This window comes from Bubalus bubalis, chromosome 4 (genome assembly GCF_019923935.1).
Source record: "Bubalus bubalis isolate 160015118507 breed Murrah chromosome 4, NDDB_SH_1, whole genome shotgun sequence".
In the NCBI taxonomy this organism is placed as follows: domain Eukaryota; kingdom Metazoa; phylum Chordata; class Mammalia; order Artiodactyla; family Bovidae; genus Bubalus; species Bubalus bubalis.
In genome coordinates, this window is record NC_059160.1 from 137,474,087 (window position 1) to 137,618,265 (window position 144,179).

A 144,179-nucleotide genomic window follows, 5' to 3' on the forward strand; every position below is an offset into this window, starting at 1 on the left:
GAAATGCTATGTTGTAAAAAAAAAAAAGAAACAGGAAATTAACATGTGATATAGTATTATTAACTAAATTACAGATTTTGTTCAAATTTCATAAAATTTTATGCTAGTATCCATTATTTGTTTTCATACCTTCCTTATTCAAGATTCCACATTGTATTTAACTGTATTGAGCAGCTGCAGCTGCATCCAATAAATTCTGAAAATTCTTTTTATTTTTGTTGTTACAAATATTTTCTGATTTTCAGGTCTACTATATCCTTCTACTTTTCTGTATATTCATTCTATTTATTTTTGAGAATTTTATATTGAAACTCCAACTGAAGTATTTTGTAAGGGTGTATCTATAGCTTCTTAGATACACCCATCATTTAAAAGTGGACACTTAATTTCTAAATACATGGGGTTTTTAAAGTATCTTTGATATTAATTTCTCATTTTGATATTAATTTCTTATGTAAATGCTTTCTTCTCTGTAATCACACTGTTTTTTTAGTCTTCTAACTTCATTGAGGCTTTCAACGGCTAAGTCAAAGATCCCTCTTGGTTAATGTCACATAGAACTTGAAAATATGCGGCTTACTTTCAAATATCTTTGATATTGATTTCTAAACACAATATACAGTGTTAAGAGAACACACTCTGTATGATTTCAATACCTATAGACCATGGAAGTTTTGCACCTTAAGTCCATAGATATGTTTCAGTGTCTCCTAGTTGATATAGTCTATTGGAATTAGAATAGAATTTGTATCCTACTATTGTGTGAAAGTTGTATAAAGCTTAATAATGTTGAATTGGTTCATGATGACTTTCAGGTCTATTATATCCTACTTTTCTGTATATTCATTCTATTTATTTTTAAGGATTTGACATTGAAACTCCAACTGAAATTTTAATGTATCTACTTAAAAAAATAATTATAAGATATAGTGGAACTACATGTAACTCTGTTCTGTATTTTCCAAGCCTCCTCCTGTAAAGGTATTACCATACTTTCATAATTTAAAATATAAAAAGAGAAAAAATAAAGAAATGCTAGATAATGAAAAGGATTTTAAGTTGATGATAATTTGTTATGCAGAAGAAGCACATAACATTAATATGTAGGGGAACACAAAAATACAAACAAGGACTCAGGCTATAAATGGAGTATACATAGAGCACCAAGGAAGGAGTGTAAGGGCACAAAGTCTTTGTGAATTGAGTGGTGCTACTACTTGGAAAAATGAATAAAATCTGCTGACGGTGGGTTGAGAGGAGAATGTGTGAAGAAGAGGAGAGGAAAGATATTCTAGGTAAAGAGAGGACAGCACAGATTGTTGAGGCAATGTCCAAAGATGAGGACTACAGGAGGAAAGCACCTAGTAGGCCATGGCCGTTGGAGCTGGGTTATGATGCTTCCTGTAAATTGGGAAAGGTCTGGACTTTACCTCTGCTAGCACTGGCAGCACATTTTTAAAGAATCTTTTAAAATTAATTGGAAATATCTGGATTGAAGACAGAGTACAGACACATATGTATGTGTGTATATACAGATATATATATTTCTATTTCTACATGTAATAAATATAAAATAAATGTTTTAATACTTAAGATTAATAGATGGATAACTTAATACTTTTTCTCCCCTGTAAAATTAAAATCACTCCAACTAATTAAGCTGAAAACATGTTTCTAAATTGGCTAAATTCAACAAAAATACATCCATTCACAAAACCAAATTTTGTTCTCTTTTGAGTAAATAAAAATAAAATATATCCTGATACAACATTCAGGAAAGTATCCATTTTCAACAAAATTATCTATTTGGATATCTTGAAACATGTTTATGACAAAGCATAATTATGTATATATATCTTTTCAATATTTCTCTCCTTTAGTAGTTAACATTAAGAGATTACCACATCTCTCAAAGCAAATTGCTGCCATTTAAAACACAAGTTTAGCAAGATGGAGATGATTTTGCCTATCAAACACACCAAGATTGGTATTTTTCCTATCTTGAGATAAATAAAAATGTTGGTTACTATTTCTTTAATAGTTAAAGTTATGTTATTTGAACATTAAGGTACTTTGTTCATTTGAGTACATTTCTTAGCACCAGCTGCTGGGTATGTCTTTTCTCTGTTTACCCTGATTTCACAGCACTGTTTACTTCTATCAGTTTAGACTAGAGGACATACCTAAAGGAAAAAAATCTAGAAAATGTTTTCATGAATCACTCTTTTAAAGTATAGAAGTTTTAATCACATGACCTTGGTTTATCAATTTCTAATAGTTAAATATATATATGTGCATAATTAATACTTTTTAATCCAGAATCCTGACCCACATTAAAAAGGTAAAAATTATAAACAATGCCAATTATACAAATATGCCACAGAAAATAACATTCTACAATATTTTCAAATGAAATCTTGTTTTTAAAAATTCAAAAAATTCTTGTTTTTAGGAATTCAAAATTCCTAGTATTAACCAAGAATAAGCACGATACAGAATAGACCATTTTCATTATAACTATTACTAGCAACAATGCAGTTACACATAAATGTGTAAGCATTTAAAAAGAGGAGTGTCTTTGAAATGTAAATGCAAAAAGTCAACTCTACTTACATTATGTTTACTTTAATGCTGTTTTAAGTAATTTATATCTCAGGGCTTGAAATGTAAATCTAATAGAACACTGAAGACAACTATGAGAATATAAAAGGTCACGAAAGTTTAAATACTGTGTGATAATTCACTCTTTAAAAAGACAGTGAGTTTTGACAAATTCTAACCACAGGGACAAATATTTTTCCTGCCAAACCACTTCTCTCATTTATGGTGCAGCATTTTACCTCTATCTAGTATGGTTGTTCCTTGTTCATGGTAACACAGGTGACTGCATTCAAATGGCATTTACCATAAATTGCACCGAACTGCCCTATAATTTCATTTGGACTGAATTAATTAACTTCTCAGTAGGTGGCTGAGGTACTGAACATAAGCCTAAAGAAATATTTGACTGCTTAACCTACCTTCCATGAATTGTCTCTAAATCAAGGCAGCTTCCATTTTAATAAACAGTACCAGGTAAAATATATTTAGTAGGACCTAAAGGGTAAAGATAAGGCATTATTAATAAATGGATTTAGTTTTCCACAAGCATGCATGTCCATTTAAAAGAAGTCAGGGGGCACGGCAGACAGTTAGGATTTAACAAAACTAATCAAGAGTTGGCATGCCTGATATTTTGAAAGTCTGTTTACCTTAGGAGGTATGCATTTATATTAACAAAATGCCTTCTTTGTCCTTGCAAGATTTTTAACAAAAAGCTCACTACTTTGTAGCAATTAAAATACTACTTTAATGCTGTTTTAAGTAATTTATATCTCAGGGCTTGAAATGTAAATCTAATTTTTAAAGATATTATCAGATCATCTGTATTATAATATCATAAAATACCTATTCTATTTATGATTCTCCAATTATAACATTATTAATATATGACAGCTAACTCTTTGTTTCAAATTTACAGTCTTCATATATCAAGAAGCAAATTAAAAGGACAAACAAGGAATGTGAAAAGTCAGCTCATAAAAAGCTGAAATGCTTTTTATTATGTGGCATATTTTTCTCTGTCATAAACTTCCAGTTTAGGAAAATGAGAAAACAAATACTTCTTTTGACAAAGTCCTTGAAAAAGTGTTTAACTCAGTATTTTTAGATTTTTTTTTAACTGTGGAAGAAAGAAAAGGAGGGAGGAAGAGAGGGATGTAAGGAGCCCCAACTTTGTATTATACCTTTTGCTGGGAATGGAGAGTGGGAAGAACTAACACTTAATGAGCAGTAGCTCAGAAGTACAGCTTAAGACTTCAGCCCGATTTTAAAGGCTTTGTAACATATAGTAAGATGGGACCCCAGAAACAGTCTGAATAATTTTGGGGGAGATGGCCCTTGGTCAGGCTTCATCTAAATGGTTCTAGGAAGAAAGGCTTCAGCCTTATTGCAAAGTGCCCACTGAGGGCACAACTGCTAGGTAATTTCTCTAAGAACAAATTCTGGTTCTTGTACCATTTGAGTCCCTCTTGATAATAATATGCATAAAGAGAAACAACAAGAATATAATTTGGAAGTTTTAAAACTGGTTTATTCTAAGGAAGGCTTTAACTTAAAAAAAAAAAATGAACGCATAGATGTCAGTTTCAGAAACAATTTTTCCTGCACATCTTCTAGCTTAGTAATTTAGTGGCAACAAGAGTCATAAATGCTGTCAAAAACGGCAGTGAGGTTTAAAAATAAAAATTCAAACAATAATATCCTTCACATTTTAAATATGTCATTTACTGAATTGGCAATCACAACTGAGATTTATGAAAGCCTTCTAGTTAGAAAAAACAAATTAATCGTACCTTTTTAGGTTTTCATTATCTCTAAATTTTATCAGGCAAGCATATAGGATTTCCTTCTCATCAAATGCTGTGTCTGTCCTGGTGTCTCCAGTCACAAGAGACCTTTTGTATCATTACTCCCTTGAGTCCCAGTTCTTACTAGGAGTCCTGGGCAAACACAAAAGTAACCTGGCAGTTACATCATTCTACATAAATGAAAAAAGACTCTGCTATCTAAAAATAATGAAAGGATCCATTTAAATTAATGTTATTTTTTGTGAAGTATTCATTTTACTTTGTAATAACGTAATTCTGATTCAAATAGAGTTCTTATGAGCTTTAAAAAATCTCTAGAGATTATATACAAGGCAGTAATTTAATTCTTATATTTTCATTTCTTACAATGATATTTGAGATTTTTAGTGCTGCTGCTGACAGCTTATGGAAACTGTTTTATTTGGAAATTCTGATTTTTAAAACTGTCCAGCTCTTATTTATAAGAAGCATAATTATTAAGAAAAAGGTTTTTTTTGTTCCTTTAAGGTATTCATTCTTTTGCTATTTATTCCTCACCAGATTTCATAATTCTGTTTGTGTCACTATGATTAGTTGCTATGGAAATTACCTCCTATGGAAATGATTCCAATGTCATTCTTGTAATAATATGACTTTAATGACAAATATCAATAGCAGACACGAACCCCTACTAGAAAAAGGAAATCTAAATAATATTTTTAGAAGGATTAATTCTGAAATGATCATGGCCAAATTTTCTGGTATTTTTAATAGGTCATCTGCTTTTTAAATAAATATTAAATGAATTTTAAGGTGTTAACAGCTACTCATTTCCCCAAATGCCAATGTCACAATGGAAATTAATACCATGCATAGAAAAGTGGAAGTAAAGAACATTTCATCTACCTGTTACCTAAACTTAAAAATGTTTTGCTTTACATATGAAAGGTAATGTCAATAGGATTTCAGGGATCATCAAGGAAACAACTTTGAATAACACATTACATATTCCCTTTAAAGATGAAGAATTTAATATTCCAAAATTTATCCCAGGAATTTGAAAGGTCAACTAGTGAGTAAAACAATAGATGAGAGCCAGTGGACTATTAGATGAGAATTCCAGAATGCTAAGAAGAAATCTTCTTGGGTGGATTCTATAATTTGTGGTTTGAATAAAACTTTTGAAACATTCCATTAGGATTAAAATTCTCACAATGAGAATATGGCTCTCATTTAACACATTTTAAATTACTAGACAATCTCTCCCCAAAGAAATTTTAATGCTTTCTTCTGCCTGGTGCTTGTTCACCACCTAGTACTAATTTAGGAATAAATTAACCCTTCCAACAATTGAGATATTGTCTAGAAACTACCTCTTATGCTCTACTAGAGAAATAACTTCAATTCTGAAAATCATAAAAGAGAAATCCATTTCTTAATTATAAAATATTTTTATACCTATTAATTATTGATATAAATCACTATCATATTTACCTACATAATTCATATTACTATATCTACAGTGCTTCTGAATTAAGCTTCACAGTTATAGATTTTTAAAATGTTTTATACATTAAGGGTTTTCTATACTTGTGTCCACCACCATGATCTAGGGTCCAAAATGTCTTTGATAGTTTTCTGCCTTGGAGCTGGTACTGGCTTGGCTTCAATACTGGTTTTAGTGTCTGTGTGTTCACCATCAGTTGAACTACTTTTCCTGGCAGGAAGAAGTTTTCGAGGAGCAGCCACCGGTTTCTGTAAGTGATGCATCGGGGTTGACAGTTTGGTATCCAAAGGCGAGGTCTGAGATACACCTGTTTTTTCCCAGTTGCCCTGAATCAATTGATTTTTGTTGCTTTGTGTTTTTAAGTTGAATGGAGCTTTATCAGAAGGAGGAAGGGGAGCTCGTCTCTTTTTCCCTTTCTCTTCATGTAACTGCTTGCTTGCAGGAGATAATACCTTTTTCAGTGTGGCCCAAGGAGGAGATGAGGCTTCTTCATGCTGGCCAATTAGGAACTCTCCATTTGTCTCTTCAATTTTTTTTTGTATTATACCAGTTAAACTTTCAAGTTTCATAGGTGAATCAATGCCTGTAATAATTATTAGAAAAAATACATGGAACAAATTCTGAAGCAGTACACCCTTTACCCAAGTATGTTATTACACTATGTTATCTATATAATAGTTATCCAAACCAGACCAGGATAATTTTTTTTTAATATGTTTACTTGTAAAAATAACCATACTAATGGCACCAAAAAATAAGATCATGTACTGCATGCATGCACACACACACACACACACACACATGCATAAGTATATTCCTAAATATACGTGGAAAATCCAGTTTTCAAAGGAGTTGAGCGTCATCAGAATTTTTTTGAATTCTGCAGATTAAGTATTTATTAAGTAACTTTTGTTGGGTTTAAAATCTATTCTGACTTATAGGTAAGAGTGGATTCCCTTTTATAAACCCCTGATAGGTAAACTAGGAAGATGTAACTAGATTAGTATTCCTTCCTGTAGACCAGCAAAGTCTTTGTAATAGGGAAAAAATCCAAAACAAAACCCCCATGGAAACAGAGTGAAGCCTTAATACCACTTTGGTGATTTTCCTTGGGAAAAATGGGAGACGCTTATGTCAATTACATGATATTTTCAAATGTGTAAGCTCAAATGTTTCATTTTAAATCCAACATTTAAAGGTATATGTAAGTGCAGGAACACTGGTGGTAAAATACACTAAAATTTAGCACTGATTTGTGCTTGTTCACAACACTGCTCACTGAGGCAATCACACAAAGATAAATAAATACACTTCAAAGTGTGGGGAAAATGGAATATTTATGAGTCTAGAAATCTAAAATTTTCCAAAGTATTAAACTTAACCAATTTTTTTGCCTGAGAGGAAAACTTCCATTTATTAATATTCATTTATCAACACTACTTTAAAACAAATTTAATAAAATATGGAAAAAAATTACTGAACATAATTACATTTTAAAACGTCAAGGTTTATATCTTCAGAATTTTCATCAGCTACTCAGCTAATATTTATTTTCAGTGTACCCTTATTCATTTTGAAGTCTTAACATTTTTGTTTGATCTTAAGCATTCAAACTATGAAAAATGTGTATTCATTAATTTTGTATTAATTCATCTTTTAAACATGAGTTTCTTAGTCTATAATCATAGTCTTTTTTCATTCATTTTTGACTGTGGCTTGAAAATTTTAGCATTTTAATGTCAATAGAATAAGCTGCTTGTCTGAGGACAATGTCGTTTTTGTTACCCTGAGGCTTAGAAAAGACAAACCTCACTTACTCATATCATGATAGACTGAGGTTGCCTCTTTTGTCAAGAACAAAGGTGGTTTCCGTGGTGACATAATCTCAATTTTCATAAGTTCTTCACAACAATGCTTCCATTGGCCTAAGAAAGAAAAAGGTAGGCTAGTTTAAAACAAATGTGAAATATGTATTTAATTTTTAACAGATTATCAACACATTTTTTGCTTTGAAAAAATAAGTGAATTCATGAAGTATTAGCTTAAAGAAGTTATAAAAACCTAGTACTACCCATTATTTCTAAGTCTAGGCATAAATGTACTCTATTTTAAATATAAATCTCTATGAACAGATATTAAGCTAAGTTCTGTAGGCTACTCAATACTATATTACTTCTCTAAATGGTCAATAACTAAAATGTTTATGGTAAAAGTTTGTGTAAGTTCTCTTAAATATTATAGAAAAACATTCAGTATTTAAAACAGTTGAAAAGTAAAGATTAACTGAAATATAGTTAACTTGAAGGAAGCAAAAAAATATATAAGTAGTATTTCTCAGAAAATGATTTTAATTTTGAAAATTTTAATTAAGAAATAAGAATTGCTTACAAAAAATTCTTTTAAGATGATAATCATGCCCTCCTAAAAATCAGCAAAACTAGAAAAATGCTGTATTTTCATTTTATTTTGGGTACATAAAAACCTGTTACTATAAAGACAGATCATTCAAAATTCTAACTGGATGCGATGGACTTGAGTTTGAGTAGGCTCCAGGAGTTGGTGATGGATAGGGAAGCCTGGCATGCTGCACTCCATGAGGTCACAAAGAGTCGGACACGACTGAACTGAACTGAATTTATTTTAGGAAGGATACTTTAAAGCCATTAGGCATTCAAAATAATACTCAATAATAAAAATACTCTTGAGTAAGTTGTTTTAATATTTAAAATAGAAAAGTGTGGACCATAATAATTTTTCTTGTAATTATGGTTACTATGTTCATCTCAAAATAAAATTCTCAGATTTATTCCTCCTGAGTGGATATAAAAAAATATTTAGCTTTTCCATCCTTATTGTGGACTTGTATGCTGAGTTTTGCCATTCTTACATGCTATCTTACATTAGCAGAGAAGTAAATGTAATATACACGTGCCTTTTTATACTGATTTATGATCTGTATTTCTTTTTATTATATTCTCAACCTCTACATTCAACATCCAACTTATTTCCCATGGCTTAAAAATTAAAGATACTTCATGTTTACTCAAATTATCTATTTTTGTTATTTTATGTCTAATTTATGTCATGTTAATATGGTAATATATACATAAATTTTAGATCCATCACTTTAAATAGTTAAAAAATAAAAAAAATCCCTTTCAATATGTTTTATTATAATGCTAAGTATAGAATATGGTAAAAAAAATTTCAAAATATCTCATATAGCAATATATAAAGGGAATAAAATCTTGAGTTTAAGCCTTCAAAGGTTGCTTTGTAGAATTTAAATCTAGTAGGATCTGAGATTTGATAACTTATTCCTCCTTTCTACTTCCTTTTTTAGATAAATACAGAAGCGCCAGCCTTTTCTTTTGGGGGGCAGGAAAAAATGGCCTTAAAATGGAAAAGTAATGAAACACTTTAAACCAGCAAACAATTCTCTGTCAAACCTTAGACAAGGAATATAGTACAGCATTGTTTCAATATTGATAGTTGAAAGCTTTTCATTGTTTAACTGATAGCAGAATACTATGTTGAAAACTGCAATATAAAGCCACATTATCCCATGGTTACACAAGTCAGAGATATAAATGTGGCATGTTCACTGATCAAGACATTACTATTAAACACTTTACCAGTAAATAAATTAGCAAGCATAGGTATATGTAATATGAACATGCTAACAATAAGGGCCCAGTATGAGATATTAAATGGGTATATTTTGCTCACATAAAATCTGTATATTGAAGATGTTTCCTACCACATATACTATTATAATGCTCCCATTCAAAATAATCTATTATGTTGAGCTGCTTATGAATGTCAGGTCCATGAATCAAGGCAAATTGGAAGTGGTCAAACAAGAGATGGCAAGAGTGAATGTCAACATTCTAGGAATCAGTGAACTCAAATGGACTGGAATGGGTATATTTAACTCAGATGACCATTATATCTACTACTGCGGACAGGAATCCCTCAGAAGAAATGGAGTAGCCATCATGGTCAACAAAAGAGCCAGAAATGCAGTACTTGGATGCAATCTCTAAAATGACAGAATGATCTCTTCATTTCCAAGGCAAACCATTCAATATCACAGTAATCCAAGTCTATGCCCCAACCAGTAATGCTGAAGAAGCTGAAGTTGAACGGTTCTGTGAAGACCTAACAAGACCTTTTAGAACTAACACCCAAAAAAGATGTCCTTTTCATTATGGGGGACTGGAATGCAAAAGTAGGAAGTTAAGAAACACCTGGAGTAACAGGCAAATTTGGCCTTAGAATACGGAATGAAGCAGGGCAAAGACTAATAGAGTTTTGCCAAGAAAATGCACTGGTCATAACAAACACCCTCTTTCCAACAACACAAGAGAAGACTCTATACATGGACATCACCAGATGGTCAACACCGAAATCGGATTGATTATATTCTTTGCAGCCAAAGATGGAGAAGCTCTATACAGTCAGCAAAAACAAGACCAGGAGCTGACTGTGGCTCATATCATGAACTCCTTATTGCCAAATTCAGACTTAAATTGAAGAAAGTAGGGAAACCACTAGACCATTCAGGTATGACATAAATCAAATCCCTTATGATTATACAGTGGAAGTGAGAAATAGATTTAAGGGCCTAGATCTGATAGATAAAGTGCCTGATGAACTATGGACAGAGGTTTGTGACATTGTACAGGAGACAGGGATCAAGACCATCCCCATGGAAAAGAAATGCGAAAAAAGCAAAATGGCTGTCTGGGGAGGCCTTACAAATAGCTGTGAAAAGAAGAGAAGCAAAAAGCAAAGGAGAAAAGGAAAGATATAAACATCTCAATGCAGAGTTCCAAAGAATAGCAAGAAGAGATAAGAAAACCTTCTTCAGCGATCAATGCAAAGAAATAGAGGAAAACAACAGAATGGGAAAGACTAGAGATCTCTTCAAGAAAATTAGAGGAACATTTCATGCAAAGATGGGCTCGATAAAGGGCAGAAATGGTACGGACCTAACACAAGCAGAAGATATTAAGAAGAGATGGCAAGAATACACAGAAGAACTTGTACAAAAAAGATCTTCATGACCCAGATAATCACGATGGTCTGATCATTGACCTAGAGCCAGACATCCTGGAATGTGAAGTCAAGTGGCCTCAGAAAGCATCACTACGAACAAAGCTAGTGGAGGTGATGGAATTCCAATTGAGCTCTTTCAAATCCTGAAAGATGATGCTGTGAAAGTGCTGCACTCAATATGCCAGCAAATTTGGAAAACTCAGCAGTGGCCACAGGACTGGAAAAGGTCAGTTTTCATTCCAATCCCAAAGAAAGGCAATGCCAAAGAATGCTCAAACTACCGCACATTTGCACTCATCTCACACACTAGTAAAGTAATGCTCAAATTTAACTTAGTATATATTATTAAATATTTGAAAAAATACTTTCACTATTCCAAGCAGTAACCTATTTGATGGTCTAAAACAGGTGTCATTTCTCTTTTACATGTTAGCTCTCAGATATTAAAAATTAGCGATTACCTCCCCACTGCCTCCCAACCTCCTTCTCAAGCTGTCCTTCCACAGGCTAAACACACCTAGATCCATTAGTGTTCTCTCATCATTTCCAGTTTTCTCACCCTCATGATTTTCTAACTCTCAAGCTAAGTCAAGTAATTGAAATATGTTCTAAGTATTAAATTACTCTTACTTTATTCTGCCCTAGATATTTATCCTCTATTTTGTTGCATATATCACATTTCACTGAAGATTACAAGAGGCTACACTTATTACGAGGAGAGTAAAAATTCTAAAGCACAAGTCACTCTTTGGGATAATATATGCACTTCCATTTTTGCTTCAGATCTTCATATCTTACACAATGAATTCTAAACAGCAAATGTAATACTATTTATACTTTAAAAATTAGACTGGCAGATTTTATCTCCAAAGCATTAAATACTAAAGAAGTAGCCAGACCTGAGAACCTAGTTGTGATCACTTTATTACTTTGACAGTACAAAAATGTCATGAGATTCTTTAAGTTAATTTTTATTGGAGTATAGTTGCTTTACAATGTTTAGTTTCTACTGTACAGCAAAGTGAATCAGCTATACGTATACGTATATTCCCTCTTTTTTGATTTCCTTCCCATTTAGGAAGGAACCATAGAGCAACTGAGTAGAATTCCTTGTGCTATACAATAGGTTCCCATTAGTTATCTATTTTATACATAGTATCAACAGTGTCAATCCCAATCTCCCAATTCATTTCTCCTCAGATGTCATGAGATTCTTACCCCACCAACTCTTTTTAGCATAATAAATTATTTTACATAATTTGAGGAATGAAAACATGAAATCATTTAACAGTAGTCGATATCTAGACTATACTATTCTCACATTTTTACTCCTCTTTCCTGTTTTTGTCTACCCCAAAATTTTAAAATGCCAATGTGTGTGTGTGCATACTAAGTTGCTTCGGCCATGTCTGACTCTTTCCGACCCTATGGGCTGTAGCCCACAAGAATACTAGACTGGGTAGCCATGTCCTCCTCCAGGGGATAGTCCCAATCCAGGGATCAAACCCATGTCTCCTGCAGCACCTGCATTGAAGGCAGATTCTCTAATGCTGAGCCACTGGGGAAGCCCTTAAAATGCCAGAATCATTTCTAAAAGTAACATGTTCTTCTATAAGACAGACTCTATAAATCAAGAGCAGTTAGGAAAGTAGTTAAACTTTTAGCTGTAATCAGCAAATGAGAGGAAGTTGTTGTCTTTTAAGTTACATACCTAAGATCAGCTGAAATTTTAAAATAAAGAAATGCAGTACATGCAGGTAAACGTGTAACAAATATTTAAACATCTACTAGTATTAGTTGCTCAGTCGTGTGCAACTCTTTGCAACCCCATGGACTGTAGCCCACCCAGCTCCTCTGTCTATGGAATTCTCCAGGCAAGAATGTTGGAGTGAGTTGCCATTCCCTTCTCCAGGGGATTTTCCCAACCCAGGGATCAAACCCAGGTTTCCTGTATTGCAGGCAGATTCTTTACCATCTGAGCCATCAGGGAAGACCCATTTAAACATCTACTGAGTGCCAATGGACAATACTTAAGGAAAACAAGTTCTGAAAAATCCAAGAAAGCCCTGGAAGGAGTCCTCTGGTTCCCTGCAATAAACCTGAAACCTATTCAGGCTTCAATTTTCTCACCTTAAAAGCAGAGAGAAACAATTTCTACTTCACTGGGTTGTTATGAAAAATGAATGAAGCCATATGGTATTTGGAAGCTAATCAATAAATTTATTTCCCTTTTCTGTCCCCTCCCCAAACATCACTGTAATAACTGGCCAAGCCATGGATCAGAGTATGCTTATAAAAATTAATCTGAGGACTTCAGATATTAACTATTTTAGAGTTCTCAGTAACAGCTCCTAAAATGTCTAGGATTAGGATCTAATCCTAGATCCTAAAATAACTCTAGGATTATCTCGAAGAGCTGCAGAAATAACTTCCTATTGTTTAAAAGTGGTTTTACTTTGCAATTCTATAGAAAAGTATCATAAAGACATAAAATACTGGTTGAATCTAACAGTAGGCTTAGTTTGCTTAGAAATAGCCATTATCAATAGTCTATATTTTCAATATACAGTTTCAATATTTTTGTTGATAAAATTCCTCCTTAAATTGAGAGTATTAGAACCTCATATATTTTACATACTGTAACTCCGTTACGTTACTATCACATTGTTTTTATAATCCATGTCATTGAACTGTATTATTGAAACTGAAAAACCATATGGGCTGTTTAAAAAAAATCTCTTTGGATGATGTCCAAAATGATAGAATGAATCGGGAGTTAACAGAAGTCTACATAAAAATGAATCTCCTTCTGAACATTTCACTATTTTATGATCATCACTATCCTAGAGAATTTATTTTTACTCCTATAGCTTATTATCCTTTTGATCGGAGAGACTGCCTTAAGCCATTCAACCTAATATTTTGAGAAAAGGTGGTTTACTTGTTTTAGGGACCAGAACTTAAAAGTAACAGGCAATGATACTAGGAATTCACAGGTATTATCAGTCATGCACTGGGGAAAAACTGACAGAAAAAAGCATCAATGCACTGATGATATACTACCACTTTATTCAAGAGCATACAAATTCTTAATACAAACTATACAATTGTAATTTTAATATTTAGTTTGCTATGTACATCCTTTCATGCTACATGAATATACTACTAGAGAATCCAAATGTCAGCTTACTAAGATCAAAGAAATGCTGCCAGAAGGCTTCCATCCACTTCTGAAGATCTTCTCTATTGTCAGCTGAAAATATATGAGTTTCAGCCTGTCCAGCAACAGGGTTGATGACAGAGAAATTATGAATTCTTTTCGTTTTATCCTTATCCACTGCCCGAATTCTGGTTTCCTAAAAATTAAGACAAAATTGGTGTTTAACAAGAGACTATTTCTGTAATGATCAAATAAATGTGTTATTGCATAGCTACCATGTTTATACCAGATGCAATTACAATCTTATTGCTGATCAGTTGAAATTTAAAATATGTAATTTTGAGAATTTTCAATGTACAAGCTCAAATCAAGAAAGTTTTTAAAAAATACTTTAAAAATACTGAGTAATGTTTCAAAGTATACTACACGTAGCACTAATGTTAAATTACATGAGATTAAAACATAACCTCTGTTGATCTCTCAGTTTAAGTAGGAGTTTGCTGTCTTTTATATACATCTTAAATTTGTAATAAAACAAGTAAGCATGTTATAACTGTAATGAGTTATGTTGACTGTATTCCCAACAGTAATAAAATAATCAGTAAAGTATGTTTCTTATTCTAATATTCACTCATAGAATACAGTGTTATCAGTTAAAGCAGTAAAATCATAATGTAACATTTACATAATGTAGTAAAGTTAGGCTTTCATCATTAACATTTATTTCATATGTAACATTCATTTACCAAGCTCATAGCTAAAGATCCATAAAGTAATATAAATTTGAAAATGGTAAAAAAATTATTTTTTAAAATGATGAATGCACCATTTTATAACAAAGGCAACCGCTTCATACATGCTGATAGTCTAAACCTTTTCTTTAAATTTTTTTCAATATTTATTTTTGGCTGTGTTGGGTCTTGTACTGGACATGGGCTTTTCTCTAGCTGCAGCAAGCAGGGCGGGGGGAGTGGGGTGTTAACTCTTCATTGTGGTGCACGGGCTTCTCACTGAGGTGGCTTCTCACATTGGGGAGCACAGGCTCTAGGCAAACAGCCTTCAGGAGTTGCAGCTCGAGAGCTTTAGAGCACAGGCTCGGTTGTTCCATGGCATATGGATTCTTCCCAGATCAGGGAGCAAATCCATGCTTCCTGCCTTGGCAGGCAGATTCTTATTCACTGTGCCACCAGGAAGTCCCAATCTAGGAAAAAGGAAAGTCCCTTTTTTTCTGAGTGGTAGTAGGTATGACACAGTGTGATCCATCTTGTGTTTATGGGTAGAAGAGACTATTCCCAAGTCACATATATGCATTGCTATGTCACGTGATAAGCTAGCAACTACCAGTAGTTTCCAAGGAACTATGGAAAAAAAGTCTGAAATAGGCCTATAAAGCAAAGATAGTGATCTGGCTGCCTGGATAGTGACTGACACTGACATTTTTCTAGCGCAATGCTGTTCACTAGAAATATGTTGTGTGCCACATAAGGAACTTAAGATTTTCCAGTAACCAAATTTAAAAAAGGTAAAATGAAACTAGTGAAAATAATTATGTAATAATTAATATATTATTTTAAAATAATATACTTTTGTAACCCAGATATTGAAAATATTTTAACATGTAATTAACTAAAAATGTTGAGATATTTTACATTGTTTTTTTCACACTAAAGTCTCAAAAAATTCCAGTCTGTATTTTTAGTTACACTATATCTCAACTTGGACTGGCCATATCTTAAGTGCCTAACAGACACAAATGACTAGGGGCAACTGTACTGAGTAGAGCAGTTCTAGAGCTGGGTGGTTAAGCCTACTGTAATGAATGCAGAATACTTGGCTGGCAGTTACAAAGGCTGATCCAGAGTGGGAAGACATTATTCACTTTACATTGAATATAGAATGAAGAGAATCTGTGTGTAGAGTCACACACCAAAACCGATATATACATTTAATGATGTCCTATGTGGACATTTTAGAAGAAGCAAAGAGTTTGGAAGAAAAGCTATCCATTCCCTGACAAACAGATAAATATGAGCAGGTGAACACCATACAGATGACATAAATTCTTTTCTGAAGGAACTCCTATTTAAAAATCAAGAGAAAAAATGTATGCTATATAAAGTAGTTCAGTTCAGTTGCTCAGTCATGTCTGACTCTTTGCAACCCTATGGATTGCAGCACACCAGGCTTCCCTGTCTATCACCAACTCCCGGAGCTTACTCAAACTCATGCCCATCGAGTCAGTAATGCCGTCCAACCAATCATCCTCCATTGTCCTCTTACTTCCTGCCTTCAATCTTTTCCAGCATAAGGGCTTTTCCAGTGAGTCACATCTTCACATCAGGTGGTCAAAGTATTGCAGTTTCAGCTTCAACATCAGTCCTTCCAATGAATATTCAGGACTGATTTCCTTTAGGATTGACTGATTGGATCTCCTTGTAGCCCAGGTGACTCTCAAGAGTCTTTTCCAACACCACAGTTCAAAACCATCAATTATTTGGCACTCAGCTTTCCTTATAGTCCAACTCTCACATCCATGGAAAACCCATAGCTTTCACTAGATGGACCTTTGTTGACAAAGTAATGTCTCTGCTTTTTAATATGCTGTCTAGTTTGGTCATAGCTTTTCTTCCAAGGAGCAAGCATCTTTTAATTTCATGGCTGTAGTCACCATTTGCAGTGATTTTGGAGTCCAAGAAAATAAAGTCTCACTGTTTCCATTGTTTCCCCATCTATTCACCATGAAGTGATGGGACCAGGTGTCATGATCCTAGTTTTCTAAATGTTGAGTTTAAAGCCAACTTTTTCACTCTCCTCTTTCACCTTCATCAAAAGGCTCTTTAGTTCTTCTTTGCATTCTGCCATAAGGGTGGTGTCATCTGCATATCTGAGGTTATTGATATTTCTCCTGGCAATCTCGAATGTTTCTCATGATGTACTCTGCATATAAGTTAAATAAGCAGGGTGACAATATACAGCCTTGATGTACTCCTTTGCCAATTTGGAACCAGTCTGTTATTCCATGTCCAGTTCTAACTGTTGCTTCCTGACCTGCATATAGGTTTCACAAGAGGCAGGTCAGGTGGTCTGATAGTCCCATCTCTTGAAGAATTTTTCACAGTTTGTTGTGATCCACACAGTCAAAGGCTTTGGCATAGTCAATAAAGCAGAAATAGATGTTTTTCTGGAACTCCCTCATTTCTTCAGTGATCCAGCAGATGTTGGCAATTTGATCTCTGGTTCCTCTTCCTTTTCTAAATCCAGCTTGGACATCTGGAAGTTCACGGTTCATGTACTGTTGAAGTCTGGCTTGGAGAATTTTGAGCATTACTTTGCTAGTGTGAGATGAGTGCAACTGTGCAGTAGTTTGAACATTCTTTGGCATTGCTTTTCTTTGAGACTGGAATGAAAAATGACCTGGAATTTTGAGCATTACTTTGCTAATGTGTGAGAGAAGTGCAATTGTGCAGCAGTTTGAACATTCTTTGGCATTGCCTTTCTTTGGAATTGGAATGAAAACTGACCTGGAAAATGTTGAGTAGAAGGACGTGTGCTCATTTTCCCCTGTGAGAACTCCAAAACTACAACTCCTTGCTGAACAACTGTCGACTGGACAATGTTGGATTCCAACAGAAAAGATACCCCATGTCCAAGGGCAAAGGGAAAGCCCAAGAAAGATGATAGGGGGAGTGAAATTGCGTTTATCATCAAACCCCTTATCCACCAGAGACGCTCAGAGGGCTCAAACAAACCTTCTGAGCACCAGGACCCATAGACCCCACAGAGACTGAGCCAGAACTGTGTTTTGAGTGTCTCCTGCAAAGTGCCTGCTGCAGAGGCAGGGGCTCTGGGTGCAGCAGACGTGGGTATGGCATAAGCCCTCTTGGAGGAGGTCACCATTAACCCCACCATAGAGCCACCAGAACTTAACACAGGACTGGGGAAACAGACTCTTGGAGGGCAAAAACAGAACCTTGTATGCATCAGGACCAGGAGAAAGGAGCAGTGACCCCACAAAGGACTGACCCAGACCTGCCCGTGAGTGTCCAGGAAACTCAGGCGGAGGCGTGGGTCAACAATGGCCTACTGCAGGGCCGGGGGCACTGAGTGCAGCAGTGGGTGCATGGGACCTTTAGAATAGTGGGTCACCATTACCCTCATTACCTCCACCATTGGCCTCAGGTCAAACAACTGGGAAGGAACACAGCCCCACCCAACAACAGAAAATTGGATTAAAGATTTACTGAGCATGGCCCCGCCCATCAGAACAAGACCCAGTTTCCCCCTTAGTCAGTCTCTCCCATCAGGAAGCTTCCATAAGCCTCTTATCCTTATCCATCAGAGGGCAGTTCAGTTCAGTCCAGTCACTCAGTCCTGTCAGACTCTTTGCGACCCCATGGACTACAGCACACCAGGCCTCCCTGTTCATCACCAACTCCCGGAGTTTACTCAAACTCATGTCCACTGAGTCAGTGATGCCATCCAACCATCTCATCCTCTGTCATCCCCTTCTCCTCTCGTCTTCAATCTTTCCCGGCATCAGGGTCTTTTCCAATGAGTCAGATCTTCGCATCAGGTGGCCAAAGTATTGCAGTTTCAGGTTTGGCATCAGTCCTTCCAGTGAATATTCAGGACAGATTTCCTTTAGGATTGACTGGTTGGATCTCTGTGCAGTCCAAAGAACTCTCAAGAGTCTTCTCCAACACCATAGTTCAAAAGCGTCAATTCTTCGGTGCTCAGCTTTCTTTATAGTCCAACTCTCACATCCATAGATGACTACTGGAAAAACCATAGCCTTGACTAGACGGAACTTTGTTGGCTAAGTAACATCTCTACTTTTTAATATGCTGTCTAGGTTTCGATCCCTGGGTCAGGGAGATCCCCTGGAGAAGGAAAGGCAATCCATTCCAGTATTCTTGCCTGGAGAATCCCACGGATGGAGGAGCCTAGTGGGCCACAGTCCACGGGGTCGCAAAGAGTTGGACACGACTGAGCAACTTCACTTCACTTCAGGTTGGTCATAACTTTTCTTCCAAGGAGTAAGCATCTTTTAATTTCATGGCTACAGTTACCATCTGCAGTGATTTTGGAGCCCCCCAAAATAGTGTCTGCCACTGTTTCCACTGTTTCTCCATCTATTTGCCATGAAGTGATGGGATCTGAGGGCAGACAGAATGAAAACCACAATCACAGAAAACTAATAAAACTGATCACATGGACCACAGCCCTAACTCAATGAAACTACGAGGCCCATGCCCTGCAGGGCCACCCAAAATGGATGGGTCATGGCGGAGAGTTCTGATAAAACATGGTCCACCGGAGAAGAGAATGGCAAACCATTTCAGTATTCTTGCCTTGAGAACCCCATGTAGTTACAAAGCTTTGAAATTTTCAAGTATAGTAAAATATAAGGATTGGTAACTTAAGAGACAGTCTATCCTGTAGTTTTTTTTAAAAACCAGGAATGTATCTTCAGAGGATTGTTATTATTTATGGCCAATATTGTAATTTTATTGTAATAGGATCTTTTTACACTCTTATGCCTTGGAATAAACTTCAGGAGTTAAGTTCATTAAGTAATTACTTATACAGTATTCAATAATGCTGCCCTAAATGGCCTCTGGAGCCTTTGAATACATGTAATCAACCTTTTCAAATATAAACCTTATTATCATTAGCAGAGAATGACTTAAATCTCAAAATAATCTTTGATATATTCCTTTCAACCTAAATAAAAGCTGTTGCAGATAAGGAGGGCTGTGGTGACAACCCTCTATTGCTGTTAATATTTAAAAACAAACCTGAATGATAAAACACAAACTATTCTTATTTCGTATTGTTGCTGAAACTGTGATTCCCTCCATTCAAATCGATCTTAATACAAATTCTGACTATCTTTTGTATTAGGTTGGTACAAAAGTAATTGTGGTTTTGAACCATGAACTGAAAATCATTATAACTAGGCTTAAACACATCTTTATTAATCAAAATAGGAACCAATACAATAACACATTTTTGCCAATGAGAAATAAGTTTGTTTATTCCTACAAAGTAAAAATTCACGTTTTACAGTTCAATGAACTCTTGGAAAGCATTTTATGCCTCCTACTGGTTGTGGAAGTGTTTTGCCTGCAAAAAGTTATCAAGGTACTTGAAGAAGTGGTAATCTGCTGCCAAGCCATCAGGTGAATATGGCAGATGAGACAAAACTTTATAGCCCAATTCATTCAACTTGAAGCACTGGTTGTGTGACGTGAGGTCGGATGCTGTCATGGAGAAGAACTGGGACCTTTCTGTTGACCAGTGCCAGCTGTAGGCATTGCAGTTTTTGGTCCATCTCATTGAGTTGCTGAGCACACTTCTCAGATGTAATGGTTTCACTGGGATTCAGAAAGGTGTATTCGATCAGACTGGCAGCAGACCACCAGTGACCATGATCCTTTTTGGGGTGCAAGTTTGGCTTTGGAAAGTGCTTTGGAGCCTCTTCTCGGTCCAATCACTGAGTCAGCTGTTGCCGGTTGTCACATAAAATCCACTTTTTGTCACATGTCATAATCCAGTTAAGAAATGGTTCATTGTTGCTGCATAGAATAAGAGAAGCTGAAACTTTAAAATGACGATTTTTTTTTTTTGATTCGCGGTCAGCTCATGAGGCACCCACTTATCAAGCTTTTTCCCCTTTCCAATCTGCTTTAAATGCCAAATGACCATAGAATGGCTGAAACTGAGTTCTTCAGCAACATCTCATGTGGGTTTAAGAGGATCAACTTCTATGATCCTCTCAACTGGTAGTCCTCAACTTCAGATGGCCAGCCACTGTGTTCCTCATCTTCAAAGCTCTCGTCTCCTTTGCAAAACTTCTTGACCTACCCCTACACTGGGTGTTTGTTAGCAGTTCCTGGGCCAAATGCATTTTGTTGATGTTGCGAGTTGTCTGTGCTGCTTTCTGATCCACTTTGAACTCAACCAAGAAAAAAAAACCCACTAGAATTTGCTTTTTGTTTAACACCATTTTTATAATCTAAAATAAACATAAAGTAAACAAGTAATGTCATTGGTAAAAAGATATAAAGCAAGATATGCACATTAAAATGATGTATAACCTAACCACATCTATTTAAGAATGTATTCCAATATCAAATGACAAAGTTCAACAATGCAAAACCGCAATTAAATTTGTACCAACCTAATATACAGACTTAAAATGGATTTAATTTTTAAATAAGATTTTTATAGATGAATAGGCAGAATTTTTAATAATACCAATATACCATTTCAAACAAAAATAGCTATGTGGAAAATCTGAAAACTTAATCATTTATATCCTTCTACAAGAAAACAGTACAACATAGGAATACTGAGCACTCCATTAACTCTGATAGCCATCAGTTCAGTTCAGTTACTTAGTTGTGTCCGACTCTTTGCGATCCCATGAATCACAGCACGCCAGGCCTCCCTGTCCATCACCAACTCCCAGAGTTTACCCAAACTCATGTCCATCGAGTCGGTGATGCCATCCAGCCATCTCATCTTCTGTCGTCCCCTTCTCCTCTTGCCCCCAACCCCTCCCAGCATCAGGGTCTTTTCCAATGAGTCAACTCTTCACATGAGGTGGCCAAAGTATTGGAGTTTGAGCTTCAGCATCAGCCCTTCCAATGGCCGATAGCCATAAGTACCACTAAATCTTTATAACACGAGAGGATTTTTAAAGGTACAAATGAAACAGAAGATATCATCTGAATTAACTTCAATATGTTATCACCCAAAATAATGTAACTAGTGAGAAACTTTTTTCAACCAAGAAAGTGTATATCAAAGAAAAAGTGATTAAAAAGTTTCTGATAATGTCAGAAAGTTCATGCAATCAGTTTTTCACTGTGGAAAAAGTATCAGTAATAGTGCTCAGGACTTCACTTCCCAACAAGGAATGGATTAGAAAATACATGGTGCATTTTAGGACTGGCAATCACTGTGGGCTCACACAATGTGTACATGTGGTGAGTTTCTCCTCTCAGCAGGGCATGAAGGCGAACAACGCGGGTATCCTTGCCCCCATTATTTACACCAACTAAAATATTGCCTGGTACCCACTAACTGATTGGAAAATATTTGATGAATAAATGCATAACAAAAGAATCACACAGATAGCAATTAAAAGTTTGCTACTGAAAGACTCAGATCCTAGAGATAATCCATAGTCAGTCTTTATAGATGAGGAAACATGTTCTGAGATAAGTGTTCTCTCCAAGATCAATTTCTTGTTTTGCTTTTGCTAATTCCAAAACTTTTAGCTGATTTGAGAGGCTTTAGAATAATACAAATACAATCTGAGAAGTCAATTTTGTAACAAAATACAATTAACTCAAGTCAAAAAGTTTTTCATTATTTTGAGTTAAAACTGTACTTTAACTTCTCCATTTCTGTGGTAACGGAAAAATACCATATCAGAAATAGATTTATAACTTGTTTATCTTACTTTTGAATATGTGACTTTTAAAATGTCTACTATAGACTCCGATTTTTATACTATATACTATGATTTTTAAATACTCTTTCCTACTAAATGGAATCAGAGTTCTTTAGAGAAATGGTTCATTTCCAGCCTGGCTCAAGAAATAGAATAAGCCTGGAACATCTTTCCTACCAGAAATCAAAGATTACTAAGGTTGTATCAAAATGACTCAAGAGTAAACTTGAAGACGCTTCCAGTAGCCAATTAGAGGGCAACTGAACATCAATAAGAATTACTACAGAAATGGTTTGATGCATGGAAAGTCTTTAAATCCACAAATTCATGATATTTAAAAACTAACTCATTGATCACCTCTGAAGGATGCTTGGGAACCAACGCATAGTTTTGGTAACTAGTGTATTAGCTGTTGGAGAAGACTCTTTAGAGCCCCTTGGATTGCAAGGAGATCAACCCAGTCAACCCTAAAGGAAATCAACCCTGAATATTCATTGGAAGGACTGATCCTGAAGCTCCAACACTTTGGTCACCTGATACAGACAGTCAACTGATTAGAAAAGACCCTGATGCTGAGAAAGATTGAAGGCAGGAGAAGTGGACGATAGAGGATGAAATGGTTGGATGGCATCACTAAGTCAAAGGACATGAGTTTGAGCAAGCTCTGGGATATGGTGAAGGATAGGGAAGCCTGGTATCCTGCAGTCCATGGGTATGCTGCCGAGTCGGACATGACTGAGCGACTGAACAACAATGAAGTATATAAATGCAAAAATAGAAGCGTTTATCCCGCCTTTCCTTTAAGAATTGTCCTTCAACCTAATAGCTGATAAAGCTGAGATATGCCAGCAAATAAATGAATAAAGAATGTTAAAAACAGCACCAGTTTGGAATCCCTGATGAAAGAGAGAATTTATATAATGCTCATCAACAGACATCAACATGACTGGAAGACCCAGAACAGTATTATACATTTCTTGATAAAAATAGTCACATATATTCTTACCAACAAACCAACTGTTGTTATTGCTTAGTCACTAAGTCATATCCGATTCTTTGTGACCCCATGGACTGCAGCACACTGGGCTTCGTTTGTCCTTCATTATCTCCCAGAGTTTGCTCCAACTCATATTCATTGAGTTGGTGATGTCATCCAATCATCTCATCCTCTGTTACCCCCTTCTCCTTTTGCCTTCAATCTTTCCCAGCATCAGGGTCTTTTCCAATGAGTATACTCTTTGCATCAGGAGACCAAAGTATTGCAGCTTCAGCCTCAGTCCTTCTAATGAATATTTAGGGTTGATTTCCTTTAGGATTGACTGGTTTGATCTCCTTGCTGTCCAAGGGACTCCCAAGAGTCTTCTCCAACACCACAGTTCAAAAGCCTCAATTCTTCAGTGCTCAGCTTTCTTTATAGTCCAACTCCCACATCCGTACATGACTACTGGAAAAACCATTGCTTTAACTACATGGACCTTTGTTGTCAAAGTGATGTCTCTGTGTTTTAATAAGCTGTCTAGGTTTGTCATAGCTTTTTTTCTAAGGAGCAAGCATCTTTTAATTTCATGATTGCAGTCACTGTCCACAGTGATTCTGAAGCCCAAGAAAATAAAATTTGTCACTTTCTACTTTTTCCCCATCTATTTGCCATGAAATGATGGGACTGGATGCCATGATTTCAGTTTTATGAATGCTGAGGTTCAAGCCAGCTTTTTCACTCTCCTCTTTCACTCACCCTCATCAAGAGACTTTTTAAGTCCTCTTCTCTTTCTGCCATTAGGGTGGTATCATCTGCATATTTGAGGTTGTTGATATTTCTCCTGGCAATCTTGATTCCAGCTTGCGATTCATCCAGCCTGGCATTTCACATGATGTACTCTGCACAGAAGTTAAATAAGCAGGCTGATGATATACAGCCTTGATGTATTCCTTTCCAAATTTAACCAGTCTGTTGTTCCATGCTCAGTTCTGCCTGTTGCTTCTTGACCTGCATAAAGGTTTCTCAGGAGGCAGGTAAGATGGTCTGGTATTCCTATCTCTTGAAGAATTTTACACAGTTTATTGTGACACAAAGGCTTCAGTGTAGTCAGTGAAGTAGAAGTAGATTTTTTCTGGAACTCTCTTGCTTTTTCCATGATCCAATGGATGTTGGCAATTTGATCTCTGGTTTCTCTGCCTTTCCTAAATCCAGTTGTGTGTCTGGAGGTTCTCAGTTTACATACTGTTGAAGTCTAGGTTGAAGGACTTTGAGCATTATCTTGCTAGCATGTGAAATGAGCACAACTGCACAGTAGTTTGAACATTCTTTGGCACTGTCTTTCTCTGGGATTGGAATGAAAACTAACCAATGAACAAACCTAAACCTGCCTCAGAAACAGAAAGAAAAAATACAACTTGAAGATGCAATCAGCAAACTCTGGACTATGAAAACTGTGTAAGATAAATGACCAAATTTCTTCAACAAACAAATAGTGTGTAATTGTGTGTGTGTATATGTAAGAGAGAAAGCAGGGTGATGGTGGAATGAATGTCAACTGATTAAGAAATTTAGGAGACCTAATCAGTCAACTGCAGTATATGGGCCTTATTTGGATCCTGATTCAAAAAGCTGTTAAAAAAATCACAAGACAGAAATTTGAACACTGTCTGGATTTTTGATAACATATTATCTTTACGTATAACTATAGATTTTCTTAAGTATGGCAATAGTAATATTTACAAGTAAAATGATATGGTTGCTAGAATTTGCTTCAAAATAATCCTATGGTGGAGGAAATATTCTTTCTACATTTTGTCTTGAAATTTTTTCAAAAAAAAAAAAACATAAAATACAACTACAAAAATGAACTGCCCGCTTTCTTACTTATAATACAAAGATAAGATTGCACTCACATCTTCCTCAGAAACATGTTGTAAAGATAAATGAGTTCTTTGAAAGATGTCTGGGCTAAAGTCTTATTAATCAGGCATGAATACAAAATTGTTGATGGCTAAAAACAAGCTTTAGAACTTATTATACATACTCTAATGACAAAGAAAGCATACCTTCTACAAACATATGGCAAGGAATGTTTGAAATAAAGCATAACCATAAGTTAAAATAAGTACTGCGTGTAATTAGTATTAGTGTGATATAATTATTTTCAATTTATGTCAATGAAATCAGATGCAAACTCTGAAGAAAAAGGTTGCTTAAAAAATTATTTTTGCTGTATTTAATAAAGGACAATCTAAATAGTTGATAGGGTTCATACATTAAAAGGACTAACATAATCAGAAGAAAATCCCATGTGCTTCATGATAATTTTACTTGCTAGGGTCCATGATAAATATAATGGTTAAAAGCCATTTCAAGACATTTAATAAAGGACTATCACACCAACTAGTGTTATTGACTTGTTTAGTACAGATTTTATTATTCATTAAAATGAAGTCATGCATAGTATTTAAATCAAGAAAAGACTATTGATCTCAAAGACTCACACTTCTTTTCCATTCCACTCCCCACCCCACTGGCAATGGATAAAACTTTGGCTAATAAAATGCTTTCAACAATGTATAGGAGATTCAGTGGCTCCAGTTAAGTACCCTTTATTGAGGATGTCTAGCTCAACAACATTCATACGGAAGTTTTTGAAGTTAAACAATCACTTTGAAGTAAATCATCCTTTCAAATTTGGATTGAAAAGAAAAGGGGAATAGCTTTTAGGCTTTTCTTTTCTTAATGTGACTATTTCCACAGATGGCTCCCTCTGAAAATTAATGAACTGACTTAGCCTTACAGGAAATGCCATTTAGAAGGACAAGAATTATAGTCATAGAAAAGATCCTATGATCAAAATAGCAGAGCTATTATTTATATACCTTAGCAACTGTAAAATTTATGCTTTCACATAATTTTTAAAGCAGCATTAAGCAAAATTACTATTTTCTAAATCATGAGAGAAGACAATCAAAAGAAAGGAATTTTACTTTGTATTTAATATTTAACATTGTTAAGCATAAAAACAAAGATCTTAGAGACCCAGTATTGGAAATACACTAACAAGTGAAACAAAAACACTATTCTTAAAAGTTTTATGTGGTGCTTATCTGCTCTACCTATGAGAAAATATCAACTTGGCATTTATCAATGATCCTATTTATTTAAGAACACATTAACAGCACATCTTCCCTTAGAAATTTACAAACTAAGCAAAATAATTAAAACATCTACGTATACTTCCTTCACGGCTCAGACAGTAAAGAGTCTGCCTACAATGTGGGAGACCAGGGTTCAATCCCTGGGTCAGGAAGATACCCTGGAGAAGAAAATGGCAACCCACTCCAGTACTCTTGCCTGGAAAATTCCATGGATGGAGGAGCCTGGTGGGCTACAGCCCATAGTGTCGCAAAGAGTCAGATACGACTAAGTGACTTCACTTACTTACTTACCTTATATTTAAAACCAAGTAATTTAAAACACTGAGTAGACTGCATGGATTGACATTTATGAGTTTATCATAATATTGGAGGTGGGACAGGACAATAGAAATGACACTCATATGCTACATCCGGGGGAGGTAATTCTACTCTAATACATGTTGCCAATATCAACATAATGTCAACATGTAAGACCAACTCCTTATTCTGAAAATTGGTCATTAACATTAAACATGAATCCAGCCTTTTCAGGAGTGACATAATTCATTCTTCTATATTCCTCTATATGTATAGAGGAAGCACAGTAGGAAGAAAAATATATGCAATCTCCAAAGTAATAACTGATCTAGATAAGGGCAATCAGTTCACTAAAACCATGTGAAAGGTTGTTGGACAACAAACATATTTACACTCTGGCTAAATCACCAAACTGACTACTTGCTAACTATAAAGACAAAAGTTAACCTTTATTTTGAAGAGAGCTAACAGTCATCACCTTAATCAAGTCATTAAACTTGTCATTGCCAATAGTGAGACAACCTGACATCATGTGACTCTGAACATAATGTTCTATACAATATTTGACATTATTCCTGAAATATTTTAATAAAAATGTGTAAAATGAATTTAATCAAGTCTCTAGACCTAATTTACAGTTTAGAAGAAGTTAGGATGCATAATTGTTGAACTGGCCTAGATTGAAAGTGAAAGCTAAAAAGATATTTTAGCGACAATGGGGAAACGTGATTATGGACTGGATACTAGATGATATATAGGAAACCCTCCTAATTTGCCCAGTTGGGATGATATAATTATATATACACACATAATTCTATGCATATAAATATAAATGTATATAATTTGAGAGGCTCCTGTTTTTAAAAGGTGCATGTTGAAATATTCAGGGATGAATTAACAATACTGGAGACTTATGTTCAATGTCTCCAAAAAAAAAAAATAGATAAAAGACTTTATAAAACTTTCAGCTAAATTAGGTCCAATAATCTAATGTAAAACATGGTGACTATAGTTGATAACAGTATAAGTGAAACTTTCTAAGAGAATAGACTTAATGGTCTCATAAAAAATATCTAAACAAACTATAATCTAATAATGATTTTAATAATGATTACATAACTGTATCTTATTTGTCAAAATTATCAAACTATACCCTTAAAGACTTCCCTGGTGACTCAGAGGGTAAGGAGTCTGCCTGCAATGCCGGAGACCCAGGTTTGATCCCTGGGTTGGGAAGATCCCCTGGAGAAGGAAATGGCAACCCAGTCCAGTATTCTTGCCTGGAAAATCCCATGGACGGAGGAGCCTGGCAGGCTACAGTCCATGGGGTCAGAAAGAGACAGACACGACTGAGCAACTTCACTTCTATACCCTTAAAATTGGTGAATTTTATTTTATGTAAAGTATACAACCATAAAGCTGATTAAAAATTAAATACTACATAAAGTGTTTAACCCACTCCCAAAAAAAGAAAAATAAAGAGATAAAGCAAATATGACAAAATTGTTAATAGGTGACTCTAGATGAAACACAAGTGTTCACTGAGGTGTTTTTTTACAACTTTTCTATAAATCTGAATAATCTTATAAGTTGAAAAAATAAGTAAAAATTGCTTTAATAAAAAATGTATCTACCTCTATTTAATTTTGCATATATATTCTTTCTGTCTTTTCTTTCCTCTCAACATATTTGTTACTTTTGTTTGCATTGCTTTATTCCCCACTTGGCACCTTGCTTTAGTTTTGTTTTCCAGTTTGTGCTTTAGTTAGTTTTGTTCTTAACTGGTAGATGTAATTTTTGATTTCCTTTGTTTGCCAGGTCAATCTACTGTACTTTATTTTTGCTGGACTGTTTTGATTTTGCTTATGGGTGTGTGTATATATATATGTATATTCCATTATTTTAATTATTATTTGACTGATTTTGTAACTGCCATTTGTATGGGATTCAGCTTTGGTTTCTTGTTTTTGGGTGTTTGTTTTAATCTCACTTAATGCCATAACAAACCATTTCTGAAATCTTCATTCCTGACCAGAGATCAAACCCTGAGCCTTTGGAGTGGGAGCACTGACTACAAAATCCTAGAGTACCAGAGAACTAACCCTCGGGAGTATCAAATAGTGAGAACTCACACAAAGGAAATTCCGTGAATACAAGACTTGGCATCACCCAACCACCAGTAGCACCCTGTGCAGGATGTCTCATCTAAACAACAAATGAAATAAAAATACAAACCCAATCATCAGCAGACAGGATCACCACCTCACTCAGCCTTGCCCATCAGAGGAAAAACAAAACAAACAACAACAACAACAAAACTCAGCACAAATCTTACGCTATACGAAGCTCACACAAACCAATGGACCAAACTCAGGAGGGCAGAAACCAAAAGGAAGACAGAATTCAACCTTGAAACCTGGGAAAAGGAGATCTCAAATCCAACAAGTTAAAAAAAAAAAATAATGTAAAGACAGAGAAACACTACACAAATGAAGGAACAAGCTAGAAACACAGAAGTCCAAATAAATGAAAATAGGCAAACTACCTAAAAAAGAATTCAGAATAATGATAGTAAAGATGATCAAAAACCTTGAAAACAGAATAGAGAAAATGCAAGAATCAATTAACAAAGACCTAGAAGAATTAAAGAATAAACAGAGAGACAAACAACACAATTACTGAAATTAAAAATACTCCAGAAGGAATCAATAGGAGAATATCTGAAGCAGAAGAACAAATCAGTGAGCTGGAAGATAAAATGGTGGAAATAATTTCTGAAGAGCAGAATAAAGTGAAAAGAATGAAAAAAACTGAGGATAGTCTCAAAGACCTCTGGTATAATATCAAACACACCAACATTCAAATTATAGGGGTCCCAGAGGAAGAAGAGAAAAAGAAAGGGTTTGAGAAAATTTTTGAAGAGATTATAGTTGAAAATTTCCCCAACATGGAGAAGGAAATAGTCAATCAAGTCAAGGAGCTACAGTAATCAAAGCAGTACGGTACTGGCATAAAAACAGAAATACAGACCAATGGACCAGATAGCAAGTCCAGAGATAAACCCACACCTCTGGTCGAACTAAGCTATTACAAATGAGACAAGACTATACAATGGAGAAAAGAAAGTGGCTTCAATAAGTGGTGCTGGAAAAACTGGACAGCTACATGTAAAAGAATGAAATTACAATACTCCCTCACACTATACACAAAAATAAACTCAAAATAATTTAAAGACCTAAATGTAAGGCCGAATACTGTAAGACTCTTAGAGGAATACACAGGCAAAACACTCTCTGACGTAAATCAAAGCAATCTTTTTGAACAACATCCTAGAGTAATGAAAATAAAAACAAAAATAAACAAATGAGACCTAATTAAACTTAAAAGCTTTTGTATAGCAAAGGAAACCATAAACAGAACTAAAAGAATACCCACAGAATGGGAGAAAATATTTGCAAACAATGAGACTGACAAATAGACAAAAAACACATGCAGCTCAATTAAAAAAAAAAAAAAAAAAAACCCACAACAAAAAAACCCGATTAAAAACTGGACAGAAGCTCTAGACAGACATTTCTCCAGAGAAAACAAACAAATGACCAAAAAAGCATGTGAAAATATGCCCAACATCACTAATTAATTAGAGAAATGCAAATCAAAACTACAATGAGGTATCACTTCACACTGGTCAGAATCAAAGTGAAAGTGTTAATCGCTCAGTTGTGTAAGCCTCTTTGCGACCCCCATGGACTGTAGCCCACCAGGCTCCTCTATCCATGGAATTCTCCAGGCAAGAATACTGGAGTAGGTAGCCATTCCCTTCTCCAGGGTATCTCTCCCACCCGGGATCAAATCCCGGGTCTCCTGGATTGCAGGAAGATTCTTTACCATCGGAGCCACCAGGGAAGCCCCCACTGGTCAGAATGGTCACCATCAAAAAATCTACAAACAATAAACTGGAGAGGGAGTGGAGAAAAGGGAACTCTTCTGTGCTGTGTGGGAATATAAAGTGGTAGAACCACTGTGGAGAACAGTATGGAGGTTTCTTAAAAAACTAAAAATAAAGCCATCATATGATCCAGCAATTTCGCTCCTGGGCATCTACCCAGTTCAATTCAGTCGTCCAGTCGTGACTGACTCTTTGTGACCCCATGGACTGCAACACACCAGGCCTCCCTGTCCATCACAAACTCCGCGAGTTTACCCAAACTCATGTCCATTGAGTTGGTGATGCCATCCAGTCATCTCATCCTCTGTCATCTCCTTGTCCTCCTGCCCTCAATCTTTCCCAGCATCAGGGTCTTTTCAAATGAGTCAGCTCTTCGATCAGGTGGCCATGTATTGGAGTTTCAGCTTCAACAATAGTCCTTCCAATGAACGCCCAGGACTGGTTTCCTTTAGGATGGACTGGTTGGATCTCCTTGCAGTCCAAGAGACTCTCAAGAGTCTTCTCCAACACCACAGTTCAAAAGCATTAATTCTTTGGCGCTCAGCTTTCTTCACAGTCTAACTCTCACATCCATACATGACCACAGGAAAAACCATAGCCTTGACTAGATGGACCTTTGTTGGAAATACTTGTCTCTGCTTTTGAATATGCTATCGAGGTTGGTCATAAGTTTCCTTCCAAAGAGTAAGCGTCTTTTAATTTCACGGCTGCAGTCACCATCTGCAGTGATTTTGGAGCCCAGAAAAAAAAAAGTCTGACACTGTTTCCACTGTTTCCCCATCCATTTCCCATGAAGTGATGGGACCAGATGCCATGATCTTAGTTTACTGAATGTTGAGCTTTAAGCCAACTTTATCACTCTCCGCTTGCACTTTCATCAAGAGGCTTTTTAGTTCCTCTTCACTTTCTGCCATAAGGGTGGTGTCATCTGCATTATCTGAGGTTATTGATGTTTATCCCGGCAATCTTGATTCCAGCTTCTGCTTCTTCCAGCCCAGCATTTCTCATGATGTACTCTGCATAGACGTTAAATAAGCAGGGTGACAATATACAGCCTTGACGTACTCCTTTTCCTCTTTGGAACCAGTCTGTTGTTCCATGTCCAATTCTCACTGTTGCTTCCTGACCTGCATATAGGTTTCTCAAGAGGCAGGTCAGGTGTCTGGTATTCCCATCTCTTTCAGAATTTTCCACAGTTTATTGTGATCCACACAGTCAAAGGCTTTGGCATAGTCAATAAAGCAGAAATAGATGTTTTTCTGGAACTCTCTTGCTTTTTCCATGCCAACAGATGTTTGATCGCTGGTTCCTCTGCCTTTCCTAAAACCAGCTTGAACATCTGGAAGTTCACGGTTCTCGTATTGCTGAAGCCTGGCTTGGAGAATTTTGAGCATTACTTTACTAGCGTGTGAGATGAGTGCAATTGTGTGGTAGTTTGAGCATTCTTTGGCATTACCTTTCTTTGGGATTGGAATAAAAACTGACCTTTTCCAGTCCTGTGGCCACTGCTGAGTTTTCCAAATTTGCTGGCATACTGAGCACAGCACTTTCACAGCATTATCTGTCAGGATTTGAAATAGCTCAACTGGAATTCTATCACCTCCACTAGCTTTGTTCATAGTGATGCTTTCTAAGGCCCGCTTGACTTCACATTCCAGGATGTCTGGCTCTAGGTCAGTGATCACACCATCATGATTATCTTGGTCATGAAGCTCTTCTTTTGTACAGTTCTGTGTATTCTTGCCACCTTTTCTTAATATCTTCTGCTTGTGTTAGTCCGTACCATGTCTGTCCTTTATCGAACCCATTTTTCCATGAAATGTTCCCTTGGTATCTCTAATTTTCTTGAAGAAATCTCTAGTCTTTCCCATTCTGTTGTTTTCCTCTATTTCTTTGCATTGATCACTGAGGAAGGCTTTCTTATCTCTCCTTGCTATTCTTTGGAACTCTGCATTCAGATAGGTATATCTTTCCTTTTCTCCTTTGCTTTTCGCTTCTCTTCTTTTCACAGCTATTTGTAAGGCCTCCTCAGACAGCCATTTTGCTTTTTTGCATTTCTTTTCCATGGGGATGGTCTCGATCCCTGTCTCCTGTACAGTGTCTCGAACCTCTGTCCATAGTCCATCAGGTACTCTGTCTATCAGATCTAGTCCCTTAAATCTATTTCTCACTTCCACTATAAAATCATAAGGGATTTGATTTAGGTCATACCTGAATGTTCTAGTGGTTTTCCCTACTTTCTTCAATTTAAGTCTGAATTTGGCAATAAGGAGTTCATGATGTGAGCCACAGTCAGCTCCTGGTCTTGTTTTTGCTGACTGTATAGAGCTTCTCCATCTTTGGCTGCAAAGAATATAATCAATCTGATTTCAGTGTTGACCATCTGGTGATGTCCATGTGTAGAGTCTTCTCTTGTGTTGTTGGAAGAGGGTGTTTGCTATGACCAGTGGGTTCTCTTGGCAAAACTGTATTAGCCTTTGCCCTGCTTCATTCCGTATTCCAAGGCCAAATTTGCCTGTTACTCCAGGTGTTTCTTGACTTCCTACTTTTGCATTGCAGTCCCCTATAATGAAAAGGACATCTTTTTTGGGTGTTAGTTCTAAAAGGTCTTGTAGGTCTTCACAGAACAGTTCAACTTCAGCTTCTTCAGCATTACTGGTTGGGGCATAGGCTTGGATTACCGTAATACTGAATGGTTTGCCTTGGAAACAAACAGAGATCATTCTGTTGTTTTTGAGATTGCATCCAAGTACTGCATTAGGATTCTTTAGTTGACCATGATGGCTACCTCATTTCTTCTGAGGGATTCCTGCCCACAGTAGTAGATATAATGGTCATCTGAGTTAAATTCATCCATTCCAGTCCATTTTAGTTCGCTGATTCCTAGAATGGCAACGTTCACTCTTGCCATCTCCTGTTTGACCACTTCCAATTTGCCTTAATTCATGGACCTAACATTCCAGGTTCCTATGCAATATTGCTCTTTAGAGAATTGGACCTTGCTTCTATCACTAGTCACATCCACAACTGGGTATTATTTTTGCTTTGGCTCCTTCCACTCATTCTTTCTGGAGTTATTTCTCCACTGACCTCCTGTAGCATACTGGGCACCTACCAACCTGGGGAGTTCCTCTTTCAGTATCCTATCATTTTGCTTTTTCATACTGTTCATGGGGTTCTCAAGGCAAGAATACTGAAAGTTTGCCATTCCCTTCTCCAGTGGACCACATTCTATCACACTGAAACCATAATCACAGAAAAGTAGCCAACCTGATCACATGGACCACAGCCTTGTCTAACTCAACGATACTAAGCCATGACAGAAGTTAAGTTAGATATTTAAAAATAAATGTCATATGGTATTGCTTATTTTGGGAATCTTGAAAAGTGGTACAAATGAACTTATTTACAACACAGATAAAGAAGTAGAAAATAATCTTATGGTTGCCAGGAGAAAAGCAGGAGGAGGGATAAATTGAAATATTGGTATTGATGTATACACACCTACATAGAAAATAGATAACTAATAAGGACCTACTGTATAACACAGGGGACTCTACTCAATACACTGCAAATGACCTATGTGGGAAAAGAATCTAAAAAAAGAGTGGATATATGTATATGTATAACTGATTCACTTTGCTGTACACCTGAAACTAACACAATGTATAAATTAATTATACTTTCATACAAAAAATTTTTTTAAGTAAAATGCAAAGGAAAAATTTCTACTGAAAAAGGGCAGGAATCAGTGCTGGAATCAGCACTGGAGAAAATTAAGGTGGAAATATTGCAAAGTTAGGTAATTTAACACTTTGCCATCAATTTAATTTTTGATATAAGCAACTAAATTATATTAATCTTCCCAACCTTAACCTTACGATTTAATATTAAAATTATTTTTGGTACTTTAGACAACAGTCATATTCACTGGCGGAGAAGGCAATAGCACCCCACTCCAGAGCTCTCGCCTTGAAAATCCCATGGATGGAAGAGCCTGGTAGGCTGCAGTCCATGGGGTCGTGAAGAGTCGGACACAACTGAGCAACTTCACTTTCACTTTTCACTTTCATGCATTGGAGAAGGAAATGGCAACCCACTCCAGTGTTCTTGTCTGGAGAATCCCAGGGACGGGGGAGCCTGGTGGGCTGCCATCTGTGGGGTCACACAGAGTCGGACACGACTGAAGTGACTTAGCAGCAGCAGCAGCAGCATATTCACTGGAAGCAGTAATTGTGTTATCAGTCCTCAGGGTCAAATACAGCTCATGTTGTACCAAGCCTAAGGCTGAGTCTATACAAATTATTAGATAAATAATTTTCCTGTGAATCTGCAATGCTTAATTGTGGAGCCACCACGGGATTTCTAAATATGCTGATTTCAGTGATCATAATAATGGAGCTGATTGACTACAGAATCCCATCAGTTGCCAGGTCATCAGCCTTTATTACCATAGGAAAAATGAGTCAATTGAAAAAGGTCAATTTAGTCAGGCCATGTAAAGACTGTTAACCACTTTTTGGAAATAGACTCATCATCAAACAAGAAAATACAGATGCACTGACTACAGTAACCAAGAAGTTCTATTATAATTGTCCTCTTAAATTTAAATGGTAAAGTTTCAATAGATTCATAAGTTACTGCCAACAGGTAACTTGGCTTTGGACTGAGAACCTCATTTCAAAGCTACTTTCTACTTTCAAAACTGATTCAAAGTGGATTTGGAGATAGGAAAGTTTAATTTTGCTTCTCAAATCTAGACTAGCAGTATGACTATGAAGAAAAAAAAAATCCATGAATTTTTAATCTATGTTTTCTACCCATTAGGAAAAAAGCAATCCATACAATTTTATTTACTAGCTAGACAAGTTCTATCTGATCTCTGAGTACAGGTTTTCACTTGTAAAACAGAAATAAGATACCTGTAAAACAGGGTTGACCTACCTGCTCTGCCTCCCTTAAAGGGCTGCGATAGGAAAAATGAATACCTTGAAGGCTGTTTTCAAATCTAACTTTAAAAATATCACTTGTTTGGATTACGTTTTAATTTAGTTTATAGCTATCCATATTCCATTGTATAACATACAAGAAAAAAATTGGTAGGATTCCTTTTTTATTACTTAACTACCTAGTGAAAATAAGGTTACACAAAATCATCTACGTATCAGAAGAGCTCTAGCCAAAAGTATTTAACATGAATAAAGCAAAACAATTAGTCAAAAACAAATTTGGGAACTTGCCTGGACTTTTCAAAAATGTCAATGTCATGATAAATTTTTTTAAAAATGGCAAGTTAAGGGTACAATTTAGATAAAAAGGAAACAAATGACATGGTGACCAGATGCAATCTGTGATCCTTGATGGAGTCTTGGATAAAACAAAAAATAAAAATTGGAACATTTTGGAGACAATTGAGGCAATTTGCTTGGTATATTAGATAGCATTATTTCATCAACAATAAATTTATTGACTATGATAATAATATTACAGTTATGAAGGAAATGTCCTTGTTTTCAGGAGAAACATGCTAATACATTCTAGGAAAGAGATTTCATGCTGCTTGCTGCTTACTTTCAAATGGTTCAGAAAAAAAATTTTTTTAAGTATCTAGAGAGAAAGCAAATGTGGTAAAATGTTAAGAACAGCTGAATAATCTAGGAGATGGGTATCAGGTTTTATTGTTCTATTCTTTCAACTTTTCTATACATCTGAAATTTAAAAAAAACTCTGGGGGGGAAGTGAACACTATGTTCAACAAAAAGTTGACAAACAAAGGAAAATTACATCAATTTTCCAATAATAAAAAGATACTTACTGTAACCTAATTTTTAAATGAAAATAAATTCACTGTTATAATATTTGAGGTGTATTATTTAAGAGCAACATTAATCTTTCTAATACAACAGATAAATTAAGTGGACTTAATTACATAATAAAAGGTCTCACTATAGGATTTCCTTTAAGAAAAAGTGGCATCATCTCTAAAAGCAGGGCAGAAACAGATGAAATGTCATTACTGGAAAGATCATAGAAATTAACTAAATCTTTATACACTAGCAGACCAGTATCTACATGTTTTTTCAGGACATATACTAACATTTTTTCTCAAAAGATAACTTACAGGCAAGTAGAACATGTATATTACAGTTAACAGATGTGATAGCTCATGTTTTACCACACACTGAAGGCAAGCAAAGCTAAACAACTAGAAACAATTGAAGTTCATGGGCAGAAAACATGATCTTCTAATCTAGAAATGCTAATTTAATTCTAGAGTTGGAATGCTATAAAGAAGGAGCAAAAACTCTCTAATAAACCCTAGACTTGGAGGATAGACAAACTTAAGATGGTGAGGTAAAATAAGTCTGCCTTAGACTGAAAAACTTTCCTGCAGATTTCTGGGTGAAAACTTTCAAACTAAAATTTTATAATTTCCTTTTTATCAAACCAGTATATTTCTTTGTATGTGTATTCTTTTGACAGAAGGCTGAACAAGTGTCCATCAATCCCATAAGAAATCAGAAAGTACACTCAGGAATTTCTTTTTATGGGTTCATTTAAGCATTAACTAGAAAGAGCATATTACTGTACCATGATGTTTATATGATCTCTTAATTATACATCATAAAAAATTTAAACCACCTGTTAACGTCAGGTTATCTTCTCTGCTTTAAGATCTATTTGCTGGTATAGATCTCCAATTACTACACTTTCTTAGAAAATATACAGTATTTCCTTTACCAGATAAGTTTTATAAATAGAAAAATAAGATTAAATTATCTTTATGAACTATTTTTAGCAGTTCTTCCCATTTTTATAAATAAGATGACAACAGTGTGAACTGTAATAGAAAATAATTTTATAAATATTATACCTTTATCTTCAAAATAGCATTTTATTTACCTTGTTAATAGACACTATCAAAGCTGGTTCCACTTTAGCTTCAATTTCTTCTGGAGTGTAAAAACAATAGAGTTTACCCCCTCTTAAAACACAGTACAACCTTCTCCAACGAATTAGACCTCCTACCATTTGCTGAAAAAGAAAAATCAAGAAATTCTCAACTTTAAATCATTATTTATCATCTTAACCCTAAACGCAACAAAATACTTGAATTATCAGTTAGTTTTTAAAGATGTTTTAATATGATAGCTACCCAATTAATTTAACATACAATAAGTTAGTAGCCCAAAGTCAAAAAGTTAGTATCAGAGAAGAAATGTTTTGAATTCTCAAAAGCATTATGCATAAAGGAAGTAATGATTATCACATAACTCATACACATAAAATCATAAATCAATGCAATTTAAGAGAAGTTAGCCTATTAAAAATTAGTGCTTGGAATTCCACAGCAATTTACCGAATGACTCAGGAAAATTATAAAAATAACTCAATGTTCAAAATATAACTTTCCCTTACTGTTCTCAGAACACGGACTTCCCTGTATAAATGCAAATTTTCTTTCCTCTTAATGGAATCTTTTTTAAAAAGCTATTGATTGACGCCCATAATTAATTATTTACTGAATATGAATAACTATAGTTATAAATAAATAAGGAGTAGGTTGCACAGAGGCAGCTTTGGAAGCCTAGAGGCCAAAACTGTGCTGAAAGCTGTCTGCCAGAAAGGTCTTTATGGGAAAGGTTTGAGAAGTCCTCATCAGTTTCCCCAAGTAGTCCTCTGTTACGGATTATCCTGTTGCTGCTATTAATGAAGCAGAGGAACCTGGAGAGGCAGCTCCCTAGCCATCAGAATTGCATTAAGACCCTTCCCCTTCCCACCTTATCACTCCCAGCCACAACTCCTATTCTATGTCTAACAATGAGGAAGCTGCCATTCAAGAGACAATTTTATATACAAAAAAAGAAAATACTTCTCAATATCAAAATGCCAAACAATTGCCATTGAGATCTAAATTAGAGCTATAATTGTTGTAGGATATTTAAAGTCTTCTGACCTGCTCATTAAGAAATCCCGCAAATACATCCTCAGCCATACAGGTTGGTTGGGCGACTAGTCGGCAGCACATGTTACCATATAAGGGAAGCCAAAATGAAGATTCTTCTATTTAAATGAGAAAAAAAGTCAAGGTATAAATATGTGTTTATTTAAGGTCATTATACATTTCAATTATTTTTACAATTTTTTTTGCTTTATATAAGAACATATGTAAAGGTCCCTCCTACTCATATTACCATATTCAATGACAACATCAAATGAAAGAAAGCAGTCAGGACAGGATGATATTAAACTAACAGTTTGTAGTAGTGGTCCCCAACATCTTGGGCACCAGGGACCAGTTTTGTGGAAGACAATTTTGCTACAGACTGGGAGGGTGGAATGGTTTCAGGATGATTCAAGCACATTACTTATAGTGTGCATTTTACTTATATTATTATTATTATTACATCAACTCCACCTCAGATCATCAGGCATTAGATTCTGGAGGTTGGGGATCCCTGGTTTATAGCATGCTATCACCCGGAATAGACATGGAACTTTTAGTCTCTTGATCTCTTTCTTGATCTTAAAACAATTAATCAATGGAGGTAGTTCAGGGCATATAAGTAAACTCAGGTAATTTAAAAACAATCCTAATAAAATGATTTTTGTATGTCACATTCTACTTTTTACTCTAGTTTTCAGTATAGTAATTAGCAAATTGATCCTCTGAATAAAACACTTCACAGCACAACTTAATTTAATAATAAACCTTTTGGTCCTTCCCCTTCTCTCTTTCCTTACAGTTGTAAGCCATTATGTGAAGCCCACCAAGATGGGGATCTGTGCCAAGAGTTGGGGGGAGGGGAACAGTAGTGGGCAGAGCTAGGTGCTGGAGCCAGGCAGGATAAGAACAGTGAGTGAGAAAGCTTGCTGGCATGAGGCGGCAGAGCCTGAATGGGCTGAGGACGATGGATCACACGGGGAATCTAGAACCCAAGGGGAATCTCTTCTCAGTGGTTGGCCTGGCATGGAGAATTGGGGTCCAGGTAGAGCAAGGAGGGTATCTATGCGCAGTGGCTGCCCAAGTGAGGTGTCAGAATCCTAGGAGAGTAAGAGAAGTGTGCACATTTCGGGGGTGGTCCAGACATGGGTGTCAGCTTGAGGAGTGAGGAAGCCATTCACACATCTGGTAAACCAGAGGAGTGCGTCAGAGTCCAGGAAGAAGGAAATCCAAGCACAGGGGCAGCTGGGTATGGGGTGTAACAGCACAGGGAGGCTGACGAGGGTGTCCACATGGGGTAATGAGGGCAGCCAGGCACGTGGGGCTAAAACCCGAGTGGGGTGAGGAAGGCAATTATGTGAGGAAGATGGGAAAACGGTTGCTTTTAAGGAGACTAATCAAAGAATAAAAGACAGTAGATAATATAAAGATAATAGAAGACAGGTTTCTCACTATCAGAGAAAGGAAATACAAATATGCAGAATGAACTCTTTGGTATTGGTTTAGAACTAGGTGTACTGGTATGAACTCATGGTTTTCAACATATAGAGATTAAGAAATCCATGACAAAAAATATATACATGTATGTCCACTAAGAGGGCCTAGGAAAAGTGACAACTAATGGTGACAGTCTAACAGCAGTGAATTTACCTAAAGCTCCCATGTCTTCTAAATAGTATTTCTATCAAAAAGAACCAGTCTTCTTTGGAGAAATGGCTGATTCCAGGACTGGGGCAGGTAAAGTACATGATGAGTCTGAAATATTTTGTCATGCCTGAAGCAAGGAAGTACTCAATGAATGAGGAGGATAAAGACAGAGACCCATCTTGAATGTAACCCCACTGGCCAAAACGGAGACAATTTTAATATAAAAATAAACAAGATATTAACAGATTATAATGCACTGACTAAAACTATAAAACACGAATCCATGTTATTATATAAATAAATCAATGAATAAGTTGAAAGTCTAATAAATATTATACTTAGTTTCAAAGTATCCCCATTCCCCACACAAATTATATATTAATTACAAAAGGGGGAAACAAAAAGAGTAACTGTACAGTAGAGAAGCTTGACAGACACCCTAAAATCAAGTGACCGAAGTGAACATCATCAGTAATGGCATGAATCAAAATATGCCACCTGATAGAATGCAATGAGAACGCAGCACTTCTGTGACATTTCTGCCAAAGATGCATATCCTGAGTCTTAGCACCAGAAAACATTCAACAAACCTAAACACAGAGAACTTCTACAAAATAACTATGATATTTTAAAATGTCATAGTTATGAAAGCCAAGGAAAGACTGGAGAACTGATCTAGATTGAAAGAAACTAAAGAAGCATGATGATTAAATGCAGTAAGTGAATCTACACTGGATCCTTTGGTCATAGGGACATTACTGGAAAAATATTTGAATAGTGTCTGTTTAATAGGAATAACAGTAATACATTAATATTCATTTCCTGACTTGGATAGCTGTAATGATGTAGCTGGATGTCTTTTAGCAGGAAATAGATACTAACATAGTTGAGAGTAATGAAGCATCAGATAAGCACCTTGCTCTCATATACTTCTTGAGAAAAAAAAAAAGACCTTGATATTCAACTTTTAACTTTTCTATAAGTTTGCAATTGTTTAATAAAGTTCTTTCAAAAAACATTAAGATACAATATTGTAAAGTTTAAAAAAAAAAGATATTCCTCTAATGTGCAGGTGGGTATACAGCCTTTACAACTGTATGGAAGGAAAGCACTGTATAATTTATTGTGTGTATCAGGGTAAAAATAAAAATGCAACATATGGTCAGTCCTTTTTCACACTGGACCACACAAAAAAAGATTTATAAAGTTTTCACTGTACCCCTGTTGGTAAATGCCTATTAAATGACTAACCATTGGCTGTTACTATTATTAACCAAAAAGTAAGTTCAGAAAATAAAATACTTTTGGTAAAAATACAATTATTTAATATATATTTAATAGATGCAGCCAAGGTTTGGTACATCAGTTAAATGAAAAAGACCAGCCTAAATGAAGAGCATGTGTGTGGATGCTAAGTTGCTTCAGTAGTGACCGATTTCTGTGCAACACCATGGACTGTAGCCCTCCAGGCTCCTCTGTCCATGGGATTCTCCAGGCAAGAATACCGGAGTGGGTTGCCATGCCCTCCTCCAGGGGATCTTCCCGACCCAGGGATCGAACCCGAGTCTCTAACCTCTAATCGGCAGGCAGGTTCTTTACCACTAGCACCACCTGAGAAGCCCAAATGAACAGCACAAAATAAAATAATTTTTATCAATTTACCTGCTCAAGATTCTACTAAAGAATAGCACACAACAAATTTTCTGGGCCTATTCTTTTTTATTATTACCTTGTTAAAGCTGCTATCTTTTAGAAATGAAGGGCTTCATCTGAGAGAAATTAAGTGTATAAATACAATACAGCCAATGACTTTAAAATGCAGATATAAATAAATGAGAATCTCCCTTCTTAAAATAGGCAGGAAATGAAAGGAACTTTATATAAAAGCATGGATCTAAGTAATACATCTGAAATCAAATTTGTGATTTATGAATTTAAAATTTGAAAGTGAATTTCTTTACATACAAGACTTATGGATGACTTGTTTTTAAGTTAGGATGTAACTCCTAAAGAAATAGAATCATAAGTGATTAGTTTTTCAGACCAGTTCATAAAGTTTGTTCAATCAACAATGTACCTGGAACCTAAACACCACATGTAACAGCTTCTCTAGCAAAATAATTTCAGATTTCATGGCACACCAAGAAAAATAATTCCTTCCTAGTTGTAGTCCTTGAAAAAAGATATTCAATGTAAAATTCTTTGCTCTACAGATCACATGCCACATAGGCTGTAATCAGCTGTTACTTCTCATGTAGATTTCTCTACAGCTCATGACCACTGGAGAATAAAGCACAGAGCTACAGCTTCTTCTACTTTTAACAAGAAGGATGGCATCTATGCTGGTCACTTAACTTGCCCAAGTATCAACTCTCATTCTTAAAAATACTACCTGTAAAATACTAGGGTTGTTGTGAAATCAAATAAGAAAATGCATATATATGACATTTATCACTGTATCTGGCATGTAACAGATGCTGCTTATAATTTCATATCCAGGGCACTCTCAGTCCCGAAGCCATATCCTTTCCATTTTTCAATGCTGTCTTTCCAGTCTTGTGCAACACATTTAATCAAAATACTTTATTTTTCTTTTCTAACCAAGGGTGATATTAGGACAAGATGAAATGAAACAGGAAGTGAAAGAACAGTTTGACTTTTCATTACTCGAGGATTTCATCTAATTCATCTGTAGTTTCAGAAGGGGAACAAAATGGAGTTTTAAAATGACAGCGACAACAAAACAAAGGCAAGAGAAAGAATCCAGATAACATCTCAGTTCCATGTCAGTCAATCTTTACAATGTGATTTCATTGTTTTATAAAAAGTATAAAAATTTCTTGATGACAAATACAAGCCTTACAATACCATTTTGGCTTTTTCCTTCTTGGGAGAAAATAATAGCAAATGAAGCAACTGACAAACAACTAATCTCAAAAATATACAAGCAACTCCTGCAGCTCAATTCCAGAAAAATAAAAGACCCAATCAAAAAATGGGCCAAAGAACTAAATAGACATTTCTCCAAAGAAGACATACAGATGGCTAACAAACACATGAAAAGATGCTCAACATCACTCATTATCAGAGAAATGCAAATCAAAACCACTATGAGGTACCATTTCACGCCAGTCAGAATGGCTGCGATCCAAAAGTCTACGAGCAATAAATGCTGGAGAGGGTGTGGAGAAAAGGGAACCCTCTTACACTGTTGGTGGGAATGCAAACTAGTACAGCCACTATGGAGAACAGTGTGGACATTCCTTAAAAAACTGGAAATAGAACTGCCATACGACCCAGCAATCCCACTGCTGGGCATACACAGTGAGGAAACTAGAATTGAAAGAGACACGTGTACCCCAATGTTCATTGCAGCACTGTTTATAATAGCCAGGACATGGAAGCAACCTAGATGTCCATCAGCAGATGAATGGATAAGAAAGCTGTATACACACAATGGAGTATTACTCAGCCATTAAAAAATACATTTGAGTCAGTTCTAATGAGGTGGATGAAACTGGAGCCTATTATACAGAGTGAAGTAAGCCAGAAAGAAAAACACCAATACAGTATACTAACGCATATATATGGAATTTAGAAAGATGGTAATGACAACCCTGTATGCAAGACAGCAAAAGAGACACAGATGTATAGAACAGTCTTTTGCACTCTGTGGGAGAGGGAGGGGGGGATGATTTGGCAGAATGGCATTAAAACATGTATAATATCATATAAGAAACAAATCGCCAGTCCAGGTTTGATGCAGGATACAGGAAGCTTGGAGCTGGTGCACTGGGATGACCCAGAGGGATGGTAGGGGGAGGGAGGTGGGAGGGGGGTTCAGGATGGGGAACACGTGTACACCCATGGCGGATGCATGTTGATTTATGGTAAAACCAATACAATATTGCAAAGTAAAAAAAAATAATAATAGTAATAAAATTAAAAAAAATAAAATAAAGACACAGCTTTGAAAAAAAAGAGCAATAAAGTTGAGTTATAAATTTCAAAAATCTTGTATATCCTCTTTATAGTATTTGGGAGACACTGACATACTTTATTTAGGAAAACCTTATTAAACATAGATGTATTAACAAATAAATCAAAGGGTGACTTTTTCCTGCATAAAATTGTGTTTATTTTTAATTACGCACTTTTTTCCCCAAAATATAATTGATTTACAAGATTTTCATTTACATACATTTCTAGGAACATATCTATCACATCAAAAGAGTTTGGCATATAGGCTAGTGTTCTTAAATTTTCTCCAGTGGAAGCTACAAGTTCGGCTGTCAACCGTTTGGGGTGTTATTGCTGTAAGCACAGGTCTTTTCATAGTCTTTAATATTCTACTCAGGCTTCCCAGGTGGTATTAGTGCCAATGCAGGAGACATAAGAGATGTGGGTTCAATCCCTAGGTCAGGAAGATCCCCTGGAGGTGAGCATGGCCACCTACTCCAGTATTCTTGCCTGGAGAACCCATGGGCAGAAGAGCCTGGTGGCCAACAGTCCACAGGGTCACAGAGTCGGACATGACTGAGGCGACTTAGTGTGAATGCTCAATATGCTAATCTCTATTGTGTTTCTCTTAAAAAGAAATATACCACATAGTTCTCATGCTTATTTGTTCATGAGCATTTTATTAAAGGAGAATCTAGTAATATCTTAAAGACCACTAACTACAAGGGACACTGATGAAATAGATGCTTTCTTTGTGAATTTTATTCATTTCAACAGTCTTTTGATGATTTAGTTGAAAGAATAGGATCTTTCATCATCAATTCCATTATTAACAAATCAATAGTATTTTGAATTTTCAGGTGCTTTATCAGTAATAATATATGCCTAACCAGAACACATGGCAGAACAAGCACCGCCTGTCCTCGATTATTTAAAGTCTGGCTTGAACACTAGCTAGCTACATAATCTGGCACATTACATTCTCTAAGCTGTATTTTATTTATCTGTAAAATGTAAATGATAACAAAATAAGGAACTTGGGAAGGTCACAGAGTTAGCCAGTGGTAGAGCTAGGATACGAATCCAAGGCTGAGGGCTCCACAGTCTCCATTATTAATCACTTCACTGTAATCCTCCCTAATAACTATATCTCACAGAGACTAAAAATAAAAACTGCTTTAGCATAAGGACATGTAATAGGATACCCTACTCTCAACAGATTTTGGGGAGAACAATACAGTATTGTTAACCTATGTCACATGTTGTACCGCAGATCTCTAGAACTTATTCACCTTGTATAACGGAAGCTTTATACCAGTTTATTAGCACCCCCTTTCTCTTCTTCCAAACCCCTAGTCACTGCCATAGTAACTCCCATAGTAAACTACGCTCTGCTTCTAAACAGTCTGTCTATTTCAGGGAGAAGGCAATGGCACCCCACTCCAGTACTTTTGTCTGGAGAATCCATGGACGGAGGAGCCTGGTAGGCTGCAGTCCAGGGGGTTGCTTAAGACACTTCATATAAGTGGAATCAGTTAGTATTTGTCCTTCTGTGACTGGTTATTTCAGTTAGCATAATGTCAAAGATCATTCATCAGGTCACATATTACAGAATTTTCTTTCTCAAGGCTGAATATGTCTGGAACATAACAGGCACTCAATATATGGTGATAACATCAATAATTCTAGAGAACTGACACAAAATGAATTAAAACTTAATTTGCCAAGTTTTCCAATTTGCCAACTGATAATGCTAATACTATTACAAACTTGAAGTTGTGGGCAAAAGAAAGCTCAATTGAATTGTTCAGACCAATCCTCCCACTGAAAACTACTATAAAATGCTGAACCAAACCTATTTAAAAAACTTTAGAGCAACAAAGAGGTAACAAAACTAAAAGAAACTACCAGTACAAATCTGATAAATGAGAACCAGTAAGTTAAATGAGCTGTTTGTCTTGAGAGCATTTGCTAATCCAGGAAAATTCAATTTATGATTTAAAGATCCTGCAAGATGAGGGAAGTAGACCAGAAATCAGTCTAGGACTTTAACAACAAAGGCAGATTAATGGGAGGATTCCTCATATTAAGCTGAGAGCCCAAAGGAATCACCAACTGGATAGTGAAAGTGAAGTCACTCAGTTGTGTCCAACTCTTTGCGACCCTGTGGACTGTAGCCTACCAGGCTTCTCTGTCCATGGGATTTTCCAGGCAACAAAACTGGAATGGGTTGCCATTTCCTTCCATAAATAAACCAGTCTAACTGCCCAGGATTCCCACTGCCCGGAAGTGTGGATGAAGGGATCCAGAGAAATTCAGACATGGTCTTTGGATAAAGTGAACCTAGTCTCTCCAAGTTCCTGCCAGAAGCAGACACTAAGCATTAATTTATTCTGCTATGTAAACAGTCAATTATAATGACTAGTCCACTCCAGTACTCTTGCCTGGAAAATCCCATGGACGGAGGAGCCTGGTAGGCTGCAGTCCATGGGGTCGTGAAGAGTCAGACACGACTGAGCAACTTCACTTTCACTTTTCACTTTCCTGCATTGGAGAAGGAAATGGCAACCCACTCCAGTGTTCTTGCCTGGAGAATCCCAGGGACGGGGGAGCCTGGTGGGCTGCCGTCCATGGGGTCACACAGAGTTGGACACGACTGAAGTGACTTAGCATAATAGCATAGCATAGTACATGAAAATAACTATACATGAAGAAACTGAGTGGTAACCATTTACAAAAAAAAAAAAAATAGAACCTAAGAAAGACTTTATATATCTGAATTATTAGCCATAGACTATAAAATAGCTATATTCACTCTTTTAATAAAAACCTGAAAGATAATATTAACAGTGCATGCAGGGAATACAAAGTGGCAAGCAGATTTAAGAAAAAAATCAAACAGAACTTCTAGAAATAAGAAGTACAATAAGTGAAATGAAGAACTTGGTATACAGATTCAACAGCAGATCAGACAGAGCTGCAAAGAGAATAAAGGAAATAAAAGAGTGCATTGAAAATTCTAGGAAAAGTAGCAAAGGGAAAAAAAATGAGGAATAGATCATAAATGATAATAAAAATAGAAAACACAGTCAGAAAGATTAACATAGGTTTAATAAGAATGCTAGAGGAAGAAAGGCAAAAGAATGGACCAGAGGCTGTCTGAATAGACAAGATTTTGTCCAGAATAATGAAAGGCATCAATCAGCGTAAAGAAGTTCAAGATTTCCAAAAACATCATAAATAAAACTAAATTCTTCACCTATAGCATGGTGAAGCTTCAGAAAACCAAAGACAAAGAAAAAAACGAAAAGTTACCATCACAGAAGCAACACGCTGACAATGATTTTTAATAGCCACTTCAAGACCCTGATAGCTCAGTTGGTAAAGAATCCACCTGCAATGCAGGAGACCCCGGTTCAATTCCTGGGTTGGGAAGATCCCCTGGAGAAGGGAAAGGCTACCCACTCCAGTATTCTGGCCTGGAGAATTCCATGGACTATATAGTCCATGGGGTCACAAAGAGTTGGACACGCCTGAGCCACTTTCACTCACACTTTTCATAAGACACCAGAAGGTAGTGGAATTATAGCTTTAATACTCAAAAAGAAAAATATTAAAGTGCTAAACTTCTACACCATGTAAAAAATGCCTTCTAAGAGTGAAGCTAAACAAAGTCATCTTCAGACAGACACAAAGAATCAAGAGGTATGATACTAACATAATATACTAAAATAAATACTAAGGATTATACTTCAAGCAGCAGGAAAATGATCCCAGATGTAATAAGGTATTATATAACACACAAGGATTTTTAACCTCTGAGCCACCGGGGAAGCCCCATTTATATCATAATTATTTGTTAAACTACACATTTACATTTTATGAACTTTTCTCTATTTTTAATGTAATATTTTAGTGTGAAATTTAAAAAATGTATAGAGTCATCTCTCCTTACAACAAAAAGTATAAGTAAGGTAGTACATGATTTTATATATTCTACCTTGAAAAATGAAAAAATAAATAATCCAAATCATATTTCTAGTCTACTTTACCAACACTACTGTATATGTTTCATCATAGCTACAAGTAATCTGGGAGTGTGGAAAGTGCTTATGCTAAGTTTTACAAATCTTCCTAATCACTTACCTCCCTTCTTCACCCTGCTATCTATTTCTTTTTAACAAATTATAACTACCAGTTATCATCTAGAGAAAAATGTTTAAAATCAATTTAGCCCCACTTTTCCCTTATATCCTCTGCTTTCTACCAATAGACAGGTTGGTTTCCTCAATTACAAATTCAAAAATAAGATAGGTCTTTGACAACTATTAACAGAAGAGTGGTGAAGTCACCCATTTCAAGTCAAAGAAAAGGATTCAGAAAATGTAAAACCTTTCTCTTCTTAACAAGCAAGCCTCACAAACAAATCCCTAGCAAACAGGAGACAGAGAGAAAAATAAACTTTTCACTTTTGGGGAAAAGGGACAAACATATTTGAAAGAATTCACAGAATCACTCATGCCTATGTCATATAAGGCAATAGTCACTTCAGAGGAACACATTAAAATCAGCAATTATTACTGTCACACACATATATTGACATAACATGTATAATAAGTAAAATAAATACCGTACTTACCATTCCCATTAACAGAGAGATTATGAGTCTTGAAGCTATCCTCAGCGCTTTCCAAGCTCAGGGTAGTATGAGCTAGCAAATTGTACTTTGCATCACTAATAGTGAGAAAAAAGACAGGTGTTAAGGATTTTAGTATATTTTCTACTACATAAAATATTTAGATGTTCAACAACAAAATAAACAACCCGATTTAAAAATGGGCAAAGGTCTTGAATAGACATTTCTTCAAAGAAAATATACAAATGGCCAATAAAAATATGAAGAGATACTCAAGAACATTAATCATTAGGAAAACAAAATCGAAACCACTTCACATCCATTAGAACGACCATTATTAAAACAAAACAAAACAGAAAGTAACAAGTTATTGGCAAGGATGTGGACAAATTGGAATCATTCTCCATTGTTGATGGAAATGTAAAATGTTAACCACTATGGAAAACAGTATGATCATTCTTCGAAAAATAAAATAGAATTACCATGTAAAGTCTGATGAGAATTTTTACTAATTAGGCCAGGTGATATGTTTCATAAATCTTCTTTGTCTCTTACTATATATGTAATAAAATAAACCTTACAAAAAATATGTATACATGTAGCAATAATGCAATGCATGCATGCACTTCATTAATAAATAATGGCACACTCCACAGAATGTTGTTCCCGGGTGAAGGCATCTTGGTTTTGGATTTTTCAGTTTTATTGAAAAACAATTGCCATACATTACTGTGTAAGTCTAAGGTTCACAGCACTTGATTTTATTGGTTTGGTTTATCTGGACAGAGAAGCCTGGCAGGCCACAGTCTAAGGGATCTCAAAGAGTTGGACACAACTCAGCAACTGAGCATGCACATGGTGGGTTTCAATATACACCCGTCATAGACAAGAGACACATCTTACTAGCAACGTTTTTCTGTCAGTGTTTACATAAGAAAATGGATGCTTGTCTCCAAAACTTGACCAAAAAAAAAAAAAAATTTAACAAAACAACTCGTAAGTACATTTTTAAGTTACATTCTGAATACAACTGGTATAATTCAGACTTCTATTCAGACTATTGGGAAGGTTGCTAGACCAAAGACACACTATGAGAACCTCATTTGCAGTGTGGGCATTCTCTGCTATTTTCACTTGTCCTGACAAATTTCTATAGTGAGTTTCATTATTAGATCTTATTTTTCCCTACTGTTACATAATAAGTGCCCCTCAAAAGTTGAGTAAGTATTTTTTTAAACAATGGTGAAGAATAAAACAATTGAGAACAACAATTATAATAGAAGAGCAAATATTACTACACACAAAATTGCCTATTAACAATCATATGAGTTGCTTGGTGATGGGGCACAATATTTAAGCACTATCTCAACATAATAATTGGTCATTGATACATGGATTTTATGCAACTACAATTTTTCCCATGCTAAACAATGGTAAACAGACTCCCTATTAGTGTTTTAGTGCAAAATGTGTTATTTTCAGGAAGAGATTATTGACAAGAAGTGGATAAGTGATGCAAGAGAGTGACGCTAGGTGCATCTGACACACAACAAGGCCGTCAGTGTGGCAGGATTACAGTGACAGAGAGGGGGACACAATGGCTACAAGCCGAGTACAGGCAGACACCCTGCACTGCAGGAGGGCATGCCTTGTAGGGCATGATGAGTGACAGAGAGGGAGACACAATGTCTACAAGCCGAGTACAGGCAGACACCCTACACTGCAGGAGGGCATGCCTTGTAGGGCATGATGAGGCCCCTGGGTTTTATTCTCAGTGAGATAGGAAGCAAGTGGTAGGTTTTGAGTAGAGGCATGTGCTATGATCTGACTTGTATTTTTTAATGATCCCTCTGGGGCTATGTAGACAAAAGACCACAGAGGCCAAGAGAGAAATGGAGATGCCAACCAGAAAGCTACTGCACCTCACCAGTCAAGAGCTGATGCAAGGCCTGGAATAGGGTGGTAGTTGATGGGATGGGGAGAAGTGGTAAGATTTTTGATATATTCTAGAGTTGACCCAATGTGGACACGGGATGCAAAAGAAAGGAAAGAATCAAGGACAACTCCAAAGAGTTTGGCCTGAGCAACTAAAAAAGCAAATTCTTATTAACTGCAAAGAGGCTGACTGAGAAAAGAAGGGATATGGGGAGTAAAAATTTAGTTTTGAACAGATTAGGTTTGAGACTGGGTTGTTGAGTAGGCAGGTGGATAATGAATCTGGAGTTATGAGAGGAAAAAGTATTAAAGAATGAAATTTGGGAGTTACCAATATATAAATGATATTTAATGAAAGTTACATAAAATGTGACAACTGAGTATTTGGACACAAGTACTCCATCATTTCAGATTAAGTTTAAGCACAATAAACAAAGGAGACAGGCAAGGAACAGTCACTGAGGCAGAAGAAAACTCACAAAAGTGGTATCCAAGGAAGCCGAGTTCAAAAAGTGTTTCAAGGAGGGTGATCAACTGTGCTGAATACTGAAAATTCCAGGAAGAGGAACACTGATAAATGACCATGGTATTTGACAACATGAAGATCACTGCTGACCTTGATAAGAGCAGTTTCTACAGGATGGGATAGAAGTTAACATGGTGAAACCTGACTGAACTGGTTCAAGACAATGAATGACAGGAAGTGGAGATAGAGTATGTAAAAACTTTTCTGTAAAGGACAGCTGTTCAATGGGGCAAGAGAAATGCGAGGAACTTCAGCATGTTTATGTTTTTGGAAATGATGCAGTAGAAGAAAAACTGATGATAGAGAAGGGGGAACATGTGCAAGGAGCCAACTTTTGAGAATTTGAGAAGATGATCAAATGCATAGGTGGGCGGTCTCGGAGTAAGGGCAGTTCAAAAGGAAGGAAAGCAGCAAATGAAGATAAAAATGCAGGTAGGCTGAAAGATTCGGTTGACAGAGGATACACAAGTTCTTTTCTGATTACTTCAGCATCATCAATGCTGTATCAAATGAAGTCATCAGCTTTGACTATAGAGACCTCTGTCAGCAAAGTGATGTCTCTGCTTTTTAATACGCTGTCTAGGTTTGTCACTGCTTTCCTTCCAAGGAGCAAGTGTCTTTTAAAGTTATGGTTTTTCCAGTAGTCACATATAGATGTGAGAGCTGAACCATAAAGAAGGCTGAGTGCCAAAGAATTAATGTTTTCAAACTGTGTGCTGGAAAAGATTCTTCAGAGTACCATGGACTGCAAGGAGATCAAGCCAGTCAATCCTAAAGAAAATCAGCCCTTCACATTCATTTGAAGGACTGTTGCTGAAGCTCCAATACTTTGACTACCTAATGCAAAGAGCTAGTTCACTAGAAAAGACCCTGTTGCTAGGAAAGATTGAAGACAAAAGAAGAAGGGGTCAGAAAGAATGTGATGGTTAGATAGCATCACCAACTTAATGGATACGAATCTGAGCAAACTCCAGGAGATAGTGGAGCACAGGGGAACCTAGAGTGTATGTCCATGGGGTCACAAAGAGTTCAACATGACTCAGCAACTGAACAATAACAACAAAATCAGCTTTGAATCAGATCAGATCAGCTCAGACACTCAGTCGTGTCCGACTCTTTGCAACCCCATGAATTGCAGCACGCCAGACCTCCCTGTCCATCACCAACTCCCGGAGTTCACTCAGACTCACGTCCATCGAGTCAGTGATGCCATCCAGCCATCTCATCCTCTGTCGTCTCCTTCTCCTCCTGCCCCCAATCCCTCCCAGCATCAGAGTCTTTTCCAATGAGTCAACTCTTCACATGAGGTTGCCAAAGTACTGGAGTTTCAGCTTTAGCATCATTCCTTCCAAAGAAATCCCAGGGCAGATCTCCTTCAGAATGGACTGGTTGGATCTCCTTGCAGTCCAAGGGACTCTCAAGAGTCTTCTCCAACACCACAGTTCAAAAGCATCAATAAGGAGTGGAAAAAGAGGTTCTATAAGAGAGAGTAATGTAATGTGAAATACTAATCCTGACAAGAGGTAAAGTGAAAGGCTGTGGACACTTCGGACGATTGTTAATATTGGAACTCACTTAAGATCAGTGATCCCTCTAAAGTGAGACCAGACAGTATTATTATTGTTATTTCCTCATCTATTCCTCATGAGTGCAGGTGCAGAGGAGCTAAAGGCAGGATTTAACCAAACCAGTCAATCCTAAAGGAAATCAGTCCTGAATATTCATTGGAAGGACTGATGCTGAAGCTAAAATGCCAATACTTCAGCCATCTGATGCAAAGAACTGACTCATTGGAAAAGACCCTGATACCGGGAAAGATTGAAGGCAGGAGGAGAAGGGGATGACACAGGACGAGATGGTTGGATGGCATTACCAACTCGATGGACTTGACTTTGAGTAAGCTCCGGGAGTTGGTGATGGATAGGGAAGCCTAGCGTGAAGCGGTCCATGGGATCACAAAGCGTAGGACGTGACTGAGTGACTGAACTGAACTAAAGTTTCTCCAAGGTAAGTATAACAAAAGGAGAGAAATAATAGAAAATAATAAAATGGTAAATCAAGGAATTTAAGCTAATTGGAGTCAGAATATTGAACAGAGAAAGCTGGAAATGTGAGAGGTGGTAGATATTGTTGGATATTACTACACATACCATGTGCAATTATTAGTCATGACAAGATCTAGGGTACAACTGTGGGATGGATGGCTAAAACTGGCACAAGATCACCAGAGGCAAGGAAGTCATGAAACTTAGAGGTCAAGGTATTAGATGAAGAGTCTGCATGTATTTTAAATTCATCAAGAAATATTATCTGAAATGGTAAGAGGCAGAGACTGGGAGAGAAAGAATGAAGATAATTCAGTGTTTTACTTTTAGGAGTGATGTAATTTATTCTTACTGACCACTAAAAGTATTAAAGTATTCTTCACTTCAAGAACAGCATCATTTCCATACACAATGGAATATGAAATACTGCTTTTAGTGTACACAGGAAGTAGCTATGTTACAGGCTGTGCATTTGTACCAAGTGCATTGCAGAGGTGGCAACCTGTGTGGCAGAATAGGCTAAAATTGTGTGATGACCCAAATATCTGTTGATTTTTTTTCTCAGGCCTTATAAAATAATTGTGGCTACGACATCTTTTCCTCAACTATTTGAGATAAACATGTAATACATTTGCCTCTGTTTCCAATGAATTACACATCTTAAAATAACAATACAAAAAAAGTTATTGATAACCTCCCCTAAGAATAAAGTATGATAGAACCAATTGATAGATAATGTGGTCTTTAAAATGATCATATAAAGACTCTGTAATAACTCAAGGAAAAAATGTGTGTGTGTACATATATACATACACATATATATGAATGTATAGCATAATTATGAATATATATATACCTCACAAAGCTAGTTACTTTAAAACCTGGAGGAAAAATATCAGTTCAAAATTATAAAAACTATGCACAAGCTGGAATCAAGATTGCTGGGAGAAATATCAATAATCTCAGATAAGCAGATGATACCACCCTCATAGCAAAGTGAAGAAGAACTAAAGAGCCTCTTGATGAAAGTGAAAGAGGAGAGTGAAAAAGTTGCCTTAAAACACAATATTCAGAAAACTAAGATCATGGCATCTGGTCCCATCACTTCATGGCAAATAGATGGGAAAACAATGAGAGACTTTATTTTGGGGGGCTACAAAATCACTACAGATGGTGACTGCAGCCATGAAATTAAAAGACACTTGCTCCTTGGAAGAAAAGCTATGACCAACCTAGACAGCATATTAAAAAGCAGAGAAATTACTTTGCCAAAAAAAAGGTCCATCTAGTCAAAGCTATGGTTTTTCCAGAAGTCATGTATGGATGTGAGAGTTGGACTATAAAGAAAGGTGAGTGCCGAAGAATTAATGCTTTTGAACAGTGGTGCTGGAGAAGACTCTTGAGAGTCCCTTGGACTGCAAGGAGATCCAACCAGTCAATACTAAAGGAAATCAGTCCTGAATGTTCATTGGAAGGATTGATGCTGAAGCTGAAACTCCAATACTTTGGCCACCTGATGTGAAAAACTGACTCATTGGAAAAGACCCTAATATTGGGAAAGAATGAAGGCAGGAGGAAAATGGAACAACAGAGGATGAGATGGTTGGAGAGCATCACCAACTCGATGGACATGAGCTTGAGCAAGTTCTGGGAGCTGGTGATGGACAGGGAGGCCTGGCGTGCTGCGGTCCATGATGTTGCAGAGTCGGACACGACTGAGCGAGTGAACTGAACTGATTTGATCTATAAAGTAAAAGTGAAAGTCACTCAGGCATGTCCAACTCTTTGTGACCCCATGGACTATACAGTCTATGGAATTCTCCAGGTCAGAATACTGGGGTGGGTAGCCTTTCCCTTCTCCAGGGGATCTTCCCAACCAAGGGATCACACCCAGATCTCCTGCATTGCAGGCAGATTCTTTACCAGCTGAGCCACAAGGGAAACCCAAGAACACTGGAGTGGGTAGCCTATCTCTTCTCCAGCAGATCTTCCTGACCCAGGAATCGAACTGGGGTCTCCTGCATTGCAGACAGATTCTTTACCAACTGAGCAGTTAGGGAAGCCCAATTGATCTATAATAAACTGAATACACTTTTTCTCTTTCTAGGTTCTATTTCTAAAGTTTATATTACTTTTATAATGAAGTAACTGGGTTTCCCCAATGGCTCAGCAGGTAAAGAATCCACCTGCAATGCAGGAGACACAGGAGATGCAGGTTTGATCCCTGAGTCAGGAAGATTCCCTGGAGGAGGAAATGGCAAACTGCTCCAGTATTCTTGCCTGAAAAATCCCATGGACAGGAGTTTGGCAGGCTACAGTCCGAGTCGGACACGACTGAGCGACTAAGTGCATACACAATGAAATAAACAATGTTGTAGGATTTGTGAAGTAGCAGGATGAAAACCCTCCCCTAAAAATCAAAACATGCAAAGCATTATAATACTACATCTACCTATGTGCAGTTTAACTGACTCGCCTGTGGTTAGCAAGTAACTAACAGAATCCCATTATACTATACTTACTACCACTACCCTTTATACTTCATTAATAGTTTAATTAAGGTAATTGTCTATTAAAACAGATACATACTATCTTTTACTATTGCAAGAATTTTGAGTGCAGGAAACACGGCTTACTAAGCTTTAAATCCAAAGTACCACATGATACAAATGCTGAATAATCATTTCTAAAATAATTAAATGAATAAATAAATAAAATTATACCCCATAGCTGAGTAATTCCTTAGTTAATCTTGAACACTACATCATCTTTCACACTACCAAACCATCAACATCACTGTTCCTCAAAACATAAATAATCCAGTTATTCTGCACAAAGATATTTGCTTAATTAATTTAAAATGTAGTATAATGGCCTATTTTTTTAGTTAATATTTAGTTAATTTTCAGTTAATACTTTTCTGTCAAGTAAATAATCACTCTCAATTATACTAGTTTCCACAAGATAATTGTTTAAAATGATATATATTTATACAATGAAGAATAATGTACTAATTGGTTCTCAAGGTACATAAAATAGTTAATTCAGCTATTAGAAACACTGGGAAAAATCTAGTTACAGGAATTTCAGTAAGCTAAATTCCACAAATAAAACGAATAAATGAATCACACCAGGGAGCATGCTAAGAATTACCAAAAATGTTCACTGTCTTCTTTCAGATCAAACAATACTTTATGATGATATTTCAAGTTACTTCATTTTTAAACCATGACTAATTACAATGCCAATGCTTCCAAAATCAACAATGATCTCACTTTTAAAGCATTCTTGTCAGGATAACATTTTCTTACTAAAACATTACACTCATTCTTTTAAGCCAACCCTAATATTGAGTTCCCAAAAGTTTAATCAGCTACATTTTTTTAACAAATAGGCCAATTGTTGTAACATTTGATGCAGCAAGGGTTCCAAAAACATTATGAAAAAATAAATGACTACTTTAAATGGAAGTCTGAAAAAAAAATGTACTCTTTGTAAGGAAGAACAGCTATATTTGGTCACATGACATATTACTAGAGAAGATATATTTTGCCCATTTTGGTTAAAAATTAAAAGCTATGTTAGGAATCTTCTCATTCAACTAAATCACTATTAAAGAAATAAAAACTGATCCTTTTAGGAATTTTGATCACTACTGCTATTCTGAAACTCCTACCAGGGTGCTGAAGTGGTCAGTTAAGGAAGGATCAGGTAAGACTGGTCCTGGACTATGAGTTTAACTTGGCACACTCAGCATTCACACCAAAAGCTCAAAAGAAATGCTGGTATTAAAAGAATATAAATTGGTAAAATGCTATAAAAGGTTTTACCCTATCTTTTGATCAGCTTCAATGATATAAATAAGCAAATTCCATACAAGTTTCATGGGAAATGTTGATAAGGAAAACTGATATTTTGATTTAGGTATAAACCAAATAGAATTATCCTTGGGTCAGGAAGATTCCCTGGAGAAGGAAATGGTAACCCACTCCACTGTTCTTGCCTGCAAAATCCCATGGACAGAGAAGCCTGGTGGCCTACAGTCCACAGGGTCACAAAAGAGTTGGACACGACTTAGCGACTAAACAACAACAAAATAGAATGACGAACCTGAATAGAATAATGAACACTTCAAGACAAATATGTCAGTCCCTGTTACAAAGAATCAACAATGTTATTCTCAAAAACACTTCTAGCCATTGAAGAAGAGTATAGGTTAAATATAAGTTATAATATCACTTAGATTCAATTCATTTCAGTCGCTCAGTCATGTCCAACTCTTTGCAACCCCATGAACTGCAGCACACCAGGCCTCCCTGTCCATCACCAACTCCCAGAGTCCACCCAAACCCATGTCCATCGAGTTGGTGATGCCATCCAACCATCTCATCCTCTGTCATCCCCTTCTCCTCCTGCCCTCAATTTTTCCCAGCATCAGATCTTTTCAAATGAGTCCGCTCTTCTCATCAGGTGGCCAAAGTATTGGAGTTTCAGCTTCAACATCACACCCTTCAATGAACACCCAGGACTGATCTCCTTTAGGATGGACTGGTTGGATCTCCTTGCAGTCCAAGGGACTCTCAAGAGTCTTCTCCAACACCACAGTTCAAAAGTATAAATTTTTCAGCGCTCAGCCTTCTTTATAGTCCAACTCTCACATCCATACATGACCACTGGAAAAACCATAGCCTTGACTAGATAGACCTTTGCTGGCAAATCACTTAGATTTATATATAATTATTATTATATATAAAATATTAAATTTATATTTAATCACTTAGATTATCTTCTGTGAAATTATAATCATTGGATTTAAATTTTAAAATATCTGCCTACATTTTTAAATATAGTTGTATTTATTTATTGGCTGTGCTAGGTCTTTGTTGGTGTGTGGGCTTTTCTCTAGTTGTGGTGAGTGGGGACCACTCTTCATTGTGGTTGGTGGGCTTCTCATTGCCTGCGGTGGCTTCTCTTGTTGGGGAGCACAGGCTCTGGGGCACACGAGCATCAGTACTTGTAGCAAATGGGTTCGTGCGTGGTCTTAGTTGTTTTGCAGCATGTGGGATCCTCCCAAACTAGGGATCAAACCCATATCTTCTGCATTGGCAGGTGGATTCTTTACCACTAAGCCACCAGGGAAGACCCTGCCTACATTTTATAATCCTAGGAAGGTTTCTTCATGCAGTGCTTCAGCATGAATTTTTAAATAAAATTTTTCAGAAAAAGCATTGATAGCAGAACAGTAAAAATAGTAACAATAATGGTAAGAGCTACATTCATTAAATGCTCACAACATACCAAGTTCATGAATTATCTTTCTGAATCTCATAATGATCCTATGGAGTTAAATATTATTCCATTATTATTATTCCCTTTTTACAGAGGGAAAAAGAAAAACCCAGAGAGTACATTAACATGTCCTGGGTCACACAAATAATAAATGACAGGATAAAAAATCAAGTACTGAAACCATGACATTTTGAACTGTGTGAAAAGCCCAAGTATTGTTTTTACATGCTTGAAAGGTACAGGAAACCCTAAAATGTCTCTAAGGAGGCTTCTATACTTGATCTTAGCCAAAAGGCCAAGAAGTGATCTAGGGAGCCTTCTTAAAATAAATGATTATGTCTAAGCATCCTTACCCTTCGTGTTAGAAACTGAGGCCCAGGAAATGCTTGTTCAGGACACTACTAGTGCTGCCATTTTCTACATAAAGAATTTTGCTGCTTAAAAACATTTTAAAACTACTGAATTTGGTGATTATCTCTAAGGTCTCTTTCAATTCTAAAATCTATGTTTCCAACTAGAAATATAATTGCTCATTTATTCATCAAAAAGTATAGTTTCATTACCTTACAGTTGAATTAAAACATTTTCTAGCAAATATTTGATATAATCTTAATCTAGAAAAGTTTTAAGTTGGCCTTAAAATTCTAAAGAGGGAAAATTAAAGGGTCTCCCTTCCTCCTTTTTAATGACATTTATATTATAAAGACATATCTTCTATGACTGTTCTTCAATAGATGGCACCCATTCAAGAATCATGAAATCAATTTACTGATTCATAAACAGCATTTAAAAAAAACTGAAGATACCTAGAATAAAAGAAGTCTAATGGCTATACTATAAATAGCAAGAGCTAAGTATTGTTTCATGAAATCTGACTGCTGATGGTACTGTGTATTCAGTAATGATATAAAATGCATTTTTTACTCGTGGTCTCAATCAAAATAAACTGAAAGCCACATTGCTAAAGTCCCAAGGCATTTTTCACATGTAATATAACTGATATGAAAAGCTAATTAGCTATATTCTGATGACTGAGATTTCCAGGATGTACACCTAAAATATTTTGCTTTATAATTATAGTAAAATTATTGACATGCTGAAGAGCCAACATGCAAAGAAATTCTAGGAATGCTGCCTGTACAACAGTTTTCCTAAGGAAGAAAGATAAAACCACTTGTAAAGCAACAAACACAATGTTTAAAGAAAGTATCTGAAAGAAACCAGGGCTCCTTGGAGAGGTGGTGATTCTAAGTGTGAGCTGAAAAATAAAACATGAACACGGAACATGTTCCCTGGTCACAAAGCAAAGAAGCTAATTAGCATTGTGTGTGCCTGCTAAGTCACTTCAGTCATGTCCAACTCTGCGACCCTATGGACTGCAGACTGCCAGGCTCCTCTGATTAGGCTGTGGCAAAAAGATGCTGAGTCAGCTTAAACGGTTCCCATTGATCAAAGATGGGGCAATTTGCCTTCGAAGAGAATAACAACTGCATTAGATTGAAACACAAATACATAAAACTTCAGGAGTTCAAATAAAACAAAACACTAATCACCTCCATGCAAGGATATCAAATTATTATTCTAAAACTGGGTAAATAAGGCGTCCCTCGTGGCTCAGACAGTAAAATTGGGTAAATAAAAGAATCAAGTGTATTTTTCCTCCTTTTCCTTCATCAATTTTTTGCATTTATACAGAGTTCATGAAGGAAAGTTATTGGGAGAATTCCAGATTTAAAAATAAATCCACGATATTGTAAAGCAGTTATCCTTCAATTAAAAATAAATAAAAATTTTAAAAATGACTGCATATAGAAAAATAAATAAATAAATGTAGGACAAATTTAGAAAGCTACTAAATTATAATCCTGAATGTAATAATGATCAGTCACAGCTGCTAAAACTATTAGATGTAACATTGATAGGGACCTTGACAATGGATGTATCAGGCTAACAACACCTGAACCCACTGATCAGTTTTAACACAGCTGAAAGTGAAACAAGACCTACAAATGGAATACAGTAGAAAGTACATATAATCAATATGAAATATTATTGCCCTAAAAGAGAATCTGAAACTAATCAGTCCTCTAGATCTAACTGCAAGCTATAGGAGCACAAGGGATAGAAAAAGATGTTTTAAAAAGACCACAAAGATGTAATCAGATAAATTGAAAATTTAGGAAATCTACAAGATCTAGCTTCTTCAATACATGATGGCAAAGGAACAGAAACTTGCTAAAGAGTAAAAGAAACTTAAAAGATTCACGTAAATGCAATGTTACAGACCTTGTTTGGACCTTGACTTGCACAAATCAGAAGAGAACTTCAGAATTGGGGCAATTTGAACAAAGAATGGTTATAAGATCATATTTAGGACTAATTTTTTATTTTGTTAGGTGTGATAATGGTTATGTGATTTTGCTATAGTAAGATATTTTTAAAAAATCTGTAAGACTGAAAGCATGACATAATTCAGAAATTCAATTAGTAGACTGATACGGAGCAAACAGTTTGATTTATAGCTAGTCCCTTTTCAAGAAAAAAATGTCATCTTTCTGGTAGATTTTGGAATTTCAAATCACTAAAAACACACTGTCACCCAACTTTCTACTTTCAAAGGAACATACCACCTCAGCTGGGTAAATGTCAGACAACCAAGTTTTGTTACTGCTTCAGGATGTCTTTTCCCATTTAAAATGTAAACATATTCACCACATACAATACTCTAAAATGTCACAAATACATAATTATACTATGTCTCTATAAATATTGTATTAGAAAACTTACTAAATTGCAGACCTGAAGGACAAGCACGTGATTTCATGATCTTCTTGAAGCACTGAACTGATTTTCTTCCCTGCAGCTTTGCTTATAGATGTTTTCAGTTTCTTAGCTAATTTTTTTGGTGTATTAGTTATAGAAGATTCTTCTGTACAGCAACTATATACTTCCACCTTTATCTGAAAGTCTGGCCCTGCTTCATTACTAAAAACAAGGACAATCATAATGTTAGAAATTTAACTTAGGAGAAAATAAAATTACAACACCCTCTGATGTTTTCGTAACTTTTCAAAGCAGCATTTGGAACAGGTTTATGTTAATATATATTAATAAGATAGAATCTCCCTGAGCTCATTTAGTATCTAAATGACTTGAGAGGGTCACTGCAACTTCTAAAGCTACCAGCTTCTAAAGTAGGGCGATTTTAACTCAATGTAAACAATATATTCAGGCAAATTCCTTAAAGAAAAAGAATAAAATGGCCTGGTCATTTTGTTGCCAATGCTATTGTTCCTTTTCGTTCCCTTAATATGATTATTTTAAGGCATTTACATTATATGTGTGATTTCCTGAAATGACCATTCCTCAAAAGGAAAAGATGTGAAAACAAAAAGGAAAGACAATTAAACAAAAGGCTTCTTCTGCTGAAACCTTGTTTTCGTTATCTTTTTCATAAAGTGCTTACAGTCCACTCAACAATGTGCCCCTCCTTCCTGCTCCACCTTTGTACCTAATAACTCTAACATTTCACTACTTGGTTATACAGGAGAAAACAAACGAATATAAAGAGATATACTTCACAAAACATTAGATGTATCTGTAAAAATGCACAATGCTATAACAAATAACCTTTGTGCATTAGCACCCAGCATAAATATAAATAGTACCAATCCTAAAAAAGAGAGAGAGAGAGGCTTCAAGGCATGAACTCCTTGAGGTGGAGTGAAGTCTTGATAATATTTGTATTCTTAACCTAGCATAAAATATATTCAGTATGTGTTAAAAAAATATGCATAAAATATTCAATGTCAAGACTGGCTTTGTTCTTTCTCAGACACGATGAACTATCTTTACAATAAAAGACTGTGGTGATATTACTACTAATAAAATATACTTAAAATTGCAAAAGAGGTCCATCAGCAGATTTTGCCTGTAAAGGAAGATCCATCAGTCTCAGAGATTTTAAATACACAGGATAGACTTTTTAAGATTTGAATAGCCAATCTATAGTTTGAATAAATCCAAGGAATAATTGAATTTGAAATAATTTTACAGTTTATTATTTGGTAACTTTTAAACATACAGTATTCCTGGGAATGACTAACAAATGTCAATATTTAGAGAAAAACCAGGGATTCATAAATACTGAATACTTATTAAAACAATCATAACAAAAAGCACATTTCAAAACATTTAGAACATTTGTGAGCAGTTATTTTTAGAACAATTTGAAATATTTACAGAATTATTAAAAAATTATAAATCATGAGTTGTCTTCCCAAGGAACTTGCACTATTCTGTGAAAAAAATTATGATTTTTTTTCCTTTGTGGTGAAAATAAACAAAAGCAAATTGTTGTGAAGAAAAGAGTCCATTAACAGGACAATTTTGCCATGAAAAAATGCACTATAATAGTTGATAATGGAAATAAACATATTTAGATAAATAACAAAAATTAATTTTTTAGTCTCCATTATGTAAACATGTGGTAATATTTGGGGGATCCTAAGTAAAGTCCTTTGGTTCAACAGAGCTTATAAGATGGTCTACACTACTAATTACACACAAAAAAAGTACTTTCTTTTTCTGTGTTGTACAATTACTTAGGGAACAGTGAACCAAAGCCCCAAAACATGGTTGTAATAGTTCTTTTTTTAATGCTACATGAGTGGCAAAACTAGTACTTTCAATCTCAACTGTATATAGTTCCATAACTAAAGATTGGAAAAATCATATATATTGATTTCATTTTAATTGATAAGTAGTTAGTAGTATTTCAATATGAAGATACTGTCTTTGAAACCCTGTAAGAAATATAAATCGCATAATGATTTAGGCCAATAGAAAAAAAATGCCAGGAAAAACTTATATTAGTTAAAAATGATTTCTATGGCTACCAAAAGAGTTCTTTCTGGTTCTATATTATGACCACAATAAAATAAGCTTGTAAAAGAGCAGGGCAATAAAAATGGCCCTGAGGATCACCCAATTTTTTATTGTTTTGGAGTACATGAAAGAAGTGCACCATAAGAAAAAGAACATTTTGAAATTTTACTAAAGTGCTTTTCCTACAGTACATATTTCAGAACTATCTAATAAAGTTGTTACACTATTTTAGTATTTCTGTAAGTAAACCTCCTATATGAGATGTAAGAATCTGTTTTATGCTCAAACTCATTCTATATAAAATCATGTTATAATGATATGCCACTGTATTCATAGTTTTACTACTAATATTATATGATTTCCACTTTATTTTACATTGGAAAAATTTCAAATCCAGAAATGGCTTATAAATAATGCAACGTTCAAAATCAATTTGAACAGTTAAAGATTTTAATGCTTCAAAAATAAGTCAATAACTTTGCCTTCCTCTGAAAAAGGTAGAATTTCAGGTTCTTTTCCTTCAAATAAGATTAAAAAAATACTTACAATATGGTCACATTTTCAAAACATATATCTGTGATTGTTTTATCCACAATCACCATCTCAGTATCAAAAACTTCAGCTCCCAGTTTGAATAAACAAAAAATGGCATAGTGCTGTGATCCTAGAGAAGAAAAACAACATTAAAACAGTGACTCATGTGATGAATCATGCCTATATTATGTTAAAATCTACTTGAAAAAAATAGCCTAAATATCTGTTAATAGATTATTTTCATACATTGTACACTGTGATCCTTTAACTTTTTATTGAGACTGTTTTGTCAGTATATATTAATTGCTTGCCCAACTAAAATACAACTAAACTACGGAGTATCAAAAAATAAAGTTAAAAATATAGGCCTCTCAGCAGTCTAAAGTAACCACCAAACTCATAAATTTTATTCCTAGGAAACTCCTTAAGCTTTAATTAATTGAAAATTTAGCACTACATATATATTATTACCCCTGTCATTTTGGCTTCCAAATTTACTTAATAAAAATAAATTTTCTATTTTAAGAGGTTAGGAGCAGACACATTAACAACAAAACATTTTCCACCAAATAGAGAGGGGGGAAACTACAAAAACAATAAAAAGTAGAGATGTGAACACAAAAACCATAGCTGCTGGACTTTCTAATTTAATATATATATTTTTAAAGTATTAGGTGATTAAAAGACTAAATCCTCATTACTGAGAAAATGGAGCTCTTCAGATAAACTTAATTCTCTATAGTAATCAGAAAGATACACTTAATTCCCACATGTATTCCTTTATAAATTAAATTATATGTCTTAAATGAATAACAAATATACTAACCTGATTTTGTATTTTTTGTATAAAACTAATTATGCTCAATATGATTCAGGCTTAAAGTATGAGGAACAAAGCTATCATAATAGACAAGAAAGATAAAGGATTGTCATAACTTTTCTGCATTGCCTCTAACAGCTACAAATCATTTGAGGTTAATTTCCATGACCCAAGCCATGCATGAATTTGTTAAGACTATATAAAGCGATAAAACGTTGAAGGGGAAGAAAAATTAGATCAAGCTAAAAATCTTTTTCTCTTATATCCCATTAAATAATCTGAAGGAAGAGAACAAGGCAAAAAAAATCTCCAATATTTCTGGTCAAATAATGTGGCCTTTACTACTCCACTCAAACATCTCCTTTCGTTTCACAATTTCCTTCTCTATTACCTGTTGGCATCCTTGCACAGGTTCCTATCAATAAGATTGTGCTTATTCTGTCAAATGACATTTATTTCAGTGTGGAAGCAGCTTTTTTTCCCCAATTATCTCAAATTACAATCAAAATCATACATACGTTCTTTATTGCTGAAGTGATCAGAGTCTTTCCACATTAGTGGTATACGAATATCTATAATGGAGGAGAAAAAGAAATGACAAGGAATAATTTTGGTAAATTTCATTTCTTAGCATAAAGTAAACCTCTGTATTCCATAATGGATTCTGACCATTAAAGCCAGTATTTATTTATTATTAAATATACTAACATAGTAATATTTTCTCTTAAACATAGCTTAGACTAGGAATATAAAATCTTACACTTATATAAACCTTACCAAGTATTACTCAAGAAATTAATTTATTAAGTAGCACCTATAATAAGCTTTTGTTATAAAATTTTTGTGATTTATGCTTTTGAAATAGGCAAAATTTGGGTAACCTAGTGTTGAATTTATATTTTGGGTAAGCAGTAGCAGCAAATGTAGTTAAATAAATTTCAAAATCATAGAACAGAAGAGGTAGAAATGACTTTAGAACAAACTTTTATCCACTATGTAAACTTTAAAGATGAAAAAAATTAAGTGACTTATATAAGATTACCGGTTTCTGGAAGAGACCCAACTCTTGACAAACAAATCCAAGATCTTTCCATTAGGAAGATTTAACTTGTCTACAAAAGAATTTGCAGATCTTTGTATATTCATGCTACAAACTGGAGCATTTTCCTTAAGAAATAAAACTAAAAAGAGGAATGCATTACTTCTTTCAGGCCAAGAAAGGGCCTATATTCTAAAAGTGATCTAAACATACTTCTCTCATTCACATATTCTTCAAATTCTAAGTTTAATAAATAATAAATTTATTCCAGAAATTAATCTAGAGCTTTCAAACAGTCAACATTTGTTCTTCCTAGCTTCCTCCATTCTTCCTTTTACTTTTAATACTAGGTTAACCTTATGGAGTAACAACTTTCCTTTGACATTCTTATGCTATCTGCATATTTTCAAAGTTTAAGAATTAAGATTTTACCAAATAGATTAAGATGAGTAATTATAGCATAACACAGCACAGTAGAGATCTCAATGGTAAAGTGAAGTTAGTTTTAATTTTGTACTCAGAGTACAAATTTCCAAATTTTGTGGAAATTTTCTGTTTAAAACATTTCCCTATTACACTTTGGAAGTTTATGTGCCAATTTTTTCATACCTATTAATTAAGCCACTTTCAAATAATTATAATTCTTTATGAACATAAGCTATTTGGCTATCTTTAGGCTGTGCTTCACTTTTAGATTCCATGATCTTTTGTCTACAATTTTGTTTAGAATTCTTTCTAAGGTTCTTAGTTCCTATTTTCAATTTCCTTTCTAGAAAAGCTTTATATTACTCTATTCTTATGCTTCCTAACCAGGTAGACATGTATAAATGCTCTTCCCACTGCTGCTTTAGCACTAATTTTTATCAGAAAGTGAGAAAAATAAAACATTATTCTATTGAGTTCTTCTTGTGTCAAACCAAACACTTTATATATATATCTCATCCAACAATAATTTTGAAAATATATCTACCAATTTATGATTGTGTTTTCACTGTCATTTATCTCAAACTATTTTTTTAATTTCCTCTTTGATTTCATCATCAACCCATTAGTCTTTTAGTATCATGTTGTCTAGTCTCCATCTAATTGCTTTTTCTTGTTTCTTTGTGTGGTTTACTTCCAGTTTCATGCCATTGTGTATAGAAAAGATGCTTGAAAAAATTTCCATCCTCTTAAATTTGTTGAGGCTTGCTTTGTATCCAAGTATGTGGGTCTATCCTAGAGAATGCTGCATGTGCACTTGGAAAGAATATATATTCTGGATTTTTTGAATATAATATCCTCAAAATATCAATTAAGTTTAACTGTGAAAACACAACCATACAAAGTCTATAGGATGCAGCAATACAGATCTTCCTCAAAAAAACAAAGATCTCAAATGAACAGCCTCATCTACCAACTGAAAGTATTAGAAAAAGAAGAGCAAACAAAACCTAATGTCAGCCAAAGGAAGAAAACAATAAATATCAAAGAGGAAATATATTAAATAGATATTTTAAAACTGTAGGGAAAAAAAATCAATAAAACCAAGAGCTGTTTTTTTGAAAGGGTAAACAAAATCAACAAATCTCTGGTCAGGCTCACTAAGAAAGAGGACCCAAATTAAAAAAAAAAAAAAACAAGAAATGAAAGAGGAGAAATAACAGATACTGCAGAAATACAGAAACCCATAAGAGAACACTATGCACAATTATATGCCAACAGATTGGACAACCTGAAAGAAATAGACAACTTCCAAAAACATACAGTCCACCAAAATGGAATCATGAAGAAACATAATTTGAAGAGATCAATCACTAGAAGTGACATTTGTTGTTGTTGCTGTCAGTTGTTAAATTGTGTCCTACTCTTCCCAATTCCAGGGACTGCGGCTGCCAGGCTCCTCTGTTATCACCATCTCCCGGAGTTTGCTCAAATCTGTGTTCACTGAGTCAGCGACACTATGTAACCATCTCATCTTCTGCCACCCTCTTCTCCTTTTGCTGTCAATCTTTCCCAGAAGTCAAACAGAATCTGTAAAAAAACAAAATAAAAACTCCCCACAAAAATATCCAGGACTGGATGGTTTCACTGGGGAATTCTACCAAACATAAAAAGAACTTACACTGATCCTTCTCCAACTCTACCAAAAGACTGAAGAGGAGGGAACACTTCCAAAGTCATTCTATGAAGCCACCATCACCCTTATATCCAAATCAGACAAAGACACTTTCAAAAGAGAAAGTTACAGGCCCATAACTTTGATAAATATAGATCCAAAAACTCTCAACAAAATGGCTCTGATGGTAAAGAGTCTGCCTACAATATGGAGACCCAGGTTCAACCCTTGGGTTGAGAAGATCCCCTGCAGAAGGGAATGGCCGCCCACTCCAGTATTCTTGCTTAGAGAATCGCATGGAAAAACAGTCAGACACAACTGAATGACTAAGCACAGAGCACATCCTTGATAAACACAGATCCAAAATCTATCAAGAAAATACTAACAAACCAAATCAAACAACACATAAAAAAGATCATACACCACAATCAAGTTGGATTTATCCCAGGGTCACAACGATGGTTCAACATATGCAAATCAATCAATGTGATACACCATATCAACCAAAGGACAAAAACACATGATCATCTATCTCAATGGATGCAGAAAAAACACCTGATAAAATTCAACATCCATTTATGATTAAAAAAAAAAACAACTCTTACCACAGTAGCGGGAACATATCTCGACATAATAAAACCTATTTATGACAAATCTATAGCCAACATAATATTCAACAATGAAAAGTTGAAAGCCTTCCCACTAAATTCTAGAACAAGACAATGCAACCCACTTTCACCACTTAGTTTGCTTTTTTTTTTTTTTTGGCTGCACCTCATGGCTTGTGGGATCTTAGTTCCCCAACCAGGGATTAAACCCAAGTCCATGGCAGTGAAAGCACTGAGACTTAACCACGGGACTGCCAGGAAATTCCGTCACCACTTCTATTCAACATAGCATTGGAAGTCCTAGCCACAGCAATCAGACAACAACAACGAAAAGAAATACGAGATATCCAAATTGGAAGGAGAAGAGGTAAAACTGTCATTATATGCAGAAGACAGGATACTACAGAGAACCTTAAAAGACTCCACCCAAAAACATATGAACTAACAAACAAATTCATCAAGGTAGCAGGATACAAAATTAACATCAAGAAATCTGTTGCATTTCTCTACAATTAACAATGAAATATCAGAAAGGGAAAGTTTTAAAAATGTGCTTTTAAAATCACATCAAAAAAATAAAAATATTTAGAAATAAACCTGATCAAGGAGGTAATTTATATGCTGAGAATTATAAAAATACTGATAAAGGAAATTAAAGATGACTTAAAGAAGTGACCTGGAGAAGGAAATGGCAACCCACTCCAGTATTCATGCCTGGAAAATCCCATGGACTGAGGAGCCTTGTGGGCTACAATCCATGGGGTCGCAAAGAGTCGGACACGACCAAGCGACTTCTGTGTGTGTGTGTGTGTGTGTGTGTTAAAGAAGTGAAAAGGTATACCATGCTCTTGAATTATAATTTATAGTGTTAAAATGGCCTTACTATCCAAAGCAATCTACATATTTAATGCAAGCCCTGTCAAATTACCCATCATTTTACACAAAACTAGAAAAACCCTAAAATTTATATAGGACCATAAAAGACCCAGAATTGCCAAAGCAATCCTGAGGAAAAAGAACAAAGCTGGAGGCATAAACCTTCCAGATTCAGATGAGACCTCAAAGTTACAGTCAAAAACAGTATGGCATCGGGACAAAAACAGACATATGGATCAGTGTAACAGAAAAGAGACCGAAAATAAACCCACACACCTATGGCCAATTAATTTGCAACAAAGGACGTAAGAATATGCAATGGAGAAAAGTCTCTTCAACAACTGATGGTGGGAAAATGGACAGCTACGTGTAAATCAACGAAACTCGAATACTCCCTTCACACCGTATACAAAAATAAACTAGAAATGGCTTAAAGACTTAAACATAAAACAGGACACAATAAAACTCCTAGAAAAGAACATAGGCAAAACATTCTCCGACATTTATTGTACCAATGTTATCTTAGGTCTCCCAAGGCAGTAGAAATAAAAGCAAAAAATAAACAAATGGGACCTAATCAAATTTTAAGTTTTGCACAGCAAAGGAAATCATAAAAAAGAAAAGAAAAGGCAACCTACAGACTGGAAGAAAGTATTTGTAAATGATATGACCAACAAGAGTTTAATTTCCAAAATACACAAACAGCTCATACAACTCACTAACAAAAAAGCTAAACAACTCAATCAGAAAATGGGTAGAAAATTTAAATAGACATTTCTCCAAAGAAGACATACAGATGACCAAGAGGTGCATCAAAAGATGCTCAACATCACTTTTTATTAGATAAATCTATGTCAGAACTTAAATATTATCTGACCAGTGAAGTACTATCTCACACTGGACAGGATGGCCATCATTAAAACGTCTACAAATAATAAATGCTGGAGGCACTGTGGAGTAAAGGGAACCCTCCTACACTGCTGGTGGGAATATAAATTGCTGCAGCCACTATGGAAAATAGTATGGGAGGTTCCACAAAAAACTAAAAATAGAGTTGCTATGTGATCCAGCAATTCCACTCCTGGGCATACATTCAGACAAAACTATAATTCAAAAAAAAAATACACACACAACAATGTTCATAGCAGCACTATTTACAATAGTCAAGACATAGAAGCAACTTAAACATCACCAACAGATAAATGGGTAAAAAAGATGTGGTGTGTGTATATGTATATATATATTTACATGTATATACACACATACATAATGAAATACTGCTGCTGCTGCTGCTAAGTCGCTTCAGTCGTGTCCGACTCTGTGCGACCCCATAGACGGCAGCCCACCAGGCTCCTCCGTCCCTGGGATTCTCCAGGCAAGAACACTGGAGTGGGTTGCCATTTCCTTCTCCAATGAAATACTACCCAGCCATAAAAAGAAATAATATAATGCCATCTTCAGAAATATGAATATATCCAGACATTATCATAAAGTGAGGTAAGTGAAAAAGGGAAATACAAATACTATATGGTATTACTTATACGTGGGATCTAAAATGACACAAATGAACTTATTTACAAAACAGAAACAGATTCACAGACATAGAAAACAAACTTGCAGTTACCACAGGGGAAATGGGGTGGGAAAGGGATAAATTAGGAGTTTGGGATCAGCAGATCCCATTATAATACAAACTATATATATATAAAATAGATAAACAAGGTCCTACTATAGAGCCCAGGGAACTATATTCATACCTTATATGGAGCAGAATATGAAAAAGAACATACAGAGGGATTGAACCCAGGTCTCCTGCATTGCAGGCTGATTCTTACCATCTGAGCCACCAGGGAAACCATGGTTGTTCAGCCCACCAGTCGTGTCAGATGCTTTGCGACCCCATGGACTGTAGCATGCCAGGCCTCCCTGTCCCTCACCATCTCCCAGAGTTTGCCCAGGTTCATGCTCATCCTATCAGTGATACTGTCCAGCCATCTCATCTTCTGATGCCCTCTTCTCCTTCTGCCCTTGATCCTTCCCAGCATCAGGGACTTTTCCAGTGAGTCATCTGTGCGCATCAGATGACCAAAATACTGGTGCTTCAGCATCAGTCCTTCCAGTGAATATTCAGGTATGATCTCCCTTAAGATTGGCTGGTTTGATCTCCTTGCTCTCCAAGGGATTTTCAGGAGCCTTCTCCAGCACCACAGTTCGAAGGCATCAACTTTTTGGCATTCTGCATTCTTTACGGTCCAGCTCTCACAACTGTATGTGACCACTGGGAAGACCATAGCCTTGATTATACAGACCTTTGTCAGCCGAGTAATGTCTCTCCTTTTCAACACTGTCTAGGTTTGTCATAGCTTTCCTGCCAAGAAGCAATCATCTTCTGATTTCATGGCTGCAGCCACTGTCTGCAGTGATTTTGGAGTCCCAAAAGAGGAAATCTGTCACTACTTCCACCTTTTCCCCTTCTATTTGCTGTGCAATAATGGGACCAGATGCCATGATCTTAGTTTTTTTTAATATTTAGTCTTATGTTTAGTTTTAGCCAGTGAAAGCTGGCTCTTTCACTCTTCTTCACTCTCATTATCCAGAGACTCTTTAGCTCCTCTTTGCTTTCTGCCATTAGAGTGGTATCATGTGCATATCTGAGGTTGTTGATGTTTCTCCCACTTATCTTGATTCCAGCTTATAACTCGCCCAGCCCAGCATTTCTCATGATGTGCTCAGTGTAGAGATTAAACAAACAAGGTGACAGCAGATAGCCCTGTAGTACTCCTTTCTCAATCCTGAACTAATCAATTGTTCCATACGGGGTTCTAACTGTTGCCTCTTGACCTGCATACAGGCTTCTCAGGAGACAGGTGAGATGGTCTGTGTTCCCATCTCTCTAAGAGCTTTCCACAGTTTGTCATGATCCACACAGTCAAAGGCTTTAGTGTAGTTGATGAAACACATAGATGTTTTTCTGAAATCCCCTTGCTTTCTCTATAATTCAGCAAATGTTGGCAATTTGATCTCTTCCTTTTCTAAACCCAGCTTGGACATCTGGAAGTTCTTGGTTCACATAATGCTGAAGCCTAGCATGCAAGATTTTAAGCATGACCTTACTGGCATGGGAGATGAGTGCAACTGTCCAATGGTCAGCACATTCTCTGGTACTACCCTTCTTAGGAATTGGGATGAGGACTGACCTTTTCCAGTACTGTGGCCACTGCTGGGTCTTCCAGATTTGCTGACATAATGAATACAAAACCTTAATGGCATCCTCCTTTGGGGATTTGAATAGTTCTGCTAGAATTTCATCACATTCACTAGCTTTATTAACAGCAGCGCTTCTTAAGGCCCATTTGTCACACTCCACAATGTCTGGATTTCGGTGACTACCATCATAATCCAGTTCATTAAGATCTGTTTTATACAATTCTTCCATTTACACACACATACACACACACACACACAGAGAGCTAACACTCCTTCAGTTACAAGAACAACAAACTATAGGGAGACCGAAGTCTTTGGAAGCTCTTATAAGGCAGCTAAAACTGGAAAACTGTGTATCTGAAGAAAATGTCAAGATTATAGAAAACCATTTCACAACATAAGTTACTATGATATGGACTAAAGAGGTTTTAAAGTTTGTAACTTTTATGCAAGGTTTGTTTGCCAAATTAAATTATATGTAAAGTAAACCTTTTCCTGTGTAAAGTTCTTAACCTTAATGAAGCTAAGCAAGTGCTCTAATGTTATGAACTGCATCCTGTTCTCATTATGCTCATTTTTGAGAAAAACTAGAGAGTTGCTGGGCAGAAGACATTTCATTCCTTGTTAATTTTCCAAATTTAAAGGAAAAATGTAGTGAATAAATAATATGACTAAGTTTTAAAGTGAGAGAACACAGATATGGTAAATAAGAGCCCAGCACAAGAGTCAGGCTCAGGCATCAGTCCTGGTTCTACACTGAGAAGTGGCTTGGACAAGTTAGTTACAAGATTGAGTCTCAGTCTCTAATTTGTAAAAGGAGGGCATTTGACTAGATCTCTAACACAGTCTGTTTCTTTATAGTCCCTTCTCTTTCCATATGATAATCTTATACAAAACCACATGTTGGCTAGAATTTTATATTATTAACTGTTGGATTCTTCTCAATATTTACTAAATTCCATGTTACATGACCTTTTATATTGTACAGGAAAATACTCCTGTTATCATTTTATTCCAGTAGAACTAAAAATAAGGAATCAACCATTAGCCCAGTCCTTAGGAGAGGTACTTTAAACTTCAAAGAATATGTATCTTATATGTGGCTGACCATCATTAGTTCAGTTCAGTTGCTCAGTTGTGTCTGACTTTTTGCAACCCCATGAACCGCAGCACGCCAGGCCTCCCTGTTTATCAACTCCTGGAGTTCACCCAAACTCATGTCCATTAAGTTGGTGAGGCCATCTAACCATCTCATCCTCTGTCGTCTCATTCTCCTCCTGCCTTCAATCTTTCCCAACATCAGGGTCTTTTCAAATGAATCAGCTCTTCGTATGAGGTAGCCAAAGTACTGGAGTTTCAGCTTCAACATCAATCCTTCCAATGAACACCCAGGACTGATCTCCTTTAGGATGGACTGGTTGGATCTCCTTGCAGTCCAAGGGACTCTCAAGAATCTTCTCCAACTCCCCAATTCAAAAGCATCAATTTGCTGGCGCTCAGCTCTCTTTATAGTCCAACTCTCACATCCATACATGACCACTGGAAAAACCATAGCCTTTGTTGACAAAGTAATGTCTCTGGTTTTTAATATGCTGTCTGCTGCTGCTGCTACTGTTGCTAAGTCGCTTCAGTCGTGTCTGACTCTGTGTGACCCATAGACGGCAGTGCACCAGGCTCCCCCATCCCTGGGATTCTCCAGGCAAGAACACTGGAGTGGGTTGCCATTTCCTTGTCCAATACATGAAAGTGAAAAGTGAAAATGAAGTCGCTCAGTCGTGTCTGACTCTTTGCGACCCCATGGAATATGCTGTCTAGGATGGTCATCACTTTCCTTCCAAGGAGTAAGCGTCTTTTAATTTCATGGCTGCAGTCACCATCTGCAGTGATTTTGGAGCCCCAAAAAATAAAGTCTGACACTGTTTCCACTGTTTCCCCATCTATTTGCCATGAAGTGATGAGACCAGATGCCATGATCTTACTTTTCTGAATGTTAAGCGTTAAGCCAACTCTTTCACTTTCCTCTTTCACTTTCATCAAGAGGCTCTTTAGTTCTTTTTCACTTTTTGCCATAAGGGTGGTGTCATCTGCATATCTGAGGTTATTGATATTTCTCCCTGCAATCTTGATTCTAGCTTGTACTTCCTCCAGCCCGGCATTTCTCATGATGTACTCTGCATGTAAGTTAAATAAGCAGGGTGACAGTATACAGCCTTGATGTACTCCTTTTCCTATTTGGAACCAGTCTGTTCTTCCATGTCCAGTTCTAACCGTTGTCTGACTCTTTGCGACCCCATGAACCGCAGCACGCCAGGCCTCCCTGTCCATCACCAACTCCTGGAGTTCACCCAAATTCATGTCCATCGAGTCGGTGATGCCATCTAACCATCTCATCCTCTGTTGTCCCATTCTCCTCCTGCCTTCAACTTTTCCCAGCATAAGGGTCTTTTCCAATGAATCAGCTCTTTGCATCAGGTGGCCAAAGTACTGGAGTTTCAGCTTCAGCATCAGTCCTTCCAATCAATATTCAGGACTGATTTCCTTTAGGATTAACTGGTTTGATCTTCCTGCAGTCCAAGGGATTCTCAAGAGTCTTCTCCAGCACCACCATTTAAAAGCATTAATTCTTCAGCATTCAGCTTTCTTTATAGTCCAACACTCACATCCATACATGACTTCTGGAAAAACAATAGCTTTGACTAGACAGACCTTTGTTGGCAAAGTAATGTCTCTCCTTTTTAATATGCTGTCTAGGTTTGTCAAGGCTTTTTTTCCAAGGAACAAGTGTCTTTTAATTTCATGGCTGCAGTCACCATCTACAGTGATTCACCATTAGAAATATACCCTTCTGAAAACATATTGTTCTCACTTGCTAATTTCTTTAATTAAATCTTAGAAATACTGTGTCAGAATCCCCCCTCCAAAATGTTTTATTAGAATTCTATTATCCAAAATGGGCTTTCCCAGGTGGCTCAGTCGTAGAGAATCGCCTGCCAATGCAGGAGACTCAGGTTCGATCACTGAGTTAGGAAGACCCCTGGAGGAGTAAATGGCATCCCACTCCAGTATTCTTGCCTGGAGAATCCCATGGACAGAGGAGCCTGGTAGGTTGCAGTCAAGAGTCGCAAAGAGTCAGACACAACTGAGTGACTGAGCACACATATTAGTCAAAGTCACTTGGGAACTGTTAATTTTACAAATATGCTACTTACATAGAGTAGTATAATACAATTACTCTTACATCTTTATTAAGGTTTTTCTTGGGATATTTATTATTTGTTTTTTTGCTGATTTTATTGTAAAGGAGATAATTTTTGCCATCATATTTTATAACTAGTTATTGCTGACTCTGAGAGCAACTACAACCTTTTGTAAATGTCTCAGTAAATTCCCTTTATTTTCTAGGTCTGCAATCTATTATCTTCAAATAGTACTTAATTTATCTGTATCTTTTCAGTAGTTTCAACTTTCATTCTTAGTATTTTAGCTAGAATTTCTAAAACTCTGTTGTAAAATTGATATAATACGCAATGCCATTTTGTTCTTGATTTTAATAGGATTGCCTTTATTGTTTTCTATGACTTCACTGATGTCCTGTCCAAGGGCTTGCTAAATTCTTGACCATAGTTGATGACTCACTGCATTTCACAACTGTTCTTTTTCATGGTTGTTCTTTTTCTTCTAGGGTGGTATTAACTATTTACACCACCTTGGAAGGAACACTGGACCCTTGCTTCTTTTGCCATACAACCACAGCCTATTAGTCAGTTTGCCCTTTCCCATGCCTAGCTATGTCAGATCCTCAAGAAGAGAAGGTGGACATTTCTTATCTATTTCCCAGGTGGTCATGTACTGTTCAGATGGCAAAAAAAAAAAAAAAAAAAATGTATAAGTTAGTAATTATTTTTAAATTCAGTGTCAAAGAGTAGAATTCCTTCCACATTCTTGCAAATGATTGACTCAGTTTTAGTTTACAGTACTCTTACCTTCTTTTATAATGTCTTAATTGATATTTTATTGTTGAAACTGATTAGGATAGCTAAATTGATGCTATTAGGTCCTAGAAGTTCTGTCATTTTCAAAAGTGAAATCCAAGTTACTTTTGTGAACTGATTTGGCTTTAGTCATTGAATTAGTAGTCTGCCTGTTTACCATGTGCAAGTTTTTTATGTTTAGCAGAAATAATCAGGATAAACCTCAATTATTCTTCTAACTTTCCTAAAGATCTGGCCTACAAGACCTTTTAGAACTAACACCCAAAAAAGATGTTCTTTTCATTATAGGGGACTGGAATGCTGGAGTAACAGGCAAATTTGGCCTAGGAATACGGAATGAAGCAGGGCAAAGGTTACTAGAGTTTCGCCAAGAGAACACACTGGTCATAGCAAACACCCTCTTCTGACAACACAAGAGAAGACTCTACACATGGACATCACCAGATGGTCAACATCGACTGGTCTTCATCAATCAGAATGACTATATTCTTTGCAGCCAAAGATGGAGAAGCTCTATACAGTCAGCAAAAACAAGACTGGGAGCTGACTGTGGCTCACATCATGAACTCCTTATTGCCAAATTCAGAATTAAATTGAAGAAAGTAGAGAAAACCACTAGACCATTCAGGTATGACTTAAATCAAATCCCTTATGATTATACAGTGGAAGTGAGAAATAGAGTTAAGGAACTAGATCTGATAGATAAAGTGCCTGATGAACTATGGACTGAGGTTCGTGACACTGTACAGGAGACAGAGATCAAGACCATCCCCATGGAAAAGAAATGCAAAAAAGCAAAATGGCTGTCTGGGGAGGCCTTACAAATAGCTTTGAAAAGAAGAGAAGCGAAAAGCAAAGGAGAAAAGGAAAGATATAAATATCTGAATGCAGAGTTCCAAAGAATAGCAAGAAGAGATAAGAAAGCCTTCTTCAGTGATCAATGCAAAGAAATGGAGGAAAACAACAGAATGGGAAAGACTAGAGATCTCTTCAAGAAAATTAGAGATACCAAGGGAACATTTCATGCAAAGATGAAGTCCACAAAGGACAGAAATAGTATGGATCTAACACAAGCAGAAGATATTCAGAAGAGGTGGGAAGAATACACAGAAGAACTGTACAAAAAAGATCTTCATGACCCAGATAATCACAATGGTATGATCACTCACCTAGAGCCAGACATCCTGGAATGTGAAGTCAAGTGGGCCTTAGAAAGCATCACTACGAACAAAGCTAGTGGAGGTGATGGAATTCCAGTTGAGCTCTTTCAAATCCTGAAAGATGATGCTGTGAAAGTGCTGCACTCACTATGCCAGCAAATTTGGAAAACTCAGCAGTGGCCACAGGACTGGAAAAGGTCAGTTTTCATTCCAATCCCAAAGAAGGCAATGCCAAAGAATGCTCCAACTACCACACAATTGCACTCATCTCACACACTAGTAAAGTAATGCTCAAAATTCTCCAAGCCAAGCTTCAGCAATATGTGAACCGTGAGCTTCCAGATGTTCAAGATGGTATTAGAAAAGGCAGAGGAACCACAGATCAAATTGCCAACATCTGCTGGATCATGGAAAAAGCAAGAGAGTTCCAGAAAAACATCTATTTCTGCTTTATTGACTATGCCAAAGCCTTTGACTGTGTGGATCACAATCAACTGTGGAAAATTCTGAAAGAGATGGGAATACCAGACCACCTGACCTGCCTCTTGAGAAACCTATATGCAGGTCAGGAAGCAACAGTTAGAACTGGACATGGAACAACAGACTGGTTCCAAATAGGAAAAGGAGTACATCAAGGCTGTATATTGTCACCCTGCTTATTTAACTTCTATGCAGAGTACATCATGAGAAATGCTGGGCTGGAAGAAACACAAGCTGGAATCAAGATTGCTGGGAGAAATATCAATAACCTCAGATATGCAGATGACACCACCCTTATGGCAGAAAATGAAGAGGAACTAAAAAGCCTCTTGATGAAAGTGAAAGAGGAAAGTGAAAAAGTTGGTTTAAAGCTCAAAATTCAGAAAACTAAGATCACGGCATCTGGTCCCATCACTTCATGGCAAATAGATGGGGAAACAGTGGAAACAGTGTCAGACTTTATATTTTGGGCTCCAAAATCACTGCAGATGGTGACTGCGGCCATGAAATTAAAAGACGCTTACTCCTTGGAAGGAAAGTTATGACCAGTCTAGATAGCATATTCAAAAACAGAGACATTACTTTGCTAACAAAGGTCTGTCTAGTCAAGGCTATGGTTTTTCCAGTGGTCATATATGGATGTGAGAGTTGGACTGTGAAGAAAGCTGAGTGCCGAAGAACTGATGCTTTTGAACTGTGGTGTTGGAGAAGACTCTTGAGAGTCCCTTGGACTGCAAGAAGATCCATCCAGTCCATTCTAAAGGAGATCAGTCCTGGGTGTTCTTTGGAAGGAATGATGCTAAAGCTGAAACTCCAGTACTTTGGCCACCTCATGAGAAGAGTTGACTTATTGGAAAAGACTCTGATGGTGGGAGGGATTGGGGCAGGAGGAGAAGGGGATGACAGAGGATGAGATGGCTGGATGGCATCACCGACTCGATGGATGTGAGTTTGAGTGAACTCCGGGAGTTGGTGATGGACAGGGAGGCCTGGCGTGCTGCTGTTTATGGGGTTGCAAAAAGTCGGACATGATTGAGCGACTGAACTGAACTGAAGTGAAAGATCTGGCCAGTGAGTGGTGAAGCTGGAAACAGAAAACCCAAGTATCTTCTGGAAAACAATGTAATCTCAGAAACGCTATGAAATTTTGTTGCAAATATTCATTTTGACCAAAACAAGTCATATTTTCATTCCCCTATCAAACAAAATGGATTTATAAAGGTGAATTCATTTTTAATGTTCTTTGTTTTTATCTTTTACAAATACACAGACAGGGTATGATTAAGCCTAAGCAAAGATGAGAAGAAATTTTGTAGAAGAAAATGTATCCCATTTTCTGAGAATTTTGGCTCCTTAATTTAAAATTATCATTTATAATAAAGAACACATGAAATAAGATTAATTTCTACACTCAAGTATTCGTGGTCAAGAAAATAGTTTTCTCTCTTAAATGGTTTTATTTAAACACTTTTCTAAATGGACAGTTAATGCTAATTTCATGAACTGCTGCCGTCAATAACCTATTATGAAATGACAATAGAGGCTCACTCTACCATGGCACTCAGTCTTCAACAACAATTTAACACATCTCATTTGTGTACTGAGTGGCACTACAGCATAAGCAAGGAATTATATTTAATTATTTAAGGATTATATTTAAGTATTTTTAGAATCCTCTTTAAAAATCTATAATATTTTGTTTTTTTCACATTAAAATTTATTGAACATAGTTAACAACAGTATAATATGTAAAAGTGCTATGTTTGGCATCAGAAGCATAAATAAGATATAAAACATGTTTTATTCCACTCATAATTTCAAAGAGGAAAACATAAATAACTATACAGCAAACAACAGATTTTTATATATAGTTATTTTCTGAAGAATTTCTGCTAAGAATAATTCCTCTGATTTAGGACAATTATGTCATAGGTAAAATTCAGGTCTACCCATCCTGTAGTAGAATTTTTGTTTATCATGAAGACATTTCTAAAAACAGTTCCTCGGGTGACATGGCCTGAAATGCAGCAGCAGGCTTCCTGGAGCTAAGAGAATAAGGCTTTCAGCCAATGAAACAAACTAGTTATTACTTAAGGACTGCTGGAGGTCTGTTGTTTCTAAAATGTATCAGTGAGATAATAATTATAAAAGATACATTATCTAACTACCAGACACATGAGTCAGTCATGTATTTATTCACTCCAATCTGTGGTATCTCCAAGCCATTGTCTTTAGCTTCCTTAAACTCTTTGGAGAAACTGAGACAACACAGCATAAGTGCCATCTAGTGGTAAAGGGTTTCCTAACCGCATTAAGAATTCAGAGAAGGAGAACATCATTTCTAGGGGAATGATAACAGGCAAGGCTTTATAGGTGAGCTATTAGATCCTGAAGATACTATAGTTATTTCAAGAGTTAACTGGGGGTCAGGAACATAGGATGTATTGACAGAACACAGAGAAAAATATATGGTAACACAGACAGCTTATGTATAGGAATAGTGGATGATATGACTAGAAAAATAGTTGTGAGTGTGAAAGTCACTCAGTCATGTCCAACTCTTTGCAACCCCATGGACTATACAATCTAAGGAAAAATGGTTGGATCAAAATATAAAACTCTGGTGGGGGAGAGTCTGCTCTCCATCCTACGGGCAACAGAGTGCAGTCATCACCCAATCAACATTCACTGAATAATAACTACGTATGAGCACTGTATGAGTTTCTGGGTATACAGTGACAAACAAAGCAAACACGGTTCCAACCCTCATGGAAATTTCAGGGTAGACAAACATTAAGAGAAAGCGGTATTGAAACTTCTGAGCAGAAAAGGAATGGAGAGTCAAAAGACTAGAGTTTGTAGCCCAGCTCAACTACTTACAGGAAGTCATTTAACCTCTGCTGCTGCTGCTAAGTGAGTCTGTAGAAAAACAGAACTACCCTGCTTATTTCCCAGTGTTGCACTGAAGAGAAAACTACATTAATGTATGCAATATACACGCATCGGTTTTCTCAGACTCTAATATTCTACACAAATGTAGAGCATAATGATGAAAACAGTGTTTTAGGACAAATATTCTGGTAGAGGTATGCAAAATAAAATGAAAAATGAAAATGGATATAAGGAATTAAAAAAAACACTAACTCTAGGAAGTTACTTTATAGAATTTACTCAGCAATATAAAAATGATCCATTACAGCATACCTGATATGGCAATCTTTCCTCTACAAGCTGTCCGTTCTTTACTTTCAAAATTCTCACTGTCAAAAGAAAATGAAAACCTAATGAAAAAACAAAGATCTTCTCTAATAAGCAATTGTTTTAACAATCTTTCATAAATGCCTAAATATTAAAAATAAACACGTATCCTGGAATAACAATGACTTCCAGTTAATATAAACTATTTGACTCAAATTTTGTGATGTTTAGTCAACAGCTAGCTGACTTTAAAAGAAATAGAGCCATTCTCTCTTTGATTTTTTCATATAACCTGTACTTTCCCTGATGATTGCATATTAGCTTACTCTACAATGAAAGTCTTTTGTGACCTCTTACATTTATAAACAAGATATGCCATATTTACACAAGTCCTAGGAAGTATATCTTGGGTAACCATTTCATAAGTTACATTTCTAGCTTACCAGATTATAGTCATCTGAAAAAGTTAATAAATAAACTTTCTAACCATGAGCTTGCCACCGAAGAGTATATTATCCCTATAAAATCCCCAACAAACATTTAAAAAATTACTCTCTGCTACATATGTAGCAAGTAATATTGTAATTTATTTCCTTGAAGCTTTCAACACTAAGCATATATCAAAACAATAAATTAACTAGGGTGGCAAAGGAAGGGAGTGGCCCTCTAGAGAGAATAAATGTGGAGAGGAAAACATTAGCATGACAATAGAAAATGTCTCAAAGGAAATTCTTGGGATATAAGACACTTCCAGGTTTGAATGTAGACTATACTATTATCACAAATTTTTTTTTCAAAATAATTATTTCCATTCAGTTCAGTTCAGTTGCTCAGTCGTGTCCGACTCTTTGCGACCCCATGAATCGCAGCACGCCAGGCCTCCCTGTCCATCACCAACTCCCGGAGTTCACTGAGACTCACGTCCATCGAGTCGGTGATGCCATCCAGCCATCTCATGGTCTGTCGTCCCCTTCTCCTCCTGCCCCCAATCCCTCCCGGAATCAGAGTCTTTTCCAATGAGTCAACTCTTTGCATGAGGTGGCCAAAGCACTGGAGTTTCAGCTTTAGCATCATTCCTTTCAAAGAACACCCAGGGCTGATCTCCTTTAGAATGGACTGGATGGATCTCCTTGCAGTCCAAGGGACTCTATTTCCATTACACCAAATCAATCCCATCTCTAAACAGTTCTCCAATATCCTGTTTCCTAATAAATAACCTACATTTAGAGATTAGCATTCCATTTCTAGAGCAATGTATCCAGGAGTAGTCTTCTGTGCACTGTTTTTTTCTTTTTTCTTTTTCTTTTGTCTTTATTCAATTTGGTTAGCCAATTAACTGCCAGTTAATTTAATTAGGTACCTCAAGTATGTGATAAGATAGAAGCTTCATTTGAATACTGTTTTGATTCTAAAAGGGCTTTTGGAGAAAGATTGAGTGAGAGTGTGAAGTGTATCTAAGTTTCAGAAGAGTATGACACATTTTATACACATCAGTAGCCTTGCTAAAAAGACTGCACATAATATTCATTATCACACATCAAATTTTAAAACAAAATATATCATCCTACTTTTTTTTTAACTCTCTTATTGGATTAAGCCCATAAGTATTACAGATGAAATATATTCCAAAGGAGCAAAAATAATTTACTGAGGTACTTACGGTCAGTAAGCCTACACGGGACATCTATATATATAGTATTTATAGAATTTATATATATAGAATTTATAGAATCTAGCACTAGGTATAACAAGTAATATAGTAGACTTAAAGCCATAAATTCTCAGGATCCCATCTAATAATTTTGTGGTTACACTGGTATTTAAATTAAAACAGGGAATTCACTCAGTGAAAAATAAAAGTACTCATTATTTCAAAATAATGTTTTGTTGAATCATAAATTTTAGAGAGTCAAGTTCAATATTTCATAGACAAGTTCAGTTTGTCATGTTGGGGAATACCAGCTGGCTTATTAGGTCATCAGAGTGAAAAATTCAACTGAATAGTCTACTATGCTTTGAAATTACATACTGAAAGGCCAACTAGAAATCAAACACAAATCTCAATTTCCTCAAACTGGTACAAGAAATATAGTATAAACACAGTTGGCTGGCATTTGTAAGTAAATATTTCTAAAAATATCTCCTATATGAGCAATGCATAAATTCTTCAAATTATTTATTTCAGTGAAAAAATACAAGGAAGCTCTAATACAGTGAGTAACTTCAGTATTATGGAATAGATCATAGATTATGCTAAAATTTAAATCCATTAGGCATTATTAAATTGGATTAAATTTAAGGCTTTGGCAGACAAGTGAAATTCTAAAATACTAGAAACACCAAGAGCAACTGGCTGAATATTTACCAAAAAAATGTTCCCACTCTAAATTATTCAACCACCTGGCAGGGTATAGCTTTTTTCCCCTATAACTGTAAATTACTTGAATAGAAAAGTCCTTTTCAGGACTAGTCAACACATTTATTATACACAAATATTATCAAACTATAATATAAATCCAATTAACCATATAATCTTACAGAATAATTAAGTCTGCCTTTAAAAAATTAAGAGATGAGGTAATCCAGCCTCATGTTTCAGAAGCTTGAATTATTTTCAATTCATATAACTCAATTGCTATTTAGGGTGCTAAAACGTTATGTTTTTCTAATTAATCCAAATTGACAACAAAATTGTTAAACATTATCTATTTAACAACGTGCTACTGTAGCTAATAGTTTGCTACAGTTAAACAAATACTTGCTTTAAAATCTGCAATGTTAATGCCAATTCTAAATGCTACAATTAGCCAGTCTGAAGAAAAAGCAAATAACCATAAAAATCACTCAATCAAAAGCACAGCTATATAACAGTGTACCTTATTCTTACAAACCTGGTTTAGAGAATTATTTTGGTAAGATTTGTAAAAGCTAATTTAAAAGACAAATAAAAATATAAAAGACAAATTTTTAACTATTTTATTAACATATGTCTGCCTGTAGGTAAATAAAATGACCAACAGAGGGTGCCAATCAGCCACTTTGTTGCTCAAAAATCTGTATTAAAATTAGCAGAGTAAATACAGATTACCTTATTTTATATTGTTCCATACTGGAATTTACAATAGCACTGCCTTTCAGAGTTAACAAAATACATTAAGAAATGACACATGATGAAAGTATCATTTTCTTAACAAAGCAATAGAAGAATTCTAAATAGGATTCTAGTATTTAAAAGCAGGTTATAAAAATCCTTCACCTCTCACGCAAGTAAGTGAAGACTAAAACACTCAGAAATGCTTAACATGGAATTTTAAGCCATCTAAAACTATGCGGTATAAAATCAATACTTTCATAAGTATGTTAAGTTGGGAAGATGAGTTTTCTACTTTAAATCTTGAAATAACAACCTATTTTCAACAGACACCAAACAATATAAAGTTTAAAAAAGTAAAACCAGTAATGTCTTTAACATACCATACTGTATTGCAGAAACACCAAGAGTACATAATTTCACTGGCAATCTACATTTTTAGCTTTTATTTTTGTTTATGTTATAGTATATAAGTAATTAAACTAGTCAATTGGAGTGTAAGAAACTATTTAGCTTTGTGGCATTATTAAAATCACAATCATGTTGAATGATACATATAATTAGGTCCTATAAATACCTTTGACTAGTATTACTTGCACAAAGTCAAATAAAGTTTCAAGAAGATAGACTAGTGGGTTAGGCCAGGAGAGCATATTATTGCTAAAATGTAAGTTCTGTAAGAATAGGAATTTGGGGGGCTTCCCTGGCGGCTCACTGGTAAGGAATCCACCTGCCAATGCAGTAGACGTAGGTTCGATCCCTGATCCAGGAAGCTCCCACATGCTGTGGAGCAACTAAGCTCAGGCACCACAACTGTTAAGCCTGTGCTCCAAAGCCCAGCAGGCACAGCCACCAGAGCCACCTGCGTGCTCCACAACGAGAGAAGCCACTGCAATGAGAAGTCCAGGCACCTCAGCAAAGTACCGCCCCCATCCATGGCAACTAGAGAAAAGCTCACGCAGCAGTGATGACCCAGCACGGCCAAAAATAAATAAATAAAATTATTTAAAAAAAAACAAAAGAATAGCATTTCGGCCTATTTTGTTCACTGCTCAATCACCAGTGCCTAATATACAACTCAGTACCGTCTAAGGAACTCCATAAATGTTTGCTGCTGCTAAGTCGCTTCAGTCGTGTCTGACTCTGTGCGACCCCATGGACTGCAGACTACCAGGCTTCTCCGTCCACGGGATTCTCCAGGCAAGAACACTGGAGTGGGTTGCCATTTTCTTCTCCAATGCATGAAAAGTGAAAAGTGAAAGTGAAGTCGCTCAGTCGTGTCTGACTCTTAGCGACCCCATGGACTGCAGCCTACCAGGCTCCTCCATCCATGGGATTTTCCAGGCAACAGTACTGGAGTAGGGTGCCATTGCCATAAATGTTTAGTGAATATCAAATGAAGTAAAATAGGATATGGTCATTTTGGTGGAGCAAGTCCTACAGGTGTGACTCTTACCCATTAATAACTAGTTAGTAAGTTGCTGTTAACCTCTCAGACTCAGAATCCTCATCTGTAAATGGTGGGAAGTATTTATCTAATAGCTACTGAATAAAATAATATTTTTAATGTATTCTGTATGATTTTTTGGAGAAGGCAATGGCAACCCACTCCAGTACTCATGCCTGGGAAATCCCATGGATGGAGGAGCCTGGTAGGCTACAGCCCATGAGGTCGCGACAAATCTGACATGACTGAGCGACTTCACTTTCACTTTTCACTTTCCTGCACTGGAGAAGGAAATGGCAACCCACTCCAGTATGCTTGCCTGGAGAATCCCAGGGATGGGAGCCTGGTGGGCCACTGTCTATAGGGTCACAGAGAGTCAGACACAACTGACGTGACTTAGCAGTAGCAGCAGCAGTATCATTTTTGTGTTAGTCGCTAACTCATGTCCGACTCTGGGACCCCATGGACTGTAGCTCGCCAGGCTCCTCTATCCATGGAATTCTCCAGGCCAGAATACTGTAATGGGTAGCCATTCCCTTCTCCAGGGGATTTTTCCGACCCAGGGATTGAACCCAGGTCTCCTGCACTGCAGGCAGATTCTTTACCATCTGAACCACCACAGAAGCCCTAGTATTTGTGTATCATTCTTAGAAAGGTCCATTAAAACCAGGATTATTTTGTGAGTATTAGTGGCTTTAGTATTAATTTGAAGCTTACATGGAAGAGGCACTAAATCATTTGTTAAAGTGATCGGAGTATGACTTCCCAGCTTCTATAAGATAATGATAGACAGTGATAGTGATAATGAAGTCGCTCAGTCGTCTCCAACTCTTTGCGATCCTGTGGACTATAGGCCACCAGGCTCCTCTGTCCATGGGATTTCCCAGGCAAGAACACTGGAGTGGGTTGCCATTTTCTTCTCCAGGGGATCTTCCCAACCCAGGGATCAAACCCAGGTCTCCCTCACTGCAGGCAGATGCTTTAACCTCTGAGCCACCAGGGAAGATAATGATAGTCAAATTGGAATCTTTTCTAGAATCCTATGAAAAGTTTTACATCAACAAGGAAAGCAAATAAAATCATCTATGGCCCAAACCAACAGCATAACTGGAAAACAGACTTCAATTTACAACTGAAAACAACAGAGCCAGCTCTTGGAGGCCTTACCCAAATAGTCAGGTATTGCAAAACAATTGGCCACCTGATGCAAAGAGCTGACTCAATGGAAAAGGCCTGATCCTGGGAAAGATTGAAGGCAGGAGGAGAAAGGGGCAACAGAGGACAAGATGGTTGGATGGCATCACTGACTCAATGAACATAAGTTTGAGCAAGTTGGGTGATGGTGAAGGCCAGGGAAGCCTGGCATGCTGCAGTCCATGGGGTCGCAAAGTGTTGGACATGACTGAGCAACTGAAAACCAATTGCAGAACACAAAATAAGATCAACTTATTTAATCCTCTCCTCTAGAAGATGGATACAAAATCTGGTGGCTACCACAGCCCTGGTAGGGGCTCCGAAAGCATTGTGGTTGAGAAGTTGTTAGTCTTGTGGAGAAGAGACACACACAATTGCCGAGGTATCCTTTGAAGGTTTGGCCATGAAAAAAAGACGGAAGGAAGAAGACAAGGAAAAGGAGGGGAGAGGGAGCAAGAGGAGGCAGAGAAAGGGTGGGGGTGGGGGGACGAGAAAGAAGAGGAAGAGGAGAAAGGAACTGAAATTAAAACCCATTAGATATAGCATCAAACTATCAGAAAATCAACCGACCAACATCTCTAAAGGAACCATTTATTAAAGAAACTACTATCCATCCTTCCAATAATAGAAAACACTTTTGAACTATGAAACCAAGTAACTCCTTTTACCCACTCCCCTCCACTATCACCACTTGACCCAGAAAAATACTGCATCCTACGTATTTCATTAGGAACAACAACCAAAAAAAAGGACTCAAACACCCATAGAAAGTTACTATAAAATGAAAGTAGAATTCCAATGCTTCAGCTGATAAAAATACCCCACCAACCACTCTCCAAAAAACAAAGAACAAAAAAAAAGTAACATGATACTTCAAAATGAATTAAGTGTAGCTTAAAAAGCTACTGCAAATAGGAGAGAAACCAAGAATTTGAAATCTAACACCCCACACTAGTAAAGGATAAACAGCAGGTAAATGCTGCAAAAAGGGATACAGTGGATCAAAACAAAAAAATAAAGAGTTTAAAAACATCAAAGAGAAAGTGATAGACATAAAAGACAGGCAAAGAAGATCCAATCTGCATGCAACTGGAGCCCTTAAATAAGAAAAATAAAATAACAAGATAGGACAGAATTAATGTTTCCCCCACCCCCACCCCTCGAGGCTTTAACTCCAGGAAAACTTTCTGAAGATAAAAGAACTGAGTATTTTAAGTCACTCAGTCGTGTCCAACTCTTTGAAACCCCATGGATGGTAGCCTGCCAGGCTCCTCTGTCCACGGAATTCTCCAGGCAAGAATACTGGAGTGAGTTGCCATCCCCTTCTACAGGGGATCTTTCCAACCCAGTGATTGAACCTGAGTCTCCTCTATGGCAGGCAGATTCTTTACCATCTGAGCCAATATTTCAAAGGCACTAAATAAGCCAAAATGCTCAGCCTTAGTCATATACCAGATAAACGACCTGGTCTTTTTAAAAAAGGAAAAAAATCAGACGTGAAATTTATTGATAACAATACAACAATGGAGCAAGGTATTCAGAGAATCTCAGCGAAAGAAAGTGTTGGCCAAGGATTTCATATCCAATCAAGCTGTACTTTAGGTACCAACACTAAAGCAAAGCACTTTAAAGATACAAGAATATGAAGAAAACTGTATTCACTTTAAGGAATCCACTAGCTCATGAGCTTCCTCTAAACAACAGATGATTTTAGAAAGCATAACAAAAAGACAGGTATCAAACATTATATTTATTGAACTGCAGACCAAAGACTAAAATAAAGGTGAGGATACAAGTGCAGGATTGGTATGTAAACACTATCTACTTAGCAAAACAGAAATACAACTCTAAAAAAAAAGACAGAATGGTAGAAAAGGAAGAAATGGGAAAATAGAATAAGTTCATTGATTTCCACACAGAAAATTGTAAGTATAAACAAAATGGTATCATGTTGCTGCTGCTGCTCCTGCTAAGTGGCTTCAGTCTTGTCCAACTCTGTGTGACCCCATAGGCAGCAGCCCACCAGGCTCCCCCGTCCCTGGGATTCTCCAGGCAAGAACACTGGAGTGGGTTGCCATTTCCTTCTCCAATGCATGAAAGTGAAAAGTGAAAGGGAAGTCACTCAGTCATGTCTGACTCTTAGTGACCCCATGGACTGCAGCCTACCAGGCTCCTCCGTCCATGGGATTTTCCAGGCAAGAGTAGTGGAGTAGGTTGCCATTGCCTTCTCCAAAATGATATCATATAAAGCAGAAAAACAAAATAGGAGAAGCCTAAGAAAAAAAAGAATTAAGGTCATTATAAAGCTAACAGTATATAGTTTTTAAACATACAAAGTTCCAGTACTACAATGACAATCAATCTTCTTAAATCAAAAAAAGAATAAGGAAAACAGGCCACATATAAAAGACAAGCTATAATTATAATACACATAAGTTAACACATATGAATATGACAAAACTGAAATCAAGTATATCAGCTATATATATATATAAAATCAAACCCAGTTCTCCTGCATCGCCGGAGTATTCTTTACCATCTGAGCTACCAGGGAAGCCCTAATTTCTCTAGTAAAAGGATTTTCAGATAGGCTCATAATGTAAAACTCATGAATACAAGAAACACACTTTCAACAAACAATTCATAAAGGCTAATTAGAGATGGACAAAGATACACCAAACAAATGCAAACAATAAGAAATCAGAGTATATGATCTTGTTATCAGGAAATTGTAGAACTCAGATCCAAAATCTCTACAGGACAACAACAAAAGGAGACTCTATAATGCTAAAGGCTGCAACTAGCAATGAATACATAACAAGTACTAAAGTACCAAATGTTTCATAAAACAGAAAGTATAGGATATAGAAGGGTAAGACAGCAAAACCTTAATAATAACAAAAATCTTAACCTCTTTTGGTCCAAGATAGTTCAAGTGGTCAAAAAATAAGTAAGGCAATAGAAGATCTTAAAAATGTAACCAATAACACAGATCTTTTGCATATATATGAAAAAGTGAAGTGAAAGTCACTCAGTCACGCTGACTCTTTGCAACCCCATGGACTATATACAGTTCATGGAGTTCTTCGGGCCAGAATACTAGAGCAGGTAGCCATTTCATCCTTCTGGGGATCTTCCCAACCCAGGGATTGAACTCAGGTCTCCTGCACCACAGGCAGATTCTACTGTCTGAGCCACCAGGGAAGCCCAAGAATACTAGAGTGGGGAGCCTATACCTTCTCCAGCAGATCTTGCTGACCCAGGAATCGAACTAGGGTCTCCTGCATTGCAGGCGGATTCTTTACCAGCTGAGCTACCAGAGAAGCCCCACTGCATATATGTAAGTATACATAGATATTGAACTTTGTTCAGTTCAGTTCCTCAGTTCAGTTCAGTTCAGTTCAGTCGCTCAGTCATGTCCGACTCTTTGCAACCCCATGAATCACAGCACTCCAGGCCTCCCTGTCCATCACCAACTCCCGGAGTTCACTCAAACTCATGTCCATCGAGTCGGTGATGGCATCCAGCCATCTCATTCTCTGTCGTCCCCTTCTCCTCCTGCCCCCAATCCCTCCCAGCACCAGGGTCTTTTCCAATGAGTCAACTCTTCGCATAGGTGGCCAAAGTATTGGAGTTTCGCATCAGTCCTTCCAATGAACACCAAGGACTGATCTCTGTTAGGATGGACTGGTTGGATCTCCTTGCAGTCCAAGAGACTCTAAAGAGTCTTTTCCAACACCACAGTTCAAACCCATCAATTCTTCGGCACTCAGCTTTCTTCACAGTCCAACTCTCACATCCATACATGACACTGGAAAAACCATAGCCTTGATTAGACGGATCTTTGTTGGCAAAGTAATGTCTCTGCTTTTCAACATGCTATCTAGGTTGGTCAAAACTTTCCTTCCAAGGAGTAAGCGTCTTTTAATTTCATGGCTGCAATCACCATCTGCAGTGATTTTGGACCCCAAAAAAGTAAAGTCTGACACTGTTTCCACTGTTTCCTCATCTATTTCCCATGAAGTGATGGGACCATATACCATGATCTTATTAATCTGAATAAGTTGGCTGAGCTTTAAGCCAACTTTTTCTGAATAAGTTGGCTGAGCTTTAAGCCAACTTTTTCACTCTCCTCTTTCACTTTCAGCAAGAGGCTTTTTAGTTCCTCTTCACTTTCTGCCATAAGGGTGGTGTCATCTGCATATTTGAGGTTATTGATATTTCTCCCAGCAATCTTGATTCCAGCTTGTGCTTCTTCCAGCCCAGTGTTTCTCATGATGTACTCTGCATAGAAGTTAAATAAGCAGGGTGACAATATACAGCCTTGACATACTCCTTTTCCTATTTGGAACCAGTCTGTTGTTCCATGTCCAGTTCTAACTGTTGCTTCCTGACCTGTATATAGGTTTCTCAAGAGGCAGGTCAGGTGGTCTGGTATTCCCATCTCTTTCAGAATTTTCCACAGTTGATTGTGATCCACACAGTCAAAGGCTTTGGCATAGTCAATAAAGCAGAAATAGATATTTTTCTGGAACTCTCTTGCTTTTTCCATGATCCAGCAGATGTTGGCAATTTGATCTCTGGTTCCTCTGCCTTTCCTAAAACCAGCTTGAACATCTGGAAGTTCGCAGTTCATGTATTGCTGAAGCCTGGCTTGGAGAATTTTGAGCATTACTTTACTAGTGTGTGAGATGAGTGCAAATGTGCGGTAGTTTGAGCATTCTTTGGCATTGCCTTTCTTTGGGATTGGAATGAAAACTGACCTTTTCCAGTCCTGTGGCCACTGCTGAGTTTTCCAAATTTGCTGGCATAGTGAGTGCAGCACTTTCACAGCATCATCTCTCAGGATTTGAAAGAGCTCAACTGGAATTCTATCACCTCCACTAGCTTTGTTCGTAGTGAAGCTTTCTAAGGTCCACTTGACTTCACTTGGATTCCAGGATGTCTGGCTCTAGGTGAGTGATCACACCATCATGATTATCTTGGTTGTGAAGATCTTTTTTGTACAGTTCTTCTGTGTATTCTTGCCACCTCTTCTTAATATCTTCTGCTTCTATTAGGTCCATACCATTTCTGTCCTTTATTGACCTCATCTTTGCATGAAATGTTCCCTTAGTATCTCTAATTTTCTTGAAGAGACCTCTAGTCTTTCCCATTCTATTGTTTTCCTCTATTTCTTTGCACTAACCACTGAGGAAGGCTTTCTTATCACTCCTTGCTATTCTTTGGAACTCTGCATTCAAATGGGTGTATCTTTTCTTTTCTCCTTTTCTTTTGGTTTCTCTTCTCTTCACAGCTATTTCTAAGGCCTCCTCTGACAGCCATTTTGCTTTTTTGCATTTCTTTTTCTTGGAGATGGTTTTGATCCTTGTCTCCTGTACAATGTCACAAACCTCCGTCCATAGTTCATCAGGCACTCTGTCTATCAGATCTAATCCCTTGAATCTATTTCTCACTTCTACTGTATAATCATAAGGGATTTGATTTAAGTCATACCTGAATGGTCTAGTGGTTTTCCCTACTTTCCTCAATTTAAGTCTGAATTTGGCAATAAGGAGTTCATGGTCTGAGCCACAGTCAGCTCCTGGTCTTGTTTTTACTGACTGTATAGAGCTTCTCCATTTTGGCTGCAAAGAATATAATCCATCTGATTTGGTGTTGACCATCTGGTGATGTCCATGTGTAGAGTCTTCTCTTGTGTTGTTGGAAGAGGGTGTTTGTTATAACCAGTGCATTCTTTTGGCAAAACTCTATTAGCCTTTGCTCTGCTTCCTTCTGTACTCCAAGGCCAAATTTGCCTGTTACTCCAGGTGTTTCTTGACTTCCTACTTTGGCATTCCAGTCCCCTATAATGAAAAGAACATCTTTTTCAGGTGTTAGTTCTAGAAAGTCTTGTTGGTCTTCACGAACCATTCAACTTCCAGCCTGAACTTTGTACTTTGATTAAAATAAATTTAACTTCAAAAATCTGTAAGACAGTCATGAAAGCTGACCACATGAAGTCAGAGAGAAAATGTCAAAGCATTTTGTAAAGTAGGAAAAAATAAAAATTTATCTAATCAAGATGCAATGTTAAGAGTAACTCATATCCGAGAAAGTCTCCCAGAGAAAACAATTTAAAATATGGACAAACTATTTAAAACACAACTAGGAATAAATTGGACAGAAGTTAACCCCAGAGAAGGAAATGGCACCATGGTATATTCATACAGAGAAATACTTATCAGTAAAAAGGAACAATACATGCTAGTTACTGAAGAGTCTCACTGATATATGCTAGTTACTGAAGAATCTCAAAAATATTATGCTGATGAAAAGAACAGGGTATACACTGGACAAATCCCATTTATATTAATTTCTAGAGGCAAAATTAAGGCAAAATCTATGGTGAAAAAAAGAAAAAGAACAGTGTTTGTCTCTTCAAGTGGGAATAGAGGCAGGTACTACTAATCCAGCATTGAGGAAAAACAAACAAAGCATATACAGAAAGCATAGTTTATTCAAAGAGGGATAAAAGGCAACCCCAAACTGACACAAGTAATGAATGGCTGTTTATGAAACTGATAACATAAAACACAGAGAGAGAGCTATTTTAAGTAACTTTTAAACTTTTAACCTTTTATCCACAAGAATGTATATATATTTGTATGTATACACACACACATATGCAAAAAAAGAACTTTCATCATAAAAAATAATCTGAACTGATAGATGAATAGAAAGATATAAGACAAAGCAAATATAGTAAAATATTAATTTCAGACTCTAGGTTGCAGATATATCAGTCTTCACAGTATAATTCTTTCAACTTTTATGTACACTGTAAAGTTTTAATAATTTCTATAGGTCAGAAAAGAACTACAAGGACATCTTGAACTTGCTCAGATGGATTTATATCAGCAATCATGCTGGTATTATAATTATGAAACTGTTTTATATAATCATAGTATAAAACAAATATATATACAAATCAAATAAGGAAATATATTGCTGTTTCTTAGGAATTAAGATATTTAGTATAAGAAAAAGAGATACAAAGTAATTCAAAAAACTTATAAATATCAATATAAACTCATCAGTTTTTAAGTCTTTCCCATAGTTATACCGTTTTCAAGGCCTAAAATTAGCAATCCCAATAAAAGTGAGCATACCTAATGCTCATATCTTGGTTTCAAATTACCATTGACGCTTAAAGCAGATCAAGACTCATTAAAGAAATGGCAGACTCTAGGTCTAATGCACAGAAAATACAGGCAAACCTGGGTCTCCTTTTGTGCCAGAAAGTAAGAAAGTTTCTAATGACTAACAGAGAGACAAGGCAAAAGGACAAAGAAGCCAGTTTAAAGGACCTTCCATTGAACAAAACTGGGACAATTTAATCTATAAAAAAGATTAATGAATATAAATGAAAATAACACATTGGATTAAAAACCCCCACAAATCTATGGAGACAGAAAGAAGAGGAATGCCCTTCCTTACAAAAGAAATATTAGCCAAAAGTTATAGGAAAACAGAGTATTATTAATACATAATGACTGTCTTGTAAAGTCCTAATAATTTAGGCAAGGATCATAAATGGATACAGTCATTAAGTGAAAGCCTGTTGGATGACAGAATATTCTCCCAGCTACAATGTAACAGCCCAAAGATTACTTATGAATCATGAAGGGAAAGCTATTATAGTATCACAGAGGAGAAATGTGGCAACTGCTATTTAAACCAAGCGATCAAACTCAACATTATTTAAAGCAGTAAAAACCAGTATCATATTGTAATACATTGGCAGAATACACTGTATTCAATCTCACTTAGAAAAATTATTGCAAAATACGTTTAATCAGAATCTGACTAAGATCCAACTTTCAGTTACAGCAAAAAAATGAGAAAAAGTTCAGTAATACCATAAACAATTAACTGATGGGAATTGGGGGATGCAACCCCAAAATACGCCAAAGTGGCATACTATTTTGAATTAAAGTTACCTGAGAAATAGTTCATGCGAGAACACCCTAACCCTCCTTTGTTCCTCTGAAAGCAGGAAACAAAGCTCCTATGGGAAGATCCCCTCCCTGTGCCAGAGGATGGAAGCATCCTTATTGCCAGAGACGCATAGTTTGGGGGAGAGAAGCTGTATATGCAAACTTCATTACTTCTTCATTAATTTGCTACTCTAAGCTCAAATCCCTTTGTTTTCTCAAATCTTCACAAATAATTTACTCTTTGTCCAAAAAGATATATAAAATAAACAATCTGCTTTGGTCAATTTTTGAATCTTTTAGTTATGTTCAGTTTAGTTCAGTCGCTCAGTCATGTCCGACTCTTGGCGACCCACAAACCACAGCACGCCAGGCCTCCCTGTCCATCACCAACTCCCAGAGTCCACCCAAACCCATGTCCATCGAGTTGGTGATGCCATCCAACCATCACATCCTCTGTCATCCCCTTCTCCTCCTGCGTTCAATCTTTCCCAGCATCAGGGTCTTTTCAAATGAGTCAGCTCTTCTCATCAGGTGGCCAAAGTACTGGAGTTTCAGCTTCAACATCACGCCCTCCAATAAACACCCAGGACTGGTCTCCTTTAGGATGGACAGGTTGGATCTCCTTGCCGTCCAAGGGACCCTCAAGAGTCTTCTCCAACACCACAGTTCAAAAGCATCAATTCACTGGCGCTCAGCTTTCTTTATAGTCCAACTCTCACATCCATACATGACCACTGGAAAAACCATAGCCTTGACTAGAGCAACCTTTGTTGACAAAGTAATGTCTCTGCTTTTTAATATGCTGTCTAGGTTGGTCATAACTTTCCTTCCAAGGAGTAAGCGTCTTTTAATTTCATGGCTGCAATCACCATCTGCAGTGATTTTGGAGCCCCCAAAAATAAAGTCAGCCATTGTTTCCACTGTTTCCCCATCTACTTGTCATGAAGTGATGGGACAAGATGCCATGATCTCACTTTTCTGAATGCTGAGCTTTAAGCCAACTTTTTCACTCTCCTCTTTCACCTTCATCAAGAGGCTCTTTAGTTCTTCTTCACTTTCTGCCATAAGGGTGGTGTTATCTGCATATCTGAGGTTATTGATATTTATCCCAGCAATCTTGATTCCAGCTTGTGCTTCCTCCAGCCCAGCGTTTCTCATGATGTACTCAGCATATGAGTTAACTAAGTAGGGTGACAATATACAGCCTTGACGTACTCCTTTTCCTATTTGGAACCAGTCTGTTGTTCCATGTCCAGTTCTAACTGTTGCTTTCTGACCTGCATACAGGTTTCTCAAGAGGCAGGTCAGGTGGTCTGGTATGGGACCACCATATATACAAAATTAAATGTTTTTCTTTTACTAATCTGTCTTGTATTAGACCAGTCAAAAGAAATCAGAGGGGCAAATGGAAAAATTTTCCCTCCCCTGTACAGACAAATATAAAATGCAGAATATTTTTAGAGGATATTTTTTAAAGTCTAGAATCTTCAAAGCATCAATGACAAGTAATTTTTAGAAAATGGTAAAATGATAAAAGAAACTAAAGAGACATAATCAAATGAATCTTGATTGAATTCTTGTTTGAGAAAAGCAATTATAAAGAATTTTCTTTTGACAACTAGGATAAACTGAATATTGACTGAATATTAGTTGATTATTATGGAATTCCTGTCAGTATTTTACATATGATAATCGTACTTTGGTTATGTAGGAAAATGTTCTTGTTTTTAGATGATACATGCTGAACTTTTGAAATATACATCCCATGTTGTCTGCAACTTATTTTCAAATGCTTCAACACAGACAAAGAAAAATGTGTGTATGTGCGTATGCATGCGTGTGTATGAGTAGAAAAAGAAAAATGTGCATGTGTGCACATGCAGGCATGCACGTGTATATGAGTACAAAGATAAAGACGGAGAAAGAGCAAACGTATTTGGCAAACTTCCAGGTGGAGAATAAAGATGATGTCTATCATACTATTCTTATAAGTTTTTACATATGAAATTTCACAATAAAAAATTGATTTTAAAAAAGTTAACAAAGTAGAGAATAAAAAAGGACAATCGAGAACATGGCAAGCATAGAGGCCAGCAAAAACATTAAGAACCTAAGAACAAGGAATAAAGTAACAAGAAGAATAAGAAGTAACTGCCATACAATTAACAATTATCAAATTATAAGCCCTATTTGTTCATCATACACATGGAAGGGAGAATGACACAAAACATTATGAAGCACAAGTTAAACTGTTCTTAAATAATTACACGGCACTATTAGGTGTTCTGGGGGATACAAAGGAAAAAGAGAAAAGAATCAACATCAGGTGAATTGCCTTCCAGCTCTAGGCATCATTTCTATTTCACCAGTAAGTATAAACCAGACATTGTCCCTGTCTCCGAAAGTTTATCATGTAATTGAAAATACATATTCCAAAGAGAATATAGTATGTTACAGTGAGATATTCATGGCTCAAATGTTACTAGAACCAAGAGGAAGCAAATAATCATTTTTTGAGTCCTTACTGTGAGCATAAGTAAGAAATGTTCTTTTTTTGAACTCACTTATGAAGGAAACTTTGATGATGCAGGTAAGGTATGGCAGAACAAAAAAGGTCTATAAAATGGAAACAGAAGATAGGACACTTCAGTATAAACAAAAGCAGGGGCAGGAAAATTCAAAATCCGTTTCGGGGATACAGACCAAGCATTTGGCTGAAATAAATTTGCAAAGTAGAAATTAACAAACTAATTTGTAAACTATTATGGAAGTAGTTTCAGATCAGACCACAAGAATCATGGAATGCAGTGTCTATCTAAAGAATTTTAGTAAATGGAAACCATTAGCTGTCTTTAAGAAGTGAACCAATATAAGCAATTCTTTATGGCTATACGGGCTTCCCAGGTGGCACAGTGTTAAAGAATCCACCTGATAACGCAGGACATGTAAGAGACACAGGTTTGATCCCTGGGTTGGGAAGATCCCCTGGAGTAGGAAATGGCAACCCCCTCCAGTATTCTTGCCTGGAAAATTCCACAGACAGAAGAGTCTGGCATAGGGGTCAGAACAGTGCAATGAACTAGGCACAATTCACATTGCACGTGTATGTGTGTGTGTGTGCGCATGTGCGCACACACAGCTACAACATACAGGAAAAGGTGGTGAGTTTTACTCACCAATTAAATGACTAGCATATTGACAGACTGCTGTAAACAAGCAATCCTATCCTCTAAACTAATGTCGTAAGCTGTCCACACTCTACCTCTCACCCCTACTAGCTACTGTCTACTCAACCTAGAAAGCTTTCTATATTCCACTTTTTTGGGGGGTGGGGGGCTGCACTGGGTCTTCATTGCTGTGCACAGGCTTTCTCTAGTGTGGCATGTGGGGGCTACACTTCATTGAGGTACATGGGCTTTTCATTCTGGCGACTTCTCTTGTTGCAGAGCACAGGCTCTAGGGCTCACAGACTTCAGGTATCGTGGGTTCCTGGGCTCTAGAGCACAGGCTCAGTAGCCGTGGCACATGGGCTCATTCGCTCTGAAGCATGTGGGATCTACCCAAACCAGGGATTAAACCCGTATCCCCTGCACAGGCAGGTCGATTCTTAACCAGGTAAGTCCCTTCACTTTTTCCTGAGTCACTCTGACTCTACTACGAATTTTACACAAACCTAAACATTTTTTGCATACCTAGATGTAAAAAAATGGATAATATACCAGAAGTTAAAGAGAACAAGGCTTCTGTTACATTATTAGAATATTATAGTAAGGGAACATTTAACCTGTTATCAATATTCCCAGGTGGTTAAAAAAAGAGCAAATGATATGACTATATCACAGATTTATCAAGTAGGGTTCCTCAACTAAACCAGAAAATGACTATTATTTTCTCAGTTCTCCCAAGAATGGTACCAAACTAGCACTATTCCACATATACAGACGTTAAGTCATTGTATAGAATGCATGTCTTGGGGTATCAGGGCTTGTTTCTTGAAGCCTCAGTTAACCAGACTGTAAAATGAAGCAAGACTATTTGTTTACTTACAAGACAATTCCTAATAAATTAAGAAATAACTGAAACTGTTTGCAGAATGCTTATTTCTGTGTAGAGAGCACCTCGCGTGAATATCAGAAAAATCCAAAACTCATGTATTAGTTTTTATAAAACTCTCATCATAAGTTACTTATTTGATCACTTCATCTGTCTGTTCTTAAATTTGTTGTTCAGTTGCTCAGTTGTATCCAACTCTTTGTTCTTAAATATTTTCCTTAAAAATGGATTATTTCATTATTTTGTTTCACCATCGTTTTCAATAGTCTGCCAGATAACCTTCCCAAAAGCCCATTTTATCATACCTCTTTCTTGTTGAAAATAAAATGATAAAAGATAAGCAAACAATGAACTAAACATAAAGCCTTCAAATAACTTACTAGAGTAGCTTGGGGTAGTACAGAGTACATGGCTTCTTTGGGGAGAGTGAAGTTTTCTCTGGCATTTAAGTCATTTGGGTTCACATCCCAAACAGAGAGACACCACTGGGTGCCCTTTGAAACAGTTACTTAATATTTCTAAGTCCCTATCCCAAATCTTCAATAAAGTAGTTTATACCTTTCTCAGCTTGTGATGTGGTATTTATAAACACCCTGGCACAGAATATGCCAGCTAGAAAGACTATCAGGAAATACCAATTAAATTTCTATCATTGTAAACTTTCTTGAATCTTTGCTATCCACATCCTTTCCCACTTTGGCTTGATCTTCAACTTCATCCAAACACATCTTTTCACTGCAATTGAATAATTCATGCTCATCTTTCATCCTAAACTTTTGAGATTTTTCTTTCTTGGAATCCTGCTTTCCTCCTACTCAACAAACCAAACTCTATCTATCCAATTCTTCCATTAGACCTTCCTTAACTATTCCATTTTATAGTGATTTAACTCTTCTTTGAAAAACTCTAGATGTAGTCTATTAATTTTTTGACATTTTATCATAAAATTTTAGAGAAGGTAGACTAGTGTTAGGCAGTAGACTCATTAAAGTGCTATTTAAGTTCTGGCAGCAAAGTAAAACTGGAATACTTTTCTACCTTGAAGACCACCAAAATGAAGAAAGGCACAGACTGCTGAGTCTCTGAAGGTAAAGTATTTGACTGCTGAATATACAAATATACTCACACTTTGACAAATTCTGTTCTTTGAATTTGAATTCACTAGCACAATATTTAGTAAATGTTCTACAAGTAGTAGATATTTGATAAATACTGGAGTGATTAATCAAATGCCATAATTTACATAACTTTCTTGAAGGAACTAAACAAAAAACTATCATGTGATTCTTTTTTATCTTTAGGCTCTTTTATGTAATAAGAAAGCAAGTACTGTAATTTTCAGGTACATTTGATCAGTGACCTTGGGTTATATGTGCACATAACAAAAAGAAGTTGTAAACAAAATAATTCATACAGAATATTCAGATTTTTAAAGAAATAATAATTAACGGATGCAATGTTTCTATATGAGTGATAAATATAAATGTTGAAATATAAAAGAAATATACCATCAAAGCTATTTTTATCCAAGATAATAAGTAAAGAAACTGAAGGTTGTACACATTTTCAGGTGAGAGTTCCAGATATTTTTTCTTATCTTTGTTATATAAATCCAACAGGGATTAAGACAATTTAACATTTTTACAAATCAGCAACTTCAGGAAAGCTGTACTGTCAAATTAATAAAATGGCCAGTTCACAAATCATTATAAATATTTAAGAACATAAATATGAAGGGCAGATGTGATTCCCAGAGAACATTCTATGCAATCGTGAGTGATGACAAAATACTGAGTGTTTAGTCCCACACTGTATACTTAAACCGGCTTCCCAGCTGGCCCAGTGGTAAAGAAGATGTGAGAGCCACAGGCTGGATCCCTAGGTCGGGAAGATCCTGTGGAGCAGGAAATGGCAACCCACTCCAGTATTCTTGCCTGGAAAATCCCATGGACAGAGGACCCTGGCGGGCTACAGTCCATAGGGTCCCAAAGAGTCGGACACAACTGAGCATGCCTATACTTAAAATCCAGTGCTTCTCCAACTTTTCCACTTAAACAATCCTCCTAAACAAAATATTGTTATAAATCCTCCTTGACAAAATATTGCTAGGAGAAGGAATATATACCCCCGTGAGTAGCATAATACAAAACTAAGCCACACTTCTAAATTTCTTACACTTTATCTTAAAAATTCATGCTACAAAAAGATATGCCATAGTTTTTCTTTGGCTTTGCCTGTCTTCTGACACATAATCATGTACTCTAAGTAATATATTTGGCCCATTTGGGAAGCACTGACTTATTCCAGTATTATGGGTATCTGAAAAATATTTTCCTAGATTATGATACTGGAATAACTTCATTTTATAATGCCAGGGATAAATAATAGTGAAAATTATTTGACATATTATGAATACTAATTATATAAAAGGTGTTTTTAGGTTTTTAATATATATCTTAATTTTCAAAATGTAAATATTATGTCAACTGTAGAAAAAAAATTTTTCTTTACTACAGAAATTAAACAGAGATTAAACAGCTATCCCAAGGGAATAAAGCTAATAAATACTAGCCACTTTGTACACAAGTGTTTATTAATATGATTTCATCAATATTCTATTTTTACAGAAACTCTTTCTCTGATGTGTGACTTTACCTTACTTTTCAAGAATTTCATGGAGGAGTACTGTGAACATCCAAATCAATGGCCACTAATGTCTAAAAAGAAACTTTTAACTAGTGCTATAGCTTTAACAATGATTAACCATGGATAATGTAAAACCATTTATATGATAAAGGAAGCCAGTATCTAGTCACTGAGTCAATTCTAAGGTCCAAATAAAACCTGGCACTGTAAAAGGCAGCACAAATCGACAGAGAGAACAAGGACCAGGAGTTACTTAGCAAATCATAAGTAACTGAAGCTCTCATTAGCTTCTGTCACTAGTTAAAATATGAGTTGAGTAACTTGCTTCACTAGAACTTACACTCACCATATGAAAGGAATGTGCGTGCTGATTTTTAAGTTCCCTCCCATTGGTATCTTTAATTCTATTCATAGCTTTAATTTTGTTGCCCACTCATTTCAACTTCTATACCTAAGTTTCCCTTTCTCTCAGATAGTACCTTTTTAACAGTTTAAGTAATTAGCTTTTTAAAATTTACATTTGTACACATTAATACTCTAGTATCAATCTTGATCCTTCTTAAAATATTTCCTCACTCCTTGCTTCTTAACCACTTCATTTTACAACCATAAAGTAATGAAAACAATAAAGCTGCCCAGTAAAAACTGCTGCCTTAATAGTAAGTTTACTCTGAGCCCTACTGTCAAAACATTTATGATACTAAAGGCTACTTCGGTATATTTTTTAAAAGCTTTGGTGATTTGACATTTAGATTAAATTTAAGGTTGAATCACACAGTGTTTTTAATGTAAATATTTAAGTACATTAAAAACCAAAGGTAAACAATGCCACTAACCATTTTCCAGCTTGATTTGCAATCTGCTCTTCTAACTTCTGCAGCTCCAATGTGTAAGCCATTATTCGAGCATTGCACACCATGAGATTCTTAACTGCCTGCAAAATCTGGCTCTTTTGAGTGCTCAAAGAAAGGAGTTTCCATATTCCTTCTCGTATTCGAATTTCCAAATCCATTTTTTCTTGAATGCTGCAGTTCTTAGAAAAGAGAGAGGGGGAAAAAAGCATTTTAAAAGGCAGCAAAACACAGAATAATATTTCTTTATATTCCTAAAAAATGAAACATGTACTATCTAGTATTATAATTTTATAACATATCAGGAAAGTAATAAAGTTTAATATGTGATAGTACAAAAATTGTTAAATACGCTCCGCAAAATCTTAATTTCCTGCTTTATTAGGGAGCCTTTATAATCTACTAGAAAAACAGAACAGAAACAAAAGTGAGAAATACTACATATTTTTACTGTAATTGTACAAGGTTGAATAGTGCCCCCCAAACATTGTCCTCCCAGAACCTCAGAATGGGACCTTATCTGGACAGTTTTGCAGATGTAATTAGTTAAGATGAGGTCATACTAGGTTCATTTTGGCCCTAAATCCAATAACTATTGGCCTCATAGCAAAGTCAGACGGAGAAACAGAGGAACACACAGAGAACTCTATGTGAAGATGCAGGTAAAGACTGCAGTAATGAGTCTACAAGTCAAGGAACACCAATATTGCCAGCAACCATCAGAAGCTGGAAAAGGCAATGACAGATTCTTCTCTAGTCCCTTCAGCAGGAACATAGCCCTGCAGATGCTTCTGGACTCCAGAACTATGACAGAAAAAATTTCTATTGTTTTAAGCCATTCAATTTTCGAACCTTGTTATGGCAACCTCAGGAAACTAACACAAAAATATAATAACCAAGGTGAAAAGTATAGCATATATATGTTTCATGTAAGTTGCACTGTGAAACGGCAAGATGTTAACTGGTGATACTGAATTAACCAAGGAAAAACTTTCTAAAAGAACAGATGCTGAATAAAGGAACTAAGGTTTAGCAGCAGAGAGGTTAACAGGCTATTTGTTAGAGTAAGCAATGTAAATAAAATCTCAGAAGCAAGAGAGTGAAAGCACCATGCTAAGAAAATGTCAGGAGCTTTAGCTTCTTGGACCAGAGATTTAGAACATAGTTTTGTATATTTATTTTAGTTTTAAGAGTCACCATGAAACTACTAAATTATTTTAGTTCTGAAAGTCTTTCTTTCATTCTGTACAATGATCTTATAACATCCTGGCTCTAAAAGCAAGTTTCAGATATAACATCAAAATTCTATAAATTGATATGTACTCTTCTGATTTAATTCAGTGACTTTTAAAAAAATTATAAATCACTAGATACTCTTTGTTATTTTGTTGTTTAGTTGCTAAGTTGTTACTTTTTACTATCCTACAAACATGTGTTAATGCTTCAGTATGTCTACTTCTAAAAACAGATCGCCCTGGTTTCTGTGGTTAAAAAAAAAGAATACTATAATTTACCTTTTAAATGAAATAAAATCTGTATCAAAAATATGAATGAATCTAATAACAGAAGTTTCAGATACTGAAAAGACAATCTTTTTAAAAAGCAGAAAAGTTAGAGCAATAGTCTATGAAGATTCAGTTCAGTTCAGTCGCTCAGTCATGTCCGACTCCTTGCGACCCCATGAATCGCAGCACGCACCAACTCCCGGAGTTTACCCAAACTCATGTCCATAGAGTCGGTGATGCCATCCAGCCATCTCATCCTCTGTGGTTCCCCCTTCTCCTTCTGCCTCCAATCCCTCCCAGCATCAAGGTCTTTTCCAATGAGTCAACTCTTCACACGAGGTGGCCAAAGTATTGGAGTTTCAGCTTTAGCATCAGTCCTTCCAATGAACACCCAGGACTGATCTCCTTTAGAATGGACTGGTTGGATCGCCTTGCAGTCCAAGGGACTCTCAAGAGTCTTCTCCAACACCACAGTTCAACCCATCAATTCTTCGGCACTCAGCTTTCTTTATAGTCCAACTCTCACATCCATACATGACCACTGGAAAAACCATAGCCTTGACTAGACGGATCTTTGTTGGTAAAGTAGTATCTCTGCTTTTGAATATGCTGTCTAGGTTGCTCATAAGTTTCCTTCCAAGGAGTAAGCATCTTTTAATTTCATGGCTGCAATCACCATCTGCAGTGATTTTGGAGCCCCAAAAAAGTAATGTCTGACACTGTTTCCACTGTTTCCTCATCTATTTCCCATGAAGTGATGGGACCAGATGCCATGATCTTTGTTTTCTGAATGTTGAGCTTTAAGCCAATTTTTTCACTCTCCGCTTTCACTTTCATCAAGAGGCTTTTTAGTTTCTCTTCACTTTCTGCCATGACGGTGGTAACATCTGCATATCTGAGGTTATTGATATTTCTCCCGGCAATCTTGATTCCAGCTTGTGCTTCTTCCAGCCCAGCGTTTCTCATGATGTACTTTGCATATGAAGATTACTCGAAAAGAAAAACTGCAGATGATTTAACTTGACTATCCAAATCCAGCAAATGTACTATTAACATGCAGAAACAGACTTGTTTAATTATGTTCTGTAATTACATCATGTAATCACTATATAAAAACCTTCTTTTGTAGCATAACTCAAAACTGATGTACTATATAAATGTAGTCATTTGCTACTTTTCCTTCTTTACACGTGACTGAATTTCAACAACTCCATCTCATCTTTTTATGACTTGTCAGTCCCAAAGTAAATTCCTTTTTAATGTAATTAGTAATTAATTATAAGAGTTATCTGTGTGACCCACATGTCTATAGAAATAAACTCTGGCAGGCAGGTTAGTATTGGAGAGCGCACTTACAGAGCAACTTGAAACGGATGAAAAACTACCCCACAACTCAAATATAAACAAGTACCATCTGGTGCCATTAAATTCAAGTTTGCTTTTTAAACAGTAGAACGAGGCAGCCAGTTGAACTAGCACAGTCATTCTTAAAGCTGGCTACACATTAGAATCACCTCAGGCAAAGAAAAACAAACAATTAGGATTTTTGGAAGTGGAACCTGCACATTTTTTGTTTTTTAAAGTTCCTTCGGTGATTCAGTGCACAGTTCAGGTAGAGAACCAGCGCTGGACTGCTTGATATTCCCCAGCAATCTGGGAAACTGCAGAAACCTTAAGGAACCAGCAGGTGGCCACAAAAACACTAAGGAATTGGTTTCTAAGGTTTCTATCCTGTAAATGAAGATTGTCTCTCTTCATCAATTATTGATCAAGACTTCATAAAACTGGAGAGGCTTGGGATAGAGTGGAGAAAGGAAATGTACAGTCAGGGCTTAAAAAAATTTTACAGTATTGTAGGATTAAAAGTTCATTAAAGAAATGAGATATAGCTGGCAGATATTAGAATTCTAATGCGAAGGACGGACTCATTGGAAAAGACCCTAATGCCGGGAAAGATTGAAGGCGGGAGGAGAAGGGGACAACAGAGGATGAGATAGTTGGATTGGATCACCAACTCGATGGACACGAGTTTGACCAAGCTTCGGGAGTTGGGTGATGGACAGGGAAGTCTGGCATGCTGCAGTCCATGGGGTCTCAGAGTCAGACATGAATGAGCGACTGAACTGAACTGATCCTTTAGATCAGGCTTCCCAGTGGCTCAGTGATAAACTGCCTGCCAATGCAGGAGACGCAAGTTCGACCCCCGGGTCAGGAAGATCACCTGGAAAAAGAAATGGCAAACCATTTCAGTATTCTTGCCTGGAAAATCCCATGGACAGAGGAGCTTGGAGGACTACATACAGTCTATGGGGTCGCAAAGAGTCACAACTGAGTTACTGAGCACACACATCCAGGGGGGCAGGGGGGCAGCTAACTATAGTTAACCTAGTGCCTGTTTTTGTAAATAAAGTTGTACTGGCGCACAATCACACTCATTTCTATTGTCTATGGCTACTTTCAAACTACAAAGGCAGAACTGAATAATTTCAAGAGAGACTATGTGGCCCACAAAGCTGAAAATATTTACCATGTGTCCCTTTACAGAAGTGGTTTGCTGATCCCTAACCCAGCCAAATTAACATGCATAGTGAACTGTGACCTTACCTCCCTTACTCTACAGTGAGTGGATGTGGATCTTTGAGGGCTGATACAAGTGGGATAAACTAAGTGTATTTTTTTTTTTTCTGGAGAATCCCAGGGACGGGGGAGCCTGGTGGGCTGCCATCTATGGGGTCACACAGAGTCGGACACGACTGAAGTGACTTAGCATAGCATAGCATAGCATAGTTGATTTAAAATGTTGTGTTAGCTTCTGTTTTTAATGTATTCATGGAGAAACAAAAGGACCAGTTTTGTGTTCTTAATGCAAGTTCTCTTACTGTAGTATATACTATATGATCTCTGGGTCAAGAAGATCCCCTGGAGAAGGAAATGTCAACCCACTCCAGTATTCTGGCCTGGGAAATCCCATGGACAGGGGAGCCTGGTGGGCTATAGCCCATGGGATTACAAGAGTTGGACACGACTTAGCGACTAAACCACCACTACCAGACTAGAATGTACAGTACACATCTATGCTTTATATACAGAGAAAACATCTCTGGTCAAGGAAACTACTCTAACCAAGAAAAGCTTCATGGAGTCAAAGGACTTGGTTTTAGTTAAAAAGGGGTACAAAGCGCTCCAAGGCTAGGAGTGATGTCTAGTGCCAACCACAGTGAGAACAGTGATTGTGTAATGACATAAGCATTCAATGGTGATGCTTACTGATCTCAAAGAGGAAGAGTAGGCAACTAAAATCATATTGGTAGAGTCAAGACTGACTAGGACACATGAAAAAGCATGTCTCTAAATAATGGCTTGCTATCGAGTCAAACAGAAGCCTTATCTCGTAGGTATTTAAAGTTAGGTTGATAAGACTAACTGGCTAGGGCAAGGCTAAGAAGGAAATTGATGACTTAAATGTGAAAACTTAGATAATGTAGGAGACAGAAATATACTAAATTTTAAGAGCTAGAATGGCACACAAAGGAAGAACAAAGAAAATGCCAGAGCGGTGAAATTAAGCACTGACTAAAAAAAAAGAAAAAGAAAAACAAAGCTGGCAGCTGGTAAAAAAAAAAACTGCATGAATCCAGATAGAACCTACACCCACCTAATGCATATAGTTAAACCATGTTAACCGAGAGACTACAATGAAAAAGACTGCAAAATGGCATATACAGATACATTCTTTCCAAAAGAAACTGTGTGTATTTTAAGAATTGTTTATGTACAGAGAAAAGTCTGGAAATTGTTAACAATGCTCATTCTGGGGAATGGAACTAGAGAAAGAGTTCATAAATTCATGTTTCTATGATTACTTTTCTGCAATGAGAAAGTATGCCTTGAATTTTAATTTTTATAAAGACTGCAAAAGCTTAAACATTTGTAAGAAAAGGTAGGTGGCTGCTCCAACTATTCAGATAAATGGGACAAAGGTAGTAACAAAACCAGTCATCTTTCAAGCATGTATGAGTGCTAAGTACTGTTAAGTACTTTAAGTCGCTCAGTCGTGTCCAACTCCTTGCGACCCCATGGACTGTAGCCTACCAGGCTCCTCCGTCTGTCCATGGGATTTTTCAGGCAAGAGTACTGGAATGGGTTGCCATTTCCTTCTCCAGGGGGATATTCTCGACCCAGGGATCGAACTGGGGTCTCCTGCATTGTAAGCAGATGCTTTTACTGTCTGAGCCACCAGGGAAGTCCATTAAGTACTTTAAAGAGGTTCTCAAATTCCAACAACTCTCTAGAATAAGCAATTTTCCCATTCCGCAACTGCAGAAACTGCAACTCAGAAAAGACAGCTAACTTATGCAAGGTTCCACAACAAGCAGAATTGGATTTTACCTTCATCAGACTTCAAAGACAATATTCTATGCTGTGAATAGTGACAGATAACTCTAACATTCAAGTAGAGAAGTTATACTAGGGAGTGATGATCTCAGAATCTTTGGGCCTATGCCTATCTTATGGCAGGTTCATTAATATCAAAGGAAATACAAAAATTCAGTGTTAGTCAAGTATAAAAATTTTTTACTGACCCTCAATATTCCTGTTAGATTACAGCCTATTACTATTTGCAATTTTTCTCCATGATCCAAACAGAAGGAATTCCACAACTCAATCATCTTAATTTGTTGCTACCTAAGAAATCATTAAGTATTGTACTTTCCTACATGTAAATAATCTCACCTTTATGTATATTTAAGTATTTCTTGTCATTCCACATAAAACTTCTTTAATGACCTTATTCTCATCTCTTTTGTACCATTCCAAAATACTGCTGCTACACACAGCTTAATAAGTACGCCTGATCGGCCCCATCAACACCTATGTGATAAATGCAAGAGCCTCAAGATACCACCAATTCACTAGAAATCAAATTTTTAAAAAGTAATTAGTACAATCGAAGTGAAACAGAACAGGACCCTTAAGATCCCTGCCCCCCACGTCCTCAGCTTGCCTTTTTTGCCTGTGAAACATCTTTAACTTAACAATAAGTTTAATCAGAGAAGTAAGAAAATACAGAAGCAAAGAAAAGCTTGAAAACAGGACAAAACAATAATATCAACAATTTAGTCAGTAAGGAAAGTCAATGCCATTTAGTTCTTCTCAAGGGCTATAGATAATATTCGAAGCCATATCCCATGAGCTGTCTTATGGATACTGAAACCCCAACCAGGCGGAACAAGCTAACTGTCAGTACAAGACCAGACAGTAGCCATTATAGAAGCTGCCATAACTCCAAGAATTGGTCTCAAAGAAATGGGAACAAACCTACCCTGGAAGTGAAGCTTAAGTATTTAATACAATTAAGATGCCACTGGTCAGACTACCAATGACAATTTTAAGATGACTGTCAAAGCTGACTGTGCTATTTCTGCATGCAGCCCCCTCCCTCTGCCTATAAAAGCTTTTGGCCACTTGTCACTGGGGTGAAGTCAGCCTTTGGATACGAGTCCGCCCTCCCCCAGGGCTTCTCTGGTGGCTCAGAGGTAAAGAATCTGCCTTCCATTGCAGGAGACACAGGTTTGATCCCTGGGTCAGGAAGATCCCCTGAAGAAGGAAATACTATATTGGCTACCACTCTAGTATTCCTGCCTGAGAAATCCCATGGATGGAGGAGCCTGGTGGGCTACAGTCCATAGTGTCACAAAAGAGTGGAAGGACTGAGGAACTAAAGGACAACAACTGCCCTCCTCCACTCTTTGTTGGCCTCCAAAATGAAGTAAACTTTCCTTTCCACCAACCTTGCCTCTTTATTGGCTTTTAAGCATTGAGCGGCCCAGCTGGATACCATTTACAGTTTAAAAAAGGTACACAACAAGATAGAAAAAGAAACACTGCATCGAAATGTTAGAAACTTTTTAAATGCTGCCATAAAACAGTATAAATTACTGATAAAGTTACTGCACTCTCTGCAGAAAGACTAAATGTCATGCTTTAGTTTTCACACCATTATGAACACTTCCTAATAATTCTGTATCTGCTGAGGATTCTAAGATTTCCAGAAAATAGGTTTCTAAGCAAAGATAATAGGTTGGACCATACTAAATTGCTAATATTCTACCAATTCTGATCTACAAAACTGGGAATTTCATATGGTTTAACCTACTTCAGAAATAGGTAAAACTGAAGATTAAATTGGAAGTGGATATCCCATTCAAAGGCAGAGTTTTCTTTCAAGCCCCATCTTTTAAGTATTCTTTAAAGGTTGAGAGTGGAAAGTATAATCTTTCAATAAATGCCAAGAAATAATAAAAGAATCCACTAGCAGACCAACTGTTTCTTAAGTTCAGATGTTCCAGTTTGCTTCTCCATCCCGCCCCCATCAAGTTTATACAGCGTGTAGACACAGCATCTACAGTAACTATGCTTTACATCAAATCTAGTAACAAGCAAACTGTTCTCCACCGGCCTTGGGTGGGCTTCCGAAAAATCCTGGGGCTCCCAGTCCCACGAGTCAGCCACACTTGCAAAAAGACAAGGTCCCAATCCTGGGAGGAGGGGTGAGAGGCAGGTGCGCCCAAAACTCGCTTCCCCCTTCCAGGCCAGTTTCCTTCCTAAGAAACTGGGGGCGGGGGTGGGGAGGTGGGAATAGGAAGATCTCCAAGGTCCACTAGGGCCCCAAAAGTGCAGTCGCCTACTTTTTCCTTTTGTTTCTGACCTCGGCTGAATAGAGACGCGGACTGGGGCTTTTCCCGTCGTCCAGACAGAACTACAGCTTGAGGACCTGAAGCCGGGCCCCTCCCTCACTCACCTGCTGGGCCGCAGGCCCCGCCGCGCGGAGCTCGTGTCCCTTCAGGACTTGCCCCTCCATCTCCAGCGTCACAGCTAGGGCTGCCGGCACAACTCCGAAGCTAAGGTTTGAAAAGCCCGCCCCTGGCTGGAGCCGCGGAGGACGCCAACCGCCGCCCCGGCTGTACCAAGTCCCAGCGCAGGGGAGGGGGCGAGGGGGCTGAGAGCCGGCGTGCGCGCACGCGCAGAGGGCACCCCGCGCAGCCCGTGTCTCAAGTTTGCCGAGACCCGAGTTCCCGGCGCCGGCTGGGAAGTAAGGAGCAGCTGGCCCACTTAAGGGAGAGGTTGCGGTGTGGGCGGGCCTGGGACAGGAGTGGGCGGGGTCGTGAGGAAAGCAAAGCCCACTGAACGCACCTGACGGGAAGCCTGGTTTAGGCTGGTGGTTTTCGAGGCAAGTCTTTTGCGCGCGGAGCCTTCGGCCTGCATTTCACCCAAGACCCGCCAGAGCTCTCAGGGTCAGCTGACCCAACGCTGCAGTCCTTGGACTCCCACAGACAGCCTCAATTCCAGAAAACCAGGTGACACTGCCCTCAGCGATCACTCTGTCCAACAACGCAGATTGTCACCCGAGGTCACTTAGAAACCACGGCCTTATTAATCAGGCTGGTGAGAAGTCGTGTCAGGCATTTCACAAGCCTTTTTCTTTTGTCCCCAATGTTTCTTTGTAATTCCAGATGCTCCTCCTCTCTGCTAAGTAGTCTGTTCTTTCTTGGAAAAAACCCTTTCATTACTCTTTCCCCACCAACATCCAAAGTGACAACAGAATGAGGTATTATTTCCCCAGACTCTGATTTCTTGCTGTCCCTAAAGACCAATATAAAGACCCTTTTAATTATATGGGGAAATTAATTATTGGGAATTAATTATAATGCCAAAATATGGAATCTTTAAAAATCAAAATTGAAGTGCCAAAGATTTCAGGCCTTTGTAAGTTCTTTAAATCCCCACTGTCCTCTTGAAAAAGCAACAGAAGCTTCTTTGGCTTCTAACATGTTTTTTCTCCTAAGGGAAGAGTCTATCAAAACAACCTTCCCACCCTCATCTCTTAAAGGCCTAGGGCACTTTTCATTCCATAAGTAAAATGAAACATTCAACATTTTTTGTTTGCCTGAGACAGTCCTTGTTTGCGTCTGTTGTCCCAATCAATATTCCACGGATCTTGGCTTGGCCTAGTTAGAGTGGATATAAAATTATGTGGTCATATCCACAAGGCTTTTTTAAACCAGTTAGTCTGAAGATGATCTTGTGAAAATATAAAGGATGCCCTTTCCCTCATAAGGGTAATTTGCCTCTTTGGGGCCACGGACCAGTGATTCTAGAAGCTGCCCATCTAGGAATGGCCCTCCCCTTACATTAGGAGTGTATGAGTCATTAGGGATGATGACCTACATCCTTACACAAAACCATAAAATACATAGAGCTCAAAGCCACTGATACAGAGTTCAACTTATTTTTTCCAAATACAGATCTGCATTCCAGAGTCATTAGGTACCCTTCTCTGAGTGCACACCTCACCTCTCTCTTATACTTTCCACTTTGTGGTATAATTATCCCCTACTCAAAGTGAGCCTCATGAGCCTAGTATAGTACCTGACCCAGAAATATTGGATGTTCATATTAGCCATATATTATTTTTCATATATCACACACAGGTCTCCATCAAAATACTTAGAGAAACCATCACTTCATGGAAACAGGACCAAGCCAACCAATTGTTTTTTGTTTTGGTTTGTCTTTTAAATAATTGCTTATTTACTGAACCTGGAGCACATTAGACACGCAACCAATTTTAAATTTGCATCTCTAACTCAGTTTTGAAGTGTTTACACACACACACACAAATTAGCATGCAACAGTTGTCCTAAGTTAAAATACAGTCACCTTAAACTGTTGCAAGTATTTTCACCCAAAGTTGAAAAATTGTTTACCCTGAACATGAAAACCTGTAACAAATTTAAATTTATTGCATAAAACTCATGCCTTGTAGTTTTCCCCTTGCAAAGATTGAATATATATATATATATGAGTAACCAATATACATCAGTCATAACATAATCCCCACACCAAAACCAGATGTTCCATTAATTTTAAACCTATCATCAGAGACCAAGAAAAGTCTCTAACAAAACAAAATTCACATGTGCCAAAAGAAAAAAGCCAAGAAAAATAAAAACCCTAGTACTAACAGTGATGCTCAGTACCCTTATTAAAGTGGCCAAAATGCCACTGATCAAAAATAAAATAGCAAGCCAACCAATTTTAAATTGGACACTGAGGTAGGAATATTTGATGAGTAATACCAGGTATATAATTGGAGATATACTAGGGAAAAGAGACCTAGGAAAGGTCATATTTACTAATTATCTGTAGAACAGACAGTTGCTGTTAAAACTATTCTTTTTGGAGAAGATACAATGAGGTTCTGTCTCTTTATTATTCATCAAGGGATGTGCTCAGGAAGTGCTTAAGATACAACTATTATACAGTGATTAAAATAGCTCAAAGTAGGAATGCTATTTCCTTAGTTATACTCAGGTCCTTTGGTATTGCTGCTAATTTCATCAAACATAGTTTTCTCTGGTGTATGCAATGTACATGAAAATTGAATAATCCATGAAAACCAAAAAATTAAAGATATCACATGAAGTAGTTTGGTCGGCTTGAGGGTGAATGAATGAATGAATTTAAAAACTCCCAGAAAGTTAGAAGTGCTACCTTTTGCCATCTCAGATGTTTGAGAGGTAACACTTGGGGGGTCTCTCATTTGACAGCTAACAGCCCACCCTCCTTGGGTTCCCACAGTAGGTAGAGTCTCACCGAACTGCCCAGGCATAGGAGCTTCAGCCGGAGGTTGAGTGATGGAATTACTGTCCCATCAATGTCACTTCCCATTGCAAGTTCAACATTTAATGTAAGTATCAGTTATAGCTAATATAACAAATGCTTAATAATTAATTAACAGAAAATCAGTTTGGCATAAATGGACAGCCAATTTAGATAATACTAATAAATATTAAAGTATATTTTTCTTCTCTTTATTAACCATACTCCTTTTGTTAACTCTCTAAAAGGCCAAGAGAAAGAAAAATAGTAAGTTTGAACTCAACTCTTACATAATAGACCCATTTTTTAAAAATGTGATTTGCCCCAGAACAGGTAACTTGCGGTTTCTAATATCCTCCTGAACATTCTTTTTTTAATTTTAAATCCCATTAAAAAACATTGTCTTGGTGCTTCCTTTACTCATCTGTTACCTTGAACGTAATGATCTTAGAATGAACCTCACAGACTAGAGCTGTATTTTGAATTATATACATAAAAAAGAAGGAACCGAAGTAAAGATGCTAAGCAGAGGTGCAACATTTGCTGAAATGAATAAGCCATAATCCACAAATAGCTGAAGCATCATATAATCATAAGAAGAATATGCACAGAGTCTGAGGACTTATGAGCCCTATGACCTTGGGCAAGCTACTCAGTGTCCTTATCTATAAAACAAGTATAATAATACCCAGCTTGTCTTTTAAAAGTTGTTGAGGTACTCAAATGAGGTAAGATTTGTGAGAGTGCTTTGTAAACTGATTATCCAACACAAACATGAGGGATTGTTAGGCAGGAAGAAAACACCAGTGCCTATGAGCGACCCAAGGAACACTGAGAAATGAATGAGAAAAGCTTATATGAATGGGGTTGGATATAGTCAAAATATATCATTCACCGCTGAAAAATAATTAATACCTAGATGATATAGAGAGAATTCCTGCAGATCAGAAAAGTCCAACTGGAAAATGATTAAAAGTTATGGTAGGCACGTATTACAGGACAGTAAATCCAAATGACAAAATGTGTAAAAAGTTGCTCGACTTTATCATTAGTTTTAATCTGTACCTGGAGGTACTATTTTATAGTCACTAGACTGGTAGATAATAAGTTTGATAATACTAAGGATTGGTGAAGATACAAATCAAGAAGATACTATATACTGATAGAGGGGATGTAAATTTGTTAAATTACTTTGGAAAAAAAATTCAGAGCTATCTTGTAAAGTTGAAAATGTAAATACCCAGCAGTTCCACTCTTAGGCCTGTACATCCTGAGATAAATTTTTGTAATCGTGTACCAGAAACATTGCTTGCAATCACAAAAATATTAAGGCAAGCCAAAAGTTCATTTCAGGAGAATGGGTAAAAAAATTGTGGTGATTTACCCAATGAAATATTATATATCAATAAAAATGTATAAACCGTAGATACATGTAATGTCATGGTTGAATCTTAGAAATACTGAATGAAGCAAGCAAGTTAAAGAGGAGTGTGTAAAATATATAATTTCTATGAGACTAAGAGAATCTAAACAGTACACTGTTTAGGAATACATACATATGGTAGAAGTTTATATTGTAAAAGAAGAGAGTGCTAAAAACAAAGCTCAGGACTGTAACAATCCCTGGGAGAAAGGCAATGGGATGGAAACAGAACACATTTTAGTAATGGTAATGCTTTAGTTCTTAAGTTAGGTCATGGGTTCACATTTTAATGTTTACCTGGTAGGTAACTTACCTAAATATTCTTTTATGTGTCTCAAACATTTCATAATAAGAAATATTTCTACAATTTTACAGTATTCTTGTATAAGTTAAATAATGGTGATAATGTATGGTATTTTAAAAGATACTTACCAAAATAATAATACATTTTTTTGGCTTACAAAATTAGATTTACATTTAATTCATTTCCAGTACATATTATACTATGTGAAAGTTAGAAGTACAGCTGTAATACATTGGTGCCTGTGCCCCGAGAGAGACGAGAACTGGCCATCTGGCCATGTAGATTTATCTGTGAACACTTAAGAGCCATTCTTTAAAAGCTTGGGTGAGAGGAGGGGGTGGAATTTGCAAAGGATGAGAGGTTTTGTCAGTAGGTGGGGATGAAATTAAGTGCAATTTGAGTTATTACTGTTAATAGGACCTGCATATTACACAGAGGCCTTAGGATATTCGAATGGCATTAAAATCGGAGGGCTCCATACCAAGCAAGCAATCAGCCAGAGGAATTAGTTTTAAGATTTTAATCGATGATCCTCAAACTATAGCACACAAAGACTTTTCAAGGCTTATAAAGGCATGGGCACTTTTAAAGGAATCATCATCATGATCTTCAACTTATGTTCTCCATCCTAAAATTGATCTACATAGCAACGTGTCTGCTCTCTAGGCTTCATGTAGGTCCCATTTTCACAGCCACCTTTTCCCGCTTGACAAAAGAAGGGCATCACGTTCACCCATTCCTATTGCGTGCCCCAGGGTATAAAAACCATCTGGGAGCCAAAGGGACAATTAAATTTATTGGTGTTGATGTTGCTGTAAGCAATGAACCACAGGCTTAGGGCTTACATTCATAAAAATGAAAAGCAGATGTAGACTTGATATTAAAAGCTGTCTCATTCTAGCATTATTTAATATTCACCCATGGATACATAAACTAACTGGAGGGAAGAAAAGGCTCATCCATCTCATCATGAGATTAATTTCCAGGAAAATTTTACTTTTGATGTTTAATATTGATTCATCATAATCTGTAATCAACTTATTTTGTTTTTATCAGCTATGTACTACTAATAATTTTAATAATGCAACCCAAAAGAAAACTCTTGACAATGAAATCTAAAATTCCAATTAACATGTGTATGTTTGTGGCAGAGAAACATGATAGGATGAGCAATAAAGACCTCTTAAGCATAAAAATGTTTTATACAAACACAAAATTTTGTGGAGGAAGTGGAATAAAAATACAAGTTCAAGTAGGAAAAGGAACACTAAAACTTACAGATGAAGTCATTCATATATTTAAATGGCACCTGAGTCTTTGGCATTTTGGGTTCCATAGGACACACTAAATATAATGTTTTAATTTTAAATTATAATTTTTCAATACATCAGCAATTGCATCCTTTGTAACTATTTAGGTGTATGCTAAAACATAACAGATGCAACCTTAAAATATATGTAAGGGATCAAATTTTTTTAGGTGTTTTACACAAAAATGTTTGAAAAAATTCTGATTTGGATATCTAATAGCATCATGCTATAGTACCCAAACACGTCTATGTTTAACAGAGGACATACACCTGCAGACTCACCTCCTCAAATATTTCTCTGATTCTTCTCCTTCCACTTTGCACCCACCCCAACATGGTCTCTCATATGAACCTCTAGTTTCCAGAATGGACCCAGCTCCTTCTCTAGGTGACTTTTTTCTTTATGTACATTAGTGCCATCAGTTAGGCTAAACCTTTTTATTACTACTTTGGTTCTTTAATGGTTCTCCTTATGAATATTCACCATTGTTTTCTCCTTTTCAAAAGTGGCCAAGATACTGCTCACATAACATTTTTAATCAGCTTTTCAAGTTCTGACAAAATAAAAAAGTCTGTTCGAATTTTTATTAGAATCACACTGAATTTAGAAGTAAATGATATATTTAGGATATTGGCATTCCTATCTATGAACATCACATATGTTGCAAATTTAGATCTTCTTTAATGTCTTTCACTGAAGTTTTACAGTTTTTTCTACATAAGCCTTCCATATCTTTTGTTCCATTTTTAGATTCCTATATCTCGATATTGGAAATAAAGCTTTAAAGATATGTATTCTATTTGTGATTAGTGTATAGAAATAAAACTGATTTTCATCTGTTGGTTTTATATCCAGCAACCATGCTAAAGGCAATGGCACCCCACTCCAGTACTCTTGCCTGGAAAATCCCATGGATGGAGGAGCCTGGTGGGCTGCAGTCCATATGGTCGCTAAGAGTTGGACACGACTCAGCGACTTCCCTTTAACTTTTCACTTTCATGCATTGGAGAAGGAAATGGCAACCCACTCCAGTGTTCTTGCCTGGAGAATCCCAGGGATGGGGGAGCCTGGTGGGCTGCCATCTATGGGGTCACACAGAGTTGGACACGACTGAAGTGACTTAGCAGCAGCAGCAGCAGCAACCATGCTAAAGGGCTTGTCTGGTCGCTCAATGGGTAAAGAATTCTCCTGTGATACAGGAGTATGTAGGATAGACGGGTTCAGTCCCTGGGTTGGGAAGATCTCAAGGGCACGGCAACTCATTTCAGTATTCTTGCCTGGAGATTCCCATGAACAGAAGACCCTGGCAGGCTGTAGTCCATAGGTCACAAAGAGACAGACACAAATGAAGCGACTGAGCGTGCATGCAGGCAGCATGCTAAATTCTCTTATTATTCCCAATAAACTGTGGGTTTGGGCGGGTATTCTATGTAGATGACTAAGTGTGAATCATAACAATTTTGTTTCTTTCTTTTCTAATTCTTGTTATTCTTTTTACCTGACTTAACTGCAGTGGCTAAGGCAGGCGGCCATTATAGTGTTGAAGTGGTGATATCGGGCATTTTTGTGTTCTTCCTCAATTTGAAGGAAATGTTTCTAATGTTGATTTCTTTATCTCCGTAAGTATACATATTCACCCTGTAAGTTTTGATTTATGTTCTTCATTAAAGCATTAACTCTTCAAAAGTTGCCTCTCCTCTGTTCTCTCTATTCTGTCATTTCGGAACTGAAGTTTGTGTTCAAATTCGGCTAACCTCGACTTTCTTCCAGAGAGGATTTGTCTTTGCTTCTTCTGGGAGCCAAAAGGCTCTAGGTACCTGAGACCAGTTAGGCCAGATTCTCAGGCTTACTATAAGGATCTCAGGTACAGGTCCTTCTACTTGCCAGTGACAGCAAAACCCTTTGTGTGTGTGTGTGTGTGTGTACATACACATGTGTGCACATACACATGTGTGCACATAGAGCTTACAGCTCTGGTTTCAACTCAAGGTTTTTTGTTTGGTTGGTTACTATTATTCTGATTTTAGTCCCTTAGAGATTTTTCTTTCTGGAGATCTCAGCAATGCTATAAAAGTTATGTTTTATGCAAAATTTATGGTTCCTGCAAATTTATTTTTAATGGTTTCAGGAAACAAAATATTATTCACAAAATCCACCATGCTGCTTATATTGAAGTCCACAAGTAAGGATATTTGAACAGCAAAAAATAGAAGAAGTAAATAATTACAGAATAAAAAGCAATCTTAAATTGCATATATTTGGAAAGGAACTTCCATAAGTCATCCTCTTCATCCCTCAGCCTAAGGGACTCCCCTAAAAAAAAAAAAGAAAAGAAAAACTCACCGTATTATCTCTTTCTCCTTCTGTAAATATAGCCACCAGGAAAAGAACAGAGAGTCATGGAGAATAAATGGACTCGAAAGCCCCTTTCAGGTCTAATCAAGGAACATTTCTCTCCTCTTGGGATAAAGGATCCTTACAAAATCTGCCTACTGGGATTTCCCACCTGGTACATATCAGTAACTGCTGTGTCTCCCATTTTTCTCCAGGGAATAGTTACTGATGTTACCATGAGCAACATTTTACCTGTGTGTATTGGATGCTGGGGGAACAAATGACTTGCCTTTTTAGTTCATAGGTTTTTTAGTCCATAGTTCAAGAGAAGCCATACCCAGACATGAAGTGAATTTCTTCCTGATGTAGGAACTGTAATACATCATCCATAGAGCTTGCTCTTTGAACTTGATGACCTCATTGAAAGGCCTTTCTGGCACTGTTATTATCAGTGACATTCACAAAATATTTCTGGTTTGGTACCCTTGCTCATAGATTTGCCTGTTTACATCCCTCTTCAGAACTCTTTCAACTTGCAAAACTGAAACTCTATGCCCATTAAGCAAATATTCCCTATTCTCTCTCCTCCTAGCCCCTGGCAACCACATTCTTCTTCCTGTCTCTATGGTTTTGATTACTCTAGGTATCTCATATAAGTGGAATCATACACTATTTATCATTTTATGATTAGCTTATTTTATATAGCTTAATGTCCTCAAGTTTCATCCACATTGTAGCGTATGTCAGAATTGCCTGAGAGTCATGTTTTGGCTGATGGATCGTGAGCAGAAGTGTCTGTCCAGCAGCTTTAAGAGCAAGTGTATGATTTGATATTATTTTCTTTCCTTGTGTCCCAGTGACAGGCAACCTTACAGACAATGGATGGTACAATACCCTGGGTTTCAGAGTGAGAGAACTAGAGAACCCATAGACATCTAGTGATGGACGTGTATTATGAGCAAGAAATGCATCTTTGTTGTTTTGAGCCTCTGGACCTGGGGGTTGTTTGTCACTACAGCATTACCCAGCCCATTTTGATCAATACAAGTACCAGACTAAGAGATGGTATTTACATTATAGTCTTAACCCTGCCACCTATCTCTATGCCAAGTCACTTGACTTCTTTAAATGTAAGTTTTCTCACTTGTGACATAGGATTAGTCATTCTCCCTTCTCTGCTTCACTGGATTTTTTTTTTTTTTTTTTTGGATCCAGTATTTGTGAAAGTGAAAAATGTAAAGCATGTGCAAATATATACCAGTAGTATCATTAACACCATTGGATTGGTTTATTCTCCCCTGTATAATGCCAATCTCCAGAAAAAAAAAATTAGAGAAGTTATGAAAAGTCAAGAATATATTTAAATCAGGTAACAGTGAATGGATGACTTGATCATTTCAGCTTGAAGTGGTAATATTTCCACCTAAAGTAGCTAAATAACTATGCACACCTTCTTTTATAACCATGAAACCTCTTTAAAAAGTCTTTAATGCTTTTGAAATTTTATTGTAAGTTAAAGAGTTGTAACTAACAAAAGTACAACCGAAGGTAATTTTAGAAGAAATAAAGTTTATTTTGGCCTTAGAAAATATGACAGTTTTGTTCTGTGATATCAAGGTGAGCATTGAGATGGCTTGTTTACCACAAATATCAGTCAAGCTGATTAAACTTTGTTTTCAAACTCCATCTGCCTTTCCTTCACCCCCACTTTCTGAATTTCAAGGGCTTGACCCCTATCTTCCATTGTCATCCTCACATTAGAAAGAATGAATCATAGAGTCCTGTAAAAATGCCCTTTTCTATGGGCACCTAAAGACAGGAGAATCCGGTGACCGCTTTGCAGAGTGTGTGAGCATGCTGAGCAGTTCTGCACTGGTTAATGACAACCACAAACTGGTCGATAGAGGTGTTTGTGAGAGACATTCTGGGTCTTATGGGAATGTTGTTTTTGGCTTGCCATTTGTTGTGTTATGAACGGCCAGGCAGGGAGGGCAGGGCTCCATACTACTTCAATAAAGTGCTATGCTGACTGGTGCTGACATAGTAATGAAGATGATGTGTGATGAATAATTATATATGAAACTCTGAGTTACTTCTTCAAATCATTTGTTACTTACAGAAAAAATATTCATTTGTAAAACATTCACTAAACTCTTTAGTTGAAATTTAAGTATAATAAGTATATAGTATCAACAAGAAACTGCTGCTGCTGCTGCTAAGTCGCTTCAGTCGTGTCCAACTCTGTGCGACCCCATAGACGGCAGCCCACCAGGCTCCCCCGTCCCTGGGATTCTCCAGGGAAGAACACTGGAGTGGGTTGCCATTTCCTTCTCCAATGCAAGAAAGTGAAAAATGGAAGTGAAGTCGCTCAGTCATGTCCGACCCTCAGCGACCCCATGGACTGCAGCCTTCCAGGCTCCTCCGTCCATGGGATTTTCCAGGCAAGAGTACTGGAGTGGGGTGCCATTGCCTTCTCCACAGCAAGAAACTAATCACTTTTAACTCAAATAATGTAGTTCTGAGTTCTTCAAAGGATATTTGTGCATGCTAGAGGATGTAGTCATCAGATATACATCTGTCTTTTTTATGTCCTAACAGTATGTTCACCTTTTGGGCTTTCATTTCTTTGCTTTGTAGATGTTAGCATAATGATGTCACTCTTTCTCCCTAGCATAGTATAAATAAAACCTGAGATTTTACCTGCAGGTTTAATGTGTAGCTTCCTTAATGTGTAGCTTTAAAACTTTGAAGAATTCTATGTACTAATCATACACTTGATTCATATTTGAAAAATATCTAACCAAAATATTATTTTATATATTGCTGGGCTGAGAAAGGATATTTATATTAAATAGAAAAGGTGAATACTATAAAATAAAATGAACACATAAAACACACAAAAAAAGAAAAAATGAGGTGATGTCCTTCTTGAAAGAACTTTCTTCTCAATGCCCAATATCTTATTTTTCTTTTTGAATTCTAGTTCACATCTTTGCTTAATAGTTTCTTATGTTCAAGATAATTATAGAAATTACATACAAAATTATATGTATTTTATTACCTAATGTGAAATTAGTTTCTACTTTTGAACATTACATTTGTTTACTGAAACTAAATTTGCCTCTATTAACTGTTTCAAATTCGTAAGATTAAAAAAATTAAAAATAATGGTTAATGAAATCAGGATTGTCTTAAGTTACTTTTTAATATACTGCAGTTTAACAAAAATGAGCTTTATAAGTTGAAAATGCCTATAGAGACAATTTTCAAAATTCTTAAAAGCCCTTAGTGTATCTTTTTTTTTCCTATATCTTAATTCATTAATAGGAGAAACCAGTTGTTGATTAAGAATGTTAATCGCCTTTTGTATTCAAACTGAGCATGTTAATCAACTTTTATTATTCAAACAAAAAGTTTCCCCCTGAAAAAATTGTAGGTGGTCCAGAAAATTTATTTTAATAGAATGCCAGGTTAGATTTGTTAAGTAAATAGAAGATCTTACAACATGTATTTTGAATTGGAGAATGATTTAGTAATTATCACCAAATGCATAAGATAGATGCAATACTATGTTTTCCTACCATACAAAGTAAAATCTATCGTGTAACAGTGTTAGCAAAAAAGAGATCTAGGTTGATGTCGATTCTTTATGGCTTATTAGGTCAGAATTTCTGTGACTATTGCTAAAATGGATCATAGGACTTTCAGAACAAAAAAGATTTATCACAGAATTTTAGAAATTAAAACAAGTGTTAGAAATTGTCTATCTAGTTCTAGTCCACAATTTTATAGAAGAGGATTAAAATAAGGTAATGATTATGAAGTGAAGTGAAGTGAAAGTCTCAGTCGGGTCCAACTCTTTGCAACCCCATGGCCTATATCCATGGAATTCTCCAGGCCAGAATACTGGAGTAGGTAGCCTTTCCCTTCTCCAGGGGATCTTCCCAACCCAGGAATTGAACCCAGATCTGCTGCATTGCAGGCGGATTCTTTACCAGCTGAGCCACATAATGATTATAAAATGTTATAAAAATAGCAAAAGAATTTACTCCTTATTGCTGCTGCTGCTGCTAAGTCACTTCAGTCATGTCCTACTCTGTGCGACCCCATAGACGGCAGCCCACCAGGCTCCCCCGTCCCTGGGATTCTCCAGGCAAGAACACTGGAGTGGGTTGCCATTTCCTTCTCCAATGCATGAAAGTGAAAAGTGAAATTGAAGTCGCTGAGTCGTGTCCAACTCTTAGCGACCCCATGGACTGCAGCCCACCAGGCTTCCCCGTCCATGGTATTTTCCAGGCTAGAGTACTGGAGTAGGGTGCCATTGCCTTACTCCTTATTAGGTACAGTTAATACGCAACTGGGGCATACTGGCAATCTCTTCCTAAAGATCTTTAGTAATATGATAAATTGCTAGCTTTCACTTATTATGTACTTGTATGAACATTGATATATACTACTAAAGGCATTTTGGGGTGCAATTCCTATATCTGATAAAAGAACATTTCACAAAGTCAATTTCTGATGTGACCTTTTTGGTGACCACATTTACTGAAGGGCATGAATTGACTACTTACAGTATTGGCAAAGGTTTCACCCAGGTCGCAATTCATAATTTCACCAACGGCCATCGCTTCATGTTCATCAATTTCAATAGAAATATGTGAAAAGTTCTTGCTACTGTTTCTCTTTCCAACTGTGAGTCCAAAAGTTATAAGTCGTGTTGGACATGTAGACAGTTAAATGTAAAGAAGAGAGTGAGAAGGAAAAGACGCCTAGTATGGAAGATCCTGCTGTGCCACTTGTTCTCCTGCCTTCCGTACCCAGTGGTCGTAGTTTATAAACGATGCATTAATCAGCCAGGAGCTCAGGGGTTATGACAGTTCCAAGTCTTTTAAATAAAACACCTCCCTTTACTGCACTGCGGTCCAGCTGCACTTGCCAAAGAACAAATATATTAATTTATCCACTTGGAAAGTAATTTTTTTTTCTTTCAAGAAGAAGCAGCAATTTTTCTTTTCAAATTTAAAGCAAAATCTAGCTTTTAAGATAGAGCTCTTGACCAAGAGTCACTTCTCTCTCAAGAGTCAGCCTCAGTGTTGTTAAATTCATTTTCAGGTTTTATTAGAGAAAGATTTCCATTAGAAGTATAGCCAGCATAGGATTTTACCTGCTTGATTTTACATATCTAATTTTTCAAATGGAAAGTACAACAAAAGACTTGCCACCTTTACCTTCACCATCAGCCTCAATACTTCCACAGAGAATTTGTAAATTTCTGTATGTTGAATTAAGTAATTCCTCAGGATCATTATAATTCTGTGGGGTTAACCTTGTTAACCCCAAATTAACAAGGTTAATATCAAAAGTTTATATAAAACTAGATAAAATGTCAGTCTGATGCCATAGTAATCAATTTAAAAAATGAGACTACAAATCTGAGTCTATTATTATGATCATCATATTTATGATTGTATGAATAAAGTTATTCATTCCAGAATGTTAACAAGATGTCTTTCATGTATCATTAAAATAACTTATGTCAAATACTTGGCTAAATTATTGAAGTACTTTCAATATTAATAATTTCATACAAATGTCTAGCAAGAATAACCAGTCAAAATTAAGTAACCATCAATTAGGATAGATTATTTCTGTTGGCTCTCATTTGCTTTCCTAATAATCAACTTGATTTTTTTCTAAAATAGGTCAATATGAAATGAGTGCTAGTCATTTCACACTTCTAGCTTTTAATAAACCAAAACTGTTTAAAGAAATTAGTGATTCTCTTGTAAGTTATTAATCCTTACAGATATATCATGTTTTCATCCTTTAAATTTGATATGCTCATTTTCTCTTTAATTATCATATACTAATATGATAATAGCACAGTAATTTTATTAGTTCTATTTCTAATAAATTTTGTAAAATTGATTTACTCTAAAACTAATCGTATAGGACTGTAGCACAAGCATCATTCTCATTATTACACTATTGATTAGGGGGAATTTATTTTCAAGATGTTTAGCTTAAAATATAAAAGGGGGCATTAACATCCTTAATTTTTGAATTATTTTGTACTCTGGTTTTGAGTTTTGTGACTCCATGTCTAATACCTAAATCTCTCATTAATTTAGGCTAAAGTCCAAGAGATAATCAAACCCTTTGAATTTTCTTTTAGCAAGGGTATAATACTAGCAAGAGTCATATTATTTAACAAGGTATAGGAAATAATACAGATCTGAAATGTCAAATAAGAAAATTAAACTTTTGAATCTTAGACATGTTGAAAGAGATGCTGGTTTTTTGACAGAAGCTGAAACGCCTCCATGGTTTCTATATTTGAGAAAGGTCATTCCCTTTATGTATTTATAGAATTTATCACTTCACTTAGCAATTGCTAAGTTACAGAAGGATAATAAAATAGAAAAAATTATGAAAGTAACTGTAGAATAAAGATAAACAGAATCATTATCCTGAAAACATTATTTTTTTTTGAAAATTCTATCAACCAATTATTCTTAATGTTAAGTTTATCATTTAACTTAATTGGGGTCAATTCCTTTCTCACCTACATTACTCAAAAGCAGTACATATTTTCTTAATGGCTTTGTTTTAATGGCTTATTTTTCTTCTCTTAAATTATATCTGTTGATCTTAGTATGCTAAATAAATGCTATGCTTAGGAAAGCATGCCATTTTTCTAACTGCTTTCTACACTTTCTAAATATTTCCCCTTTTAAAAATAGAGTTGGAATCTGTTTAGATAATACCTTAAACACTTCAGGAAACTTTTATAAAGTATGAGTTAGAAACTTTGCAAATACTAATTAATTAATTTGGAATTATTTAATTTGGAATGTAGAGTATCCTGATAGCAACTAATGGAGAGTCAGGTGGTAAATAAAACTCTCACAAGCCACTTCTTGGTAATAGCTTAGGCATACAGTTGTGAATACACCAGACATGATTCCTGACCTTATGGGACTTCTAACTGGAATGAATTTTCTAACGCATAAGACTTCATTGCTTGAAATGTGGTTCTGCCTCAGATGGACCTGGTATGATTGCTCAAACCTGATGTCCAGGTCTCACAGGGTCTCCTGATTACCTTTCCAAATGCTGAAAATATGTCATTCAGTTCACTTCAGTTGCTCAATTGTGTCCGATTCTTTGCAACCCTATGGACTGCAGCATGCCAGGCTTCCTTGTCCATCACCAACTCCCAGAGCTTGCTCAAACTCCTGTTCATCAAGTCGGTGATGCCATCCAACCATCTCATCCTCTGTTGTCCCCTTTTCATCATGCCTTCAATCTTTCCCAGCATCAGGGTCTCTTCCAATGAGTCATCATTTGCATCAGGCGGCCAAAGTATTGGAGTTTCAGCTTCAGCATCAGTCCTTCCAATGAATATTCAGGACCGATTACCTTTACAATTGACTTGTTTGATCTCCTTGCAGTTCAAGGGACTCTCAAGAGTATTCTCTTGAGAGTTCAAAAGCATCAGTTCTATGGCACTCAGCTTTCTTTATGGACCAACTCTCACAGCCACACATAACTACTGGAAAAACCATAGCTTTGACTAGACGGACCTTTGTCAGCAAAGTAATGTCTCAGATTTTTAATATGCTGTCTAGGTTGGCCATAGCTTTTCTTCCAAGGAGTAAGCATCTGTTAATTTCATGGCTGCAGTCATCTGCAGTGATTTTGGTGCCCCCCAAAATAAAGTCTGTCACTATTTCCATTGTTTCCCCATCTATTAGTGTGTCTAGAAGGTAAAATATTTTTTTAGGAATATAGCCACAATCTCAAAATTCCAATAATTCCATACTATTGTCAAACATCTATTCAGTTCAGAGTAGAACTATCTACTCATAGTTTTCTTATTGTTGCATAATATTTTTAAAATCTATTTTTAATTGGTGGATAGTTGCATAATATTTTTATACTTTATAGGAATCAGGGTGAAAATATGTTCCATACATTACAATTGGTTGATGTCTCTTAAGTCTCTTTTAATCTCTTTTTCTTTCTTTCTTACAATTTATTTGTAGAATAAAGTCAGTTGATCTGCAGAATTTCCCACAGAGTAGATTTTTTTTATTGCATCTCCTGTTCTGTCCTCTGAATTTCTTTTAAATTGGTAGTTGGATCCAGAGTAGTGATTCTCAGTGTGAGGGGTAGTCAGAGAGGAGGGAGCAATTTTGCCCTCAGGAGACATTTGTCAATGCCTGGAGACATTTTTAATTTTCACAATGGAGGTGAGTCTATTGGCATCTAGTGGGAAGATACCTGGCATCCTGGCAACTATCCTACAATACACAGGAGAGGCCACCTGCCCAACAAGAGTTATCTGGCTCAAAGTGTCAGTAGTGCCAAGGCTGAGAAACTACAGAAGCATGATCAAGTTCAAGTTTGATTTTTTTACCCAACTTTTTCCAGTTCATCTAACTATTTTTATCATCTTCACATTTTAGGCAGTAATTGTTGGCATTAATTACATCAGTTTTAATGATTTTTAACATATAATTTGAGATATGCCATAGATTTAAAAAAAATATTTGAATGACTTTAGAAAGAGTTCAAAACTGCAATTACGATTAACATTCACTTTGGTTCCCTGACCAGATTATATTTTTGTTCACTAAAATATAATTATACTCACAAGAGTTTGATATCTCAGTATAATTGTGATACTGAGGTACAAAGCACATTTTTTAATACTATTCATTCCAAATTAGTCCAGCTGCCCCGCTAATATGTATTTTCTGAACCCATAAATTTAGTATTTATACAATTGTCTGTAAAATTTTGAGAAAATTCATGCAAAAGGCAATGACAAGTTTGCTTCTCATATGTACAGCTATAATTAAATTTGAAAATAAAAAAGCCATCTGTCCCAGCTTTTGAAAAAAATAAAGCAACATCATTAAGAAAAAATTTGGAAAGAATATCTAATTTACAAATAGTTCAAGTCTTTAAAAGTTAGTCACTGAAAAATGCACTAAAGAAATATGTTTTTTACTGGAAGTAGCCTAGTTTATTTTTTTTTTCTTGTGAAGTAAACTTCTGAGTCCCAATTCTGCCAGTCAACTGAGTGTAGCTTTTATGTCTTTATACTCTGTGTTCTTCTGTGTTTTTTTTTTTTAAACAGTGAGCAACGGAATGACATGCATTTGCAGAATGTGTGGTGGATAAAAGAGCACACTGATCTTAAATTCTAAAAATATTTTTATGTCAAATATTAAAAACAAGATAAGGGTGAATAACCTTTTAAAATATTAACTGATTTTATGCTGGAATTGTACCAAAGCTCTGTTTGTGAGGTAAAAGCTCAATTATCTTCTTAGGAAGTGCATGAAGGTTCTACTTAACATACATGAATGTTTGGGTCAACCTGAAAATATAGACAGCAAAGAAAAAAAAAAAAAGAACAGCCTTTAAAATCTGTATAATTTTTTTATTTCTTTGGATAGGGTATATAATTTATAAGAAATTTCACTTAAATATTTTAAAATTATAACAAAAAGAAAAGTGTGGTAAAATGATATATTTTGTTACCCATGATTTGTTGTAAGGGACAGAAACTGGCTCAAAAAATCTTAAATAAATGAACTATTTCTCCTCACATACCATAGAAAATCAGTGGTATAGAACCTGCCAATGGTCTACCTCCCCCTACTACCAATTTTATATTTTATTTTTTTGCTTGCTGCAAGAGTCTGTCTCTCATTGAGGAGCTAAAAAATGAAATGACAGATCTGTAATTACTCAGCCTCCCTTGACCTAGATATGAACTTCTGACCCAATCCTGGCCAGTGAGACATATGGAGAAGTCCACTTGGGACCCTTAGAAAAACTTTCCTTCCTTATAAAAAGAAAAAGACCTTGAGGAGAATCCACTTTTCCTTATTCTCTCTGGACGTGGTTGTACGAGGCTGTGATGCTACTGTGATTGGACAAGCTGTATGTACCAAGAGCCCTAATTTGATCAACTGAGTCATTGGTAGAACAACTTACTCCTAAACTCTTCGTTATATGAGGAAAAGAAATGTTTGTTTTTAAGGGAATGGTATATATATATAGCCCAAAGCTATACTGTTGATTTCAAGCATTGCTATGTTCAGAAACTTGTGAAGTATTAACGGATATTTATCTGTTTTTCTCACTACTCTATTTTCCTCAATATTGGATTCATGATCAGGCTCCAGCTAGTGGCCCCTGCTGCTGCTGCTGGTAAGTCGTTTCAGTCATGTCCGACTCTGTGTGACCCATAGGCGGCAGCCCACCAGGCTCCCCCGTCCCTGGGATTCTCCAGGCAAGAACACTGGAGTGGGTTGCCATTTCCTTCTCCAATGCGTGAAAGTGAAGTCGCTCAGTCATGTCTGACTTTTAGCGACCCCATGGACTGCAGCCTACCAGGCTCCTCCGTCCATGGGATTTTCCAGGCAAGAGTACTGGAGTAGGTTGCCATTGCCTTCTCCAGCTAGTGGCCCCCGGCAGGTTCAAATTAATATCATATTTACCACTATGGTTTCAGCCTAAGGATCAGATCAGATCAGTCGCTCAGTCATATCCGACTCTTTGATACCCCATGAATCACAGCACACAGGCCTCCCTGTCCATCACCAACTCCCGGAGTTCACTCAGACTCACGTCCATCAAGTCAGTGATGCCATCCAGCCATCTCATCCTCTGTCGTCCCATTCTCCTCCTGCCCCCAATCCCTCCCAGCATCAGAGTCTTTTCCAATGAGTCAACACTTCGCGTGAGGTGGCCAAAGTACTGGAGTTTCAGCTTTAGCATCATTCCCTCCAAAGAAATCCCAGGGCTGATCTCCTTCAGAATGGACTGGTTGGATCTCCTTGCAGTCCAAGGGACTCTCAAGAGTCTTCTCCAACACCACAGTTCAAAAGCATCAATTCTTCGGCGCTCAGCCTTCTTCACAGTCCAACTCTCACATCCATACATGATCACAGGAAAAAACATAGCCTTGACTAGACGACCCTTTGTTGGCAAAGTAATGTCTCTGCTTTTGAATATGCTATCTAGGTTGGTCATAACTTTCCTTCCAAGGAGTAAGCGTCTTTTAATTTCATGGCTGCAGTCACCATCTGCAGTGATTTTGGAGCCCAGAAAAATAAAGTCTGACACTGTTTCCACTGTTTCCCCATCTATTTGCCATGAAGTGATGGGACCAAATGCCGTGATCTTCGCTTTCTGAATGTTGAGCTTTAAGCCAACTTTTTCATTCTCCACTTTCACTTTCATCAAGAGGCTTTTGAGTTCCTCTTCACTTTCTGCCATAAGGGTGGTGTCATCTGCATATCTGAGGTTATTGATATTTCTCCCGGCAGTCTTGATTCCAGCTTGTGTTTCTTCCAGTCCAGCGTTTCTCATGATGTACCCTGCATATAAGTTAAATAAACAGGGTGACAATATACAGCCTTGACGAACTCCTTTTCCTATTTGGAACCAGTCTGTTGTTCCATGTCCAGTTCTAACTGTTGCTTCCTGACCTGCATACAAATTTCTCAAGAGGCAGATCAGGTGGTCTGGGATTCCCATCTCTTTCAGAATTTTCCATAGTTTATTGTGATCCACACAGTCAAAGGCTTTGGCATAGTCAATAAAGCAGAAATAGATGTTTTTCTGGAACTCTCTTGCTTTTTCGATGATCCAGCGGATGTTGGCAATTTGATCTCTGGTTCCTCTGCCTTTTCTAAAACCAGCTTGAACATCAGGAAGTTCAAGGTTCACATATTGCTGAAGCCTGGCTTGGAGAATTTTGAGCATTACTTTACTAGCGTGTGAAACACCCTCTTCCAACAACACAAGAGAAGACTCTATACATGGACATCACCAGATGGTCAACACCAAAATCAGATTGATTATTTTCTTTGCAGCCAAAGATGGAGAAGCTCTATACAGTCAGCAAAAACAAGACCAGGAGCTGACTGTGGCTCAGACCATGAACTCCTTATTGCCAAATTCAGACTTAAATTGAAGAAAGTAGGGAAAACCACTAGACCATTCAGGTATGACCTAAATCAAATCCCTTATGATTATACAGTGGAAGTGAGAAATAGATTTAAGGGCCTAGATCTGATAGATAGAGTGCCTGATGACCTATGGAATGAGGTTTGTTACATTGTACAGGAGACAGGGATCAAGATGATACACATGGAAAAGAAATGCAAAAAAGCAAAATGGCTGTCTGGGGAGGCCTTACAAATAGCTGTGAAAAGAAGAGAAGTGAAAAGCAAAGGAGAAAAGGAAAGATATAAACATCTGAATGCAGAGTTCCAAAGAATAGCAAGAAGAGATAAGACAGCCTTCTTCAGCGATCAATGCAAAGAAATAGAGGAAAACAACAGAATGGGAAAGACTAGGGATCTCTTCAAGAAAATCAGAGATACCAAAGGAACATTTCATGCAAAGATGGGCTCGATAAAGGACAGAAATGGTATGGACCTAACAGAAGCAGAAGATATTAAGAAGAGATGGCAAGAATACACAGAAGAACTGTACAAAAAAGATCTTCACAACCTAGGTAATCACGATGGTGTGATCACTGACCTAGAGCCAGACATCCTGGAATGTGAAGTCAAGTGGGCCTTAGAAAGCATCACTACGAACAAAGCTAGTGGGGGTGATGGAATTCCGGTTGAGCTATTCCAAATCCTGAAAGATGATGCTGTGAAAGTGCTACACTCAATATGCCAGCAAATTTGGAAAACTCAGCAGTGGCCACAGGACTGGAAAAGGTCAGTTTTCATTCCAATCCCAAAGAAAGGCAATGCCAAAGAATGCTCAAACTACCACACAGCCTAAGGATAACTTCCTTCAAAAAAGTTCTGAGAGTAGTCCTGGGATTTAGTCAGATGAATCTGATTTCATTTCTGTATCCTTTCCTGGAACAATCCTGGATATTACATAGGTGCCAAGGCAACAGAATTTCAAAACACAAAACCTATCTTCCCAGTCTAATGAGGGAGATAGAGGGAAATCCATTATTACAACTTAGCAGATAAATGTCATGTGCACTGCATGTCATAGTTTTACAAGGGAACCACAAAAGAGGGGCATTGGTTTCTACCAAAAAACTTTGCAAGAGTGGATGAAATAAAGGCCAAGTTTTTAAAAGCTGAGATGATATGAGCTAAGTCAGAATGTCTGGTAAACTCTTGATGCTCTTTGCTAATTCTAGACTACTTCCAACTATGCCAGTGGCCTGAGACAAGTCTTCTGGCCTCTCTGTATTCATGTCAGGAAATTAACAGGGGGTGGGTTGAGAAATAGGGAAAGGGTGGTTAGGGCTTTTCCAAGATACTTTACAGATTTAGAATATGATTATTCTACCTTCTTGTTACAAGTATCTCCAATTGATATGACAAAGACCTAAAAACAAATAATTACTAATTTTAATCTACCATGAGATGAATTGACAACTGACCTAGTTTTCTAATTATTTCCAGGAAAAAGACTTAAACATTGAATAACATGATTAAAATTATCCTCCAAATTAACTGCCTTATATTTAACAACTAATTTCCTAGGGATACATTTTACTATTTTTCTCTCAAGTGAGTTCGTCAAAAAGCTATGTTGTTAAAGTCAAAAGTTCATTTAGTGTTTTCCTGAGTTGTTTTGTTTTGATTATACATCTGTTTAAAGCTAAAAATCTCTTGGCCTTCCTTTGAGGCTTCAAGGATCCATTCATGCTCATTTACCTACATGCTGGAACATGTTTACTATACTTAATGTGAAAATCTGAATTACTAAGCTCCTATAGCACCCCCACTGCGTAGTACAGTAAAGTTCAGAAAGTGAAGAGGAGAAAATAAGGGAACAGAAATGATATAAGGAGGTTAAAGTTGAGGAAAGAAAAGTTCTTCTGGGACAGGTCCTATGGTAACAGGTTAAGAACACCCCAGTCAGATTACTGATCAACCTGAAAAAGTGAAAGCGAAAGTGTTAGTCATTCAGTTCTGTCCGACTTTTTGAGACCCCATGGACTGTAGCCCGTGAGGATCCTCTGTCCATGGGATTCTCCAGGCAAGAATACTGGAGTGGATTGCCATTACCTTCTCCAGGGGATCTTCCTGACCCAGAGATTGAACCTGGGTCTCCCACATTGCAGGCTAATTCTTTACCATCTGAGCCACCAGGGATCATCCTGAGTTTGGCACTGATTTATTCTTTAAAAAGAAAGAGAGATCACTTTATTTCTTAATACCTTTTGTTTAGTAAGTACTGATTTATTCTTCATCTTGACTATCGACTTCGGTCATGCTATCAAAGAAGGACTTTTGCAAAATAACCACCACTCCCACCCCCTTTTTTTGCCACACCACAAAGTATGCAGAATCTTAGTCCCTGACCAGAGATAAAGCCCGTGCCCTCTGCAATGGAAGCCTGGAGTCTTAACCGCTGGACCACCAGGGAAGTTCCAACTCCCCTTTTAAACTTATATTATTCTAAAATGTGTTTTAATATCTATATTAACTTGGAATAGATCTAAATTTATATACATTTTAAATTTCATCATAGAAAACAATTTCTTCTATAGGAAAGAAATTTCTCATCTCTTTTCACCTCTCTAAAATACCAACAGCAATGGAAAATCCCACTGTCTATTACATGGGACAAAAGCTAGTGTTCGTTGGACAAATATTGAAAGATTTCAGTTTTGAGGCTTGGCATACTTAGTGTCCTGTATTACTTACTAGCTTCAAGAAATTATGTTCAAGAAAGCAGGCATTTATTATGCTTCTGTTTTTCTCTCAGAAGTTAGCCTGGTAGGAGTAGAAATAAACTTTGAAAATATCTGAAAGTGTATAGATCTATTCTGCTGCCATGGGCCTGTTTATTTCAAAGTTTGATAGTAAGTTTATGAGAAAACAACAATGCCATACATAGTAACTATGTGATACATTAATTTGAAAATATTCATTATGACAAATAATGAGAGGGACAGGATGCTCTATTTGTTTAAGTGATCAAAAAACTCATTTGGAGGAATAATGAACTTTCCCTGGGAATTTGACATAAGAAACTATGGGAGGACATACACAGCTTATCTAAAGCACATCTCTGTATTTCCTTTTATTGGAAAGTTTCAATCTTTTGTAGATGAACTCAAGGTAATTATTTTAGAAAACAGAGTGTTCTTAGGTTGTACTAAGCTAACAGTATGGTCACCTTGCTGCAGCTGGTGAAGTGGAACACCCAGGACAAGAAAAAGGAAATTAATACAGAAATTATCTTAGTTTTGGAGAAGGCAATGGCACCCCACTCCAGTACTCTTGCCTGGAAAATCCCATGGATGGAGGAGCCCGGAAGGCTGCAGTCCATGGGGTCACTGAGGGTTGGACACGACTGAGTGACTTCACTTTCACTTTCATGCATTGGAGAAGGAAATGGCAACCCACTCCAGTGTTCTTGCCTGGAGAATCCCAGGGACGAGGGAGCCTGGTGGGCTGCCGTCTATGGAGTCGCACAGAGTCGGACACGACTGAAGCGACTTAGCAGCAGCAGCAGCATCTTAGTTTACCACTCTGCACAAAAGGGACCTCCCCCTCCACTGAATCCCATGCCATTAAGGGAGGTCTGTTAAGATGTCACTCTGTAAACCCCAGACAGTATTTTTCTAATCTGTTCTCTCACCATCTGGGCCGCTGCTGCTTGCTCTTCAGGTGATTGGGTTGCAGTTAGAGGGCAAGACCTTGACAGTGACCACTTAAAATCACTTGTAGGTCTTCCCTACAACTACCATCACAGCACCCCTGGCACAATATTGCCCAGAGGCTACCAGGGAATTTTACCACAACATGCTTCAACTTGCTTTGACAGCACCACCAGCATCAAAGTTCTCTCTCAAATTAAAATCTTTTGCTCTGTGACAGATATAGTTAAGAGGATGAAAAGACAAGTTACAGATGAACATAACATACTTTCAAATCACATAGCCTTCAAAAAAGACTTGTGTCCAATATGTAGAGAGAATTTGTTAAGCTCAACAATAAGAGAATAAACTCTGAAAATTAAAGAAAAATAACTAAAGCATAAGACTTGAATAGACACTTCACCAAAGAGAAGAAGGCTAATACATACATAGAAAGATACTCAGCATCACTAGTCACTTTGTTGTTGTTCAGGTGCTAAGTTGTGTCGGACTCTTTTCAACCCCGTGAACTGCAGCATGCAGTTCTTCACTGTCTTCAACCCATGTTGCTAAAACCCATGTCTGTTGAGTCAGTGATGCTATCCAACCATCTCTTTCTCTGTTGCCCCCTTCTCCTCCTGCTCTCAATCATTCCCAGCATCAGAGTTTTTTTTCAATGAGTTGCAACAGTGAGTTGGGAAATGCCAATTAAAACCACAATGACATATCTCTTCAAACCATTATAATAGAATGACTTTTAAAAAAAAATGTCAAGTGCTCCACCACTGGAACTATTGCTAATGGGAATACAGAGTGGTACAAACACTCTGGAAAACAGTTTGGCAGTTTCTTATGAAATTTAACACCATACTATTATTGTCCCTCAATCCACTCCCAGGTATTCACCCTAATGAAATGACTGTCTATGGTCACACAAAACCCATACACAAATATTTATAGCAACTTTCCTTATAATCAGTAAAAACTGAAAACAACTCAAATATCCTCCAAAGGGTGAATATTTAAGCGGATTTTGGTACAAACAAAGGACTACTGCTCAGCAATAAAAAGGAGCAAGCAACAACTTGGATGAAAATCAAAGACATTGTCCTGAGTGAAAGAAATTAGTTTCAAAAGGTTGCATACTGTATGTTTCCATTTATTAAAAGATGACTTTCTCAAAAAAGAAAAAGTTTATCAATAGAGAAGAGATTAGTGATTACCAGGGAGTGCACTGGAAAAGAAGGTGAAAGAAGGTGGCTGCAAAGGAATAGCTTGAGAGAGTTTTTAGGGTCATGAAACCATCTATATCTGGACTTGAGTGGTAATAACATGAATCCTTAGTTGTTCTAACATTAATAAAACCATATCCCTCAAAAATCCAACATTATTTATTCATTTAAAAAATAAAAGCAAAGAGGAAACTCATAAACTCCACTCACCTTCCTAAAAAAAAATAAAATAAAAGAATAGCCAAGACAATTTGGTAAAAAGAAGAGCTAAGGATAAAGACTTACTGTACTAGATATCAAGACTTATTATAAAATTATGTTAATTCAACAATATAGTATTGACACATAATAAATAAACCAATGGAGCAGATCAAAGTCTGGAAGTAAACCTATGTATGTATGGACGTGTAATTTATGAAAAAGGTGGCCCTGCAGATTCAAGGAAGAAAGGATTATCACTCAAATCAATAGTGTTGGGACAGTTTGGGTGTCCATGTGAAACAAAATTCCACTAAAGTTATACTGTACAACTAGACTCTTGAGAGTCCCTTGAACTGCAAGGAGATCCAATCAGTCCATTCTGAAGGAGATCAGCCCTGGGATTCCTTTGGAAGGAATGATGCTAAAGCTGAAACTCCAGTACTTTGGCCACCTCCTGAGAAGAGTTGACTCATTGGAAAAGACTCTGATGTTGGGAGGGATTGGGGGCAAGAGGAGAAGGGGACGACAGAGGATGAGATGGCTGGATGGCATCACTGACTCAATGGATGTGAGTCTCAGTGAACTCCGGGAGTTGGTGATGGACAGGGAGGCCTGGCGTGCTGCGATTCATGGGGTCGCAAAGAGTCGGACACGACTGAGCGACTGATCTGATCTGAAATATGAAGGCAAAACAATAAAGCTTTAGATGATAATATGGGAGAATATTTTAATAACCTGAGAATAAGGAAAGAGCTTTTTAATCAGAAAAGTAGGAATATAGATATTATTCATTACATGACAGCAAGAATTTGGAGATAATTTAAGTGTTCAATAAGTGCTGAACACTTAAATCATTAATAGAAGGATATTACCATGCAAGTAATATTTTCAAATAATAGTTAATAATATGGGAAGATATAATATTAAGTGACAAAAACATGATTCAAACTATATGCTAGTTACTGGAACTATATTAGAAATAAATACAGAAAATATTATCTCTGGTCTATCAATCAGGTTTCTGACAGGATACAATGGGCCGTCTCAGGCCAGGTATTTTGAAGGAATTTAATAAAGGGACTATTTACAAATATGTAGTCAAGATTTAAAGAGAACAGTTGTTAGAACTCAGAGAGTGGCTATATGGAGAAGGCTGCCGAACAGGAGCTGAGGCCTTTTATAGAGAGATACAGCCAACCCACGTAGATCTAGCAAGCAGTGAACAAGGAGAATAAATACCCTGATTTCTCTCTCCTCCATCCTTCCAGTCTCTGACTGGTGCCTGCTCTTAGCCAAATCTAACAGGAAGCCAGAAGGCAAAGGGGCTGGTTAATGCAGCCCACACAGATCGGGCTCCCAGAGCTCAAAGCATGGAGACACGTGAATGCGCAGAAACGAAGGGAAGGTATCCAGCGCATCTGGGTGACAGGGTACGGGGGATGATGATTTTCTTCCTTAGAGTTTTTTCCTCTACATTTCAAGAAAGAACGTGTTTTACTTTGAAAATGTAAAGATGTGGTATCAAGCCCTGGATATGTTTTCTTATTATCTAAACAATGGTGTTAGGTGTTAGAGGGGTATGCCTTTTCAAAGCTGTTAGAGAGGTACAGATATCCCCTTTCATTATAAAATTCTTTATCACAGCATTGGAAACAATTCAGTGTCTATCAACAGTCAAATAAAATGAATCCTGTATGGCAAGGAGCAGAATAAAGTCCAGATTCCCTACCTCAGCTGACAAAGTCCTGGCTCTGCCCACCTCACTAACATCATCCCCCTCCTTCCTTTTTGCTGTAGTCATTGATCTTCCTGCTCCTTAAGTATGTCGCTTATTCTCCCTTAGAGCCTTTGACCTAGATATTCCCTCTCCCTGGAATGAAGATCTCCTGATCTTTCTGTGGCTGGCTGCTTCTTAGATTTCATCTTAAATGACACCTCTTTAGAGATGGCTTCTTACCACCCAATCTAAAGTAACTCTCAAATCTGCTTTCCAGGCGAGACTACTGGAGTGGGTTGCCATTCCCTTCTCCAGGGGATCTTTCCAACCCAGGGATCAAACCCACATCTCCTGCCTTGCAGGCAGATTCTTTACCATCTGAGCCATCAGGAAAGCCCACCTTAATTATATATATGCTGTATATATTTTAATATTATATGTGTGTGTGTGTGTGTATTACTTGCTCAGTCATGTCTGACTCTTTGTGACACCATGGACTGTAGCCCTCCAGGCTTCTCTGTCTACAGAATTCTCCAGGCAAGAATACTGGAGTGGGTTGCCATTCCCTTCTCCAGGAATATTATATGTGAATAGTTTTAATTTTATTCAACATACATTTTTCATATATAATACAGTATGTAGCATTCAGCTATATCTATATATTTTTTGCTTATTCATTTACTGTATGATGTTTATATATAGTCACATGCCACTAGACTATAATCTCCCTGGATGCAGGAATTTTGTTGGTCTTGAACATTATCATCTCCACCTGCAGTGTCCAGCTCATGATAGATGGTCAGCTCCTATCTGTGTAATGAATGTATGTCCACCTCATACATCCACACATGCATATACACCCCAGGAACAGAGCAGAGAGGTGGAGAGGAGAGGACCATCAATCTGTTTTCCATGGTAAGGCCAACTGAAATAAGAATACTTTTATGTTTGTTTTGAAATCCACTGTTGAAATGGTGAAAAGAAATTATTTAATCTTATACAAAATTTCAATAGTAATGTCCCACTTGCCAAGAGAAAATTGTTTTTGCAGAGCATACTCTTTCTTTTGAACACTACCCACCCAATTATGCCTCAGAAGTTGGTTTATGGTGCTGTGGGGAGTCTGATGTTCCATTTAACATACAGAAACAGATATTCTGTGCATGCCAGGGACAGGGAACTCTGTCTCCCTTTCTCTTGTCTCCCTCCCACAACACCACTGACTGTTCTCCACATTGTGGGCACATCCACTCTCCAAGCTGCAACACAGAATCAGGCAGCTTGCTATCAATTTCCTAACATTTGATCATCATTTTGCTAAAAAAAAATTTTAGGCTAATAATAGAGGTGAACTCCTGATATGAGTTTGGAACAACCCAGGGAGAAGCAGAGACGGAGGAGTAAAGTTTAGAGGCAGAGAACAATTTGTGAGAGTTAAAAGACTAATTTAGAATATGTTATTTTGAATCTAATTACATTTCCAATGGTGATTGCTAACCAAGGACTTTGGAGAAGGCAATGGCACCCCACTCCAGTACTCTTGCCTGGAAAATCCCATGGACGGAGGGCCTGGTGGACTGTAGTCCATGGGGTTGCTAAGAGTCAGACACAACTGAGCGACTTCACTTTCACTTTTCACCTTCATGCATTGGAGAAGGAAATGGCAACCCACTCCAGTGTTCTTGCCTGGAGAATCCCAGGGACGGGGGAGCCTGGTAGGCTGCCGTCTATGGGGTTGCACAGATTCGGACATGACTGAAGCGACTTAGCAAACTTAAAGGTTTTTTCACAGCAAAGGAAGCCATTGATAGAACAAAAACACAATCTACTGAATGGAAGAAAATATTTGCAAATGATATGACTGATAAGAGGTTAATATTCAAAATATATAAACAACTCGTACAACTGAACAGCAACAAAACAAACAACTCAATTTAAAAATCAACAGAAGAACCATATCATCATTTCTCCAAAGAAGACATGCAAATGGCCAACAGGCAAATGAAAAGGTGCTCAACATCACTACTCATCAGGGAAATGCAAATCAAAACTACAAGCAGATATCATCTGAGTCAGAATATCATCAAAAAGAACACAAATAACAAATGTTAGCAAGGATGTGGAGAAAAGGGAACCCTTGCACACTGTTGGTAAACCCTTGTACACTGGTGTAAATTGGTGCAGCAACTGTGGAAAACAGTTTGGAAGTTTCTCAAAAAAATAAAAACAGACCTACCATATCACACAGCAGTTCCACTCCTGGGTATATATCAAAAAAAAAAAAAGCCAAAAAAATTAATTCAAAAAGATACACACAATCCAATATTTATAGCATCATTATTTACAACAGCCAAGATATGGAAACAACTCAAACGTCCATAAACAGATGAATGGATAAAGAAGATGTGGTACATACACACAACGGAATACCACTCAGTCACAAAAAAGGAATGAAATCTTGCCGTTTACAAAACCATGGATGGATTTGGTATTATGGTAAGTGAACTATGTCAGACAGAGGAAGAGAAATACAAAACGATATCACTTACACGTAGAATCTAAAAAATACAACAAACTAGTAAATATAACAACAAAGAAACAGATTCACAGATATAGAGAACAAGCTAGTGGTTACCAGTGGGAAGAAGAAAGGGGGTAGAGGCAAGATAGGGGCAGAGGATTAAGAGGTACAAACTATTATGTATAAAATAACTACAAGGATATATTGTACAACACAGGAAGTATAGTCAATATTTTATAATAACTATAAATGGAGTTGTTTTCATTTAGTCATTAAGTCGTGGTCAACTCTTTTGTGACCGTGGACCATAACCCACCAGGTTCCTCTGACCATGGGATTGCCCAAGCAAGAATACTGGAGTGAGTAGTCATTTTCTTCTCCAGGGAATCTTCCCAAAACAGGGATCAAACCTGTGTCTCCTGCATTACAAGCGGATTCTTTACTGGTGAGCCACCAGGCAAGTCCATAAATGGAGTACAATCTTTAAAAATTGTGAATTCTGGTGAGTTCTGGCTTTTATTCTGGCTGTAAAAGTGATAAATATTCTAAGCCTCATGTTTTTAGTTGACATTATTTAGTCATAAGACTGTTGTAAGAAAGCAAAACAAAATTAAACAATGTAAGTGAAATGTAAAGTGTTGTTTATTATCTATTCTTTCAACAAACATTTACTGAGTACCATCTTTGGGATGTGCTTCTGTTCTAGGAACTTAATATATAAAGCTTTAAGATAACAGGCAGTAATCACAAGTTTCATCTCTAATTTGGAGAGAGAGATAAATATATGCAACTATATTTATGTATTTGTGTACGTATGAAGTTTATTTTTTTAGGATGCTTTCTAGACAAACGGAAGTAAAAAACTCATATAAAAATTTTATTTTAAGACTTAAAAATTTTGCTTATGTGTTGTCATTGTTGTTCAGTCAGTAAGCCGTGTCTGACTCTTTGCGACCCCATAGAGTGCAGCACACCAGGCTTCCTTATCCTTCACTATCTTCCAGAGTATGCTCATACTCATGTCTGTTGAGTCAGTGATGCCAGCCAACCATCTTATCTTCTCTCACCCCTTGTCTTCCTACCTTCAGTCTTTGCCACCATCAAGGTCTTTTCCAATGAGTTGGCTTTTCCCATCAGGTGGCCCAAGTACTGGAGCTTGAGCTTCAGCATCAGTCCTTCCAGTGAATATTCAGGGTTTATTTCCTTTAGGATTGACTGGTTTGATCTCCTTGCTTTCTAAGGGATTCTCACAAGCCTTCTCCAGCATCACATGTTAGTGGCCCATTATTTGCCATCACTTCTATCTATTATTGCAGTCAATGGAACTAAATGTTTACAACATGATGTGTGCACTAAGTTGCTTCAGTCATGTCTGATTCTACGACCCTATCGACTGCAGCCCACCAGGTTCTTCTGTCCATGGGATTCTCCAGGCAAGAATACTGAAGTGGGTTACCCTGGCCTCCTCCAGGGGATCTTCCCCGCCCAGGGATCAAACCCACGGCTCATGTCTCCTGAATCGGCAGGCAGGCTCTCTACCACTAGAGTCAGCTGGGAAGCCCACAGTGTGATACTGAGGCTCAATCTTTTTTGTGCCATTTGAACCACCAAACATTAAATCATCATCAGTCTACATTTGTATGAGACATTTTTGTTTGTTTTTTATAGATATGAAAATTAGTAGTTCACACGTAGTATAAATGATCACTCCCTGAAATCTTAGTTTGTCATAACACAATATTTCATGATGACAATGCCAGATAAATGAGCTCTCTCTATTAAAAAAGAAAAACATTTTTGTATTGAAATTAGGGACTGTGAAAAGTAAATGATTTGTGGATGAACTGAAAATGATTGTGTCAAAGCTGAAGTCTTTCAAAGAAGAGAATGAGTTGGAAAGATTGTTCCTACAGCTAGACTTTCCCAGGTGTTCAAACAGAGCCTTAATCTATTTAAATTTAAATTAAAATAGAAAGCTTAAACCATCCCTCTTGAATCTTTAAAGATTTAGTGGTGTTAACTAAGGGGTTAAAAGTTATTTGGTTCACAGTTTCTACAATTGGTTTGCCTAAAGAGATAGCCAATCCCAAAGAAAGGCAATGCCAAAGAATGCTCAAACTACCGCACAATTGCACTCATCTCACACGCTAGTAAGGTAATGCTCAAAATTCTCCAAGCCAGGCTTTAGCAATGCATGAACTGTGAACTTCCAGATGTTTAAGCTGGTTTTAGAAAAGGCAGAGGACCCAGAGATCAAATTGCCAACATCCACTGGATCATGGAAAAAGCAAGAGAGTTCCAGAAAAAACATCTATTTCTGCTTTATTGACTATGCCAAAGCCTTTGACTGTGTGGATCACAATCAACTGTGGAAAATTCTGAAAGAGATGGGAATACCAAACCACCTGACCTGCCTCTTGAGAAACCTGTATGCAGGTCAAGAAGCAACAGTTAGAACTGGACATGGAACAACAGACTGGTTCCAAATAGGTAAAGGAGTACGTCAAAGCTGTATATTGTCATCCTGCTTATTTAACTTATATGCAGAGTACATCATGAGAAATGCTGGGCTGGATAAAGCACAAGCTGGAATCAAGATTGCTGGGAGAAATATCAATAACCTCAGATATGCAGATGACACCACCCTTGTGGCAGAAAGTGAAGAAGAACTAAGAGCCTCTTGATGAAAGTGAAAGAGGAGAGTGAAAAAGTTGGTTTAAAGCTCAATATTCAGAAAACCAAGATCATAGCATCTGGTCTCATCACTTCATGGGAAATAGATGGGGAAACAGTGGACACAGTGGCTGACTTTATTTTGGGGGGCTAAAAAATCACTGCAGATGGTGACATCAGCCATAAATTAAAAGACGCTTACTCCTTGGAAGGAAAGTTATGACCAACCTAGATAGCATATTAAAAAGCAGAGACATTACTTTGTCAGCAAATGTCCGTCTAGTCAAGGCTATGGTTTTTCCAATGGTCATGTATGGATGTGAGAGTTGGACTGTGAAGAAAGCTGAGTGCAGAAGAATTGATGCTTTTGAACTGTGGTGTTGGAGAAGACTCTTAAGAGTCCCTTGGACTGCAAGGAGATCCAACCAGTCCATCCTAAAGGAGACCAGTCCTGGGTGTTCATTGGAAGGAAGGATGTTGAGGCTGAAACTCCAATACTTTGGCCACCTGATGCGGAGAG

The 144,179-nt window shown here is 36.8% G+C and overlaps 1 protein-coding gene across 5 annotated transcripts; it reads right to left on the reverse strand.

Moving 5' to 3' along the window:
• Window positions 1–1,784: 1,784 nt before the first annotated feature.
• On the reverse strand, window positions 1,785–111,951 carry RTKN2 (rhotekin 2). 5 transcript variants are annotated; one of them, XM_044942160.2, is made up of 13 exons: window positions 111,812–111,943; window positions 103,098–103,294; window positions 81,858–81,934; window positions 65,712–65,765; window positions 64,386–64,503; window positions 61,740–61,937; window positions 49,161–49,255; window positions 38,927–39,033; window positions 37,873–38,004; window positions 14,147–14,312; window positions 7,713–7,820; window positions 6,348–6,478; window positions 1,785–3,096 (listed from the first exon to the last, which is right to left on the reverse strand). In XM_044942160.2, the coding sequence occupies exons 1-13, from the start codon at window positions 111,881–111,883 to the stop codon at window positions 3,037–3,039; spliced, it is 1,515 nt and encodes a 504-aa protein (XP_044798095.2). In that variant the 5' UTR covers window positions 111,884–111,943; the 3' UTR covers window positions 1,785–3,036. The 5 variants fall into 5 exon arrangements, 4 of the variants coding, with proteins under 4 accessions (XP_044798095.2, XP_044798097.2, XP_044798091.2 ...); XR_006550797.2 differs by having other exon boundaries at window positions 4,395–6,478; window positions 111,812–111,951; XM_044942162.2 differs by lacking the exon at window positions 1,785–3,096 and adding an exon at window positions 4,108–4,541 and having other exon boundaries at window positions 111,812–111,941.
• Between the last annotated feature and the right edge of the window lie 32,228 nt (window positions 111,952–144,179).

Coding starts and splice junctions, on each gene's coding strand:
- RTKN2 (XM_044942156.2), bottom strand. CDS start 111,883: ATGCAGGCCGAAGGCTCCGCGCGCAAAAGACTTGCCTCGAAAACCACC. Junction 61,938..64,385: donor TTTGAAAATGTGACCATATT/GTAAGTATTTTT, acceptor CCTTGTTTTTAG/TAATGAAGCAGGGCCAGACT. Junction 39,034..49,160: donor TCTCTCTGTTAATGGGAATG/GTAAGTACGGTA, acceptor TCATTTAAATAG/AAGAATCTTCATTTTGGCTT.